This window comes from Arvicola amphibius, chromosome 4, assembly GCF_903992535.2.
Source record: "Arvicola amphibius chromosome 4, mArvAmp1.2, whole genome shotgun sequence".
Taxonomy (NCBI): domain Eukaryota; kingdom Metazoa; phylum Chordata; class Mammalia; order Rodentia; family Cricetidae; genus Arvicola; species Arvicola amphibius.
Window position 1 is genome coordinate 12,304,756 of NC_052050.1, and position 144,179 is coordinate 12,448,934.

General features: G+C 46.7%; 1 protein-coding gene across 3 annotated transcripts; it reads left to right on the top strand.

Annotated features, from left to right (window-relative positions):
- Positions 1-9,386: 9,386 nt before the first annotated feature.
- Positions 9,387-79,793, top strand: Rgs9 (regulator of G protein signaling 9). 3 transcript variants are annotated; one of them, XM_038328072.1, is made up of 20 exons: positions 9,387-9,451; positions 9,719-9,784; positions 24,122-24,218; positions 28,649-28,699; positions 29,822-29,928; positions 30,113-30,164; positions 30,412-30,470; positions 32,269-32,345; positions 35,811-35,892; positions 44,024-44,095; positions 52,124-52,153; positions 53,099-53,160; positions 53,910-54,023; positions 55,481-55,596; positions 61,387-61,474; positions 63,774-63,912; positions 66,386-66,471; positions 69,661-69,778; positions 77,593-78,077; positions 79,371-79,793. In XM_038328072.1, exons 2-20 carry the CDS (start codon positions 9,767-9,769, stop codon positions 79,519-79,521), a joined length of 2,004 nt encoding a protein of 667 aa, XP_038184000.1. In that variant the 5' UTR covers positions 9,387-9,451; positions 9,719-9,766; the 3' UTR covers positions 79,522-79,793. The 3 variants fall into 3 exon arrangements, with proteins under 3 accessions (XP_038184000.1, XP_038183999.1, XP_038184001.1); XM_038328071.1 differs by lacking the exon at positions 9,387-9,451 and having other exon boundaries at positions 9,617-9,784; XM_038328073.2 differs by lacking the exon at positions 9,387-9,451 and having other exon boundaries at positions 9,617-9,784; positions 44,024-44,086.
- The last annotated feature ends 64,386 nt before the right edge of the window (positions 79,794-144,179 follow it).

Genomic DNA, 144,179 nt, shown 5'->3' on the forward strand with positions numbered 1-144,179 from the left:
GTATATGTATCACATTTTCCTTATCCATTCTTGGTTGAAGGGCATTTAGGTTGTTTCCAGGTTCTGGCTATCACAAGCAATGTTGCTGTGAATATAGTTGAGCACATGTCCTTGTGGTACAATTGAGCATCCTTTGGGTATACACCCAAAAATGGTATTGCTGGGTCTTGAGGTAGGTTGTTTCCTAATTTTTTGAGAAATCGCCACACTGACATCCAAAGCAGCTATACCAGTTTGCACTCCCACCAGCAATGCAGGAGTGTTCCCTTTACCCCACATCTTCTCCAGCATAAGCTGTCATCAGTGTTTTTTGATCTTGGCCATTCTGACAGGTATAAGATGGAATCTCAGAGTTGTTTTGATTTGCATTTCTCTGATGGCTAAGGATGTTGAGCATTTCCTTAAGTGTCTTTCAGCCATTTTAGATTTCTTTGTTGAGAGTTCTCTGTTTATGTCTGCACCCCATTTTTTATTGGGTTATTTGTTCTTCTGATGACCAATTTCTTAAGTTCTTTGTATATTTTGATGATCAGTCCTCTTCTGATATGGAGTTTGTGAAGATCTTTTCCCATTGTGTAGGCTGCCTTTTTACCATGTTGACCATGTCCTTTGCTTTACAGAAGCTTCTCAGTTTTAGAAGGCTCCACTTATTAATTGTTTCTCTCAGTGTCTGTGTCAATGCGTTCAAGTGTACTTCCTACTTTCTCTTCTATGAGGTTCAGTGTGGCTAGTTTTATATTGAAGTCTTTGATCCATTTGGAATTGAGTTTTGTGCATGGCAATAGATATGGGTCTATTTTCATTCTACTACATGCTGATATCCAGTTATGCAAGCACCATTTGTTGAATATACTTTCCATTTTCCATTTTATATTTTTGGCTTCTTTGTCAAAAATCAGGTGTTCATAGGTGTGTGGATTGATATCTGGGTCTTTGATTCAGTTCCTGTCTGTTTTTATGTCAATACCAGGCTGTTTTCAGTACTTTAACTCTGTAGTAGAGTTTGAAGTCAGGGATTCTGATGCCTCCAGAAGTTACTTTATTGTATAGAATTGTTTTGACTATCCTGAGTTTTTTGCTTTTCAATATGAAGTTGAATATTATTCTTTCAAGGTCTGTGAAGAATTTTTCTGGAATTTTGATGGTCACTGCATTGAATCTGTACATTGTTTTTGGTAAGATTGCCATTTTTACTATGTTAATTCTACCTGCCCAAAGGCATGGGAGATCTTTCCATTTTCTGGTGTCTTCTTCAATTTCTTTCTTCAAAGATTTAAAATTCTTGTCATATAAGTCTTCCACTTGTTTAGTTAGAGTTACTATGAGATATTTTATGTTATTTGTGGCTATTGTGAAGGGTTATGTTTCTCTGATTTCTTTCTCGGCCCATTTATCATCTGTGTAAAGGAGGGCTACTGAATTTTTCGAGTTAATCTTGTATCCTGAAGTTGTTTATGAGTTGTAGAAATTCTTTGGTAGAATTTTTGGAATAGCTTATGTAAACTATCATATCATCAGCAAATAGTGAGATTTTTACTTCTTTTCTGATTTGTATCCCCTTGATCTCCTTTTGGTGTTTTATTGCTCTAGCTAGAACCTCAAGTACTATATTTTATATATCTATGGAGAGAGTGGACAACCTAGTATGTGGTCAGTTTTTGAGAAGGTTTCATGAGGTGCTGAGAAGAAGGTATATTCTTTTATGTTTGGATGGAATATTCTACAGATGTCTGTTAAGTCCAGTTGAGTCATAACATCTGTTAGTTCCCTAATTTCTCTGTTAAGTTTCTGTGTGACTGACCTGTCCAGTGGTGAGAGTGGGGTGTTGAAGTCTCCCACTATTAGTGTGTGAGGGGTTTAATGTATGATTTAAGCTTTAGAAGCGTTTCTTTTACATATGAGGGTGCCCTTGTATTTGGGGCATAGATGTTGAGTATTGAGATTTCCTCTTGATGGATTTTTCCTGTGTCTAATATGAAATGTCTTTCTTTTTCTCTTTTGATTGATTTTAGCTCAAAGTCTATTTTGTTAGATATCAGAACAGTTACAGCAGCTTGTTTCTTAGGTTCATTTGATTAGATTTTTTTTTTTTTTACTCTGAGGTGATGTCTGTCTTTGAGGTTGAGGTGTGTTTCTTGTATGCAGCAGAATGATGGGATTCTGTTTTTGTATCCAGTCTGTTAGCCTGTGTCTATTTATAGGTGAGTTGAATCTATGTATATTAAGGGATTGCTAGTTCCTTAGGCCGAGAAAGGGGTTTCAATATGATAAATGCAAGTGTGGAACATCACGGAGTAAATTTTTCCAGGGTCTCTTTTCCTGTCCCTGACCCTGTCTCCCTTGCCCACTCCCTCATGCCCGTCCCTCTGTGACTACTGTGGCGGGCACGATAGTGGCATGCCAGTGTTAGTTTCCCCCCTCGCTCTGACTTTTGAGACAGGGTATTGCTGTGTAGCTCTAGCTGTCCCGGAACTCACTGTGCAGACTAAGCTGGCCATGAATGCACAGAGATCCAACTGTCTCTGCTTCCAGAGCACTGATAATAAAAATGTGCTCCACCATCACCTGGCTTAGTGCTCAGCTCTTGCGGATCTGACTTGTAGCATCTTATGTGGTCTGAGTTCAGAGAGGCTCACTTTATGGGGGGACTAAATGCCACCCTCAATCCTTTGGGTCTGGCTTATTTCAGAAAGGAATTTGACTTGGAATATTGACATCGTAGGCTTTAAAACTGAAGGTTCTTTTTTTTAAATATTTATTTATTTTATTATGTAAACACTATTCTGTCTGTGTGTATGCCTGCAGGCCAGAAGAGGGCAGCAGACCCCTTTACAGATGGTTGTGAGCCACCATGTGGTTGCTGGGAATTGAACTCAGGACCTTTGGAAGAGCAGGCAATGCTCTTAACCTCTGAGCCATCTCTCTAGCCCCTGAAGATTCTTTTTAATTCAAGCCTGGATCCTCCTTGTTACTGGTGAGAGGAAGAGGTTAGGTAATTGGATCAAAGTCACCAGGAACTCATCCATGGCAACAGAAAGCCGATTCGGGTGTGTGGGAGAAGCCACAAGAAGACTTTTGGGAGTAAATCGATATATGTCCTACCTCGATTGTGTGTGTATTGTTTTGTGCATGTGTTAAAACTTGCCTGGTTATACTTTTCAAATGTGGGCAGTTTATTGTGTACCACTTATACCTTGATGAAGCCACTCAAAAATGCTATCCATTTAGTCAGAGGCAGAGTAGCGACTACAGCACACATGTTGTATCTTGAAGCCTTGCCACCCCATGGGCTTTCTTAAAACCAGTCTATTTTACATTGTAAAATAGATCTTTCCATAGTGCCAATAAAAATTCTATACAGGGGCTGGAGAATTGGCTCATCAGTTAAGAACACTGGCTGTTCTTTCAGAGGACCCGGGTTTGATCCCCAGCACCCACATGGCAGGTCCCAGCTGTCTGTATCTTCAGTCCCAGGAATACGTCGCCCTCTTTCGGTTGCCAATGACACTACATGCACATGATACCCAGGTGTGTGTGTACGTATGTATGTATGTATGTATGTATGTATGTATATATATATACACACATATAGGCAATATATACATACATACACATATATGTATATATATAAATATAACATCCAAACACAGAACATAATGAAATTCTATAATTCTAAATTTCCTAGAATGAAAATTAATAATTCACTTAAAAATATTAATAGATGTCACAAGTTCCAGGGGGACTTGTTTGCTAGGCAGCTAGAGGGGCACTCTGACTAGAGGAAGGAGGGAGGGACGTAAGGAGTAATTTTGTCCCCCTTTCCTTTGTCATTTCATTTCTTTTTTAAAGAAAGATTTATTTATTCATTACATATACAATGTCCTGCCTGCATGTCTGCCTGCAGGCCAGAAGTGGGCACCAGACTCCATTACAGATGGATGTGAGCCACCACGTGGTTGCTGGGAATTGAACTCAGGCCCCCTGGAAGAGCAGCCAGCGCTCTTAACCGCTGAGTCATCTCTCCAGTCCTCCTTTGTCATTTCTAATCATGCTTTATAGAACATGCTCCTAAATTCATTTACTTTAGGGCAATAAAGACAAGATAAATGGGGCTTGTAATTCAGGATTATATTTAGCCCAGAATTGAATTTACCACTGGGCTAGAACAGTTTCCAAATAAGCCCTGAATGAGGAAGATTTTTCCAGAAAGTTCTAAATTCTTGCCTTCCTTTGGGCTGTGGTAATGGGACTACCTTCTCACACATGTTTCTTTCTGGACTTTCCCACATTTTCTAGTGATTCATTTAATGCTGGGCCATTTCTAAGAAATTATTTCATGGAACTTCCTGCTTCAGAGCCGTCAGATATGGCCACCCCAAGGAAAGAAACCGCTGAAGGTCCCACCTTCTCTCCCAGACTGTAGAAGAAACACAAGGATGAGAGACATGTCTTTTTAAAGTTCCATATCCCTGGTCTTTGGTACAGTGCAATGAACTCTGCAGACATTCTATTGAGATGACCTTAGACCTAGGTGCTGAAGGACATGGCAGTTTGTGTGGATGACACACCATCATACTGATAGTTGCTTTTTTTTTTTTTTTTTTTTTTTGCTGGAGACAAGGTTTATGGCACTGAAGATTACATTGCATAGTATTTAGGATGGTGACCTAAGTTTAGGCTCTGAATCACACTCTTTTAATAATGAGGAGGACACAAGATAATAGAGATGAAGAAGACAATGACAGAATCATTATAACTGCACCACAGAAGGATTAGCTGTTAGCTCTGTGCCCCTCTGACTTGTTACAAGATAACTTTGGGTTTGAAAGTCGATCTCTTTTTTGAGGTATCGATTATATAGCACCATGTGTTCTAATTTGATCCACATAGTCATTCTATTGCTAATAGATGAATTTACTAGTGTAACCACCACTCCTATTAAGGTGGTCACCTTTCAAAAGATTTGTTGTGTTTAAATATGTGCATGGGCACATGTGTTTGTGTGGATGCACGTCTGTGTGTGGGAAGGATGTGTGTGGATGTGGACATTCATGTGTGTAGGTGTAGAGGCCTGAGAACAACCTTGGGTGTCCTTCCTCAGGAGCCTCCCATGATGTTTTTTAAGATTGGGTCTCTCCATTGAGACTATAGTTCATGATCCTAGAGAAGTTAACTAATAAGGTGATCCCAAAGAAAAACATATATAGATTCAATTGGAAATTGGAAGCAGACAAGACCGTCTGACACAATTTGGGAGTATAGGGTTGGGGGGTAGAAGGAACGGGAGAAGGGGAAGAGGAGGGGAGAAGGGGAGGGTTGGGGAGAGCTTGAGGGAATGGGATAGTTGAGATGGAGGAAGGACAGATATGAGAGCAAGGAAAGAGATATCTTGATTGAGGGAGCCTTTTTGGGGTTAGTGAGAATCTTGACTCTAGAAAAATTCCCAGGAATCCACAAGGATGACCCCAGCTACGACCCTGAGCAACAGAGGAAAGGGTGCCTGAACTGGCCTTGCCCTGTAGTCAGACTGATGATTATCTTAAATATCACCATAGGACCTTCATCCAACAACAGATGGAAACAGAGGCAGAGAACCACATCGGAGCGCTGGACTGAGCTCCCAAGGTTCAGTTGAAGAGTTGAAGGAGTGAGATTATGAGCAGGAGGTCAATATCACGAGGGGTTCACCCACTGGAACAATGTGCCTGAGCTAATGGGAGCTCACCAACTCTAACTGGAATGGGGAATAATGATCATGGGATCAAACTAGTCCTCTGAATATGGTTGACAGTTGGAGCAAACTGTATGGCCAATGACACGGCACTGGGATTGGTCTCTACTGCATGTACTCTGCTTTTTGTGATCCTGTTCTCTTGATTTATAGCTTGCTCAATCTAGATGTGGTGGGGGGAGGGCCTTGGACTTTCCACAGGGCAGTGGGCCTTGCTCTCTCTTAAGATTGGAGGGGGGGGGTGGGAGGGAGGGTGTGTGTGGAGGGCGTGGGAAGGGAGGGGAAGAGAGTTATAAGTGGGAATTTGGATTGGTATTTTAAAAAGTAATATAATAATAATAATAATATAATAATAATAATAATTAATAATAGATTGGTTCTCTCACGGCTTTGAGGCTCGGTGAATAGCCTAGGCTGGCTGATCAGGAATCCCCAGGGGTTCCTGTCTCCATCCGATGCTGGAGCTGCAGAATACTTTCATGTTCCTTTTTCTTGAAAAAAAAAATGTGGGTTTCTGGGGATTGAACTCAGGGGTCTCATTCCTGCACAGCAAATGCTTTACCCATGGGGCTGTTCCCAGTACAGAACACTTTATCATTTAGTGTCTCCCCTTTCTCCCCCTTCCCTTCCACCCCAGCCCCAGCCCCTCCAACCCGCATCACCACTGTGATCTGGGATTCAGCGAACTCCTTGTTGCCACCTTCCAATAATGCTGACTCTTGCTTCTGTATCCTTTCTTGTTTTCTTCTGGTGTCTTCATTTGCCTGTGTCATGGTTGACTCCCCCTTTTCCTTTAAAACCCCATTCTCTGGACTGCCTCCCCAATTACATTTGCCTTCCACTCAGCAAGGTCTTTCTAAAGCCCTGTATCGTGTCATCTGGCTTATGACATGTCTAATTGCATTTTAAACTGGTTTGATGCAATTCTTTTCCTTCATGAAACTGGAAGCTCCTTGCGATAGAGATGGGATCATGGTCTGCTTTGAATACCAGACTTTTCAGTGCAATGCCTGGCATATGATATAATTGCTGTTTAAATAGGTTAATGACGTCTATTTCTTTTCCAGGACATTACCTAAACCTTTACTATCAAATTACACATTGGATCATTTTGACAGCAAGGCACCGAGATGCAGCTATGTAGGAGATTCACAAAGACACCCTTGCCCTCGGGAAGGCTCCGTCCCAGCTGTGCCCCCGACAGACTTCTCACTTGCCCCACGGCCCCTCTGTTGCTCTCGTCTGTACTGTTCCTCTTCTTAGTTTTGTTGTTGTTGGCTTCCTCTGCTCATCTTTCCTTTCTACCTCCTTCTAAATTCAGCTCGCAGTTCACCTCAGATTCTTCTTGTCTTGATTTTAATCTGACCTTAGTTGACATTTGCAAAGGTAATAATCTAACAAGCTCAATTTAAACTTTGTGGAAGCACATCACAGGCTGGGGCGTGGCCTCTGGCAGAACTTCTGAGCATCTCTGGTCCAGGGAGCTAGGGAAGGGACTCTGAAATGTGATTGCTTGAGAGGGAACCCTGATAGTAGAAGAAATGACAGGGACAGACTAAGACCTCTTCTAGTCTAGAACTGAGCACAATTCCTTGTGTTTTTGCCCTTATTTATTCCTGGACAATTTAAGTTCCCAATCCTTCATTCCAGGAAGTCACTTCTATTTTCTCTACTCAGAAATTATAGAATTAAGGCATGCTGGTGCTGGGAGGAACCTCGGACTTGGTTTGCTTATGTGTGTTCTGTGTAACGTTAACCCCAGAAGACATTCCATGAAGAAAAGTCAAGATAGTCCAGCTCTTTCCTGGGATCCTGGCCCATAGAAGGAACACACTTCTTGGAGGTCTGCTTTGATTGGCAGGAGCTCTGGTCCTCTGCACCAACTGACCCCTGGAGAGCTTAAATCCTCTCCAGTGAAGGGGTTCCTGAAAGGGCTGCAAGGCAACCAGCCATGAGCCCTTTGACATTGTTTGCAAACCCGAGTCAGTGTTATGTGAATATGTATGTAAGCATGCTTTCCAAGAGTGTCCATAGCTTTCAACATATTCTTACAAGTTAATCTGGCCTGAAAGAAAAAAATGGATAAGGACTTATATGCTACAGGGAGTTGATTGAGCCCCACTAGGGCAAATCTCTTTGTTCTCTTCCAAGTTAAACATGTTACATGCTACACTGGATGTCCATCCTGCTTGTGTAGACAGGAGAAAGTACTCGACGACATGACCAAGCTGGAAAGGTCCTGATGACTAATCAGGGGCTTTGTCCTTTCGTTTTCTAGCTATGTGTTAGTATAGGCCCATCAATTGGCATAGGGGAGGCTATGGATGCATGTAGTGAATGGATACTCTGGAGGCCTCTATTCTGCTTCATCTGCTCAATTTTTAGCTTAATTTAAAAGTACTCTTAAAAGTCTATTAAGGACAAACCAATGCAATCAGCAGGAGTGAGAAATAAAATGTGATTTTCCTAAGGATACATACTAAAGAGTACATGCAGACTTCCTTTGCCTTCCTCACTTCCGGCCACACCCCACCCGACCTTTTTTCGAGGCAGGGTTTCTCCGTGTAGCTCTCTGGCTGTCCTGGAACTTGCTCTGTAGACCAGACTGGCCTCATACTCAGAGACTTGCTGGGATTAAAGACGTGTGCCACTACCACCCGGCTGCTTCTTCCCCCCTTGTCTACTTTTTGGGTCAATAAATAAAAGTCCACATCTAATTTTTTTTCTTAAATATTTATTTAAGAACAACCCCAGCGCTACTCATCTATCTATTAAAAGCTTGATGGACGCTTATACCAGATATCATGAACCTGTTTAAAATGTTACTTCTCGGAGGTTGGCCCTGGAGACGTTGCCGAAGGACCTGCGGCATCTGCGGGCTTGTTTGCTGTGCTCGTTAGTCAAGACCATAGACCAGTTTGAATATGACGGCTGTGACAATTGTGAAGCCTACCTGCAAATGAAGGGCAACAGAGAGATGGTGTATGACTGCACAAGCTCCTCATTCGATGGGATCATCGCGATGATGAGCCCAGAAGACAGCTGGGTCTCCAAGTGGCAACGAGTCAGTAACTTTAAGCCAGGTGTATATGCTGTGTCAGTCACTGGTCGCCTGCCCCAAGGAATTGTTCGGGAGCTGAAAAGTCGGGGAGAGGCCTACAAATCCAGAGACACAGCAATAAAGACTTAGTTACGTGCAGCCCACGGTGTCTTCTCTCTTCTTCTGGCCTGTGCTTGTTTTCGTGGAACTAAATAGGTGGAACTCCAGATGCTCCCTGCCCTCTGTCTCAGCATCAGCAGACTCCCGTGAAAGCAGCACATCCGGCCCTTGGCCCTTGAGTCATTTCACTTTCTCTGAGGCCTGGTGAAGTGGGAGTGTCTGCTGGGTGGAGTCTCAGAGACTGATGGAGGAGAGTAAGAGGCTGGTTCCTACCTCTGCCCAAGGCTCTGCCTTTGTCAGATATCAATAAAATGAACTTTTGGGATACACTTAAAAAAATGTTACTTCTCCCATGAAGAAACTGTTAACGTTAACTTATCCAAGGATGCCCAACTCTTCTGCAAGCCGTCACGGGAAAGTCCCGTTTCCGGTGTGCTTTGTTGGTGAGTGCTTCGTCTCACTTCTGTACAGACTCCTCTTAGGTTAGCAGGCTCACACACCTTGGGACAGATGCTCTAGTTTCAGCATCCCTAATTGGCCCTTCCTGATGCTTGGTCCAGGTGGAGCGGGACGCCGCCCCCTGGTGGCAAGTGGGAGCCCGCGCAGTGCATGCTAATGAGCGCGTGGCGCTGCTCGCTGATTGGTTGGCGCGAATTCCAGCTGCTTTGCATGTCGGCGGGTGCGAGGGCAGAGTCGAGGGGTGGCGAGCATCCTGGGCCCTGCGCGCTCAGCTCTCGGCGCCTCCCGGTCCACGCCCAGGCTGGCTTGTGAACTTGGGGGTTTTCCCTTTTCGCTCCCAGTCGTGTTGTGGTCGTGAATTCATCCAGGGTCCAGAATGACGATCCGACACCAAGGCCAGCAGTACATGGCCGAGGATGGCTTTTCTCCAAAAGGTAACCCCGGGTGTCCCCATCTGACCGGACCCTGGCAGGTGGCGGGGACCCAATATGTGGAGTGTCCAGAGAAAGTTGGCAGGGGCAGAAGACGTCCCTCTAGGTGGATTCACGCTGACTCAATTGTACTACATGACTTTTTTTTTTTTTTTTGCTATATGTGTTGCATTAAAAACTGTAATGATTTCGCGTAAACTGTTTATACTAAGAATTTGAATGCAGCCGTGATGGTCGGGCTGGAGGCCGAAAACAACCTGTTACTCACAGAGGGAGGGTGCTTGAGGCTGCGCGGGGATTTGAGAGAGCTGATATTGTTACAAGGTATCAGCTACTAAGAATATTTCGAGCATTTTCCCCAATACTGAACAGTAGGATCTCCCCCCCCCCCCCCGTGTGTGTGTGTGTGTGTGTGTGTGTGTGTGTGTGTGTAAAAGACCAGGGAAATGTTGTGATCTGAGGGTTTGAGAGCCCCCCCCCCCTTTGAGGATGACAATCTGTGTATTTTCTGTACAGTCTGAACCCTTTCCTGTGGATGGCAAATGGCCAGCACAGGGTGTCTGTTCACGATGGACATGGGGGAGGTGGAACGCACCTATGGGGTGATGTGTCTGGGGACAAAGTGGTTCATTTTGTTCTGGGCTTTTGAGTTAGAAAGCGTGGGAAGGGACATGCAGGGGCTTAGGTCCCAGGTCACTTGTCTATCCCACCTCTGGCTCACGCCACTCACGGTGCAGTGTGAAATAGGATTATCCTATTGAGCAGAATTAGCCCAATGCTTTGTGACAAGCTGGGTCCTGCCTTAAGCCCCTGGGGCTTAGCAACTGGGTGCAGTTGGTGACTAACTGCCTAATCTACAAGATGGTAAAAGCAGGACAGGTCCTGGGAACATGGGACATTCGTCATACCTAGTTGTCTTCAGGAAGGCCAGGTAGCAGAGGTAGGTAGGTGTGAGGGTCATGCCGAGAACAGAAAGCAATATTGTCTCAGTCCGACGCGTAAACAGTCAGCTCCCAGCTCCTAAAAGGACAAGAAGTCTGCCGTTCAAAAGTAAAGCATCAGATTGTGCCCCGGGACTGTCTTCTCCTCCCATGCAAGATGGGGCTGGCTTGGAGGCTCAGAGTACTCGTCTGGAGCACTCACTCTCATTGAATCCCAAAGCCTCCTTTCCCTCGGCTTTCTGAGTGGAGTCTTGCTCTCCACACCGCCATGCCCCCCATCTTAGCATACCTACCTCCACCCAGCCTTCCTCGCCCCCATCCCCAGTCCCCTCCCCTCTGTTTCATCTCCCATTTCCCTCTACCCTAATCCCTGCCCAAGCCTGATCTTCCACACAGGCTCTGCTCTCAGCCAGCTGTATGAACCTCATTGCCTCCCCACTCTTCTGTGGCGTCCTTCATACACATTGGTTTTTCTCTCCCAAACCGAGTGACCTCTTTCACGTGCCTCCCTGTTGGCTTCCCGGGCTCATGGGATATGGTACCCCCTTTTGCAGCCTGGTTTCTTAAGTCCCGAGTCCACTATCTCTCTGGCTCTACCTCTCACCCAATTTCCACTCCTGCCCTCCCAGAGTAGAGCACAGCAGCCAGGCACTCAGAGTGGCCACTCATGGATGTTCTCGTTTCTGTAGGAACCTCATACCCTTCCAGACATCCATGGGAACATCCCTTTCCCCCTCTGCCCGACTCCCACCCATCTGTGAAGCAGGCTCTTCTGATTCCAGCAAGAGTGATTTCCCTCTCTGGTTCTACGGACTCTGTCCTCCTCACCCACAACATTGCTTCCTGCATGCCTTGTGCTGGCAAGGATCCTGTCTGGTGTACACTTGGGTGCTGGGTTGGATCACAGAACCCCTTAGGTCATTAGACAGGGTAGAGCCCTACAGAACCTGTTGTAGGAGATCCTTAGCCATTTTCCCCTGAGCTAGACAATCAGACTTTTAGAGGAAGGCCTGGACCAGCAGAATGTGGACCCGGGTGCAGGTACCGTTCCCCACCCATTCACTGTATGTTATGATGTGTGCTGTGTCCAAGGTGGCTGAAGCTTCCCACACATTATCTCATTTATTTGTCAGACAGTGGCTACTCTCCCTTACAGAGAAGGATACTGAGGCTCAAAAAGGTTAGGCGACTTGTCAGTCATACAACCATTGTTTCCAATTGGAAACAATACAGGAGTGGGCCTGTCTGTGCAGGTGTGATACAGGGGGCAGAGTTTTCCTATGGTGTAGGGCAGGTGAGGAGCTTGTGAGAAGCCTGTGTGCTAGAGAGACACACAAAGATGAGAAGGGAAGGATAAATGGGAGAGTCTAGACAGAGAGACAGAGAGAGAGAGAGAGAGAGAGAGAGAGAGAGAGAGAGCAAGACAGAGAGACAGAGATGTAGAAAGAGAGAAAGACAGACAGAGGGAGTACGAGAGAGAGAGAGAGAGAGAGAGAGAGAGGGAGAGAGAGAGAGAGAGAGAGAGAGAGAGAGAGAGAGAGAGAGAGAGAGAGAGAGCAGAGAACAATATGTTCTCAAGGTGCGGAGGCACAAAGACACGGAATCTGGTGAGTTTGAGGGTATGTTCTTCTGTAGCAGACATATTTTAAAGCACAGGAGGGGACAGAAAGGTAGAAGGAGGCAGAGGGGACAATGATGAGCCCTTAGGATGCCTCGAAGGCAGTTTGATCCCCTTCCTACACCGAGGAGCCATTGCAACATTTGGACCAGACAAGTGGCATGGCTGCCTGGTGATCAAGATGACCACTGAGGGGAGCCAGATGAGCAACGAGCTATCTCCATTTCCCCTGAGTCGAGCAAGTCAATTTAAGGGTCTCTGTAACCCCTCATAACTCCAGACACCCTGGAAATGGCAGGGAAAATAATGCTTTTTCAGGGGGACCTTTTCGTCCTCCCGTGAGTCCAAGGGTTTCTGGTCGTCGCATCTTCACAATGCAGTGTCCTACATGAGAATGCCCTTTAGCCCAGTTGCTACTCAGTCCGGGATGGAATCAGGTCTTGTTCAAGGTGTGCTGAGGCCTGGGTATGTGGCTCAGTCCAGTAGCATGTTTGTTTCAGTGTCATGAAGCTCTGGATTTACTCCTCCGCATCATGCGCACTGGTTATAGGTGGTGCTTGCTTGGACTCCCAGCGCTTGGGAGGTGGAGGCAGGAGGATCAGAAGCTCAAAGCCAGCCTTGCCACTGTCTTAGTTAGGGTTCCTATGGTTGTGATAAACACCGTGACCAAAGAAACGTGAGGAGGTATGGGTTTGCTTTATCTTAACTCTTCCAGTAGCAGTTCATCATTGAGGGAAGTCAGGGCAAGAAACCTGGAGGCAAGAACTGAAGAAGAGGCCATAGAGAGCAATGCACGTGGGATTGCTTCCCAGGGCTTGCTCAGCCTGATGTCTTATCGCATTCAGGACCCGGCTCAGGGCTAGCACTGCCCTACAGTGAGCTGGACCTTCCTGGCATTAACCCTTAATAACAACAAAATACCCTATAGACAGGCCTATTTTCTTTATTAAGATTCCTTTCCAAATGACACTAACTTGTGTCTAGTTGACATAAAACCTAGCTATCACAAGCTACGTAGTGAGTGGCGAGACCTTGGTCAAAAAGATAAGCGTGACAGAAAGGTGGAGACCCATGTGCCAGGACCTTTACTGTGGGATTAGCTGACAGCACGTGGTGAAGCTGAAGAGCATCCATGAGTCGCTGTGGCCCCATAGACCCTTATTGTGGTTCTGGTCCATATACCATCGATGTTGCCATAGTCCACCGTCCTGGCCATCATCACTTGCCAGTGACCCGGGGATTCCTCGATGTCATGGCAAAGAGCCCTCTGTTAGTGTGACTTGGCTTTTCTCTGTGGCTTCTTGGCATCTCCCTTCTGCTTAGCAGGGACTGAGAAGCAGAGGCATCAAGAGACGGAGCCGTGAGGAAGGTATCACTCTCTCATGCCATCCTTTGTCTCTGATATACAAACGAAGCACTGAGTGACAGCGCCAGGGACACCAAGGAGCTTTGGGTCCAGTGAGATAGACATATTAATAAACAAGGAGACACATGTTGCGCATGGCTGTGGCAGAACGTTGCTGGAGGATGCACCCGTGTGGGGAGAAGAAGTAAGCTGTACCTGGGATGGGGAGAGTCAGGTTTCCAAGGAAGCTCGTGAGCAAGTTAGGAAAAATTATAATGCTGTTTTTTTTCCAGGAAGAGAGGAAGATGAGCAACATCTTAGGCTTGTAAAAAATACAGACATGTAGGATAGCCTGTCAGTGTGGAAGACCTCCTTGAGGCTGGATCACCAGGCCAGATAGGGCATGGGTGGGAGTTGCGGTGGGTGGGTGGATGGGAAGGCGGGAGGTAAGAAAGGCTCACAGCTGGGGAGCGTCATGTGACATGGTGAAGCTCTGATGCTTCCTGTGTTAATGAGATGCCGTTTGATGTCTTTAAAACCAGAGATGAATACGGCGGGTTAGTTTACATGCTACGGGGGGGTGATTCGATGAGAGAGCTCGAGTGTGTCTTGATACTTGGCTGCGTCTCAGGAAATGCTGACACCAAGCCAGGGGGCTGATGTATCCCAGACTAGCCTAGAATCCCTAAGTGGGGAATGACCTGCAGACTTCTGATCCTCCTACCTCCATCTCACCAAGTGCTGGTATTACAGAGGTGTATCACCATACCCAGCTCGTGTGCTGCTGAGAGTCAAACCAGGGTTTATCCAGGCACCCGACCAATTAGATCCATCCCCAACCCAAGCGTTAGTCTTTCTAGAAGAGCTGTTAGGTGGATGGAACATACATTTGAAATAGTGGCCCCTGGGGACACTGGGCAGCAATCGGGATATATTGTGGGTACCCCAAATTTGGGATTTTACTATCTGGAATACTAATTAGTACTCTACCATACGCTGGACACATCACCAACAAATAATGATCCCACCAAAATGCCCATGGGACACTCTTTCTTAATTTAAGGGGCAGTATGGACATGAGTGGACTACCTAAGCTCATCACTTAGGAGGATAATCTTGGAGAACACCCTGAAGACTGTGGAGCAGCTAAGGCAGAGACCATAGCCAGAGTGGGGTGGAGGACTTTCCAATGGGACAGGATTTAGTGTGCGGATGTGCAGACACAAAAGCAGAATCAAATAGAAGCTGGCCACTGCTGTCTTTAGCTTGGGTGTGCCTGCAGTGCCTTGATGATCTAAGAGGAAGGTGGAGAGTAAACCATATTTGGGGTCAAGACTACCATGTAGTGGCCAGGCACAGGGTGCTGGTATATTCTTTAATCTATTGAGTTGAGCTGTGCATGGCTTATTTTGGCACAGGTCACACGCTCCTCGGTTAGAAAACAACCCTGTGGTTTTGGGTCACTTTCCCCAACTCAATAAAGGAAAGAACTGATTATGACTGCCCCCTTGGGAGCATTCTCCAGTGCAAAGGAAAATTCCTGCCCCTGAGATCTTCCCCTGTGAGTGACAGCTCCTTAATTTGAGGAGCAGCGTGGGTGTGGTAGGTGGGATGTCAGAGCCATCAAAGCCATCGTTTCGGATCCCTTTATGATGCCATGGGTCCCTGGCTCACCCGCAGCCAAGTTTCAGCCTGAAACATGTGCATCTCGGAGGCCAACTCAGGGTCATTCAGGGGCCCAGTAGTGGCCTGGTTTTATGGTGTTTCTGTGTTGCCTGGGAACGAGACCAGACTGATGTTTCTTTATCTTGAGAGGCGCTGGGAAGCCAATCTTTCGGGCAGTGTGAAGTAGTACAGCGGAAGCCCCGTGCAGGCTGAGTGATTTAAATAACAGAAACACACTTTCTCATAGTCCTTGAGATTAGAAATCCGAGCTCAGCCACAGCAGGGGTGGGTTCCTCTGACGTCCCTCCTCTTGATTTGTAGATAGCTGTTCTCTGTCCTTATACCATCTTCTCAGCTAGGGCATAATCCTCTTCTCATAAGGACACCAGTTATCTGGGAGCAGCACCTGTGCATATGACCTCATTTGGTCTACCCCCCCCCTTGTGTGTGTGTGTGTGTGTGTGTGTGCTTGTGTGGTGGTCATTGGGGCTGAATCCAAGGTTTTATGAAAGCTAGGTCATGCTCTTCCACTAGTCCTTGGTTTGTTCTTTCCATTAAAAATATTCTTTTTATTACATTTGTTTTTAGTTTATTTGTGGAGGTGCACCTTCACTCCACGCACACGTAGAAGCAGAAGGACAACTTTTGGGAGAGAGTTCCCTCCTCACAGTGTATGGCTCTCAGGAACTGAACTTGGGCTGGAAGACTGGGTTGCAAGCACTTCTACCCACTGAGCCATTTTGCCAGACCCAGCCCTTGGTTTTTTAATACAGGGTCTTGCTGTGTTATGTAGGCCGGCTCCAGCTGCTTGATCCTCCTGCCTCTGCCTGTGGAGCACTGGGGTGGAACTGCGTGCATTTCCTCCCACACCCGGCCCTTACCATCTCTTTAAAAGATCCCAGTTCTCAAATCAACTATATTCAGGCATGGTGAGGCTGAAGACTTCAACATATGAATTTGAGGAATAGTCTTCAACCTCTAACAGTCTCTCAGAGCTGGCACCACCAGCTGAAAAACTCTGTCAGTTTTAAGTGTTGGGGGAGACCCCTCAGAGGGATTTCTGAGGGGGAAAGTGAGAAAAATTGATTGGAATCCCAGTGTGCTGAACTTCTCACAATGTTTCCCTGGGGCGAGTGTGATGAACCCCCTCCCACGGGCTTCTCCTTTTTGTGAAGACTGTCACACCTGCTAGAAAGAAATCTGACTCCCTCATTGTGACTTTTAAAATAGCTCTCATTATTCCTCCTCTGATGGTTATTTTCAATTTCTTAATAACTAGTTTTTTTTTTTTTTTTTAATGCAAAGACTGCTGGCGACATTCGGGTTCTAACTGTTAAGGTGGGATCTGGCCTCTTCTCCAGTTTGTGGGCCCACGTTTGCACGAAACAACTTTGTTTCATTTAACAAAATGATTTTAAGGGTGGGGAAGATAACTCAGTCAGTAAAATGCTTGGTTTGCAAGTGTGAGGACCTGAGTTTCATACCCAAAACCCACCTTAAAAAAAAGCCAGATGTGGAGACACACAGTTGTAATTTGTAAGGGGAGGCATAGACAGGTAGATTCCCCGGACTCTGTACTCAACATGCTTGGTGAGCGAGAGAACCTCAAAGACAAGGTGAGTGTGTCTGAGGGGCAAGAACCAAGGTTGTTCTTTAGCCTCACAATGTATACACCTACACACACAAACATACATGTGTGTATGCACGCATGCACACACACACACACACACACACACACACACACACACACACACACTTTAAGTGAATCTGGCCTTTCAGTTTTGCGGCTAACATGGGAGAAAGGGGTCTTGGGCTTTGACTTCAGAAAACTGAAGAGAACTCTTGAGTGTCTGAGACGCACAGTTCAGAACCCTGGGAAGTCACACTCATATAAGAATATTGCGTCACATGTTATGATCCCCTCCCACGTTTCTACACCTTTCTATTCATATGGTTTCCTTGGTCCCCTGACCAGCTCCGCTGGCTGCAGGTTTCTCCCAGCCCCGTCCACAACCTCTACTGGGGCCTCTCATTCTCTTCGTCTCTGCTACTTGACCCCTCTGGCCTGAGACATTGCCAAGGTCTTACCTCACTAAAGGCCAAAGGCTTGAAATCTGGGTGGATCTGAAATGTAGTGGTGTGTGTGTGTGTGTGTGTGTGTGTGTGTGTGTGCGCGCGCAGATGCGTTTGTGTGTGCGCGTGTACAGATAAATTTGTGTGTGTGTGTGTGTGTGTGTGTTTGTATATATGTGCATATGTATAGAGACTGGAAGTCAGCCTTGGGTATTGCTCCGCAGGACCCATTCACCTTGCTTTTGAGGTCTCTCACTAGGACTTGGGGTTCACACGTTAGGATAGGCTGGGGAATCTGGCTTCCCAGCTCTGGGATTACATGCCCAGAGTTTTACATGGATGGTGGTTCTGGGGATTGAACTTGGGTCCTCGTGGTTTTGTGGGTTAGCACTTTATAGGCTGAGTCATCTACCCAGTCCCTGGAATGCAATTTCTGTTCCTGATGGTACTGTGAGCTTGGCAGATGTCTTTGCAGGCAGAATGTATAGAGGCAATCCCTGATGCTGCTGGCCTCTCGCCTTCAGGTTTGGCCTTGGCTGCACCCCTGATTCCCAGGACTGTGTCTTGGATGGGTCGTTTAGCTGCAAATGCTAATTTTGCAACAAAGATGAAAGCACCTCGCTACCCCTCAGTGCTGAATGAGGTCATAGGCCCCACGCTCTTGAGAAGTGGGGGCCCTCCGGCTTCAGAGCAAGGTGGCTGAGGGGGTGGTAGCGGGGAGAACTTTGCAGTTCAGGGGCTTCCCTGGATGATCTCTAACCTCCGCGGTGGCTGGGTTAGTCTCGCTCTTTATTTTATTTTTAATTTTATTTATTGTGGTAAGACTTTACATGAGATCTGGCTTAAATTTTTATGTGCACAGTGCAGAGTTAACAAGAAGGATCCAATCTTTGTACAGCATATTTCTAGGACTTCCTCTCTTTAGCTGAAATTTTATATCCATCAATTAGCAAATCCCCATTTCTCCTCTTAGTGCCTGGCATCCAGCAGTCTATAGGCTGCCTTTGCCTTTAAACGGTTCTTCATATGTGTGCCTATCTACATTTATGTACGACCTCTTCCATTTACCAAGATGAATTATGTCCACACTGCTCAACCGAATCTTTAACTATTGCAGCCTTGTCTTCTGGCATGTGTACATGACATATTACTTATCTTTTAACTTATTGATAGCTACCTACATACTTTCCTCATCTTGGCCATTGTGAATAATGAAGGAGTAAACTTGGGGGTGGGGTGCAGATTTCCTCTCAAGATCCTGATTTCATTTCCTTTACATGATTATCTGGGGGTGGAATGGCTGGATCACAGAGATCCTTAAAGTCGATTTTAATTTTGTTGAGCAATGCCTATACCACTGCGAAGCAGCATTGTGATCACCAGAGTACAGGTGTCAGCCTCCCCATGTCGTTGTGTAGAGGCTCAGTGCTCTTCGTTGCCATGAGCCTGTTGGGGTGCAGCCTGGTCTTCACGACTAAGGGCAATTCTGCCCGTCCTCTTTGCAGACTCTTGGTAGTCACCTTCCTCTCCCAGCTCTTAAACCACCAGCATTGTCCTTATTTTTTTGGGTTGTAATTCAGTGTGTAATTTTGATCTTGTAAATACTACAGTGTATCCTAAGTCTTCCAATGCGTAACCACGTTGAATCTTTGCGGTATCCCCACGATGATATGGATGGTAGGCTTTAGTTTATGGAGAGTCAAATAAACCAAGAAAATGTTCGACTTCAGCTTTGCGTGTGTTTGTTTTGGATTCTGGGTGTCACACTTAGGGTGAGTGTGTGCTCTACCACTGACCCCGGATTTAGCAATTACTCAAGACTTCTCACTTCTGGACTGGAGCAGCGCTTTGAGCTGGGCCCTCACAGCACCCAGACGTTTTGCTTTGGTGCGCTAGTAAACTCCTTTTCGGGTAACTGTTTCTGTCCCTCTCTGAGGACTAGTGGTGTATCCCTGCTGTCTAAGGGTATAGCTTTCACTTTTTTGTACCCTCCCAGTGCTCAATAAATACCTGCATTTGTTTCAGAGGTGGAGCTGTGATGTGGGATTCCCCTCGTTTGCTGTGAATACCACTGGTTAAAAAAGAAGCTGCTTTGGGCCTATTGCAGCACAGAATAGGGCAAAGCAGGAGTTCCAAGCAGAAAGAGGAGAGAGTAGGCGGAGTCAGTGAGAGGCCAGGTAGCCGCTGCAGGAGACAGACACTGGACAAATGGAACCTTACAGGTAGGCGGTACGCAGATTAATAGAAATGGGTCAGCTTAAGATACAAGAGCTAGCTAGCAATATGCTTAAGTGATTGGCAAGCAGTGCTGTAATAATACAGTTTCTGTGTGGTTATTTCAGGTCTGGGCAGCCAGGAAACAAATGACTGGTCTCTGACTACAAAGTTGGATTTTTTATCCCTGGGTATCTAAGCCTAGACCTGTTGCTAAGTTCCAAAAATGTATTAATTACATGCATGCTACTAATATAAATGAATATAAGCATGGCAGCTATGCTTCGGCACCCCTAATTAAAACAATCTAGAAATATGAAACCAAACACTCCAGAATTAGGAGCTTTTTGAGGATCAGCGTGGTGCCACAATCAAAAAAGTTCACACACACACAAAAAACCCAACCAAACAAACCCCAAACCAAACCAAACAAACAGAACAAAACAAAACAAAAAGCAAATACCACCACCACCACTACCAACAACAAAACAAAATAACAACAACCAAAAAAAAATAACCACAAAAAGAGTTCATGTGAAAAAATAATATAAAAAATTCCTATGGTCACATGTCAGAAGCAGTACATGCAATAAAATGAATTTTATGTTTAGATATAACAGGTTTCCATCTCTGAGATGTGCTGTGTATATGGAAATATCCCAGATCTGAAATTCAAAGCGCTTCTGGTATCAAGCATTTTGGATAAGGGATATTCACCCTATATGTCTTTCTTTTTATAGACCATGTACATATGCACATACATGTTTCTATAGATCATTCTAACACAGTTGTTTCATTAGATGCCATACTGTTATCAAACCATATGTATCATGGAGGCACAAACTGCTGTGGTCCCATTTTAGAGAAGAGAAAGGAATTCCATGCTCTTAAATGGGCTGTAGTTCTTCAGTTAAGAGAGAAAGGATTCCCAGGGTGGGGGGAGTGAGAACTCGGGGTTCATTTTGCTTCCGACCACAAGCACCTTCAAGTTGCAAAAAGCCCTGTTTATCATAGCGGCTGCGCCGTGTTGGAGGAGAAGTCGTCAGGTTAAGACACAGGAAGGCAATGGTGATAGAATCAGGTTTGTTAAATTGAGAAGAAGCAAGTGAACTGGGGAGCAGCTTGCTTTGGGCGTTAGTGAGGATGTGTGCAGGCTGGTCCTAGGGTATGTATGTCCAGGTGTGAGCAGCTCCCAGGCCTCAGTACAGAGCTGTGGAGCAGGGAAAGACAGAGGGGTTTCCTTATTCTCACGAGTTGGTTCACTTCACGAGCTTGTGGCTCCAGCTGCTCTTTAGCCGGGAGACCTGTATCTACCATCTGATCTTCCTCCTGCTCACCTTCTTCCTGTCTTGTAAGATTCGCTCTGGGAGTGCGGCATATGATCTTTCGGACATGGTCTTCCTTATATCTCCTCATCTCCTATTGTTACCTTGGGATCAACCTCAGCCCAAATGAACTCAATGGGGAGGGAGACAGAAGAGATTGGGGAAGAGGGTCTAGATAAGATAGGATATAGCTTGCAAGGATATCTCTCCAAGGACCCTACCTTCCAACTCCTTCCTACCCCCTAAGTTCCCATCACCCCCAATAGTCTGTCAGATTATGAACTCATAGATGGATTGAGTAACCCATTGGTTAGAATCCCCATGATCCAATCACTTTCTCAAAGCCTCCCCTTCTATACAGCTTTGGCGACCAAGCCTTCAGCACACATGTCTTTGGAGGGACTTTTCAGATCCATACCATAATACTTTATGTACATTATATATAAATACAATATATAATATTATAATATTATATAATAATATTATAATATAATAATATTATATAATATATAAATATATAAAAATATATATGTACATTATATATAATTAAACTTTATTATTGCTGTGCATGTTTAGGACAAATTAATATATCCTGGGTTTAGTACTGTCTGTGGGTTTTTAAAATTTCATTTGTGTTTTGTCTGCATGTATGTCTGTATAAGGGCATCAGATCCCCTGGAACTGGAGTTACAGACAGTTAGTTGTAAGCTGTCATGTGGGTGCTGGAAATTGAACCCGGGTCCTTTGGCAGAGCAGTCAGTGCTCTTAGCCACTGAGCCATCTTTTCAGCCCTACTATCTGTGGTTTTAACATCCTCTGGAATCTTGGAATATCTTCACAGAGGGCCAGGGAGATGATTACACTAGAGGCTAAGTTTTTAGGCGTATGGCCCACTGTCGTTCTTTGGTTTCCCAACATTGCCCAGGGCTATACCTGCTGAAACACCGATTCTAGGGAGGGACTGAGTAGTCTCTCTACTATTGGGGACTTCTCAAGGGAAGAGAAATTTGGAACCTTTAGTCAGTATCAACCACAAATGCCAATAGAAACATCTAGGTCATTTCTTTTGAGTGTATAAAACATTTTTTTTTGTTTTATTTTCATTTAGTTTTTTTCAAGTGGAAATATTTGTTGTTGTTATTTTATTTATTTATTTTTTTGAGACAAAGTCTCCCTATGTAACCCTATGTAACCCTGATTGGTCAGGAACTCACTATGTAGACCAGGCTGGTTTCGAACTTGCAACACTCCTACCACCTTCACCTTCCAAGTGCTGGGGTTACTGTCATTTGCCACCATATTCTGCAGAAAATATTATTTATTGGCTTTGTAAAAACTAAGCTAATTATTTGTGCATGAGTGCTGTGTGATCTGCGTGCAAGTCAGAGGACAGCCCTGTGGGTTTGGTTCTCTCCTCCCACCTCGATGGGGGCTCTGAGGATCAAAGCTAGGGCTCCACCCTTGCGCAGCAAATGCCCTTGCTTGCTAAGCCATTTTCCTGGCCCTCATTTTGGTTTTATTGAGACAGGATCTCACAGTGTAGCCTTGGCAGGCCTGGAACTTGCTGTGACCCTCCTGCCTCTCTCCCCTGAATGCTGACATTACGGGCATGTGCTAACACGCCCGGCAGAAGATAAAACAGTCTTAACAATGAAAAGTCTTATGACGTCTTCCTATGCTTCAGGCTCCCTCGGACTGTTTGTTCACTTTCTTTGGCTTCAGCACGCTCTTGGATATTCATTGCTTTTTAATCTGTCTCCTGACTCTTGCTTTTTCTGTACTCAGGGCAGTCCTCTCCAGATAGTGTGACTCCCAGCAGCCCTTTCCAAGCGTGCCAGAGCAGGAATGATGCGCCTGCTTCTGTCTTTCCCTCTCCCCTTTCTCTCCTCTTAACCTCTCCTCTCCTCACCCTTCCTTCCTCTACTTCCCCTCAAGTCACTGGGGGTTGAACCCTGGACCTCCATAGCACTAGGCAGGGCTTTAACACAGAGCTACATTCCTAAACATTCTTTGGGATTTTTCTTTTCTGGTAACTGACCTACTCGGGTCAGATAGATCACAAACCTTGGCATCACATCTGCCTCTCTCACTCAGCTACCTGATCTCTTACTAGTACAGCCATTTCTCACTTTACCAGAGTGTTCAGAGCCCTGTCTCCTAACCACCATCCCCACACTGCTTTCCTTTGCTTATTAATTTATGTATCTGATGCGTTTAGCACGACCTCCATGTAAGACACTCCTCCCAGGATTCAGAATACAGCAGGAGACATCGGCAGAAAAGGACCAGCCTCCAAGAGCCGAATTTCCAGGTGCAAAGGGAGACACCATGTAAACACTATGCGGAAGCCAATTGCCTTGTGTGTTAGAAGTTGAATGCTATAGAAAAAGCAACTGGGGACTAGGAGATCTGAGGGTGTAAAGTTGTAACGTTGAGTAGGATGGCGAGAGTAGACCTCCCAAAATATTAAGAGGAAAAAGTGAGAAACGGATCCTAGAAAATGTTCTAGTGGAATCCGCGGTTCATCAGCTCTAATGCTGGGATGACTTGAGGGTGTGGTGACAAGGGAAGGAGCCTCTCGAAATCTTTCCTGGACGGTTGCAGTAACTCTGAATAGACCATGGACCACCTCATCTTTTTCTACTTTGGAAAAACCTCTTTCTGCCTCCATGTTCTTGTCTTTATTATGGGCACATTTTCTAAAACGTTCCCCAGAAACAGCTGCTGGACCAAAACCTAACTCAGGAATGGCGTGTAAAGCCAATTGTGACCCGACCTCCGCCTGCCATTCCCACTTCAAACAGCACCTCATCTCCCTCAGTTCTCTGTCTCCCAAAGTCACTGGGCACTGCCCCCCACCCATGCCTCCCTCACTGTCTGTCTACCGGAATCTTTCTTGTTGAGGGCAGTGTGACCTTGAGCCTTCACACTTTTCCTGTGCCAGAATCCATCCCTTTGAGGCCTTCCAGCGAGGGCGGTGTCTGTTTGCAGAACTCACTTGTGGTTCCGGTTGTCCCGTAGCTGCTCAGTGCCCGTTTGGCTCCTGGGCCAGGTTGGAAGTCCCTGGGTCCCCTTTGCATCTTCGGATCCTGTTTGCACTGTGGGAAGCTTCTGGAATGACTTTTCCATTCAACAGGCTCTTTCTGTTCTGTCTTGCAGATTGAAGCACTGGTGAAGGACATGCAGAACCCAGAGACGGGAGTCAGAATGCAGAACCAGAGGGTCTTGGTCACCAGCGTCCCTCACGCCATGACAGGTGATGTGGCTTTGTGGCTTAGGTCGTGATTCGAAACAAAACCCACAAGGGGATTGGCAACCTTGAGCCCACATGCTGTCCTGGTTGGTTTATTATGTTTTTGTTTGCTTGTTTGTTTGCTTGTTTTTGTCATTTTGGTGTAAGCTAGAGTTATCTAGAAAGAGGAGACTCAGGTAGATTGCCTGTAGGCAAGGCTATAGGGTGTTTTCTTGTTAAATGATTGATGTGGGCATGCCTGGCCCGTGGAGGGGGTATAGTGCCACCCCTGGGTCCTGAGCTGTATAAGAGAACAAACTGAGCAAGCAATGAGGAGCAAGCCAGTAAGCAGCACTTCTCCATGGCCTCTGCTTTAGTTCCTGCCTCCGGGTTCCTGTCTTGGCTTTGCTCAGTGGACTATGACCTGAGATATATAAACCAAATAAACCCTTTCCTTCCTAAGCTGCTTTTGGTTAAGGTGTTTTTTATCACCGCAATAGAAACCTAATTAAGACACTTGCCAAACTGTCCACAGCCCATGTTTATAAGTAAGGCTTCATTTCTGTTATGTGTGATTGACAGCTGCTTTGTTGTTCCAGCTGCAAAGGTGTGATATATGGCTGTGCTCAGACCGCATTAGGTTTACAAAACTAAAATATTTGCTACTCTTTGGCTGGGAAACCAAGGCTTTTATCTTCCTTCTAATTCACACCAGACCCTTCAGAGCTTTCCCATGGGGATGGAGCCCCTAGTTTCTCCTTGCAGGAGTTTTAAGGGTAGTCCAGAACATCGCTTGGGGAGAGTAGTGTGTTGAGGGTGCTGGGTTTGAGCATGAGAATGTATTTTGCTTGGTCTGTTACTTATGTTCTATGATCAGGTTTTGTATTAGAGAAGACGTGACGGCAGGGCCTGGTGCCTACATGAGTCAACTGTGTCTCTGAGCCAGGGATCTGTGAACCTGCACTCTTGACCCTACCCATGCGCTGAGCGTATTTCTCTCTCTCTTTCTTTCTCTCTCTCTCTCTCTCTCTCCTTCCCTCCCCTTCTCTCTCTGCACATGCATGAAAAGGATCAACCTTAGTTATTGTTCCTCAGGGGTCATCCACCTTGTTTTTTGAGACAGGGTCCCTAACTGGCCTTGAACTTGCCTGTCTATCACCCCAGCCTTCTTGTTATCACACTTGGCTTTAAAAACAAAACAAAACAAAACAAAACAACAAACAACCACCCCAAAATGGGTGTTGCAAATCAAACTCCGGGCCCCATGTTTGTGTGTGAAACACTTCAACAACTGAGCGGTCCCCAGCACCTAAACTGTATATTCTTCATATAAGATGCCCTCATGTTGTAGAGATTTGCTGTCTCCATCATCCTTCTGATGGCTTTGAATGTGTCCCTGATTAAAAGCAAAACAAACAAAGCAGAAAAACCCGCCAGGGTGATCATACCTGTCCTACCTTACGGGGAGGGACAGAGCACTGGCGGGCGATCTTACTACTCATCAGGCATCTGCTGCCTGCAGGACCCCAGGGCACCACAAGCTCATTCACATCTGAGCCATCTCTCAGGCAGAGGTCTCCATTCATGGGTTACAGTGAGAAAATCAGGATGGGGGCAATGTATTGTCAAGGGTTTCTCCCACACAAGTAACCAAAGACCCACTTATGGCTTGTTGGGGCAAAATAGGAATTGATTGGAGTGCTTTGGAGTAGTTCAGGGACACGTGGGAGAGTGGGAATAGAGTGGCCCTGGTCATCTAAAGAGTGGAGACCCCGGGTAGGATTTTGTTGGGTATCTCTGTTCTTCACATTGTTTTAAGAGGCAGCTGTCCTTGAAGGCATCCCGGCTACTGTTGGTCATTTCTGCCTTGAATTTGCTAATTCTGGACTAGAGGACCCTTCAGTGGGAAGTTCTTTGCTTGCTGGTTGGTAACCCCAGTACTTGGCATGGCTGTCTGTGTAAGGATGTCTAACAAAAGCTCACTGAGTATGTGGATTAATTCTGAGTTAGCTTTGCAGAGAGCCCTAGATGTGAGTGGGACGCCTGGGGCTTAATCCCTCAAATACTCCTTTCCTAGCCCTTCTCTGGCTTTCTCACTTTAGAGTGGCTACAGAAAGCCCTGTCTGAGACAAGGTGCAGGGATGAAGAGACCCTGGTGCTCAAGGGCCCAGCATGTGGCAGCTGATTCACAGCTTGAGAAAGTTGGCAGTTTCCTCCTCCGAGTCTGCCAACAACCAGGATAAAGTTAGGGGTGGGTATGACAGCCCCTGTTTTCTAGAAGGGGCTATAGATATATAAAGAAGTCCGAGAAGGCTGTAGCTGTGGCTCTTGCCTAAGGTGGATGAGATCATGGGTTCAATCCCCAGTATTGAAACAAGGACAAGGCTAAGGGTTGAGCCCCATAGCACTGAGCCCATTCATGAGGGACCTTGAATTTGAGTCTGGCTTTGAGACTCGCCTCCATCTTATCCTGTATCAGTGTGTGTGTGTGTGTGTGTGTGTGTGTGTGTGTGTGCTTTCTTTCTGTGGACACGGGTTATACGTGGTTTCTAGATTTGGGTGAGGCTACCCATCTGCCCTGTCTTCTCTTGAGTTCCACCTTCTGTAGAAACGGATCATGAGGGGGAGCCCCCACCCTGCCAAGACAGAGCCAGTGACGGCAGATGTGCATCCAGGTTCTTCCACGGCAGGAAGCAGGGCTTCTGGGAACGGTCGGCTGTGGAGCCTGCACAGCCAGCCTGCCGTGCCGCCAGCACAGTCCCCCGAGGTGCAGATGCTAGTGGCGCCGTAAATTCGTTTGGTCTATTTCAGGAAGCAGTTAAGTGGATGAGAAAGCCCTGGGCTCCTTAGTGGAGAGTGCTAACCAGCCTGATGGCTGCCTGAGGCAGACTTGCAAGCTGCATGCCTTTAAAGAGAGGAATGGAGCGGAATGTTGGTTGACACACAGAGGCCTAGGATTTTAGATGAGGCATCTTGCTTGGGCACTGCCAACTGGGGGTGAGTCAAAGCTGAGAGTCACAGGAGGTGAAGATGTTGGAAGTGGCAGTGGTGGCATGTGGGTACCAACAGAGAATGGTTGGTTATCCGTCGCAGTCTACAGAATATATAAGGAAGAGGTACAGGTCGTTCATACTTAACCATAACTGTGTCAGATAATTAAGTCCACACAGTAGGTCACAATGGACCTCTTTGGAAGGCTATAAAAGAAATGTCCTTTCCTTACCTCTGAAGAGGGAAGTATCGTTTGTGACGGCTAGCCGCAAAGATGCCAATGACAGGACCTTGAGCTCTGACCTTTGGCATGCCTTGTGGGCTAGTACCTATGCGGGTAGGGACCAGACTCTTAACTTTTGGGAATCAGGCTGAGGATGTGGAGAATGCGGCCATTGGCATTTACCAGATAGTGTCTGAGTTGGGGGGATTGGTTCTGGGCACCTTGTTTTTCTTTGGAGTTTTGTACAAGAGCATCTGGTAGTGAGGCTAGAGGCCTCGGGCTGAGAAATGAGCTCAGAACTCCCACAGGTCCTACAGTTGCTCCAGACTTCTCCAAACTTATTTTTGTCTCCATCCTTAGATAAACCTAAATGCTCAGGGATGTGTAAATGGGTCCATCGCCTCTCTTGACTCATCTCTGCCTGCCTCTTCTCTCCTGCCTTTTGTTTTACACAGTCTTAGCTCTGTGTGGTGCCCCTCCATAACCTGAGACGCGCAGGGCCTGAGGAAGGAGTACAAAGGGAGCCCACATTCTACTTTCCAAAGTTTCGTATCAACCTACAAAACGTTACTAAAATAGGTTCCCTCCTCCACTGGGATAAAAGTACCTTTGCACAAACTTTAAGGTTTGAATTTAGAATTCTCTGGCTCCTAAGTGTTATACCTAGAGACTTGGATGTAGGAGGACCATCGCTGCTCTCAGCCTTTCTTCAATTCCAACCCCAGGTTCTGGTTCACTCTTGTGTGTGCAAACTCCATTCAGAACCCTAGCTGACCTTAAACCTACCTTTTTTTTTTCCCAAGTAGGAAGACTCAGTCTGTTTGCTGTTTAATTGATGAGTGGTGGTCTTTAAATGATTTTGTGGTAAAAAGATAAAGATAGCGAATGAGGTGAAGACTGAGTGGGAGAGATAGAAACAAGAATTATGAGTTCAAGACGACATTGACTAAATCGAGCGATTTAACTCTCAGCCTGGGCAACGTAGTAAGACTGCCTCACAATAAAAAACAAGCAAACGAATGAATAAAAGACCATGTATAGTGGAGGTTAAGCTGCAGATCTGAATCAGGTCACGGGGGATCTGAATTGTTCTGAGTTATTTGAGTGAATGGGTGGGGTCTCTTCAGGGATAGGATCACCACCAAGCAGTGAGGAGGCACAGCGTGGAGGAGAGTTTGTGGTCCTGGGCTACATAAGTTGCAAGGTCTTGGCATAGATCAATTACGTCTCTGTTTTGCAGGAGGTGATGTTCTACAGTGGATCATCCAGCGCCTTTGGATCTCTAACCTGGGTGAGGCCTTGGCCGATGCAATTACTGATTGCTGTGCATGTGGTACTAGAGGGGAAACCAAAAAGGAGCGTACTCAGCTCCCAAATAAATACATGGAAATTTATTTTTACTTATGAATGCCTGGCCTTAGCTTGGCTTGTTTCTAGCCAGCTTTTCTAGCTTAAATTATCCTGTTTCTCTTTAACTACATTTGCCTCTGGGCTTTTTCCTTTTCTTTATTCTGTATATATTTCTTTCTTTCTTACTCATGACTGGCTGTGTGTCTGGGTGGCTTTCCCCTGGCATCCTCCTCTCCTCTTTTTCTCTCTCCTCCCTCTTCTCTCTTCCTTGAGTCTAGATTTCTCCTTCTATTTATTCTCTCTGCCTGGCAGCTCCACCTATCCCTTCTCCTGCCTAAGTATTGACTATTTGCTCTTCATCAAGCCAATCAGGTGTTTTAGACAAGCAAAGTAACACAGCTTTCCAGCGTTAAACAAATGCAACATAAAAGAAGGCAACACATCTTTGCATCATTAAGCAAATACTGCACAGCATAAACAAATGTAACACATCTTAAAATAATATTCCATAACAGAGGAGGCTTTGCAGGAGACATTAAGAAATTTGCATCTCAATTGGAGAGACAGGACCTTCAGAAATAAAAAAAAAAAAACAGAGTCAAAAGCAAAGGCAAGGGCTGAGCTGACTCAGTGGGTAAAATGCTTGCAGTACAAGCATGAGGACCTGAATTTAAGCTCCTAGCACTCACGCAAAAAGCAGCCCAAGTCTGTAAACCCCACCCTGCGAGCCGGAAGTGGGGCAGGAGAGGCCTTGTGGGTTCACTGGCCACTACTCTAGCTGAAATGATGAGCTCCGGGTTCTGTGAGAGGCCCAATAGGTGGAGAGCAATAGAAGAGACCTGATGTTATACATATGTACATGCTTATGCTCACACACATGTACTACATATACATATATGCACATAAAAATCAAATAATCCTTGAAAAAGAACCTCTTTCCCAGTCTTCAGGTCTTATGTTGTAAGGATAGAGTACTCTCTTGGAGTTTGGGGGGCAGGCTGACCCATGAGATTCGAGTTTTGGCCCCACTCCTAACTTTTATCTGGAAACTCCTTCTCCCCAGAGGCGCAGAACCTGGGCAACTTTATTGTCAAGTACGGCTACATCTATCCCTTGCAAGATCCCAAGAATCTTATCCTCAAGCCTGACAGCAGTCTCTACCGGTTTCAGGTGAGCTTTGACCTTGACCTTAGATGCTAATGTGGGGTAGACCAGTTGGCCTTATATTCTCACCGCTCAGGGATTTAGAAATGGTGCAGAGGGTTAAGGTAGTGCTATTTTTCTCATTCTAGGGCTGAGGGTCCATGAGGTCCCAGCCCTGTGGGTAACCATGGTTTTATGCTTTCTTTCGTAGACACCATATTTCTGGCCCACTCAGCAATGGCCAGCTGAAGACACAGACTACGGTAAATACTTCACTTCTTGTATGCCTCTGCCCTTGCCTAACACACTGCTTATTTGCACGCTACATTTGGGCGACATTTGTCTAGCTGTCATGGCGACCTTTATGTCCATTCACATCTGTATTGGAAGTATCCCTGCAGGCTGGGATGGGGAAAGGGGATGGAATCTAGTTGGCTGAACATCTTTTTTGACTACCTGGGGGTTTTGGAATATGACAACGATGGGAAATACCATTGCTTTCTTTTCCAGCCATCTATCTAGCTAAGCGGAATATCAAGAAGAAAGGGATTTTAGAAGAATATGAAAAGGTACAAAGGCATATTCAACTAGAGTTTTATAATGGAATGGAATGTGTGTAGTCATGAGCTATTTTTCTCTCTTCCCTACATTACTACATCTGTCTATCCATCACTCGTTTATCTACCCATCTATCCTCCGTCCTTCCACCATCCATCCATCTATATCCATCTCTCCATCATCCACCATTATCCATCCATCATCCACCTATCCATCCATTCATCCATCTTCCACCTATCGTCCATTTATCTGCCCATTCACTGATTTGATTACAGCTCACTGAAACATTCTTTTTCATGTGTCTCTTCTGTTTTCTCCTGCTGTGGTCTAAGCCCTTGCCTTGGTGATTACTGGGGACACTGAGGCTACTCTGTTCCTTTTTTGTACTCAAATGATATAACTTGATATACATGATAACACACAGCCCTGGATGAACAAATTTAAACTTAAATGCATTGGGGTAAAAAAAAACAATAGGACAGGAAAGACTTTTATTTTGGAGTGAGTGGGTCAGATTTCCCAAAGAACATGTCTGAAACGTCAGAAGGCATCTTACTTTCATTCTGTTGCTATGATACATGTCATGACCAAAAAAACAAAACAAAACAAAAACCAAAAAACAAACAAACAAATAAACAAAAAACCCTTGGAAGAAAGGGTTTATTTAAGTTTATATTTCCAGGTTACAGTCCATTACTGAGGGAAACTGAGGCAGAGACTGAAGTAGAAACCGTGGAGGAATACTGCTGTTTACTCCCTTTCTCACTGATTTATGCTCAGCTGGTGTTCTTACATAGTCCAGGACCGCCGGCCTAGGAATAGCACTGCCTGGAGTGGGCTGGGATCCATACATCAATTAACAGTCCCATAAGACAATGTCCCACAGATTCTGTGACACAGCCAGTCCGATCAAGGCAGTTCTTCAATTGAGAGTCCCTCTTCCCAGGTGACTCTAAGGGGTGTAAAGTTGACCCCAAAAGCTTACTCAGTACATAAGGCTGACATATCCAGCAGAGGGCAATGATCTTTATGGGTTTTAATTCTTTTAAAAACTTGTCCTTACCCATCTACATCCATCCATCACGGCAAGTCAGGGTTAATCTTTGTGAATTCTTTATTAGCATATATTAATAGCACAAAATATTGGATTTCATTGTGATAGTTTCAGACAGTTTGCAGGCCTTCCTTCCTTCTCTCTTTCTTTATAGTAAGCAAAGTTCTGAGCTATACTCTCAGCTCTTTTAGTTTTTTTTTTTGTTGTTGTTTTTTGAGAAAGGATCCCACTGTACTCCTCGGTTTCGACTTGAACTTAGGATCCTTCTGTCTCAGCCCCTTGAGAAGCTGGGATCACTGGCCTGTGCCACCGGGCCAATCTCACTTTCTAGATTCTGTTGTTCAATATAGTTTCTATTGCCACCGTCCACCTTTTTTTCCTCCATAATAAGATTTAGGATACATTTCTCTTATTTTAATTTATTTATTTTTGACACAGAGTTTCTCTCTGTAGCTCTGGCTGTCCTGGAACTCATTCTGTAGACCAGGCTAGCCTCAAACTCAGATATTTGCCTGCCTCTGCTTCTTAAGTGCTGAGATTAAAGGTGTGTGCCACTACTGCCTAGATTTGTTTCTTTTTTGGGGGGGGGATACATTTATTTTAAACAAAGCAAATGAAGCCAAGGACAATGAAGCTATGGGAGATACTGGGCTGTGGGGAGCCAGGGTATCCTTTGCTGACTTGAAGCATTGTGCCTTGTTATTTGTGGCCCGTTCTGGGAGACAGGCTGTCCTCATTTTGTTTTTCTCTTCTAGGAAAATTATGATTTCCTGAACAAAAAGATTAATTACAAGTGGGATTTTGTCATTATGCAGGCCAAAGAGCAGTACCGGTGAGTGAAATGTGGTCGCAGGTCTTGTCTATGGGCCGTCTCTCCTCTCTCCTTCTTTCCTTTTGTGTTATTTAACTTAAATTTCGGGGGGGGGGGGGTATGTGGGGTGTGTGTGTGTATGTGGTATGTGTGGTGTATGTGTGTGTGTGCATGTGGTGTGTGTGTGTGTGTGTGTGTGCGTGTGTGGTATGTGGTATGTGTGATGTGTGTGTCTGTGTGCTCCGGTTAGATGATAACCTTGGTGAAGCACGGATACCAGCCCTCTTATCCCTTGAAACTGAACATCTCACTGGCTTGGGACTATGCAGTTCTAAGTGATCCAGGCTGACTGGCCTGAGAATTCCAGGAATCTGCCCCCCCCTCTCTCCCTCTCTCTCTCTCCAGTGCTAGAATTACAAGGATATGAAACCATGTGTAGTTTTAAAAAATATTTATCTATCTATTTATGTGGGTTCTGGAGGGTCAGACTTGGGCCCCTGTGCTTGGGAGGCGAGCACCTTACCAATGAACGCATCCTCCCATCCCACCGTTTCCTTTGATTAAAACCAGTCCACGGTGAGCGTGTCTATGATAAAGTCCAGGCTAGGGCTAGGGAACAGAGGACACAGCCCAGCGTATCCGGCAGACTTGACACAGTAGGATGCAGTATGTGAGATGAGGGTCATGTGACAGGGTCTGTAGAGGGAGCTGCGGAAGTAGAATCCTTTAACTCTGAAGGATGTTGGTGGTGGGTGGAGGGGGAGAGAGGGGTGTTCTAAGCAGGTAGAAGACAGAGATTGCCCTGTGCAGGTATTTTCTGTGGCTGAAGCAGAGTGTGGAGTGTTGAATCGGCAGTGCCTGCTCCCCACGACAATTCACAGGCCCCACAGGGTTTGTTTCTGGCTCACATTTGTGCCAGCTGTAGGTCATCTGCTGCTTTGTTGTGCCTTCTCTGACTTCAGGACCCAGAATGACAAATCTAGGAGCTGAAGTGAGACCACAGTACATGAGAGTGAAGGATTTTGGCCCATAGTTTGGGGGTCTAGTCCATGGCAGCAGGGGCCCAAGGCATCTGGTCACATTGCACCCACATGCAGGAAGCATAGCAATGAATGCTGGTACTTGGCTTGCTTTTGCCTCTTTGTTCGGTCTAGCCCATGTGATGGTGCTGTCTACAGGATGGGTTTTCCCACCTTAGTTAAACTTTTCTAGAAACGCCCTCATGGTCATGCCCAGGTGCGTGCCTCCTAGGTAATTCTAATCCAGTGGTGTTGGCAATTAAAGATTCACTGCCGTGCCCCCATGGGGCACTGATGAGAGATCTCACTACTCCTTCAGACACCAAAGTGTTCCTGCCTGACATGTTTGAGACAAAGCAACACAGAGGGAACTTGCTAACACGCCATTGATATTTGCTTGCCAGACTTCATTTGGGGTTCACAGGTGCCCTCTTATTTTATAGAAGATGTGCGTGGCATGAATGTGTCAGCCATGGTTATCCTCTCTCTTTAAGTTGGGAAACTGAGGCATGAAGAGATTAAATTTATTTAATCAAGCTTGCTTGTTTGGGCTAGAATGATCAAATTCTATTCCGTGTACAGTTTTGCATTCCTAGTGGGTTCCGAGCTGGTTCCTAAGCTGGCCCCAGGAATACAGAGATGGAATTGTGTTTATCCCCCCATGCCCTCCCCTCTACTTCTGTGTTCCAACTGGGATAATCCCAGCCACCCACACACCCTGACATAACCCTTGCAGGCACTGCGGCTCAGAGCCTTTCTCAGTGGCTCCCACTTCCTCCTCCAGCAGCTCTAGATAAATCTCCGAGTACCCAGACTCCTGGGAAATTCTCTCCTCTCTTCACTTCCAGGTGCAGTGGGATGGGGAATTCCTGAAAGGCTTATTTCTTCTGAGACTCCACAACTTAACTCAAAGACTACCTCTGATTTCAGACTTAGGACCCTGCCACAAAACTAGATGGGCCGTGTGGGTTGACCCATGGGGTAGTTTTTGTTATGCTGAGCCCCTCCTTCTGCCCTCCTCCTTCTCTTCTCTTCCTCTTGTGGCAGTGTGACTGCTCTTCCTTTTGTGGCCCAGCCATTGCTCATGCTGCGCCTGACCTTCTATTGGTGAAGAACAGCACAAAATCCCACCTGGTTCCCAGGGGAGGGGAAATAGACCCTTCCACCAATGGAAATGGCATGGAGACATAGTTCAGAACCACTACAGAGACCATCCTTGTTTTTGCTTTATAGTTTCTCATAGTAAAAATGTGGTAGGCAAGTCTATATTTACTTCTTGAATGTTCATGTAATGCTTAGACTGAAAGAAACTTGAAGGCTGGGGCTGTTTTGACTCCTAGTAATTGGAACGTAGTGGGAGATCAATAAATCGATGAATGAATGAAAGTGAACAAATGCTGTTGTGGAGAGAAGTCACATGATCACCTAAATGAATTCCTCATTTACTGGCTATTTTGAATTGTGTCTGTCACAGCTCTCCTGCCATCGTATGTATCACATAGATGCTGTTGAGCAAAGCCAGAAAGGCCTGCTGGGAGCATTAGAGACTGGCTCTATTTACAAGACTGACTAGCATTGTAGAAACTGTGCAAGCCTCAGGCTTCTCTGGGTCCATCCTCCTGAGGAGTCAGCCTGGTTAACCTGGAGGAAAACCCATTAGGTTGTTATGGGAGAATGGGCATAACAGTGTTTCTATTTAATTTCCAGAGGAGGTTGGTAAAACCCCCTGCCGAAATGGCAGTGCTCACCCATCTGGCTCTCTGGATGCTATTATGTTATTCACAGAACATTAATGGGGAAATAAATCCACCGGCTCTGTCGTGAGGAGGGTGCGTGCGTCATCTCACGTTGCCTGGTAAAGCAGACGTTAATAAATGTGAGCAAGGCTAGTCCTGGAAGTGGGACTGGGTGTGGTAATGAGTGCTTCTTCCCTTCGAGAGGAGGAGGCCCACATTATTTCCTCCTGCAGCGGCCACGAGGAGATGGTTAGACAAAACAGGATAACCTTTAAGTCCTCAGCAGGACTGAAAATAAGCTGAGTTGTCTCTAACTCACTGGAGGGACAGAGAAGGACAAACAGGTAGGGAGAAAATAGAACACTCTGAAGCCACCATTGCTGTGCCACATCTCTGCTGTGGACTGGCATCTGCCTGTCCCCATGTTGATCATGTTGTTGGTCAAAGCAAGTAACCCAGTCTGAAGCCGGGGAGATCAAATTTTGGCCCACGTGGTCATCATCTCTGCTTCCCGCAGTAAGGAAGATGGTGATGGTGGTACCCAGAGCAGAAGTGTGATGTTGGCAGTGCTTGATGTCTGTTGTCATTATGGCTCTTGGGAGTTGTCTGAGCAGATGGGGAAGGTGGTTTAAGGCATCAGGAATGGATGCTGTCTTAGACCAAGAGATATGAAGTACTCCTGGCCTGAAAATAGCTTTTTTGTTTGTTTGTTTGGTTTTTTGTTTTTTTAGGACTGGCAAGGAAAGGAACAAAGCTGACAGGTACGCGCTGGATTGCCAGGAGAAGGCGTACTGGCTGGTGCACCGTAGCCCTGTGAGTATGGGCTCCCTATCCCCTCTGAGCTTTCCCACTCTCCTGTCTCCCCACTTTGCCCCAGCTACCTCTGGCTGCCCTGCTCACTAGGGTTAGAACTGGACTAGCCGCAGGATCTGTTCAGTGTGGGCGACCTGGATGAAGAGGCCTTGTGCTTGCGGCTTGTCCGTCAGGGTTAAGTGTTGCCCTGGTCTGAGTCACGGGAATCAACTCATTCACGAGGACTTAGACATCTTCATTGTTGTCGTTTCTTCCTTGGGAAAAGAATGTAAGAAGAAAATCTGTGATAACAGACAGTCTGCAGAGCCAAAACTGCAGCTCTATCTTTTCCTCCCCTGGTTCAGGTCAGCAGCTGGAATGGGAGGAAGGTGGACGGACTGAGCAGGCTTTCAAGCATCCCATTGCTTGGAGCACCTTGCTTCTTTGGCATTGGGACTTCTTTTTATTTTAGGTGTGTGAATGTTTTGCCTCCATGTATGTATGTGTACCAGGTGCATGCCTGGTGCCCTCACAGGTCAAAAGAGGGTGTCGTATCCTGTGGTACTGGAGTTACAGATGTTTCTGAGCAGCCTGTGGTGTTGGAAGTAGAAGCTGGGTCCTCTGCAAGAGCAGCCAGTGTTCTGGACCACTGAGCCATCTCTCTAACCCTACTTTGGGACTTCTAATAAGAGATAGGCTATGTGTAATGGATGTAGCCTGTCCCAGCTCAGTATTAGGAAATGGCAGTCTCATTCCCCAGCTTCCTGCTAGAGTTATCTCTGCTGCCTCAGTTTCCTCCTGTGTCAAGGTCATATGCTCTTCCCTTGGGGTTACAGAAAGTGGGTGAGGAGACAGAGATTCAAGAAAGTGGAGCATTCAGAACAAACGTCCTTTCTCCTCCTCCTTTACTGACCTTGCCTCCTGAAATGGCCAGAGATGCTCAGAACAGGAAGTGAATGGAGCCAGGGGTGGTGCTAAAACCCACCATCAACCCACCAGAGTCTGGTTATTTACTTACCTTTGTATGTTGCCCACAGATTTTTCTTAAGGTGTTGCCACTGGGGTGCGGGTTTGGAAGTTGTGTTGCTGAAGTGAACGTTCCGGGCTTAATTCCCAAGTAGCTTATTTGGATTATCTTTGCTTCAGGGCAAAAACAAATCTTAGGTGCCTGTCGCAGGTGCCTGGGGATTGGGTGTGGATGACAGAGCACAGAGTCCCAGAGCCCCATCGGAGGCTTTGGAGTGGGGATGTTTTGTGAACTTCACATTGCTCGTGTGTTCCAAAGCAGCTTGCTGAGGATGAAGGGGAACGGTGGGTTCACACTTACTGAGCTGGCCCTGTGCCCTGTGGCACCAAACCTGAGGGAACCCTCTCCCTTTCAATGTGGAGAATGACTTCCTGTGTGCTTCCTGTGTGCTCCTCCGTGGGTAGGAGGAGGCCACTGTGGCTGAAGCCCTTACAAAGGACTGCTCAGTGAGCTGCACAGGACCCCTCCCCCTGCCTTGGTTTCCTTACCCAGAAGGCCAGAGGAAAGAAATGCATAATAGATCACCTAGGTCCTCCTTAATTTTCCTGGTGTAAGCTCTCAGCCTCCACTGGGGAAGTGTCTGAGGGGCTCTTCACAGCCAGATACACGAGTCCATGTGATGTGCTCTCTGCATAAGCACCTTTCCCTGCCTCCTCCCAGCCCTACTAACATGATATATCTTGTCTCCATGACTTCCTTCACTTCACATTTTCACTGCTAATACCATGACCACCGTCACCACTACCACCAGCGTCGCCACCACCCTCACAGTGACCACTGTCATCACCGTCATCACCACCGCCATCACCAACACTGCCGCCAGCATCGCCACCACGGTATCATCATCACCATCAGCACCACCAGCACCACCTTTACCGTCATCTGTCATCCCTGTTGCCACCAACATAGCAGATCTGAGCTGAAAACTCACATCTCACCAAGCATTCCGCTCTCATTCCTTTATCTGCTCTTCGCAATCCTCTGTGGAAAGGCGTGTTATTCCCCTTTTACTGATAAGCAAACTGAGGCTCAGGGTGCTGTGCTCTGTCCACCTATGCCTCTCACATGTGCTAGAGGATCTGAATGCACACACTTAGTTCACTACGAGTGCTGTCTCTTAGTCCCTATGCTCCCTTTGCCTCCTGTGACGATGTCACCTGATGTCCTTGTGTGTTTTAGTTTGCGTGTAACTTTCTGAGTCACCGATGCTCCATAAACGTAAACATTCGTGCTCAAACAAGACCGGGCCGCTTTGTTAGTGTGGGGGAATTCTAGTTAAGTTTGATATGCTTGGGGCAGTCTTAAAATACAAAGGACAGGGCCGGAGAGTTGGCTTGAAGGTTAAGAGCACTGACTGCTCTTCCAGAGGTTCTGAGTTCAATTCCCAGCACCCACATGGTGGCTCACAGCCATCTATAGTGGGATCTGATGCCCTCTTCTGGCATAAAGTTGTACTTGCAGACAGAGCACTCATGCATAAAATAAATAAATAAATAAATCTTTTTTTAAAATTAAATGTGGAGGACACAAACCACTCCTCCTGTCTGTTCTCCCTCACTGCTGGCTTCTTCAGTTGAAACCCAACTAGTTCAGGAATGAGGCAGGACTGTATGTGGGGCCTGCTGTCCCTGACTCCCCTAGAACACTCTTCCCCTTTTGCTGGACAGCCCAGGGAAGATGGTGTTCTATTCAAGGAACATCTCTGCCTGGAATAGAGCAATCTGTCTGACAAGCTTCGGGAGCCCTGGAGCCCACAGACTGCCAGACTGTCTCCAGGAGACCTAAACAAACCCTCAGCGCTATGGGAAAAGAGCCAGCCGTAGCAAGCCGAGCATTTGGCTCCGTAGCTGCTGAGCAGGAGTTCTGGGGACCTACTGTGGCCACCTGGTAGATTAGAGTGTGACGTGGCCACAGTTAGCACATGAGCTGTTTACTTGTGCATTAGCCTGTAACCTTTTTTTCAGTTCTTTCCAATTTCTTGTATGCTTACATTGTTCGTGTGTGTGTGTGCATGTGCATGTGTGTATGTGCGCACATGTGTGTATATTGTATATATGCTTGTTGTTTGCAGGTGTGGGGCACATGGGTGTATGTGTACATGTAGTGGCCCGAGGCTGGCATCAGAATCATCCTCTGCTTTCCTACCTCATTCATTGAGGCATGGGTCAAATCCAGGGCTCACTCATGTGGCTAGTCTCACTACCCAGCCTGCTCTAGGGATCCCCTCTCTGTCTTCTAAAGCTGGAATTATAGTCTGACTGCTGCACCCATCCATCATTTATGTGGTTCTAGAGATCTGAGCCCTCATGTGTGTGCAGCCAGAGCTTTAACTACCGAGGCATCTCCCAGCCCCTCATTTGTCTCTTTCTTCAGCCTTAAATTCCTTATTGGGCTTCGACCACCAGGAAAGGAGTGTTGGGCATATAATACCAGCTAGCCATCACTGAGTCCGTACTGTGCACTTGTGAATAAAGAGCTTCCCTTCGATGCTGTCCCCAGAAAAGCCATCCCTAGCAGAGGGTGAGATCGGACATGAATTCAAACTGAGCATGATACAAACAGTATAAACGAGCACAGGGAGAAATGGTTTCCCGACGTAGTTAAGGACAACCTTGGACTGCTCTGCCTGCCTTTCTTACCCAGTTTATGCATTGCTAGGGATGGAACCCAGCGCTTCATGTATGTTAGGCGAGCACTCTACCAACTGAACTACAGCCCTAGCCTGAGACGTGATTTCTTGCACAAACTGTTTTGAGGTTTCCCCGTGTCTTCACTAAGCCACCTGGGCCCCACTCAGTGTCTTCTCAGGGTACAGTCCATTACTCGGGTCTGGTTTTCTGCAGAGAGGCCTTTTTGTGGCCTTGTGTTCTAAGGCAAGTTGTCACGTGAATAAACATTCAATAAAGACGTCTTCATTACGGCCACATACATAGCTACCAACTAAGAAGGTGTCTGCTCTCCGCTTTCTGCTGAGGTTGAGCTAAATGCCCCGCAGTGGAGTGTGACAAAATAAGGTATATCCGATGTGATGGGCCATTGGGAAGCTATTTAAATGATAGGGTCGAAGGTCATTCATTAACCTAGGAAGTAGTCTGAAATATAGTGCTGCATCATAAAACTGTATAGAACACTTGATAGATGCTGATGGTGATTTAAAAAAAGCAACACAACTTTTGGATGTTTGTTTTATGTTAGGTGTTCTTGAGCCGGTGGGGATACCTGGCTTATGAGCTGGATAGCCATGGACATGGACAGGGTTCACGCTCTCAAGGACCGTGAAGGAAAACGCGACTACATCTGTTATGCAGATGAATGAATAACCTACAGGGTGCTGTGTAAGCTTGTAGAGGAAAGGAATCTCCCATCAGCCCAGGCACCAGGAGACGCCTCCGTGTGGAAGTGACGTCCGAGCTGTGCTGGGAGCAGAATTTTCTAGCTCTCCAGCCTAAAGCCATTCAGCCTCATTTCTCTTCCCCTCATTCCTTGCTTCACTCTGTTTATAAAACAAGTAGTGTTTTGTTGATCCTCTCTGACCCAGGGGCCAAAAGGGCCTGCAGCTTTAGGGAGGCGAGGGTTGGCCTGTGAGAGGGAACTAGAGGGTGCTCATGGGTGACTAGGTAGAAGGCCCTTGTCCCGGTGCCACCCTGGCAAGCTGATTTCTGCTGATGTCATTGTCAGATTACCAGGCATTTAGCAAATGGCCCCTTTTGTTTATGCCTAAGGGATCTAATTGAGATGTCACATCTGGTGCTCACAGCTTCTCCCGTTGAAGGAGGGAAGCTCACAGCTCAAGCATCCCTGAAGGACTTTCTGTGAGGAGACACCAGGGCAGAAGGCATCTGCGGGAAGCACCTCAACCGGTTGCCTTTAGTTCTTGCACATGGACAATGAGCTCTGGATAACCTTAAATTAAATATCCACCCATGGACCAGAATGTGTATCTGCAGAAGCTCTGGTAGTCATTACAGTAGGAGAAAGGCTATACTAAGTGCCTGATAGAGGAATGAATGAATGAATGAGCCTCGGAGGCTTTCTGGGGGAGCTTGGACAGACAGTGGTTGGGATTACAGCTTCTTCAGCTGGGACTTAAGGCGTTGCTGCCCATTAGAGAGGCCAAGGGAAGAGTACAGCCAGAGGAAGGTGTCTGGCTGTTTGGTAGAGCTGGTGAAGAAATCTGCAGGGGTGGGGGATGGTGGTGAGCAGGAACTGGAGAGGATGGCAGAGCAATAAAGGCCAGATGTGGCCTTGAGCCTGGGTGGCAGAGGTGGCCTTGGAACTGGTTTCAGCTATGCACTTAATAAAACTGAGGCCCCTACTGCCTATTTGCTGTCGTCTGCGGGGCCAGTTCAAAGGAACAGTTAAACAGCCACCTCAAGCCTGGAGCAGATGACCCCATGGGGCTACTGAGGCAGCTGGTGCCGGTGAAAGGGGCTGGACTGTGGCTGTAGGTCACTGTGGGGTGAGCTCTGAGTGTGCACTGAGCATGTATGAATATGGGTACATGTGTGAGAACATATGTGTAGATGAGTGTCATTGTGTAAGTTGAGGGGGTGTGTTGGTGTGTTAGACCAAACACTGTGAAAGTGTGTATGTGTGTGACATCCATCTTCAGTGACACTGGTGGGGGTGTCTCTGTAGCAGACGTAGGGGAAATCCCTGGAGGCCATTTTAGGTGAAAGCATTCGTGGGATGGCCACATCCTTCCCTTCTTCAGATGAGGTTAGATCTTCTTGGGACCTGATTGGGACTTCTGTGGTGTCTCTTTGTGACATTTATCATTATTGTCCTTTATCCTCGTATGACAACTAAGGGATTTCCCCATCCCCAAGACTGGAAATGTCCCTGTATATTATCAGGGATGTACCCTCAAAGCAGGAGTCTCGGGTCATACTCACTATCCTCTCAAGGTTTAGCCCAGTGTCTAGAACATAGGTAGTATTCATCAGAGCCCACAGGTAACAGGGTGAGGGTGGGGACTCCATTTTCTCACACTCTTCTCACACATCTTCTGTTTTGCTTCTCACCTCTTCCTTGTATAGTCTGTAGACCCCATATTTGCCTCTTTGGTAGCCTGCTGAGCTAGGATGTGGTATTTAGCAAGTCAAATACAGGGTATCCATTTTTTAATGATTCGCATTGTGTGTGTGAGCACAGACACACACACACACACACACACACACACACACACACACACACACACACACTTATCCCAGAAGGGGCATGGAGGTCAGAGGACAGCATTTGGAGCTGGGTTTCTCCTTCTATCTTGTGTTGAGGCAGGGTCTCTCTTCCTGTAGCTGTGTTGCGCACCTTAGGTTTCCTGGTGTGAGCTTTGGGCTGATTCTTCCGTACTTGCCACCCATCATGCTGGAGGAGGGCTGTGATTACAGATGTGCACCACACCATCGGACTTTCCACATGTGTCCTAGGGCATGAGCTTGGGTTTTCAGACTTGTGCGGCAAGCACTTTTACCCTCTTCCCTGGCCTCAGCGACAACTGTTTTGTATAAAATAGTTGATATCAGAATTTATTTTCTATCAAGATCTATTTTATGTTCTTAATAGAGATATACAATAAGTGTAAAATTATTGGAGCTAGGCGTGGTGATATGAGCCTGTAAGGTCAGGCTGAGGCAGGAGGATTGTGAGTTCTAGACTGATTTGTGCTGCATTGTGAGTTCAAGTACATAAAGACTGTTTCTCATGCTCCAAAAACCAAAACCAAAACCAAAAAATAACAACCAAGCAAGCAATTTATGTCTCGACTCCTCCAAAATGTCTGGGATCTAAATTATTTGTGTTTATCTGAAGTTAACCAGATGTCCTAGATTGCAATCTAGCAGCCTGACCTCTGACTGAAAAATGTTCTCGATTCTGCTGATGGGCTAAGACCTGATGACGACAGGGCCGTCTCTCTGCCGCATGAAGTCAGCCTCATTAATAATACGTGCCGACACTTGCTTGTACAGAAGGAAGTGAAAAACCTCAATTGCTGGCCTCAAGTACATGAGAGAGGCCAAGTAAGACTGGGTGCCGGGCGGGGGGGTTAACCAGAGGAAGTGGGCACTGACAGATTGCTGACGCAGGTTTGGTTCCACCTTCACATGCGTGACCTTAAGCGACAGTCCAGGCCCTTATTCAGTGACAACTGCTCTCTGTTGATGGTGTCATGTTCTATGTCATATTCTATCTTGATAAATCCTAGAAGTACCTTTCAGGCAGGAGGCATGATCATCTCTGCTTCTCAGATGGCTGGGCCAGTGAATACCGGATGAAGTATCTTCTAGGATAGTGGTTCTCAACCGTCCTAATGCTGCACCCCTTAATACAGTTCCTCATGTTGTGCCCATCCCCAACCATAACATTATTTTCGTTGCTACCTCGTAGCTGTAATCTTACTATTGTTAAGAATCATAATGTAAACATCTGTGTTTTCCGTTGATCTTTAGCAACCCCTGTGAAAGGGTCGCTTGACCCTCCAATGGATTGAGAACCACAGCTCTAGAGGTTTGGCACATCTGGGAAACAGCAAACTAGGAGCTGGAATGGGGGTAGCGCACGACTCATGCACTTCTTGCTTCCTTCTAACCCAGCCCAGGTGGCAGCTGCAGAGTGTGATGAAGGAGATCCATAGGAGGAACCGGGAGTCTCATGTACCAATTTCAGTGGTCTTACTGTTTCAGGGCTCTCCATCCATCCATAATCTATGCCATCTGTCATGTATCCATCGTCTGTCTGTCCACGACGTATCCCATCTGTCGTCCATCCATCCATCTATCCATCTGTCTGACCATGATACATATCCCATCCGTCGTCCATCCATCTATCCGTTCTCCTACGGTGATGCACAAACAGCTATCTGTCCTTCCCCTCCCTTTCTCCCTCTCCCCTCCCTCTCTCCTTCCCGCTGTGTTGAGTGCTGGGTGTCTGTACTAACAGACAAATAGCCCTGGGAAAGCTCTCTATCTCATTTGGGGGTTTATACACCCTCACATTTCCTTCTGGGCTAGACCACTAGCTCTTCTCAGCCTCGTCTCTCAGTTGGCAGGTTGGCAAAGAGCCAAAGTTGATCAGAAACTAGAGACTCTTCCTGCGGTGACCCTTTATTGTTTTCCTTCCATTCAGCCTGGGATGAACAATGTTCTGGACTACGGCCTGGACCGCGTGACCAATCCAAACGAAGTTAAGGTAAACCAGGTATGTTTGATGCGTTCCGGACAGGGTCTGGGGAGGTTCTGAGGTTGGGAGGGTATCCACACGTCCATCTGTGTCTGTGAGGCAATGTTACCTCTCCTTGGAGACTGATGATGGTATCAGGGTCTGATTTATGGCTCTGTGGCCTAGGGGTCAAGGGAAGAGGAGGCCATTGCCAGGGTCCTGGGTAGAGAGTGGTCACAGTGAATGAATGAAGGCTGTAGAGCAGGCCATGTGATGCCCGAGTCGTTCACACTTTGGAAATCCGAATGAGATTTTTCAACCCGGTGTGTCCTTGCTAAGGCTTGGCCTCTGGGCATGAGAAGGGACCTGGAAGGGTGTGTCTGGGTGGCGGGGGAGAGGTGCAAGTGCACAGTGGGGAGAGAAAAGAGCAGGATGCAGCTGAAGTAGCTGAAGTAGCACTGAGGTGTGTGGAGAGGGACTTAAGAGTCCCCAGAGAGCATCACCTGGGGACATCATTAGGACTCGTGTCCAAAATGACTCTTCCTTTGATACATTTGGGGCGCATCAGCCAGCTTTCAGGCTACCATTCTCCTAGCAGCCTCTTCCATGTTTTTCTTGTCAGATAGCGGATCACTGCCAAGGTCTTGTAGGCTCAGTTGCTATGGAGACAGAACCATCTAGTAAAATACAGAACCCGGGTGGGAGAGTTTTTTTTTTCTTTTTAATGGATAATGTACTGCTCTGGAAACCTCTCTCCTGTGGAGGAGGGGGGTGGAAGCAGCATGCCCTTCACTGGCTCTGACATGGGTGGGGTGTGGGGACTGGCTGGGGCTCAGCTGTGTGGATGTGGGGTGTGGGGAGGTGAGAACAGGACCTTCACACTGTCTGTTTTGGGGGGTGGCCTTGGAGCTGTGCTAGCCCATTGTAGATACCATAGCTGGAGGACTTCTGGGGAGTGTGGCCAATGGGCCTTCTCCCTGAGGAAGCATCTTCATGCCCCCAGGCCACTGTACCTTCCAGTTTTTATAAACCTGGGTGTGCCAGCCGTTGGCAATGCTCTGAGCAGGGAAGTAGAGGCCAGACTGGGTGCATGGTGTAGCACAGGCTCATGGTGGTGGGTTCTGCATGGGCTGTGTCTTCTTTGCTGTACTCACCTCTCTCTCTCTCTCTTTCTCTCTCTCTCTCTCTCTCTCTCTCTCTCCAGCTCTCTTTCTCCTGTGTGTGTGCACTCTGGCTCTTGTGGAGCAGTAAGAAGAAACATCACACGGCTGCCCTTCCCTCTCCAGCAGCGCAGGGCCCATCGAATCCCTTGTGGAGGGAGGGGCTGGGACCAGGGATGAGTGTTGTGGCTTTCTCATGAGCAGGTGACCCTATTTCCTCCTCTTCTTTTACCTGCACTGAGAGGAGAGGGTCACACAGAGAGCTTGGAGCATCTTCCACGAGGCCTGAGAAAGGCAAAGGTTTGCTTTTCGTCACAGTGAAGAACGGGGTCGTTTCTGAGAACAAGGAGATTCTTGACATCTGTTTCCCCTCAACGGAGGCAAAAGCCTGTTGAGCATGAGAATGGAGGCTCTTAGGCTGGCAGGTGTCCAGGGCCTTGGGTTGTCAGCTTCATCAGATGATGAACACTGGGTGGTAAGGGCTTCCCAGCCCTGGGAGGATCTGGTCTGTCTGTCTCTCTCCTTTCAGTTCCTATACCTTAAGGGTATACAAAAGGTCAAGTGTGTGACTCCCCCCTCCCTCTTTCATTCCCCAAAACATTTGACCCTACAGGGAGAACCCTGGGTAGAGACTGAGTCTGCCTCTGGGCCCTGTTATTTTCTCTGGACTAACCCTTCTGTCCCTGGTCCTCCTCCACCCCAGGAGGGGTCACACTGCCATCTAGTGCTGCTCATGACAGGGTCACACTGTTACCCAGCGATGAGCGGCCACAGTGCTGAAGAGAGCCAGGCCCTAGGAAGGAACCCAGTTCTTCTAGTTTTGGTCAAACTCCTGGGCCATTCAGAACTTGAGTTTCCTAATCTATAAACTACGCCTAAGGTTAGTTCTTTAGGAGATTAAGCAGGATCATTTGTAGAAGTGTCTAGAGCAATATACAACATGTGAGGTATCTAAGAATAGGTGTTATTCTTACCATCATAACGTTATTATATTGTGAGGGAGGTGGGTTATGGGGAATCATCTTTACTTATGTCTTTGCTATTATTCTGTTTCGTTTCGGTTAAGTTTTAAAGTTAGCTTACAAAGCGATGGGTTTTAGGAAGCCATTTTCACACACACACGCACGCACACACACACACACACACACACGTTCTTGATTCTCTTTCTCTGGAGCAGGGGCATTTTCATTTTGTGATGAGGCTGTGCAGGCTGTGAGTGGGTGATGCTGCCTCTCCTTGCTCAGGAAGTATTAGACAGACAAGTATCTGCTCAGATATCCCAGCCTCAAATCCCGGCTCCCCCGACAGCTGTCCTTGCTCTCTTTTGTGTGTACTTTGTACTAACAATTTCAGTTTCTGGATTTCCCAGTTTGCAGCCTCTGCTCCACTCCCACCCCCTGCTCTTAGGCCTGACTCGCAACCTCACTGTCTTCCCAGCTAGTGTTCCCTCACTTCTCCTTATAGACTCCTACCAGGCTACCTCATCCCCAGCTCTCTGCTTGACTGTCTTCTGGCTCCCTTTCTGCTGTCTGGCAGAGATCCCAAGGCTTCTCAGGCATACTCTGACCCCCTAACCTTCCCTGACAAATTGTCCCTAGCCTCTGAGGGCCACAAGATGTATAAACAAGTCTGTCGCTATTTGGGAAATCCCACAAGAAGATAACAAGTTGTTAGAATGTCAGGAATGGAGATCAGTCAGATTCCCCAGGCAGCATAGTTTCAGTGTGGAGAAGGGGAGTCCTTTAAGCGGGAGTATAGACTTGGCTTCGCTCCAGAAGAGACCACATCCAAGAGGAGGGTACATGCGTGAGAATCCCAGGGTTAAAAAAAAGAGCTTGCATCGTCCTGCTCTGTCACCAGGTGGTTGTCTCTGAACTGCACAGTGTGTGTGGGTGTGTGTATTTTTAATAACTTTAGCATGATGTTTTTATAACCTTTTGGCTAAATAATAATAATAATAATAATATTGATAGTTACGTTTGCAAGATTTAGCAAACAACCCCTCCCACATGATTCCTAGTTAAATTTGGATTTCAGATAAACAGTGATAATGTCTTTCAGTATAACTATGTCCTGACTATTGCCTGGGACAATATTCTATCTTGTAACAAGAGAAGATGCCACATCCTGCGTGTGCCATATTTTAGCAATAGTAATGTTGCTAATTAATTAACCCTAATTAATGGCCATTATATATTGAATCTCTGTAATGTGCCAACTGCCTATATTATTTTATTTAGCCCCCCACCCATATTTTCCTTTTATAAATGAGAAACCAAAGGCTTGGATATGCCAAAGAACTGTCCAAGATCAGATAGCCAATAACATGCAAAACCAAGATTGTAACTTTTGTCTAGACCCAGAGCTCATATGCTTCTCTGAGTCACCCCCTCTCACAGGTCAGATGTCAGTCCACCCTTTAGAAAAGTCCTGAACCTTTCCCTGCACTGCCTTGTTCTGCACACAGAGGTAACTGATCCCGTGGACAGGTGTAGGTAGGAGCTAGAACTAAAAGCTGAGATTCACATGGACACGCCAAGTGAGGATGCCTGGGATTCAGCTGGATCCCATCATCGGCTGAGCATCCCCAACTCAACATTCTGCCAAGTCTGAAACTTAGCGCACTAAGATGATGTCACAGGTGGGAAAGCTTACATTGTGAAACGTTGTTTGAGCTGGACATCCTTTAATTCTAGCACCCCACGAGTTCGAGGCCAGTCTGGTCTCCATAGCAAGTTCCAGGCCAACCAGAGAGCTATCACGAGACCCTGTCTCAAAACACAAAGTTTATTTCATGTACAAAATTGTTGGGAATATCTTATAAAATTATACTTAGGTTATGTGTAGAGGGTATAGACAAAGTACAAATTGATTTTCTGGTTAGACTTGAGTCTCATCCCAAAGATTTCTCATCAGGTATGGGTAAATTTCCAAAAATCTGAAATCAGAATTGCTTACAGCTTGCGTTATTTGGAGCATGCAGTCCCTCCCCCATGCTGGAGTGCGCAACGAAGGCCGGACCCCAGAAAATTACTCGTAATTCTAGGAACCAAAAGAAAGACTAGAAACTGCACCAGGGGAAGCGTTCTGAAAAGATGGTAAAAACAAAGAAAGTAAATGACGTGTAAAAATCATTACAATTCCGAATATGGAGACAGTGGCTCCACGGGCAAACGTGTGAAGCCACAGAGAGATCAGCAGAGGTAGAAACGGAGCATGTGCATGTGGCTGTCACTTCCAACGATGCTCCCTGTGGGGCCTAGAGAATGACAGGACAGCCAGAGTCCTACTCCTTTCTTCTGGGTGTGTGCACTGAGGATCCCTGAGCCACAGGACTGGCCGTGGGGTAGTGGATGATGGGAAGTTTGATGGGGGTCCTAGGGTCTCTAAAGGAGGGCATCTAAGATACTGGCTGCTGGGCATCGAACAAGCTGTGGATTGGTCTTTATGCCATTAGTGGGATGAATCGTGTTTCCTGTCCTTACATCTCATCTCATGGTTGGGGATTTTGCTCTCTTTGTTTTAATCGTAAATGGAAAGGCTGGACAGTATTCTGTTCTGCAGCAGCGCTCCTAGTGCAAGGCAGAGGGAGGCTGCGGTGGAGAGAGAGGCCACAGGCCCATGTTTCCCGTGGCTCACTCCTCAGCCTTGCATATGGCGGAGGTGGCTTTGAACTTTGGTCAACGATTGCCCAGACGTGACTGCGACAGGTATTAATGCCGACGACCATCCAGAGCCTTTATCTTCTCAGCACAAAGTCAGTCGTAACCTCTTTCTCCTTTGAGCTTTTTAATAGTTCAGAGAAGTGTAGGTTGCTTTGTATTTGCAGAGGGATAACCACGTGCAAGAGCCTAGCTCCTACTTTAGCGGAGGCCCTATGTTGTTAGATACTATTCCGAGGAACCACTTCAAGAAAGCTCTAACAGACACATTTGATTATAGTCATTTGAATGCAAGTCTATCCCGGTCCCCTGGTCCCTTTCTGCCTAGATTACTTGTCTTCTAAAACAAAGCCCCATGTGGAGAAAGAATGGGAGCAAGGATAGATGTGCTTATCCTGATTGCCAAGACTCTGGATCAGCAGTTCTCAACCTATGGGTCGAATGACCTCTTCCCAGGGGTCACTTATCAGATATCCTGCATATCAGATATTTACATTGCAATTCATAACATAGCAAAATTGCAGTTTCTGGTGGGGGGGGGGTCACCATGACATGAGAAACTATATTAAAAGGTTGCAGCGTTAGGAAGGTTGAGAACCACTGTTCTAGAGTTTCTAGAGTTGCTGAGTGTTTTCAGATTTTTTTTTAATAAGAGGACATTTACAAAAGGTCTTTATCTTTATAAGCCCCTAAGCACACCAAAGCCAGCCTCAGTTTGGTGTTTGTCAAGGATCTACCCTGTATGAGGCAGGATTCTAAAGGAAGCAGCTGTGCTCTGACGGTGGTGTGTACATTATAAAATAGTTACATAAATAAAACTTGTAGCCGGGCGGTGGTGGCGCACGCCTTTAATCCCAGCACTCGGGAGGCAGAGGCAGGCGGATCTCTGAGTTCGAGGCCAGCCTGGTCTACAAGAGCTAGATCCAGGACAGGCTCTAGAAACTACAGGGAAACCCTGTCTCGAAAAACCAAAAAAAAAAAAAAACTTGTAATGACCTATGAGAGAGGAGGTCAAATGTGGGAAGTAAAACTGAGACCTCTCTAACCTGTACTTGAGATACCTGCCCCCACCCACCTTGCACTGCCCCAGGAACAATCCATAGATTTCCTGTGAAAAGCAGTTATTGAAAGCAATCCAATGAGGGAAAATGATACCCTGCATGAAGGAGAGAGAACTGTGTTCTTGACACTCCATATTGGGCCCTGGGACCTCCTGTACCTCTGAGTCAATGGACCAGTGCCTCTTTTTGCGATGGCTAAGGAGAAGTGGGGTCCTTCTCATCCTATTTCTTTTTTTTTCTTTTTTCTTTTTTGGGTTTTTCGAGACAGGGTTTCTCTGCAGCTTTTTTAGAGCCTGTCCTGGAACTAGCTCTTGTAGACCAGGCTGGCCTCGAACTAAGAGATCCACCTGCCTCTGCCTCCCGAGTGCTGGGATTAAAGGCGTGCGCCACCACCGCCCGGCCTCATCCTATTTCTTTTTGTTGTTGTTGTTTTTATTTTTCAAGACAGGGTTTCTCTATAGTTTTAGAGCCTGTCCTAGAACTAGCTCTTGTAGACCAGGGCTGGCCTCGAACTCACAGAGATCCACCTGCCTCTGCCTCCTGAGTGCTGGGATTAAAGGCGTGCGCCACCACCACCCACTCTATTTCTAATGAAGATTTGATTTAATTTAATTTAGCAGCATCAACATTAGGCAGCCAGGAATTACAAGGCTCATCTTTCAGGATTAAAGTCAGCACCAAACAGCCCTGGACATAACCATATATAAGAAAACCAAGACTGGCATTCCCACAGTGCCCAACTTCAAGGATTGCATGGGGTAGAAAGGTAGCCTGTTCCTGAGGGATTTCAGCTGGAGATTGATCTGAATGTCTCAGGGGCTCCCAAGAGCCTAATGAGAAGCCTACTGTGGACCCATCCTTCTCTGTATTTATTCAGAAGGTCCAGGGAATGCCTTGTGGCTGATCCCCAGCGTGAATGTGAACTTGCTTTCCACAAGGGCACAGGGCCCACATTACAGCCCAGCTCTGAGACTTGGCTGTGTGTTTTATTGTTATTTTTTTAATTGAGTGCTTTGATTTTTTTTTTTTTAGAAACATGGCTATGTTATTTTTTTTCAGTTTTGGTGTTAGTCAGATTGTTATGAACGCCCGAGACTGAATCTCGCAATCCATTCAAAAACTCCTTCTAATGAGAAGAACAAATGTCCAAGGTCCATGTTAGTCTCTCCATCTTCCATCTTCAGCCCTCCTCCTATGTCTCAGTGAGAGGCGGCTTCTCTTTATTAACAATATCTATCTATCCATCCATCCATCCATCCATCCATCCATCCATCCATCTATCCATCCATTTATTGGTTTTTATCGTGCGTGTGCAGATACTTTCCATGGTGTCTTAGGGTTTCTATGGCTGTGATGAAACACTGTGACCAAAAGCAATGTGGGGAGAAGAGAGTTTATTTTAGCTTAAGTCTCTCAGGTCGCAGTCCGTCACTGAGGGGAGTCAAGGCAGCAACTCAAGGCAGGAGTGCTGGAGTGAAGCCGTGGAGGTGTGCTTGCTTCTATACCTTGTTCAACCTGCTTTCTTTTACACCCCAAGACCACCACCCCAGGGGTGGCACTGCCCACAACGGACTGGGCCCTCCCACATCAATCATTAATCAAGAAAATAGCCCACAGCCTTGTCTACAAGGCTTGCCAATAGGATAAACACCTTTTCTCAATTGTGGCTCCCTCCGTTCAGATAACCCTAGCTTGTGTCAAGGTGACAAACCAACCAACCAGGACACATGGCCTCTCTGTGGAGGTCAGAGGATAACTTCGTGTGGAGTCAGTTCTGCCCTTCCATCTTTACGTAGGTTCTAGGAATCAAACACAGGTTGTCAGTCTTGGGATGGTAAATACTGTTATCTACTGAGCCATCTTCGCATGGAGTTTCCCTTGTTATCCCCCACTTTTCAGATGTTTCTGTAGATACAATGGGAGAGCCGGGCCAGCCCCAAACGTGGTCCTTAATTCACATTGGTTCTCAGGAAGGAAGATACAGTGGCAAATTCCTTCCCTTGGCCCACACATCTCTAGTGGCTTTATGGAGGGGGTGGAGGTGGCTGATGAGGAGATGCTACTTTCTGAGTTTGAGAAGATGAGTGGTTTTCTCATGAAGAGTGTTTTTATTTTTCAAATGGACATTTGAACTGTGTAGATTTAATGGCGCCGATTTAATGGGTTTTCTTCTTTGTTTTCCAGAAACAAACGATCACTGCTGTCAGAAAAGAGGTAATTAGTCTCCCACTGCCAGTGGTGCTTGACTTTAAAATCTTCTAACAAATTATGGGCACTTTGGCTTTATGCTCCACACTCAGTAATGAAATGGAATCCATGTGTAATGTTCAGACAACTGCTTCCAAATTAACGGACAGCAAAGGATCCTTGGTAAGGTGGGAATGGGGCAAATGCCAACTCTCAGGATATGAAATGTCCCTTGAAGCCACACATCAAGGGATGGTCAGGGAGGAGTGTCCACATTCCTGAGCTGGACCCTCTCACAAATCCATCTGGAATCTGTCCTGGGCTCCCCATTGTGGCTGGTCTCTGCAGGACTTGAGCATATACCTCCACAACTCACTTCAATGTTCCTTGGGGCATTTTTTCCACTATCAGCTTTTTTCAGCTGATACATGGTAGGTTAAGGAAGATGCTAAGTAGGAGTCTGAGGTGTGGGCCTGAACCCTGTTGTCGCTGAGGTGGCTGGCTTGAAGGGGTAGAGCACACTACCGATAGAGACAAATGACCTGTGTTCTTGGATCTGTGTGTAATGCCATGGTTAATGGCCTTCAAGGGTGGGGAGTTAGAGATCATATTACTCATGTTTTTTATTGCTATGATAAAAGTCACTAAGGGAAGGAAGGGTTTACTGGGGTTCACAGTTTTAGGGGATACAGCCCACCATGGGTCGGGGAGGCACAGCAGCAAGAGCATGAGGTGATGGTCACATGTCAAGAAACAGAGAGATGCATGTGACTGCCCAGACAACTTTTCCCCTTTTCCTCAGTCCTGGCCCGACAGGTGCTGTTCACCTGTAGGGATCCTCCCTTCTCAATCCAATTTACAACCCCCCCTCATAGACTCGCCCAGTGTGTCTCCCCCAGGGGATTGCAGGTCCTGTCAAGTTGACAGTCATGACCAAGAGCCGCAGACGTCTAACAACCGTCTCTCTTCCAGATCATGTATTACCAACAGGCTCTAATGAGGTCCACAGTGAAGTCTTCAGTGTCCCTTGGAGGGTATGTCCCCGATTTGTTGGCCTTGCTAAAGCATGAGTAACAGGTGTGAGAGAGAATGTCTGCTTAAGTCGAATGTGACAAGCCATGGTCGAAGGACTTTAGGGTCCAGTGAACCGTGTTTTGTCCGCGCTTACTTCCAGTTCTAGGCCAGGGGTCAGGTTCTTGAAAGAATCTCCAAACAGGTTTCACACCTCCCCACTTGACAGTTTTAAAAATAATGCGACATCCTCCCTGAAAACGTGTCTGCGGCTGTGGGCGGAGTCTGTGGCAGGAACCCATGGTCCTTCCTCACACACAGACATCAGGAAACGCATCAACTCAGAAGGTCCCAAAAGGGTTTGGGTAGTGACTTGAAGTTCCCAAGCACAGGCGTTATCCTGCCAGAGGCGGAACCCAAAGGGTCGGTGGCCTTGGCTTATCTGTGGCAATCACAGCTTCCAAGATGGTCATCAAGACACGGACAAACTGACTCAACTTTGGAATGTAAAATCTTCTGATGACATGTGAAAAGGCCATGCTTGAACTGGGGACAGAAAATTGAGTAAGGGACAGGATTGGGAGACAACAGCATCATTTCCCAACTATAACAGAGCAGGTCTTTCCAAACAGCTGCCTGTCCCAGGAGCTGCTGGACCTTTCTCAGAGACTAAATCAATGCTGCAAGAGAGGCCATGCTGGACAACTAGCCCAGGGGTTATCTGGTCTCTCTGGGTTGCGTTGCTAGGAGCCCTCTTCTGTCTGCTTTTCAGAATCGTCAAGTACAGTGAGCAGTTCTCCTCCAATGACGCCATCATGTCAGGCTGCCTCCCAAGCAATCCTTGGATAACAGACGATACCCAGTTCTGGGATTTAAATGCCAAACTGTACGTATTTCAAATGTTGGGGGTTTTAATGGATCTGTTTCCTTTGTGTGTGTGGTGTGTGCTTGCGTGTGTGGAGGAGTGTTTCTATGTGTGTGGGTACATATGTTCATGTGTATGGAGGCCTTAAGTTGAGTCAGGTGTTTCCCTTGATCCATCGACACTAGTCATTGAGGAACCGTCTCCAATTTTGGCTAGTCTAGCTCGCTTGCCTTCCCTGGGGATCCCATCTCTGCCTTCAAAGAGAGGCCATTACAGGTGGCTACCATAACCGCTTCATTTTTACATGGGTTCTAGAGATCCAAACTCTGGTCTTCACACTTCCATGGTGAGCAATCACCCCGGCCCAAAATGTGCTTCCTTTTTAGGGTGGATTGCAGTTTTGGTTGTAAGTGCCTAGAATTCACAAAGCCCTGGGTTCAACCCGCACACAGTATAAACCACGCATGATGGTACATGCCTGTAATCCCAGCCCTTGGAAGGCTGGAGGATCTGACATTCAAGGTTCCTAAACTATACGGCAAACTCGAAGCCAACTTGGTATGTGTGAAGCCCTGTCTCAAAATTTTTTTTTCAGTTTTAAGTTGTAACTCATGTCATACAATTTATCCATTTAGAGCATACAACTAAATTTTTGTTATATCGGCAGTAGTGCAATTGCTACTACAATTATTTTTAAAAGAAATCTGTGCCCTTTAGGTGTCACCCCCTCCCCCTCCCTCAAGCACCTCCTTGGATGATCCTTAGTCAATCTATATCCTGGTTATCTGTGTTCTCCTGCTTTTCCTGCAGATGAACTCCTAGGTTATGGGGTCTGTCGTTAAGCACTTTTCCCTCCACGCTAGACTTTCAAAGTTTGTCCATGTCGTAACATGCATCAGCGTTTTGTTTCAATTACAGATAAAGGATGTTCCCTGTGTGGATATGCTGCTTGTGCGTCCATTTGTCCGCTGAAGGACATTCGGGCTTTCCTAGCTTTGCAGCGATCATGAATAGCACTGCCACAAACATTCATGTACTTTCAGGGTGAAGGGGAAATCCTGGTGAGTGACAGGTGCCTGGCTGCTGGCTGTGACCACAGCCTCTCTCACCAGTATGCCACTGGAGTTCTATCCTGGCTTGAAGGTGGCAGCTGTCTCCAGTCTGAGTTCTTTGCCCCTGAAGGTTTCTGGCACAGGGCTCCCCAGGGTGGCCCTCCCTCACTTCTGGGAGGCCACATCTCGGATGTGACCTCCAGGAGACTTGTTAGAGGCTGCATCTCCCTGGCAAGTGGCTACTTGGGTTGTGTCTGTGCAGAGGTTGAAGGGTAAAGCAAAATTGAGAGCAGGTGGCGATGTTGGCTAAGGACCTCATGCCGGTGGGTGGAGGCTGATGCCCATCGCTCCCACCCAGACCAGCCCCGAGCACAGCTCCTGTCTCCCAAGGAGAGTGGTTGCATTTACCTCTCACCGTCCTTGCAGGGTGGAAGTCCCAACTAAGATGCGGGTCGAGCGTTGGGCCTTCAACTTCAGCGAGCTGATTCGAGATCCCAAGGGTCGACAGAGCTTCCAGTACTTTCTCAAGAAGGAATTCAGTGGTGAGCTCTCTTTTCTTTCCTTTCCCACACCCCCACGGGATTCCATATAGCCCAGCTAGCTTGAGTTCTCTATGTAGCTGAAGATGACTTTTAATTCTTGAGTCTCCCGACTTCCTCCCAGGTGCTGGTGTTATAGGCATGAGACGCTCTGCTTGGTTTAATAGGGTCCTGAGACGTGAAGGTCCTGAGGGCTTCGTGCACGCTGGGTCAACACTCTTAACTGAGCTGCCTCTACAACCTGAGGGTTTTTTTTTTTTAAATTTTTTAAAGCAACTGTCCCTTTAATGTCCAGTCTAGGGTTTCCCAGTGGGCGCTCCCATGCCTCGTTAAGGCTGTTAGCTAGGGTTTCTTGCTTTTCCAGATGTAGAAGTCCTACCTGGGTCCAACACCCTTCCTTCTCCATAGGCTCAGCAGGACACTGCAGTCCGGAGGGGACAGGAGTCACATTTCTAAAATCTGCATCAATCTCATTCACAGTTCCCAGGGCTCCATCCTGTAGTGTGAAGCGGCGGGGCTGCGTCCCGCCACCCGGCCGCTGGCTAGCTTTACACCCGAAATAATTACACGGAAACTGTATTTTTTTAAAACACTGTCTGGCCCATAGTTTCAGCCTCTTATTGGTTAATTTTCACATCTTCCTTTAACCCATATTTAGTAATCTGGGTAGCACCACGAGGTGTGGCTTACCAGGAGAGATCTTAACCTGCATCCATCTCGGAGAGGAGAAGCATGGAGACGCACTATGGCGACTGCCTCAAGCGTCTCCCCAACTCTACTTCCTTGTTCCCACAATTCTGTTCTGTCTACTCCACCTACCTAATTTTCTGTCTCTTAAAGGGCCAAGGCAGTTTTCTTTATTAATTAACCAATGAAAGAAACATAGACAGATAACTCTCCTCCATCACCATCCCTTTTTGGCTTCCCTCATTTCTTTGTTCAGAGTCCCTCTAACCCAGTTCCTGACCTCTGACCCTCTACCCTCTTGTCAATACAGCTCAGAGGTCAGGAAGGCGGATGAGCTAGCTTCCCCAACTTCTCTCCCAGCCCTACTGCCTTCATCTTAGAGGTTCTGCAGATTCAACCCAACATTTTTTGAAAGATTTATTTTATTTTTACTTTACATGTATGAGTGTTTTGCCAACATGTATATCTGTATACCATGTGCATGCCGTTCCCAAAGAGGCAGGAGGGATTGTCATATTTCCCTGGAACTGGCATTACAGAGGGTTGTGAGCGGTCATATGGGTGCTGGAAATTGAACCCGGGTTCTCTGGAGGAGCTATAAACGCTCTTCACCGCTGAGCCATCTCTCACCCAGCAGGGATGTCTTTAAACTCGTGTTTACCTGGACCCAGCCCAGGGACGCCTTTTTAAATTGGATTGAGTTGCAATCCCTGTGGTCTAGAAAGTTCTGCAGGTGACTCACAGTGGCTGAGACACACAGTGTACCCTGCCGTGGTTTCTTCCAGGCCTTCAGAGGGTGTAGACTTGAGCGGAGGTCTGTCTCTGAATGTCTCATTTACTGAGAAACATCTGGAAACATGATGGGGCTAGATTAGAAACAATTACACATTCAATTCCTTCACCACCTTTGCCAAAATACTGGCTTTTATGAGATTCATTTGTCTGTTTATGGGGTCCCGCCCCTGGGAGCGCCTTGATTGGGTTTGTACTCCAGGACTGTGAACCTGCTCCTGAAGGAAATCTTACTAGACATGCCTTTAGTCTGGCTCCACACAGGACATTGCATTAGAACTTGGATCGCTGTAGATCATTCTCTGTAATCAATCCTAATTGCTTAATCTAATAACCCTCAGAAAAGTGTGGAAAGGAGTGTGTGCGGCTAGCGCCCGGTGACTAAGGGAAATAGTGCCATCTAGTGGCCAATATATAAACTGCATGCTGAGCCTCACCAGTCTCTCATAATAAGAAAACATTCAGAAAAATTTCCTTGCATCTTTGAAACCATATTATCGACAGTCTCCGCAGGAGATTCATAAGAATTCATGTGTGACTGGGCAGAAGAAATCAGTAATTTTCTTTTTAAATTAAAAACTGAAAATTTTAGGTATCCCTTTCCATTTTAAAATATTGTTTCATGTGACCCAAGCTGGCCTCAAATTCACTGAGTAGCTGAGGATGATCCTGATGTCCAAATCCTCCTGCCTCTGTCTTCCAAGTGTTCCTAATTTTTATTTGTTTTGTTTTGAGGCAGCGGGTCTCTGTGTAGTCCAGGCTGGCCCTGAATTCATGATTCTCCTGCCTCAGCCTTTGAAGTGTTAGAGTTACGTTCTCCACCACCCTGAACTCAATTCAGTGGCTTTGTTGCTGTTTGGTTTTGTTTTATACAACCACGGAGCTGTACAACTGCCAACTCTAGCTGATCTAGAACAGTTCTGGGAGAAACACCTCATCCCCCTGTACGTAATTTCCTGTTCTCCCTCTGGCCAGCTTGTTACCCTTTACTTTCCTTCAGTCCATATCAATCTGAGTGTTCTGTATGATTTTTACGTTGGGGATCTTACAATATGTGCCCCTTTCCTGTTTAGAATGATACACCCTTCTGTATGGCTGCAACAGATTCCACTGTATGAACATGCATACCACCTTTGCTCATCCCCCATCGGTTTTGGGGGATTTGAAGTTTTGCATTTTAAAGATTTATTCATTTTTAAAAATTCTGTGAATATGAGTGTTTTGCCTGCAAGTATGTATGTACTCCATGTCCATGCCTGGGGCTCACAGAGGCCAGAAGAGGGCATCAGATCCCCTGAAACTGGCGTTAGAGATGATTGTGAGCTGCCATGTGGGTGTTGGGAATCGAACTTGGGACCTCTGAAAGAGCAAATATGCTCTTAACCACAGAATCATCTCTTCAACTTCTGAATTTTAATCATTTTGACCTTTGGGTTCGTGAATACCGCAGTGAACATTCTTGTATTGTTTTAATGTGTTTGTTTAATGTTTTTAAATGAGTGTGTACTTGTGTTCCTGTGTGCATGTATGTGTGGGGTGACTATACACATGCCTGCCCTTGGGTGTTGAGGCCTGAGAGGGTGGCCTCAGGATTCTTCCTTGATCCTCTCCATCTTATTTATCAAGGCAGGGGCTCTCAGTTGAACCCAGGTCTCACGGATATGGCTAACCTGGCTATCCAGCTCTCTCTATGTCCCAAACAGTGGGATTGCTGCCATGTCCACTCAGTGTTAGGTGGGTTCTAGAGATTCAAATCCCATTTCTCACCTTTCTAAGACAGCTGCTTTACAGACTGAGCTATTTCCCCAACTCCTTGCTTAATTTTTTTCTTAGGAAAAATATATAACATAAAATTACCCATATTAACAATGTAAGCACACAGTTTGGTGACTAGGAAGTGTATCCACATTTTCTGAACCTTTCCATCATGCCAAGTTGAATATGAAATCCAACGAAATGTGAGCTTCCCATCTTCCCACCCCACAGTTTCCTCCATTTCTCTGCATGTCTCTGAGACTGGTTGCTCTAGGCACCTCGCGCAAGTGTAAACACAGAATTAGTCCCGTTGTAGCCGACCTGTTTCACACAACTTCTGTCCCAGTCAGTGTTCTGTTGCTTTAAAGAGACACCATGACCGCAGCAACTCTTTTGAAGGAAACATTTAATTGAGGACGGCTTACAGTTTCAGAAGTTTAGTCCATTGTCATCATGGTGGGACACCCGGTGGCCCACAGGCAGACATGGTGCTGGAGAGGTAGCTGAGTGTTTGATGTCTGGATCCACAGGCAGCAGGAGGAGAGAAAGACTCTGGGCTTGCAATGGGCCTTTTGAAACCTCAAAGCCCACCCCCAGTGACACTTACTCTAACAAGGCGAGGCCTCCTAAGCCTTTCAAATAGTGCCTCTCCCTGGGGGCCATTTTCATAAGGATGTCTTCAAGGTTCATTCCTGCCACACTGTATTCTAGTCTTTCTGTTGCTGTGGTAAAAACTACCTCCAAAAGCAACTTGGGGAAGAGAGGGTTTATTGAGTTCAAATGTCCAGGTTACAGCTCAGCACTGAGGAAAGTTGGGGCACGGACTCAAGGTTGAACTGAAACAGAAACCATGGAGGAACGCCGCGTAACTGACTGGCTTCTAGGTCATTGTCCCGTTACATTTCATAGTCAGGGCCTATCTGGCCGTGGATGGCACCAGCCACGTGGACTGAACCATCCTCTATCAGTAATCAGTCAAGAAAATATTCCACAGACCCGCTGCAGGCCAGTCTGATCAGGGCAATCCCCCAGTTGAGACTCCCTCAGATAAGCAGTTGGTAGCTGAAACTAAGGAAGAGATTCTCTGTCCCTTTTTGCGGCTGAAGGTTCCCATGGCAAACGCATACCACATTTGTTTACTACCCATTTCTCCTCCATGGGCAATTTTGAGCCATTTGCAATTTTTGTCTTTTGTGAACAATCGCTCATATAATTTTAGTCCTAAGTAATGACTGTTCTTTTTTTCTTCTCATAATCAAGAGGTCTTGATGTCAGACCAATTGGCTATTGAAGAAAATCATTGGCCTGTGACTTCTGTCTGAAGACTGATCCGCCTCCAGAGTTACGGGGCAAATTCTAGCTAGTGTAGAATTGTGCAGCCTCTGCCAGTCTGACCTAACTGGGTGCTCTCAGGAAATACTGTGGATGCAGAGGAAGGGTTCTCTTGTTCATTAAATAGCGCCACAGCACTTTAGAGTGTGTATGCGCGTGTGTTCACACACATTCTCCCCTCCTCCCCATCTCTCTCTCTCTCTCTCTCTCTCTCTCTCTCTCTCTCTCTCTCTCTCTCTCACACACACACACACACACACACACTCGCTCATTGATGACACTATCGTTACTTTCTCAGGTAAAATTTCTCAGGTACTTGGAACCACTGTACCAATGTATTTGGATTACTGGGGAATGATTGTAAAACTGGGAAAAGATGAAGGATTTCGAGGGTCTGTTTTTTTCTTCGCTTTCTCAGTCTAGAGGAACAAGATCCCTCTGGTTCTTGTGACACTGGGTGCCCTTTGTACCCATGTATCCCGTAAGCGTCCCATGCCATCAGCTGTCAAAGACTCCAAGGACTTTTTGACTGGAAGACGCGTGGGAATGAATACAGAAAGTGGGGGGGTCTCTGTGCACAGTCAAATAAAGCAGGCAGAAGTCACACGGCAGAGAGCAGGAAGCTCAAGAGTGGAGTCATAGATAATTACGAGCCCGTGTGAACTGTTCAGGAAGGGTTTGCTAAAGATAAACTCTCAGCCAGGAAGACTATGGGAGCTGCTGGTGAGATGGCTTTTGGGGCTAAGCCTGATGACGTCAGTCCCTGGAACCCCACATGATGACAATAACCTACTGCACAATTTTGTTCTTTAACCTCCACACCCGTGCCCTCCCCAATAAACAAACAAATGTCCATTTAGAAGAAGAGCATGACAGCCCATGGGAGTGGGTTATTAGAAGCTCTGCCCTGTGTATTGTTGAAGGGCAGGATAGCATCCACTCTGTGAATGGATAATCGCTTCAAGCGTGGTTGGAGGCCAGTCCGGTTTTTGACAGAGGATACTCATAAGACAAACCATTGCTGGGTCCCAACTCCTCCCACACCCCAGAAGTGGCTCCCTCTCTCGAGTGACACTGGTGTTTGTTGGGCCGGTGCTCAGTGTCTCGTCTTGTGGGAAGATGTTCAACAAGTGAATTGAGCCCACCTGACCTTTATCTTTATCTCCTCTTCCCTCCACTCACTTCCTGCCTGGCTTTCATCTGCGTGGACCTGTCTTCCCTGTGCAGGGGAGAACCTGGGATTCTGGGAAGCCTGTGAGGACCTGAAGTACGGAGATCAGTCCAAGGTCAAGGAGAAAGCCGAGGAGATTTACAAGTGAGCATTAGCTGTGTTTGGTGTGGGTGAGGGTGGAATGGGGCTGAGGGTTGGCTCCTACATCCTGTGGCTGCCTGGGCTCTGGCTAGCACCAACCGCTGGCCCTGCCATTCCATAAACTCCTCTCTGAGGTTTGGAACATTTGAGGGTTCCTCTGAAGGAACCCAAGTGAGACGGAGAGTGACATTCTCCTGTTCCTATGGGATTGTGTCCATGGATGAAAGCAAGCTACCCAGAACCACAGTGCAATGTTTTTGGTATTCTGAGATAGGGTTTCTCTGTGTAGCTTTGGAGCCTATCCTGGAACTTGCTCTGTAGGCCAGGCTGACCTCCAACTTGCAGAGATCCACCTGCCTCTGCCTCACAAGTGCTGGGATTAAAGCATGTGCCACCACAGACCACCACAGTGCAAATTTTTGTGTTTTGTATTTGACTTTCCCTGGTTTTTTTTTTTTTGTGTGTGTGCAGGGGAGTGGAGAGAGAGAGAGAGAGAGAGAGAGAGAGAGAGAGAGAGAGACAGAGAGAGAGAGAGAGAGACAGAGAGAGAGAGAGAGAGACAGAGAGAGAGAGAGAGAGAGAGAGAGAGAGAGAGAGAGAGAGAGAGAGAGAGGAGGGGAGGTATGGAGAATCTATTCCACAGTAAGGGAAAGGGACATCTCCCGTGTGTGAGACTGTGAGGCCAGTCTGGGCTGTGAGTGTACACAGATCTTATTCCCCACTCATGGCTCTAGGAACAGTATGACCCTGTCTAGCATTGCCCTTCTTCTAAGTCACCCCAGAGCTGAGGGTGGTTCATTGTGGTAGATCTGCTTCCAAGGGCCAGGTGGAGAGGATGGGGAGGTTGTGGAACGCGACAGTCCTACCCTTGTTGGCCTTCATCCTAGAAGCTTGTGTGTACCCTTGTCCTGCTGTGGTCCTTTCTTTAACAGTCCCACCAGTCTAGGGCTCTGAGGGCACAGTGTTTTTCGTTCCCACTCACATGCACCGCTGGTCCCCCAGGTTTCTCCCCACAGGATGGGAAGCAGCCCTTGGCAGCTCTGGCTTCTGTTACTGATCCTTGGGCAACAGCTCAGCCAGCCCTTTCCACCCAAGGACCCAATATTCTCCTCTGCATCCTCTCTTCTCATGACTCAGATGGACTAGCCCACATTTCAGAAAGGAATGAGATTTCCAGAGAAGAGCAGATATTTTGTTTCTCCTTAGAGGCGCGTGAGTTCTCCTAACTGGCTAGCTCCCCACAGGGAGGTGCCCCATGAGATGCAAGGGTGGGGACCTATGGCCACTTTCTGTAGAGAAGCAGGCACGTGCCTGGTTCACGACATTCCACAGCTCCTAAGGTTAAAACTCTGCTAGGACGTGGCATGCTAGCCACACAGCATGTCAGCTTCCCACCACCCGGGCCTCCGCTTACATAAATATTAGTTTGCTTGACAAAATTTGGATGCATAGCTTAGGAGTGTGGGCAAATGCCACATGAGTCTTTCTAATCTGTAGCCTGGGGGATGCCCATGTGCCAAATCCTAGACCGAGCTATTAGGACTTGAAACACTTGGTCAATCTTAGGGCCGCTGGCCTGGGTGCTGAGACAGTCACACCCTGGGAACTGGGGTTATGGCTCTCCTCCCTTGCTACTCAGCGTTTGAGATTCATCATCAAACTTGTCTAGTCCGGGCCATGGGAGAGCAGAGGTTTCAGAACGCCATTTTGGAGGTCTCAGGTTGGCCCTTGGATGTCAGTGAGTAAGGAGAAAGGTTAAGCTGGAGGTGGATTTTTAAAAAAGATTTTATTTTTAAATGTGTGTGTGTGTGTGTGTGTGTGTGTGTGTGTGTGCACGCGCGCATGCATGTGTGTGCGTGTATGTGTGTTTAAATGTCTGCAGGATCCAGAATTGGGTTCTGGACTTCCTTGGAGTTAGAGTTACAGGTAATTTTGAGCCACCTGATACGGGTTCTGGGAATTGAACGCTTGGTCCTCTGCAAGAGTAGCAGGTGCTCTTACCTGTTGAGCTATTTCTCTAGCCCCTTTAGAAGTTGACTTTCCCCGCAAAGTGCAAAGGCCTCACCCACCTAGGTCTACCCCACCAGCTTCTGACTTGCTCTCCTAGAACGTCAAGGTTAAACATTCCATTCCCAAGGCTGCCATGATCTTATTCTGGCTTCTGGGAAAAACTGATGGGCAAATTTCAGACTCTTCAGCGTTTCCTAGTTTCCGTAGCCTGGGCCTGTTGTGTGGGCCCTTTACCCTTTGTGTGTGTGCACCCGAGTTAGCTTCTTTGATGGACATTTCCCTCTCTTCCCAGGCTGTTCCTGGCGCCAGGTGCAAGACGTTGGATCAACATAGACGGCAAAACCATGGACATCACCGTGAAGGGGCTGAGGCATCCCCACCGCTACGTGCTGGATGCAGCGCAGACGCACATCTACATGCTCATGAAGAAGGTAGGCAGGCCTGTGCCGAGGATGCTCAGAGACGGGAAAGATCCTCCGAGGTGGGAAGGGTGGGAGAGTGGGCGTGGAGCGGGGGAGTGGGCGTGGATACTGCCCTGCCCATCCAGTGAGGTAGAGACCCGGAAAGATCCTCTGAGGTGGGAAGGGCGGGGGAGTGGGCGTGGATACTGCTTTGCCTATCCTGTGAGGTAGAACAGCCTGCTGGTTCTTTCTCTTATCCACGGGCTAGACCTTGCTTGAACCCCTAGCCTTTGGCTTTGGACATCACCATAGAAGCTGTGTGTGTCTACGGGCTTCTTGTGCTGCGGTTAGGTTGCAGGCAGTATCAGCGACAGTAAGACAGATGAAAATAATTGCTGTGAGCTCTTGAAAACTTATAAGGCACAGTCTCTGTGCAAAGCAAGACAGCTTGTCTCCAAAAAGATCCCCAGGGAGGTTCCTCCAGAGTCTGGCTGGCCTAAGCTCTCAGTGGGGATGGAGATAGAACACCAGCTTCTGCTCTGACAGAGCCAGAGGCCTGGCAGGTAAACCTTGTGTGAATTCAGGTAGCTTCTGGATCATTAGCGAGATGGTGGCAGGGTGGAAACTTCCAAGGAATTGTCATGAATCTGAGAGAAAATAACTTTCTGAAAAAAATTCCGAGAAATTAAAATTTTCCCATTCCTTTGAGTGTGTGAGTGTGTGTGTGTGTGTGTGTGTGTGCCCATGCGTGCACGCGTACATGCACATATGTGTGTGTGGAGGTCAGAAGACAACTTTGTGTTCTCTCTTTCCACCATATGAGTTTCCAGGTCACCGGGCTTGTTGGCAAGTACCCTTATCCACTGAGCCATCATCCTGGCCCAGACATACCTAATTATTTTAAAAAATTTTTAAATTAATTGACTGTGTGTGTATGTGTCCATTTGTTCTCTCCTTCCACCATGTGAATCCCAAGTCAAGGCTTTCTCCCACTCTGTTGTCTTCTCATTATGACAAGTCTTGTGGCATGGTGCCTCCAGTGGTTTTTTTTTTTTGGTCTGGTGTTCATTGGTAGGAATTAGTAAATATTTATCACCATCCTTTCTTGTATTTATTCTCTTACTGTGACAAAGCAGCACATTCCCCCTGAAGCCACCACCGCTTATAGCCTTCGTCAGAGTCTGTTATCCATTCCTCCCCGGCGGGGTCTCCCTTCGTTTTTCATACTAGAAGATCCACAACAAGGTTTCTTTAAAATAGTCCTCCTTAATGCATTTTAAAACTGTGTTTTTGACTCTTAAAAATGTAGCTTGCAGGGCCTGGGAGGTGGCTCCCTATGTGAATCTTAGGATCAGACTCAGGTCACCAAGCTTGGTGGCAATCACCATTACTCAATGTGCCATCCTGCTGGCTGCATAAAAACTCCCACTTGAGTTCCGGTGGCCAGCACCCATGTCAAAAGCTGGGAGACAGAGACAGGAGAATCCCAGGGGCTTGCTCTTCCCCTAGCCAAGGCAGATGAGCTCCAGGCTCAGCAAGAGACCTGTTGCCAAAGTAAAACGGAGAATGTCAAGAAAGACATGCCGTGTCGACTGCTGCATGTGTGTGCACAGATTCACACACCTTCTCACCACACATGCACACTGGTCAGGATGAAGCGGAGGCTTCTCGTGATGGGTGTATGTCTGCATGGGTTCTTTACAAAAGAATGCTGTGTATCTGGAGTTGACGCTAGGTCTCTTAGAGGCCATATCTTGTCGTGACAAGTTCCACATGACCCGATGGCTTCATTATCCCTATTCCCAGATTCCACCCTGTTTTTTCATAACTGCTACTACTACCAACTAGTCTCTAGGATTTAACAAACCTTTGAGACTGTTCTCCATTGCTGGTTTGCCGTGGTGAGCATTGCCTGTATTAGCTGAGAGTGGAGTTTTCAGGTAGCAACTTCCCTACCCTGCTCAGCTCCTAGGAAGCATCCCCACAAGAGAGGCCTAAGTCCCGGTCCTTTCAGTACCTTGCATTGTCCTCTCTCGCCTTTCTACCCTGAACTCCAGGAGAAGTGGGTGGCGATGGGGTTAGAAGTGGGCTCTATCTCCACAACCACTAAGGGTGAGAGTTTAATGTCTTCTTATCTCTTGTTGGCTTTACAGGCTCACAGCTCTGAGGATTTTAGTGTTGGGGCCTATGCATTGTGGTCCTATAGACTCTGGTGGTTGTCCCACCCTAGGAAGTCATGATTAGGTAGGACTGGGGTGACCCCAAGGATGTACATTTCTGAGCTCTCCAGGACAACTTGGCCCTGCCTGGTTTTGAGCTCCACACCTGAGACCCACGGCTGGCGGCAGCACCTCCCGAGCATGCCTCATACAGGGAAACAGATTTCTCTTATCTTGCTGTCCCGCCAGGGGACAGTGCTTGGAAGTGACGGCCATATTCCACTCTATTGGATGCATCCCCTCTTCCTGGCTCATCGCCACTGTTTTCTTTCCGTTCCCCCCAGGATTCTTATGCCCGCTATTTAAAATCTCCGATCTATAAAGAAATGCTGGCCAAAGCTATCGAGCCGCAGGAAACCACCAAGAGAAGGCAAGTGGAGTCTCTTTAATCGCTGGCCGCCCGCTGTTTACTTTCAAGGCATGAGGGCCCCCGTGTAGCCAAATGGCTGGAGTAGAGATTTGCTTGATGGCATTGTTGGGGGCTGGAAAGTGGTGTGCAGTGAATGTGGGCCTCATTTGCTTAGAAATGCCCTCCAGCAAGATTCCCTTAGTAATTGCCTCCGGTAAGTTTTGTTTCCTTCATTCCGGCTCTAAAGGGCCCTGATTATCAGACCGGTAATTATGAGTATCACAAATGGAAACATCTCATTTTTTTAAAAAAATATCACCCTCCCCCTCTACCTCCAAACTGATGAATAAGAGTTAATTAAGGCATACCCTTCATATCTCTTTTGTTCCAAGACCCGAGGGGGGGATTGCACACCAAGAGAAAAGGCTAGACGGTTGAAAGAGGCAAACAGTAACACCCCAACTGTTCTTGGTGCCTCTGGAGACGACTTTCTAGAAGTCCATTAACTAGTTGGTAATCTCTATCGTCCAGTGTCTTACAGAGACACTGGGATAATGGATGATGTCATACTCCAAGGAACAAACTAAACTTTTTTTTTTTTTGGTGGAAATGGGGAAGAGTACTCTAGCCATAAAGATTATTTAAAGATTTAAGAGTACAACTGGGCGGTGGTGGTGCACACCTTTATTCCCAGCACTCGGGGTGGGGGGGGGGCAGGGGCAGGCGGATCTCTGTGAGTTTGAGGCAAGCCTGGTCTACAAGAGCTAGTTCCAGGACAGGCACCAACGCTACAGAGAAACCTTGTGTGTGGGGGGGGGGAGATTTAAAAGAAATAACAGCTCAAACAAAACTGGGAATTCTGGCAGAGGTTTTATTTTAAAACTGCCTCTGTGGTCAGTAAATGCTCCTATTCGTTCAGCCAGTACTGGGCCCATATTCAGTTCAGTCAATTCAAAGTGTGTGTGTGGGGCGGGGGGGAGGTGGGTATCCTTTATCAAAGGAGCTACTGAGAGAATATGCCACCTTGTCCTCGAGTGCAGCAGTCTGTAACAAGAGGGGGCCAGGCCTGCTTGTTTGGGTTTCTGTCCTGCCCAGCACCCCGCAGCCGGCAAGCCCCAAAGAAATAACACAGAGATCTCTATACGTTATAAAGCTGATTGGCTCATTAGCTCTAGCCTCTCATTGGCTAACTCTCACATCTTCATTAACCCATTTTTCTGATCTATGTTAGCCATGTGGCTCAGTACTTTTTTTCAGTGGGGCAGATCACATCCTGCTGCTTTGGTGGTCTGGGCAGGAGTGGGAGGAATCAACTTCCTCCTTTCCAGAGTTCTCCTGTTCTCATTGTATCATTTCTATTTCCTGTCTGGTTTTCCCACCTTTACCTCCTGCCTGGCCAATCAGCATTTATTTAAAACATGATTGACAGAATACAGACAATTCTCCCACACCAGCAGTCCTGTGAGAGGAAGCGGGCTTGTGGCACTGTTCACAGGTTACTGAGTAAAGAACGGAGTCCAGCAGCCCTGGGAACTCCAATAAAGACTACGATGAGCCCAGAGATTCAGAAAGGGTGGGGATGGGGTTGGGCTAGGAGGTAGATTGTCTCACACTTCCGTCCTAACGTTTTATGAGTTAGGGCAGGCATGGGAGTTCAGAGAGGCTCCTTCCTGAGTACAGCTGGGGCATGGAGGGCCTTGCGGATGGCAGAGACCTCTGCTGGTTGCACTTGACTTTGGCAAGGGACATCACAGTCTGGGAGTGCTGTCACCCTGTTGTGGGTGAGAACAGGTGTGAATGCTTGCATGCATGGTGTGTGCCACTGAACTTGTACCCAGGAGGGGACACAGTGGGAGGAGCCCATTCCATGGCTCACAGGTAGAAGCGAATCTTTTAAAAGTTAAGGTGCAAGCCTTCCAAACTTTGGCAGAGTTGGTGGCATTAGTTAGTACCCAAGTTTTTTGTTTGTTTGTTTTGTTTTTGTTTTTGTTTTGTTTTGTTAAGAGAGAATCCTACCTTTCTGTGTAGAGACAAGGGCTGGGGGGAGGTCACACAGTCCAGAAATTCGGGGTTGGTCCTCTGTCTTTAGTCTGTTGCTGCTTCAGAAATGCTAGCTCCTCTCTCTCTGTGTACATATCTGTGAAGGCCAGAGGACAAACTCAGGTATTATTCCACCCCCTTCAGCTCTTCTCTCCCCCCCCCTCTCTTGAGACAGGGCCTCTCTTTGGCCCGGAGCTAATTAAGTAGGTCAGGCTGAATGGCCAGCAAGCACCCACTTTCCACATTATCTCTTTTCCCAGCGCTGGCATTACAATTGTGTGCCACCATATTAGTTTTTTTTACATGCTCTTGGGGATCAAGTTCTGGTCCGTATGCTGTTAAGGGAGCTCTCTCCATACCCTTATACCTTGTCTTTTTAAACACATACTCTGAGGCATGACTCTTCCTCAAGACTCAAGCTCTCAGGGGCCCACGATCCAACCCCACCATGCCCACCATCCAGTCCCACTGTGCCCACCATTCAACCCCACTGTGCCCACTGTGCCCACCATCCAACCCTGCTGCACCCACCATCCAACCCTGCTGCACCCACCATCCAACCCACTGTGCCCATTGTGCCCACCATCCAACCCTGCTGTGCCCATCACCCATCCCACTGTGCCCACCATCCAACCCACTGTGCCCACCACCCCATCCCTGCTGTGCCCACCATCCAACCCCACTATGCCCACCATCCAACCCCCACCATGCCCTCTTCTTTGAAGATCTTGCAGAGAGAGCATTGAGATCTTGACGACCTTGCATTGACACAACATATTGAATTCTAAGCACTGTAGAAGGCGTGTCTGCCACCACCACCATCATCCAAAGAGTCTTCCTAGGGCCTCACCCAAACTCTGGTGGCAGCTGAACTCACTCAGTGTGGCCCCATCCTCCATGAGGGGAAAGAACGAAGGCTGGGCGTGGTTCTGAAGGTCCTCTTGAAGTTCACTGGCAAAATGAGGGGTCATGTCCCAATTCTGATCTTCCTGCCCCAAACTCGACCAGGTATGTCACCTGGCATGTCGGTGTCCCCAGGCATGTCAGTATTACCAGATGTGTCCCCAGGCACGTCAATGTTATCTAGCATGTCAGTGTCCCTAGGCGTGTCAGCGTCCCCAGGCAAGCTGTCTATTTTTCTATCAAGCACTCATCTCTCTTTCCTTGTAGCGCCACCCTCCCGTTTATGAGGCGTCACCTGCGCTCCAGCCCCAGCCCTGTCATCCTGAGGCAGTTGGAAGAGGAAGAGAAAGCTCGCGAAGCGGCCAACACAGTAGACATCACCCAGGTCATGAGCAAGCTGGACCGCAGGAGCCTACTCAAAAAGGAGCTGCCTCCTAAATGAGTTTCTGATTCCTGGGGTGGGGCACGTGTGCTTGGGAGAGGCAACAACGAAAAGGATTAGTCTTTAGAAAGTTCATTCTCCATCAGCAAAATGTAGGGTCGAGTGGACTTCTAGACCAAGAGTTACATGGCTTTGTTTTCCTGTTCCAAGTCACTAAGGAGCAGGGCTGGTGATGGTAGAAGGTTGTCACATGAGTGAGTAGCCATGCCCACCCACATTGCTCTTGGGAGCTCATATGGTTGGAAGCATAGGAAAAAGGGGCTATATCATGTACTTCTTTATCAAGAAACTGACCATCCATCTTCCAAGGCTACTTCTCTGAGAACTATTTGTTTAGAATAGCTTTGCGAGACTTCTCAAACCTATCTCTCCAATTCAGATGCTACTTCCAAAGCAACTTGAGATCCCTCCACAGGGCTCTTTTATACAAGGCCCATCCCTGGTCTCCTCTGTTACACCTCCCTAAGAAGGCATTGCCGGGACACAGTTCTTAGTGAGCTTGTTCTTAGCCACAGTTACTTCTCTATTTTCCCATCTCGTTGTGTATAATGTGTGGATAAATCGCTTATGGGAATGACAGACTCAGTCCAGAGGAGGCAAGGAGAAATGTCCAGTTGATTATTTCTTTGGTTAAAGAACAAAGGCACTGGTGCTTGTACGCAGGAGGAAGGATTGTAGACATCAGATATCCGTTGGCAATAGACTTTGATGCTACCTTTCTCTATCACTATAGACTAGGCTCTCTCAGTGTTCAAGGGGGAAGACAGCTTGAGGTTATTCTTGAGGATAAATAACCCCACATACCTGTATGTAAAAGAGAAAGAGACCAGAGTAGGAGAGCAGTCTTCTAAAGCAGGAACTGGCTCACATTCCACAAACTTACTGAGTTCCTTCTATGTGCAGGGCATGGATGAACAAAAATGACATCATTCTTCTCTAATAGAGCTTGTGGTCCAGGACTGACCAAGGCAATTAAGCAGTCAGGTAGCCTTGATGGTGTAGCACTGGGCCACAAACCAGAGTGATATGCAATAGTAAGCATTTATTGTTCATACGCAGGGGATCATCTCGGTGGCTCTGTTGTTCTTCGCTTGATTGTCTCCTGTGTCTGGAGTTTGGCTTACCGAAGCTTGGGTTGGGATAAGTGGGACATGTCTGCTCTGCTTCATGTGTCTCCTCTCTTCCAGCAGCCCTGCCCAGGCATGGCCTTAGGGTGGTGGCAGAATTGCGAGGGAGAAGGTAGACGTGCATATGGCTTTCCATGGCCTCTTTCATCTCTTCTTGGCCACAGAAAGTCACAGATTCCTCCTAGATTAGGGAGCGAAGAAACGGGGCTGGGGATGCAGATCAGTGTATAGGGCGCTTGCTTGTAGGCATGGAGTCATGGATTCAATCCCCACCGCCACATAGAACCAAGCGGGGTGGTGCACACCTGCAGTCCCAGATCTTGGGAGGCGAAAGCAGGATCATTATGAATTAAGGTCATGCTTACATACATAATGAATTTGAGGCCAGCCTGGACTATGTAAGACTCCGTGTCCATGCCGGGGAAAGAAATAGAGAAATAGACTCTATTTGTTTTAGTAAAAATATGTCAGAGTCTGTTTAAAAATATGTGGATACAGGGAAGGGTATAGAACTAAGTTAATTGCAGTAATTGCTACAATTACTAAAAATAGGATTAAAAACCTGTTAAATAAGTTATAAGGGGAAGTGAATCTGATACCATGATAAGGAAGGTGTGTTCTGTGTAGACTTAGCACCTCTTTGAAGCAGTGATAGAGGAATAGAGGATGAGAAATACTCATCATGGGATGTGGACCAAGCAAGGAGAGAGGAACTCTAAGGACAAAGCCCCAGATGTGGGAAATGGTTTGGAGTGAGCTGAAAAGCCAGGTAGATGGAGCCTGGTGGGTGAGGAGGACATGGTACAAGGCACAAGGCAGGGTGAGAGAGGTGGGCAGGGCCATGTCACTGAAGACTGTCTAAGCCAATATAAGTAGCTCGTGGCCATTGGTTTCCTGCTAGCAAGATAAACCCAACTTCAGAGGGGAACAAACACTTCCCAGTTTCACGCGTTCCTCTGAGATGGCACCACAGATACGGTTTTTAAATTTTCTTTTGAGGAATTTTGGAGTCCCCAGGCAGAAGCTTCAGGTTATGAGCCACTATAAACTGTGTGGAAGGTGGAGAAGGGCAAAATCTAGCTTCCTGCTTGAAATCTAATTCCCAAGACTTAGTAAATTCTGTACATGTGTGTTACGTGACTGAATGAATGAGCAAATGAGCTAATGAGTGAATGAATGAATGAATGAATGAATGGAAAGAGCTCTGGATTCGGAGGACGCCTTTTAGACCTTGATCCAGTTCTAACAGAAGCCATGTCGTCTTGAGCAACTCACAGGACCTCTCTGCTTAGTTATTTGTGAGAAGAGGGGCTGTCAGAAGATCAGTTCTGGAACTAGGATGCCAATTTTACTTGAATATTTAGAATAGGAGGAGATTTAGGTAATTTTTAAAAAATTTACATTAAAACAACCATAAATATATTATGAAATGGAATGCAAAATGCGCATGAATTTTTAAGGCTGACATTGGAGATATCAAAGTCATTTCATGCTCTGCTATGCAGGTCCAGGCATTGCCCTCCTAAGACTCCGGGGAGATGTGTGTTTACCCAGCTCTCTTGCTGTCTGGCCTACTTTAGGGGGAAAGTTTGAGAAGCTTGAAACTGGAGAATGTTTGCTGCCCCTTCTGATCACCTCACGTGAGCTGCGACCACGCCAGCAGCGTGGTGGCTAGAATGTAGAACCACAGGGTTCTTCAGGCACTCTTCAGCGCATCCATGCCTAGATCCAGTTCATTTTTGGTCTGTCCATCTGCCACCCCACTCCCCAGGCTTGTGCTTGAGTCCTTCATTCTCTGGAAGACCACAGTGTGCTGTTTCAGGTTCTTCCACACATACATGGGGATCTACTCAGTGTCTGAGACACTAGATCCTGCCCTCAGTGAGAGTCACAGGCAATAAACAGTAGGTGAGCATTTGCTTCTGTGAATGAAGAAATAAAGATCTGAACATTTTTCACACAAAGGAAGGTACAAGAGAAATGGCTTCACTCTGGATTGCTATAACAATCCATGATGTGTGTGTGTGTGTGTGTGTGTGTGTGTGTGTGTGTATCTGTGTGTGTGCAAGTAGAGGCCAGAAAAGTATGTATATATTTGCAAGGTCTTAATATGTAGTCCTGGCTGGATTAGAACTTACTATATATACTAGTGTGACCTTGAACTCACAGAGATCTGCCTGCTTTTGCCTCCCAAGTGCTGGGGCTAAAGGCATATACTACCACATATGTTCCCAACATGCTTATTTTTATAAGAATCAGTAGAAGAACCGTGGGAGATAAAGATATGCAAAGTGGTCTTTTCCCTCATGGGGTTGATGAAGGTGTGGGTGCAAATGGCTGTACCATGAGGCAGAGTGTGGTTAGGGAACTACCATTTAACCATGTGAGAGCTGCCAAGATTGGGAGAGAATAGTTTGGCTTGAGAGAAGCTTTTGGAAGATGTGTGGTTAGAAGCCTAAGGCTTAGGCCAAGCATGGTTTGCACACCTTCAAACCCAGCACTTGAGAGGCAGAGGCAGGCAGATTTCTATGAGCTTGAGGCCAGCCTGGTCTACATATGAGCTCCCGGACAGCCAGAGCTACATAGTGAGACCCTTTCTCAACAGACAGCAAACAAGTCAAAAGAAGGGCCAGGCGCCAGTACAAGTCTTCTGTGTGTCATGACCACTCAACATTCTGCAGTGATAGTCAGCCGCATCGTCCAGGTGTTGCAGTCCGGGCCTGGGGTGGAGGGGGCAGGGGAGAAGAGAGGAGAAAGATATCCCCCATTACAGTTAACATGAAAGACAAGAATGTGGCCAATTAAATTATAGGGAAGTCCCATGATGCTTTGGAAGGTGATAGTAAGAAACACTTGCTTATGGAAGGGTGGAGACTCTAAGGAGACTAGAGGGGTCCTGGGTTCGGTAGTTGGTATACCTGATTAAGACCAGCTGGCAGCCTGGAGCACCCAACCTGGAAGGTTCTATTCATCATCCATCTTGTAGGACTTCATGTGTCTGTGTGGCATCACTGCACCTCAACACCAGACGTCAGCTCTTTTCCTCTCTCACTCCTGCCTTGTCCCTAGTGTCAGAGTCTGACAGTGCCGGCTCAAGTCCTGAGATCTACAGGGAGATTCACAGGTTTGGTAACAAAGGGGCCAGAGGGCTCTTTCCAATTCTGAGGTGTTGAAAGAGCATCTGTGGCTGCTGTCACAGCTCTAATGGGGGCAGAAGCTCCCGTCAACTTGTTACCTGGAGCAAACATAACAGTAGCCCCTCAGGGCCCATTTGTATCTCAAATGGCATCAAAACAGTGCATATTTAGATAATATTATTGCTATATTTAAATCGTTCTTAGACACCATCTTTATTTCTTAATACTAGGATTTAACCACATAACAAGCTTCTCTGCCCATGGAGTTTAACTATGCTAGATTATATTATTCTATAAGGCTCTAGGATTTCCTTTGTAGAATTCTATTTTCCTGTTAGATTTTTGTAGAAATCATTACTTTCGTGATGGGTATTAAGTGAAAGATACAAGAGCCAGGGGCAGGGAAATAAGAGTAAAGCACTTAGAACCATGCCCAGCGCATCATCAATGCTCAACAAATGCTGGCCACTGCCACCTTCTCATTATCACAGTTCCCACCTTTACCGTCCCTGCTCTCATCATCATCATTGCTGTCACCACCATCATCGCCAGTCCCCATCATCATCACATCCCAATCACCATCATCTCACCATCTTTACCATTATTATCAGTACCGTTACCACCACCACCACCACCACCACCACCACCACCACAGATCACCATCATCTTTTTACCATCGGCATCACCATAAGCATCATCTCCATCCCCATCCTTACCATCACCACCATTATGTTATCGTTATCATTATCGTCATCAGCACCACCACCTCCATTATAGCCATCCTTATCACCATCACCCTTCTCCGCCATCCCCGGCATTCTCACCATCAGTATCAACACCACCACCACCATCACCATGGTCATCACCACCACCACCATCACCATGGGCATCACCACCACCACCATCACCATGGTCATCACCACCACCACCACCATCACCACCACCATAATCGTTGAACTCCCTAGACCCTTTGTCATCTTGAAGTAAGCGCCTGCTTTCTTCGTCAGTGTTGTTCAACACAATCACCCATTATTCTTTCTCGTCTAGGTGTTACCTTAGCAATATTTAAATCATGATTGCCCCAAACCAGCTCGCTTCTCTACTCTCTCAGCATCCTCTGCGCTCTCTAGACAGCTTTAGGTTATATTCGAGGTATACAATATATTTCTATGTTTTCCAGCTTCTAAGAGAAGGCTTATTAGTAACAGGGGAGTGACCAGCAGAACCCATGGCCCCAAGTTTTATGACCGGAGCGAGGGTCGTTTCCAGCTAGGAAGGTCTTGTGCCTAACTGTGTTCAGTGGGGTGACCAACCAGAGAAATGATGTCCTCACCTATGCTGACTTTTCCTTATGAGACCAACTTTACTTGCTTTTGGGGAAGAGGGGAAGGGCACAACAGGAAGGGACACTAGGGGGCCTGGGTCCTTGCATGCTGAATGTGGCCACAGGTCTTTGATTTCTCAGCCGGTTTCTGATGGAACAAAATGAGTAGAGATGTTGCACCATCTGCTTTGCCTTCCATTAAAGATCCTGTGACTGTGTCTGCCTGTTAATGTATCATCTCATTTCATGCTCCCGCCCTCCCTCTTTTGGCTTCCCTCGCACAATAAAACAAGCTGCTCACAACAAATCTGAATCTGGTTCTACTCGTCTGTTTCCTGTCGCATTTCTTCACCACGTGTCTTGCATGCCACTTGCTTTGCTGCTCATGTCATTGGTCGAGGGCTGGATTACAGAGCACAAGCCCAGGCCTCTGTGGCAGGAACAGAGTGTGTGTGTGGGGGGGGGGGGGCGGCTCACAGCTTTTTTGTGAGAAAGAACTAAAAAAACAGAAAAAAAAGCAAAACATCAAACGAAACCAAACCAACTGGGAGAGTGGCTGTTTGCCCAGAAGGGACCATCTCTGCCTAAGTAAGTGAGAAGGGAAGGCAATGGCATTGTCATTCATCCTGAAAAGGAGAAGCATCTGGGGAAGGAGTGGGATGGGTAAGTAGGGAGGAGGGAACGAGGAGGAGAAAGGGATGGTCAAGCCATATGGTCTTGGTTAAGTCCCTCGATCTCCCAGAGCCTCAAACTTCTTATCTTAAAGGTGAGGAGTTTGTGACACTTTCCAAGGCAGTGAGGTTGATGTGAACTTAATAGGTACCTCACTGGTCCCCCCCCCCCCCAGCTTATTTCCTTATTTAGATAATTTTATTCCACTTTCCAGAACATAGGACCCACACAGGCAATAGGATAGTAGCACATGTTAGTGGAACCCCAGGGGCTCTGGGGGTCAGACACCTAGGCTCAGAAGCACATTTAGTCATTGTCTTAACTTGCTATTGCTGTGTAACAAATGAGCTCATTCCTCTCAGTGGTCCCTGAGTGTACCTCACTTTATACTGGACCTGGATCCTTTGAGTGACCTTGAGACCAGGCCTCACTCTGAAGTCAGTAGCCTCCTGCCGAAGGCTTCAGTCTAAGGGTCTGAGGGCTGAGCTATGTGGTTATTGCAGAGAAGGTTTGTTTCTCATTGTGGTCCGTTCTAGGCCTCTCTTGGAAGCAGTAGTGGTTCAGCAGTCCCTAAGACACCATGTGTTTATATAACCATAGCAGGCTCTCAGGAGGAACCCAGCCGCTCCTATCCATTGACTCTTGTGGCTTGCAAAGGAAGAGGTGACAGTGGAGAGCCTGAGAGGAAATCTCAGCTTTAATTTTGTTGCTCAACTTGGACAAAGCTCCTTTGGGTTTCTTGAGCTGAGTAAATACCAGACCCTCCTCTTCTGCCCCAACACGCTGGACCTGGGGCTGTGGTGGCCAAGGCAATGAGATACTTCCTCTTTCTCTGAGAATCACAGAACCACCTCCTCTAGAATTGCCTGTCTCTCTACTGCTAACTTCTCAGGTTCTACGCTCAGCCCCTGCCCCAGCTTGTCTTGCCCAGTCTGAGGAGAGGTCTGGGCAGGTCCTAGGATTGCAGCCCCTAAAGCATTGTCAGGGTGGACACAGGAGGTGGATGGTTGTGGTGTCAAGCATGGAAGCTCAGCAGGGCACCATTGCAGGTCTCTCTCTGTGCAGTGCTGTGTTAAACCGTTAAATGCCTTCCAGGTGGATATATGGCTCAAAGACAAAGCACTTGCCCAAAAATAGTGTCAAATGTCTCCAGGTCTAAAGCTGTGGTCCACGATAAAGAGGCGACATAGGGTAGAACGGACACAGGCATTTGGAGACTTGAGTTGAGGGGTAACCAAGTTTAGCATGGTCACACTCCAGCATCCCAGGACTGGAAGAAGGTTGGTTTGTGACAAATGAGTCCTGGCAAGAGGCCATTGTATGACTATACTATTATCACAGGTACCTCGGGTAACCTTTTAAATCAGTCCCTCCAGGAGGCAGTCAGAATAGGTCGGCACTGTTGCCGTTGGAAGAAGGTTAAACAAGCTGAGGATGGACCCTCAGCCCTGGTGGCTGGAGACTCCTCTTTGAACTTTTTTTTTCCCTTCTCCACAGCCAGGTCAGCACTTGGCTCCCAGCCCTCACCTGGCCGTGTATACAGGGACCTGCGTGCCTCCCTCTCCTTCTGGTCCCTTCTCCCCGGTCTGTCGCTCCCCCAGGAAGCCCTTTCCTTCACCAAGCCGCTTCATCCGACGGCCCAGCATTGCCATCTGCCCCTCGCCCATCCGAGTGGCCTTGGAGAGTTCTTCAGGCCTGGAGCCCAAGGGGGAAACCAGCTGGTCTGGTGCCAGCTGTGGGCCCTCAGTCACTGAGAGCAGCGAGACCTCTGTTGACCACTCAAGACCACATGGCCAGCCCAGGGCCCCTCCCAAGACCCGTGCGGCTCTGTCCCTTGGAAGGTTCCTGAGACGGGGCTGTTTGGCATCCCCGGTTTTTGCCAGGCTCTCCCCCAAGTGCCCTGCTGTTTCACATGGGAAGGTGCAGCCTCTGGGGGACGTGGGCCAACAGCTGCCCAGGCTGAAAGCCAAGAAAGTAGCCAAGTAAGAAGCCGCAGGGGCTGGTGTTGTGTGCACGTGGACAGTGGGTGCGTGGGTGTGGGCGTGGACAATGGTGTGGGTGTGCAGTGTGTCTTTGTGATGTTGATGGAGCCTTGAAATTGTGGAGACCAGACACATCTCTAAGTCACCAAATGCCCCAGAAACTCAGTTCCATCATCTCTCCCCTTCCAGAGATGGTAAAAGGACCGTTTCTTTCTTTCTCTGCCCACTCTCCTCCACACGCTTGCCCGGCTCCAAGACTAGATGTCACTGCATTTGTGAAGGGCCTCAGCATTAACCACGGGCTATGATGTCCCTAAGACATGATCCCCAGGAGCTCCCGCCCTTCTCCATCCCATACCCTAAGTGCCATGGTCTCCTTGGTCCTCACAGATACCTGTCTGCTATCCTAAAGGGCCCCCAAAAGATACTTGTTCCTAAGGTGATCCAAGATAATGAGTATCAACTGCCACCTGAGCTACAGTGGCTCCTCTAAACTCCATTTTTGGTAGCTCTAAGAGTCTGAAATCTGAGAACCCCAAGTGCCCTGAGGCACCGCTATGTGCAAAGCAGAGTCTGGAGTGCTCGAGAGTACTTAGGCCCACAGCAGAGAGCCCACCGCAGCTTCATCTTTCCTGGGATTTGGAGGGGACAATCAGAGTCACCTCCACACAATTGACATAGTCCTCCATTTGGCCCTGCCTGAGCTTGGAGAAAGTTGCACCAGGCGGAAGTCTTAGACTGCCATGGAGGCCCAGAGAGTACGGTCTCTTCAGCCCAGTGAGTGGGGGGACAGCAAGGAGCAGTGGCTACTATCCCCTTCTTGCCTGTGTGGCTTGGAGGAGGAGATTGGCTCTGTTGCTTTAAGGAAATGATGAGGATTTGGTGTGAGTCTCTTGATTCTCCTTAGCTGGTTCTGCTGAGAGAATGTTCTAGCTCTTCAGCTACGGTCCCACTTCATGTGTGGGAATGAGACTTCTAAAAGGCTGCCTTTCCAGTGTCCTCAATGGACGGTTTAAAGGGGCTGAGGATTAAATACTGGTGTGCCAACACACTACAGGGACAGGCTGAGTTCATCCAAACCATAAAGACTTAAAACCAAAAATAAAGCATATTTGGGATTGTCTTTCATTCAACCAGAAAAAGCTAGGTCCCAGTCAAAGGAGTCTCCAGGGCCTGTGGCTGTGCCTGTCACAGTGGGCCAGTGTCCCAGGCATGCCAGTCTTTGAGACTGTTGGGATCATGTGGGGATGGCCTGCCCTTCCTCTCTCTCTTCACTTGCTTTTGTGTCCACAGCTTCTTCCAGATCAAAATGGAAATGCCTACTGACAGTGGGCCCTGCCTGATAGACTCCGATGACACCGGGGCAGGAGAGTCTGGTGACCAGACCACGGAAAAGGAAGTCATCTGCCCTTGGGAGAGCCTGGCCGAGGGGAAGGCAGGCTGAGCAGATCCTGGGGCTGGGAAGACAGTCCTGGCATAGACCATCAGACCTGGGGCACACTTGCTCCGACCCAAGTGCATTAGAGTGGTATTGGAGGACTGGAAGGAGCAGACGGGGCGGAGTGCAGGGACATGTGCTCTGACCGACTTCCAGTGGCCACCTTTCCCCCTTTCCTGACTTTCCCTTGCTTGGCCAGAAAGGCATGTGGGCCAGAAGATATCCCTTGCTGCCTTAAAACCAATAAAAGGGTCATTTGAAAGATTCTCTTGAGTTGAGATACTGGCATGTGCCTGGGCTTATTACTATTCTTAACTATTACTTGTGAGTTAAACTCATGCCTTCAGTTTTGGGGGCAAGGGGACACTGAGCCCCTTCAAAGGGTTTCCCTCTGTCTAAACTGGCTAGAACACGACGATTTCATTCATCAAGGCATCTTGGCATCATGGCAGTCTCCCAGAGGGGCACTGCATAGAAAGGACAACAGCTAAGAACAAGGGTCACACGGAATACTGAATTCTGTTCACAAGATAGGGTTTGTTTAGGGAGGGTGAAGCAGGTGTAATAAACCCATTCTCCCTCCCTCCATCCCTCCCTCCATCCCCCTACCTCCTTCTCTCCCTTTCTTCCTTCCTTTCTTAAAATTATATGTATATATGTGTGTGGGACTCTGTGTGTGTATGTGCTAACATGAGTGCACGTGCCCGAGGAGCCCAGAAGAGGGCGCTGGATCCACTGTCCGGAGTTATGGGTGTTGGTGAGCGGTCTGACATGAGTGCTGGGAACCAGATTTGGGTCCTCTGAGAGAGCAGCCAGGCCTCTTACCATTGAGCCATCTCCCTAGCCCATAATTGCTACTCTTGTTATCGACTAAACACCTGATCAAAGCAACTTAAGGAAGGAAGGAAAGGTTTATTTTGCCTCATAGTTTGTGGATGCAGCTGTTCGTGGTGGCAGGAGTTTAAGGCAGCTGGTTGTGTAGTGTCTGTAGTCGGGAACCAGAAGGCAGAGAGATCTGGATGGCAGAACTCAGCTCACATTCTTTATTTAGTCCGGGATCCCAGACTGTGGGGCAACATTGCCCTTGCTCTTCCTCATTCAGTTAAACTTTCTTTAACTATTTATTTATTTAACATGAGCTCCTCTCATGGATACTCTCATCTTTTCCATCAAGTTGATATTGCAGGTTAACCATCACAGAATGGATCTGGGGGAGAAGGGAAGGTTTACTGGTCTTGATGCAAGGGACAAGGTCAATTTCAAGAATGTTTTGGGGGCTGGAAGGTGGTGGTGCACACCTTTAATCCCATCACTCAGGAGGCAGAGACAGTTGGATCTCTGTGAGTTTGAGGCCAGCCTGGTCTATAAGAGTTAGTTCCAGGACAGCCAGGGATGTTACACAGAGAAACTCTCTCTTGAAAAACAAAAGGGAAAAAAAGTGGTTTGGATAGGCCATCTATAGGGCATCCTCGAGTCAAAATCTTTGTTAGAGAAGTCATATAGGGCTTAAGAATGGTCCTGTATCAGTCCTCACCTGTGCATGGTCCTTGACTGGAAGCTGCAGGGTTGCTGGAGGGTTCTGTGCTGCAGCAACAGGTCTACAACCATCCATTCCTTGCAGTAGGGGTGTGGAACACTCAAGTTTTTCTCATCGACTGCACCAGACCACAGGTGTGGCTCTTAGTATGCTCCGCCCACCTCTCCCTCCATGTACTCGCCCAGCAGGTACTTGTTAACCGAGTCCCTACTAGGTGCCTGGCACCGTACCAGCTCTGTGGATTCATCTATTGGTGCCCAACCAGCTCAGTTTTGCTCCCCGCTTCATTGGATGTTGGACAGTGCCTAGAAACAATTCCAAAGGTCAAGATCGGAGTGGGGAGTGGGCGTTGCTACTGACAGCTAATAGGCGAAGAAAAGGCAGGGATGCTGCTTAATATCCCATAATGCTCGGTACTCATAACAAAAGACTATCTGTCCAAATTATCAGGGGCACCACTACTGACACATCTTGGTTCTTATTGGGAGGCGAGGAGGGGACACCACAGCACAATCTCTTTGTCGCTCTTCCCAGTATGACCATATTGAATACATCTCCTTTTTTCTGATTTTCACCAAGAAAAAGAAAAAAAAATGAAAAGAAAGAAACTTGGGGGTGGGCAGAGACTGAGAACTAAATGCTGAATAGAACAGCTCTTGACCTCACATAGAAAGTCCTTGAAGGAGAAGAAACTTTTAGTGGTTTATCAAATCACTTCTTATGTTCTTCCCTTTTAACCTTCAAGTGCATTGGAATTCAGTCAGCAGAAACGCACCTCTGACTTGCTTTTAGCCTCTGACAGTTTACTATACGTAGAGCATAAGTACTGGGAATGCTCAGTAATCTCTCCATGCATACACTTTTAAAAATGAATATTGGACCGGCGTGTGAGCAAAACTTGGGCTTGCCAGTCCTTGTAGGGCAACCATTAATGCTTCATCTCTTCAGGAGTGTTTCTCATTTTAGATTCTGCTAAATCTACACCACCGGGACCACGAGGCAGTTACTTATCATCTATTATCTCTGAAATAATCTGGGCGTCCCTTTGAAGGTAAAGGGGACAAGGACTGGTTTATTTGATGCCTTTATTTGCAGGACTACCTTAAAATGAGATTACAGGTGAGGCCAATCCAGACCCGCAGTCTACCACCAACCAGTGTGTCCAGAAACAAGGGAAATCTCGAGTCTGGGTTTGGGTATCTGTGCAGATAGGGAAACACTTTTAAGACCTCATGATTCTGAAAAGAACTAAACTCATCCAGATTCCCAGAACTAATGACAGAAGGCTCCAGAATCTACTGATTGTGCTGGTATAGACTGGTCTAGAGTTCAGTCATAAACAGACCTTAGGAAGTAGGAGGTGGTTCAAGTATAACGAGTTTCCATCTCACACATGTAGCTACCCAAAGACAGGAGTTTGAGGGCAAGAAGAGTCGAAGGAAGGGAAGAAACTCAGGGACTACTAGTTTGTGTCAAGTTCACAAAATTCTGACCAGCATAGCTGGTTTTTCACTGACTTGGGTTGCATAAAAACTTGTCAGATGCCAAACCCTGAGTGAGGGTCTCCCCTGTTCCCTCTTGGAACTGTTGTCCTTGCTTTGGAGCCAGCTGGGGCACTGGGACCCGTGAGTCCCTGATGGAGCACGAGGTCTGACTTCTTTCCAGCTTGGGACATTGCTTCACCTTGCTCATCCGTGAGCTGTGGTATGTCACTGGGATTTCTTGGAGGTGTAGAAGATTGCTGGGAGGTATATAAATGGTCTCCTCAGCAGACGTAAGGGAGGGTGAAGCACCTCTTTCACAATGAATGAGTTTGTGAGTAACTCTAGACTTCCGTCTTGGCTAGGCCTGCTCATTAGGGGACAGGTGGCTACTTCCATTAGGGGACAGGTGGCTGCTGGCACCTCCTGTGTGTTCTTAGTAATCCCATGTGCCAGAGCCCTAGAGAGATGCTTGTTGTCCCTCTCTTAACAACTTACAAACACAGCGAGTTTCTCAAGGGGGCCCCAAAGCAATCGTCCCTTTGCCTTCTGGGAATGGGACCTTTGGATGGTCCATATAAAACCATGAATTCCTTGAGCTGAGTAGATGGTGTGCTTGTTTGCTAGAAATAAGCTGAATGCAGGGAGCCTGTGGTGGCTATATTTCGGGCTCTCTGGGTTGTCTGAGGGAGGGTGAGGGGATTGGGGACACTTGAATACTTCTGACTTAGGCCCAGCCTGCCATAGTGGTGTTTGTCTTCACAGCTCACCAGAAGAGGGAGTCTCGGGCTCACAGATTCCCAAAGAGAGGTAGCTGGAATTTTCCCTCTCCTGTTCAGAGTGCTGTGCTGGAAATGGAGGACTAGGGATGAAGAGTTGTCTGTCCTCTTCAGCGGAGGGACAATGAGAGGACTGGCCTCTGCAGTGTACTCTGCCACCTTTGTCCTCTCTCACTAGAGCCCTTGCCATCAGCTGCAGAGGGAAATCCATGAGAGGAAGCTGCTGGTTGGGCTTTGGTCCAGCCCCGGCAGGGCTTCCTTACCACTGGGACATAGAGTATCAGGGGAAGAAACTCCATCCCTGGTGGCATTGGATGAGAGTTGAGGATTGGAAAATCTCCAGCAGAAAGAAAACTCCCTCCATCTTTCCCCAGTAGCAGCCCAGCCTTGGAGAGATGGGTAACATTTCTTTGTGTCCAGCCTGAATGCCTTGGACTGAAGACCAACAGAGTCTCCTTCATGGTTGACTTCCCAGCCTGAGGGCTTTGCGAGCTCTTCTATTGAGAAGGGAAGCTGGGGGACTGGGATAACCAGGCAGCCAGGCCGACATAGCGCAATAAGAGTGGAAAAACATGCTTTTCAGCTGATGGGAGGAACTCCCTGTATAAGAGAGGGTTGGGGAGTGCCAGTTTATTCTGTTCTTTAGGAGGAGATTTCAGAGTCCCTGCCAGGCCCCTACACAGGGGAGGCTTGTGTACATAGGCTTCCTTGTCTGTGCTCACATGGAGTGCCGATGTGTCACATGTGTGGGAGGCTGTGGCTGTGAACCTAGCTGGTATTGGCTTCAGCAGTGACGCTGTGCAGAGCCCTAGGCGGCAGTAAAAGGAGAAAGATTCATATGCTCTCTAGAGAAAAGAGTACCCTGAAAGACAGAAGTAACTCTCGGTGATGAAGCTGGGCACCTACATGCACTTGGTGAGCCTGAGTCAGGAGTCTAGAAACTCACTGATGACATGGGAGATGCTGAGGTGACCTGGGATTCAGCTGATGTGGCCGTGGTGTTATATGGTCCAGTCCTGGGCAGATGACAGCATCTGTCTGCACAGAATTTGTAGGAAAGAACAGCTGTCAGTAGTCCACCTTCTGGCTTCTAGTCCCTCATCTCTGCCTGTGGGGAATTACCAAGCAGTCTTGTCCTGCGGGACTTAATCTTGGGGAGTTAGGGAGCTGACCAAACAGCTTGTAGGCTCATTGCAAGAGCCCCTCATGAGTACCTGTGCAGATGCATTTATTTCTCATTACAGTGTGGGACAGCAGCGTCATCACCCTTGTGGCCTATGCTGCAGCTGTGACCTTTCTACTCACCAATAGTAGAAATTCTCCAGTGGAAGTTTATAACTACCTGTAACCCCAGCTCTGGGGGATCCAACACCCTCTGCTGGCTTCTCAGGCTGCATGCACACATAGAGTACACACACACACATACACACACACACAAACACACACACACACAATCTCTCTCACACACAAAATATATCTCTCTCCTCTCTCTCTCTCTCACACACAAAATATCTCTCTCTTCTCTCTCTCTCACACACACACAAAATCTCTCTCTCTCTCTCTCTCTCTCTCTCACACACACACACACACACACACACACACACACAACACACACATAGAGAGAGAGGGAGGGGCAGGGAGAGAGAAATAAAATAAAAACAAATCTTTAAAAAAAAGATTCCCTAAGCTGATCATGGTGGTATGAAAGAAAAACAGGCTGTCAAGTGAGGGTAAAACTCCCATATAAAAGAAATAAAACTGGAAACCCCTCCTCACCCAAACTGGCATGTAACAGAGCAGGTGCATAAAGGGCACAGTCTGAGAGGCAAGGGTGCTTTCTCTCAGCTTTAAGGCATTTCCTTCATTGGACACGCTCTTCCCTTCCTAAATCGCCTCTGGTTCTACTGCTTTCTGTGCCCCTCACCATCCCCGTCTAATCCCTGAAACATTTCAGTGGGCTCCACTGAAATCTTACCTCTAACTGTGATTCATGCCTGTGTTTCCAGCACTTAGGAAACTGAGGCAGAAGGGTTGCTGTGAATTTGAGGCCAGTCTGGGCTACATAACAAGTACTAAGCCAGCCGGAGCTACATGGGCAAGACACTATCTCAAAAAAATAAAATTTCTACAAGTAATTGTAGTGAGCCAGGAGCCATATTAGACTAGGTTGAGTCATCAGACCAAGATCTGTTGTGAGCCCTGAGCCATTCTGGTTTATGATGGATCATCAGACTAAGGCCAGCAGCCTTGTTAGGAGAGCGGAAGACAGAGACACACACTGGCCAGGAGGCTGTGCACAATGGTCACTTTCTCTCATCTTCCAGAATAACTTCCTGTTGTTTATGCCACCTCCTATGTGGCACCTTCTTAGGGCGCTTCTGGGAGATGAATGCAATATTCACCAATTCATCATCCTCTCAAAGACGAATGCTGACTTGTACCCAAGTTTTCATGGAAGCTAATAATGCAGCAGTGACCATCTCTGTGCACGCTTCTGTGTCTTCCCAGGATAGAAACTAAGAAAAAGGATCAGGAGCTATCAAAAGTCCTGCCTGTTTTAATCAAGCCACCATGGCAAATTGCCTCTTTGGAAATCTATACTAACATTCTCCCAATGACAGATGCGAGGGTAACTGGTATCTTACGTCTTGGTCAGAACTGTCACTACTACATTGATAATGTACCAGCATCTACTGGAGCATGCAAAAACCCTGGCTTGGGCATGTCCCTGTAGAAGCCAACAACACTAGGGTCCTGGTTCCCCTGTCAATTCTTAGCCTTAGGAGGACACAGAGAGTGCAGACAACCGGAGAGACTTTTGGCCATGACTCTTTGTGTATCCTCTGGGCCCCTGCGTTAGTTTCTTCTTTGTTACAGTGGCAAAATATAAGAAGCGACTTAGCAGGGGTTGGGGATGGAGTGGGGATGAGGTGGGTGGGGGTGGGGAGTGGGGCGTTTCATTGGTTTACAGAGAGTTCCATCATAGATGGAAGACGTGGTAACAGGCAGGCCGGGTATGGCAGCTGCAGCAGGAAGCAGGCTGACTGTATTTTATTCCCCCAGGGAAATGGTGTGAACAAGAACTGGGGCCAGGCTACAAAATCTCCCAGCCTACCTACCCCTAGTGACGTACTTCCTCCAGCAAGGTTCCGCCTCCTTGAGTTTACATCAGCTTCTTTTTTTTTTTTTTGGTTTTTCGAGACAGGGTTTCTCTGCAGCTTTTAGAGCCTGTCCTGGAGCTAGCTCTTGTAGACCAGGCTGGTCTCGAACTCACAGAGATCTGCCTGCCTCTGCCTCCCGAGTGCTGGGATTAAAGGCGTGCACCACCACCGCCCGGCTTTACATCAGCTTCTTATGTGGTGCTGCCATCAGCCAAGTGTTCAAACACATGAGCCTGTGGGGGAACATTTTACACTCCGATCACAAGGGCATCTGAGCCCACAGAGGTGACACATCCTTGGTGGGGTTCTGGGTGAGTGTTAGGTGTCACTGTGATCACTGATTCCAGTATCCAACTCCACAGCCAGGCAGAGAATCTTTGTTATGCCAGTTACATTGTTCGTTTCCTCGAGAGAGCATGGACTCATTGAGGTGAGAGACTCTGAAGACCCCATGGACACAGAAGCGCCTGTTTCTGAGGGGAGAGAGGTGGGACCTCTATCATCAGTCTCCTTATTGGGGTCCTGCCTCTGAGACTGTTGGTGCCCTTGTATTGTCCCTAGTAATGGTGCGTCTCTGGAGACCTAAAGGAGAGACCTTTCCCCTATCCAGTCAGGCTTCAGATGTCAGCCGCGAGGTGAGCTTGGCTTGCCCTCAGAAAATGCTTCAGATGCCTGGGGCCCACCCTGTCCCTTCTTGTGGGGAGTCCCTCCTGGAGAGGCTGGCTCTGAGGGCTGCTGAGATAGAAGGGACCTGTTCCTTTGGTTACTGCTTAAAATTCATGTTGCCATGGCAGCATGGCATTCGGCCATGGTGATCCTGCCATAGGAAGCTTTGATCTCAGGAAAGGAGGGGTTTCTTTTGCTCTCTGGCTGCTTCTGAGGGGACACTGCCTTGGGACCAAGCTTTTTGCCTTTGCTCCAGGGCCTGAGGATCAGTCCCAAAAGCAGAAAGCTGAGGACGGGCAGTCGGAGGAGACCCTCAGAAGTGTCTCAGCCCTGAGATTCTAGTCTGAAGGAGTTAGCTCAAAACCCTTGAGGGCAAGCAAATCAGGGTTGAAGGAAGGGAGGTCAGATGGCTCTGTAATGAGGAGATGTGCACACACAGACGAGAGACAAGCTCAGATGAGATGTCTGCGTGGGTGTGAGGAGCAGGGTGAAGGAAGGGAGGGGTTTATAAATTCGTGTGGGTTGGCTCAGCACGTCTCAGAATCACTGATTGTTGAGCCGCTGTGGAGAGACGGCTCAGTCATCGAGTTCAGAGTCACAGCACCAAGGTAAAAAGCTGGGTGAGGTGGCATCCTTAATACAGACACGGGGGAGGCAGAGGCAGGTATGACCTGGTGCTTCCTGGCCTGCCAGTCTGGAAGAATCAGTGAATTACATAAAAGAGGCAAAGGAGAACCAGATAGACTGAGGAAGCTAACCAATGTCAGCCTCTGGTTTCTACATAATGAACATGCGCATACACAAGTACACCTCTCTCTCTCTCTCTCTCTCTCTCTCACACACACACACACACACACACACACACACACACACCACACTGATTCATCCATCCATTCAACACCCATTAGTTAAGGACACACTGTGTGATTGTGATGGGAGATGCAAATGGCTCTCATGACCCCAACCCCAACTCTCAAGGACTTTCCCAGTCGCCAAGGGAACTAAAGTGTGTTTTGGAATGATACAGTGCAGACTGTGATCATTTGCTGGAAAATGTAGCAACTCAGAGTAGGAAACCAATGCTTTGGTGTGGCTGAGTCTTCACAGGCACATTTAGGTCGAAACATAAATGGCATCAAGAAGAGAGGGAGGCATTCCAGTGACCCAGAACAAGTTGGTGTGGTGTGTCTGTGGTCAGCTACAGAGGGGAGTGTGTTCGAGACCACGAGGAAGCCAGTGCATTACCAGGATGGTAGGAGAGAATGCAGTCATTGAGGTGATCTCAGAACTGAAGAGGCTGGGCTGAGTTCGACAGATGACAAGAAGCCACAAGGGGGCTTTTGAGCCAGACAGCGGCTGGTTGGAGCCAGACTTGAGGAGAACGATGCAGCAGCAGAACGAGGGCTGGACTGAGATGTGAGGAGGCAGTAAACTCAAAGCTCCCCATAGAACCAAAGACAGAAGGGACTAGGAAGACGTGACAGCTCTGGAACTGGAAAGGAAAGAGGCCAGCAGTCAGGGACCACAGTGTGGGCTCTGCCAACAGGGCTCACAGGAAAGAGAGCAATGTCAGTGGGAGGGAAGACTGAGGTCTGGTCCATTAGGGAGTGTGGTGATGCCGTTCTAAGGGATGAAGAAAATAAAGGGGAGCATAGCATGATTAATAAGAACCCAGAGACAGATATTGGGATTCAACCTGAAGGTCAGGAAAGCAGAACAGCCAGCCACTCACTCTGACCTCTACCTCAGTCCGAAAGGCCATCCTGCCTCCAGGAATCCCCAGAATAAGACTGTGTGAGAGCTGTCTTCTCTCATTTTAAAATCCTCTCTAGGGCTGGGATTAGAGGTGTGCATCACTACGGCCAGGTTTCTATGGCAAACTAGTATGGCTACTGGGATTAAAGGTGTGTGTCACCACTCCTGGTCTGAAAGGCTCACCAGGGTGGCTGTTTTACTATCTGATTCTTCAGGAAAACTTTATGTATTAAATACAAATAAATATCACTATAGAGAAGAAAAAAGTTAGGGAGACACATTCATGGCCTTGTGCTAGGGAACGCTGAGTTGGTTCCCAGGAAGAAACACTGGGCTGGAGATAGGAGGGCCTTGAGGGACACTGAAGGATGTAAGGAATAGCGGAGTCATTGGAAGGTTATGGGGGAGCTGAGTAATAGGAAAGGGGAGACTACGCATAGAAATCAGACCTAGAAGAAGCCTATGGGGAAGGCCATGGTGAAGAACACAAGAGATGAACTCTAGAAACTCGTAAAGATTCCTCCAAGAACTGCCCACTCCTCGCATGGACACTCATCTCCAGTGGGGAAGGAAGTCAAGGGGAGAGAAGATGGGAAAGGCGGCTGGTTGTGCACACTCAATCTTCCTGTCACTTAACTTGCTGTCTCCTCCCACGGCCTTTGTACAAATGAAAAATGGTACCCCTTCCTGGGATGTGTTTGCTCTATCAGATGTGGACATGGCAAGAAAAAAGACCCCTCTGCAAGTTCCAGAACACCAAGTACTGACTTAAAGTAAATATCAGAAGGGATCTGGGAGGTAGAGATAGGGGCATGCTTGATGAGTCCGGTTGACGGACCTGGGAAGACATCTCCTAGACGACCCGTTTGAGGAAAGATGTTCTGGATCTGAGGAGAGGAAAGCCATGGAGAAAGTCACGCAGCTCTCCAGCTGCCGTGCTGTAGCGGGCGTGGTCGGTTGGCAATTGGAAATAACCAAACTAGCCTTATATAAAATACTCAGCTTTAATAAAAGGAGAAAATGGGAGAAACTTACAGAGCCAGAGTTCCAGCGAAGAACAGGGAACCAAGAGAGCAAAACAAACAAACACGGATCTTTTAAAGGTATTTTGTGCCCCGGAGGGGTCATGCCCCTCAGACAAGGTCAGCTTCCCCATCACCATGCAGAGACTGGACTGTGAAGACAGAGTGGAAACAGGGATCAAACCAAATGCCAGAGTGAGAAACGATGGTGTGTTAGAACTGAGAGGTGGCAGCCAGGTAAGTGAAGGGGCAGGGTGTGTGTGGGAGGGAGACACGCGTGTGTACATGTGTACACATGGGTTTGGAGAACAGAAGACAATCTCAAGCTCAATTCCTCAGTTGTCCCTCATCTTGTTCTTTAAGAGAGGGTCTCTCATCAGCCTGAAGTTTGCCAAGTAAGCTAGGTTGCCTGTGTAGGGTCCCTGGTGTGGGAGGTCCTTCTGTCTATGTGTTGCTTTTATTGGTTAATGAATAAAGAACTGCTTTGAGCCTATGGCAGGGAAGAACAGAACTAGGCAAGGAAAGCTAGGCTGTATGCTGGGAGAAAGAAGGGCAGAGTCAGAGAGACACCATGGATCTGCCACCAGAGTCAGACATGCTGAAACTTTGCCGGTAAGCCATCCACAGATTAATAGAGATAGGTTAAATTAAAATGTAAGAGTTGGCAGATAAGAAGTTAGAGCTAATAGGCCAAGCAGTGTTTTAAGTAATATAGTTTCTGTGTGATTATTTCAGGTATAGGCTAGTTGGGCAGCTGGGAACCAAACAAACGGCCTCCTTATTACAGGTCCCTAAGGATCTGCTTGTCTCCTCCACTCAAGCACTGGGATTACAAGCATGCATCACCACGTTGGGCTTTTTACACGGGTTATAGGGTATTGAACTCTTCATGCATGTGCTGGGGCAGTTTACCAACCGAGTTGACGCCCCAGATCTTCATTTTGTTGTTAAATCCAAAGCTATCCCTCGGTGAGTTGTCTATGGGATATGAGCACAAGGAAGGTTGAAGAGTAGCTTCATCGTTTGGGGAGGATCGGAGAAGCAAACTCATCATGACTCGACCTTTTGTGACACGTGGGGATGCGTCAGAAAAAGCACTTATTAAGAAGACAAGATCAGGAGTTTTGTGTTACATGTAGGTCTGCAGCAGACACTCAGGAGGGGAGTTAGTGTCAGGCCAGGGCTCAGAGGAGTGCTTTGCACTTGAATTAAAAGTCTGGGAATTTCCCATACATAGACAGGATCACCAAGTGAGTGTTGATTGGACAAAGGGTCTCCAAGGATGCCCTGAGACACTCTGTAGAGGTCAGGGATCACTAGCAAAGAATACTGGCAAGGGACAATGGTGGATGAAGAGGAGAGCCACAAGAACAGTGTGCTGGAAGTTCCTGAAGGTAGCGTTTCATAGAGGAGGTAGTGATGGCTGTGTTCGATGTTTTTCTTTTCTTTTCTTTTCTTTTCTTTCTTTTCTTTTAAAATTATTTTCAGTTTTTTAAAGGCAGGGTATCATGTATCCCAGGTTGGCCTCCAACTCACTCTGTAACCACTGACTTTGAACTTCTGATCCTCTGGCCTCCTGTGTGTTGGGGTTATGAGTGTGCGACCACCACAGTTAGGGATTGGCCCCAGGGGCTCTCTTCATTCTGGATAGGTATTCTACCAACTGAGCTATGCCATCAGGCCTGTCTAGTTCTTTTGATGATCAGGTAAGGTACGGACCCATTCACCATGGGCTGGCGATGAAGAGGGCATTGGTGGCCTTGATAATGGCAGTTTCAGTGGTGGTGTCAGAGACATGAAGTAGCCCAGAGGACTCTGGTTCTTAAGAGAGCGGGGGAGAAACAGAAGATGGTGCATCAAGAGAACTTTCAAGAAGCTTCTAATTTGGTGGGAAAGATCCAATAATCAGTCGTAAAAAGAAGATACAGGAGGGGAATGAGGCCTGCTGCAGAAGGGGAAGTGGGCCTTGCTGGAGCCCAGAGAGACTGTTCTCAGTGAGAATGGAGGAGGCAGAACTCACAGGCAGACTCTGCAGAAAGCAACATGATGCTATAGCAGTATCCCAGGAGAACTCTTTTCTGGTGTTCTATTTCCTCAGAGAGGAGGTGTACAGGAAGAATGGTTGATGGCGTGGGGAGAGAGGAGATGTAGCAGAGTCTTGGAGTTGAGCATGAGCCAGAGTGAACAAGGTGAGTGTGGGGCTCACTTGGGGGCATCTGGGATTCACCTGGGGTTCGAAAATGTTTGTGACAAACTTCCATAGGTGAACGAACGCCTTGGCAACTGCAGCAAACCTCACTTACCAGCAGAGAATAGGCTCCAAGATCATCAGTAGATACGGGCAATCAGGGACAGGATTCCCCCACCCCCAATACGCTGTTCATGTACATGCTACATACACCTAACATGAACTCTCAATGAATGGCTCTTCATGTGGATGAGCATAGAACTGTATTTTAATTACATGTACTGGGAAAAACCAAGACGTCACATGTGATTACTGGGATGGCCTCTAAGTGACTGACAGGTAGCGTCCCAGCTGTTTAATCAACCACTGTTGATAAAATGCTCCCCAACGAAAGTGAGCAAGGGGGAGAAAGGGCTTATTTTAGTTCCAAGTTCAAGGTTACAGTCCATCATGCATGGCAGGGCAGTCACTGTGGAAGGAACTTGAAGCAGCTAGTCACATCCACAGTTCAGAGGAGAGAGAGAATTTGTTGTCTTCCGCCTTTGGTAAGAAATCACGTGACAGCAACAGTGCTGTGGGTGTCCCATCTGTGTCCCCTCGGTAGACACTCCCCTGCACTGTGGCAGGGATGCTTTGGGCCCTGTCTTCCTGCCTGAGGGCAGTGTCTGGCCATGTGTGCACATTTGGTCCTTGCGATGTCAAGCGTTGGAACCTAGACTAGGTAGACTCGACAGAGGATGGAGTTTGAGGAGCAATATTTCAACCTCGCCTCCAAAGAGACAGTCCTGACACGCATCCCACAGTCTCAGAAAGGGTCCCTGGTGAGCCTCATCTCTAACAGTACCCCTCTGCTGCCTTTCCTCCCTTCTTGCCTCATCTCCTCCAGTCCCGTGCCACGCTTTAGTATCTTCTGGGGCCGCTACCCACACCTGAAAGGGCCGGGGACAGGATAAGATTCGTGATCCAGAGTGAAAATGTCAGTGACCCGTACTTAGCCCAGCTCAGGCAACTCTCTCTGCCGATGCTGCGTCTGTAGATTCAACTACTCTCAAACTGGAGAGCACTCAGAAGACAGCTGTGCCTGTATTGAACATGTATGGAATTCTCCTCCTGGTCATTACTCCCTAAACAATATGGAAGACAAGCAGGCATGCTGTATTTATACTGTATTGGGTATTAGAAGTAACCAAGATGTAAGAGCCAGAAGGGTGGGTGAAAACATCGTTTTCCAGATATAACAGGGCAGATGAACTCACAGAGACCATGACGGCATGCACAAGACCTGAACAAGCTGAAGACAGATGAAATCCCTGCATGGGGAAAGGAGGAGAGTTATGAAATCCCACCCCTAGTCATGAAGCTGTTCACAACCGACACCTACTAGGAGAGGGGAAAAAAGAGACCGTGAGTACAGTGACCAGGGCAGGCCTCATGCTCTCTGGAGGAGTCACGCGACACACACTGGATCCCATGGATTTTTTTTTTTTTTTTTTTTTTTTTTTGCGAAACGGGGACCGCAAATAAACTTAGGCTGATAGAGGAAATCTGAGATTTGGGGAGGAGAATAAATATGATCAAAGTACATTGTCTGAAATTTACAAAGAATAAATAAAGTCATTATTTTACCAAGTTACCTAGAGATGGGTGAGGCTTGCTTGAGGTTTTGGAAGGATGTGTGCAGGCTCTGACAATACACTACTTAATTTAGGGGACGCGGCTCAGAATGAGTCCTTACAAATCTAAAACAAAATCAGAATCATATCAAGTGTATATGGGACTCGAACATTCGTAGATTTGGATATCCCGGGGCTCCTAGGAGCAGGTCCCTGTAGCTACTGAGGAATGGCTAAGCATCAAATGCACTCAGGCCTCTCTTTCCGTTCCCCTTTCTCCCCTCCCCTCCTCTCCTTCCCCTTGCCTCTCCTTCCCCTTTCCTTTCCTCCCCTTCTTCCTTTCCCTAATATAACCTTCTAGTTTTTTTTTTTTTTTTTAAAGATTCACTCTGGGGTGTTTGTCTGTAGTTTCATAATGACAACCCAGAAGGTAGCACACTCAGGACCACACCGGCAATCTGAGAGAGGAGCCGTTGACGGAGATCCACAGCGAACTGCTGAGGGTAGCCGGAAAGGCTTCCAGCGGCATGGCGTGTGGGCGCCGCTGCTTCATTGAGTTTCAAACTGACACTTCTTGTCAAGGGGCTGCTTCATTGGTCTCCCCTGACCATTTTGGCACGAAGCCCAGCGGAAACAATGGTGCTCTTTTCTCTGAACAGTCCTTTGGGTCACCTCGGAGAAGATCAGGGCCGGGATTGAGGGCGGAGAGAGCAATTAGGGAGGAGGAGGAGGAGATGTGGGCTTTCAAAGGTCAGCCGGAGTATGATTAGCGATTGCCCGGAGATTTATTCCAAGTGCCTTTCCCAACTGGAAAAACAACAATAAAAAGGAAAAAAAAAAAAACCATCCAAGCCCACAAGTGGGGTAGAAGTTGAAGAACACTTTAATTCATAAGGAAAAGGGCTTGAATAATTGATGTTGCCGCCCTGCCAAAGATAATTTCAGCCTGCTCCCTCTATCTCACAAAGACATTTAGCATTGATTGAGATCAAAGTATCAGGAACCCCTGCTGCTAGGCTGAAAGGCAAAACTCGCAGCGGCCTTCCTCTGCTCTGATAATGTCGTCTTTATGTAGTTAATAAACTGTACACTTCAGTCAAACTATATCATTACAGAAGACTTAGGGAGCTAATAATTTAAAAGCAAAGAATTGCCTCTGTTCCTCACTTTGAACTAAACAACATTCTGTTGAATGAGGGGGACATCAAAGTCTTGTCACTATTACCAGTGTGGCTCTAGCAGAAGGCCCCACAGAGTGGGTACTTCAGTCATCAAGGGGAAAAGCAAAAGAAAGAAAGGGGGGGAGATTAAAGACATTGGCTTCTCCACCCAAAGGCGGTACCAGGTGTTTTGATTATTATGATTTGTACCGGGCAAGCATCAGGTGGCTCTCGTATCAATGAGTGTCCTTGTCCAGCTGATGCCCGTGAACCAGGTCAGACAGTTTGCTTTTCACCTTGGCCCTGCTCTGAACTTTGTCCTGATGATATCTGTTTGCTTCTAACCTGCCAGCCCTGCAAGTCACCCTGGCTTCCCTGGGGCCTCTTTAGGTGGCTTGGTTTCTCCCTGTGCTGGGTCATGGAGCGGCACACTCCCCTTTCAGCGTTGGATTACTATCGGTCATTTCGTGGCTCCCGCCCAAGCTCCGATTTTGCCGGATGAAGGTATCTGAAGCATGTACGTCTGAGGGTGTTTTAAGCAGGGTGTGGTGGGACCGATAACTCTATGTTATAGCCATCTCACCCTCAAGCTACTGGGCTGTATTGCTTGACACGAGGGACAAGGGACATCGTTTGTAGCCTCATACACTTCATATTCTGAGGGTGGAGTCACTCACTCAAAACAGGGATTTTTGTGCAAATGGTTTGAGAGCAGCTCTGGGCAAGAAACCTCTATAGACACGAAGGAAGTAGGATAAACAAAGGACCCGACTAAGAGAGGCCTCCAGTGATGTCAGATCTTTTTCCGGCTGCATGGGAGCTTTGCAATGAATGGTGATCCCCTTGGAAGGGGGCTGTCTTATGTACTCTATACCAATCATCTGATACCTGTGGCTACTGGGGCCGGGGGGGGGGGGTGTATATGTGTGTGTATGTATATGCACACGCCTGTGTGACATTTCAGATATGTTCTACCTAAGTGGTTCTTTAGGCCAATGACAGTTTTTAAGACAACAGTGGGGGCAGCTCTGAGCCTTTTGCAGACAGCACACACAGCAGCTGGGAGATGGTGTGTCAGCCTGCAGAAGGGATCTGGGCTGGGTGGTGCTAAGGGCAAAGTGAGTTATTTACCAGATGACTAGAAATTTGCAAAGTGTAAACATGAAGTTTTATCTCGAGGAAAGCATATATTTATAAGATGTTCTGCTGTCTCCTGGGAACGGTGGTATGCTCCTGTTGTCCCAGAATTCAGGAGGTAGAGGCAGTAGAATAAAGAAATCAATCAAAACTAGTCTCAGTGATGTGGTGAATGGAGGGCTATAACCCGGCCCAATTCTGTCTCAAGAATAAAACAAAACAGGTTTTTTTGTTTTTATTCTCCGCCTTAGCCGTCTCCATCATCCTGGGCCCATCATGTTCTTTCTGGACACTTTTCATATACAATCTTGCTGAGTTCTTTCAAAGCGAAGCCCAGTGACATTCTGAATGGCTGGAGCAGGGATGTTTATTGCTGTGTTGTTTACAGCCATAGAGCTTTGGGAACAAGTATTTCTCCAACACCGTGCACAGCAAAGTAAACGCTCTCTCTGCAGAAAGGCATGGATATGCAGTTAATGAAGATTCTGGGATGACACAGGGATGGATCCATAATGCATTGCTGGATGGAAAAAATAGGCCCTGGAGCTTTGTGATAACAGTGTGGCTGAGTGGGTAGGGTGCTTCCTGAGCAAGCATGGGGACCTGAGTTTGGCTCCCAGGCCCCCACATAAATGCCAGATGGGTGTGCAGCAGTCTATAATTCTGCTTCTTGAAGTGCAGAGGAAGAGAAACCTCAGGGCAAGGGGTCTAGCTACATAAGTCAATGTGAGTGAGCTCTGGTTCAACTGAGAGACCCTGCCTCAAAGAGTAAGGTGTAGAACCATGAAGGAAAACTCCCCATGTTAGCCTGGGGCCTCGAGAAACACCTGTATGTATGTATTGATGTGCCCCCACATACGTGCAAGTGCACCCGTTCATATATGCATACCACACACATACGTACTTGTTAGAAGTGTGGATGTGAGTTTCGGGACACCTGCTGAAATATCCAGGTTTTTGTGTCCCACAACCATGAATTGCCCCAGGGACCCATGGTTAGGAGTAGGAAGAGAGACAGTTTATTAAGAAAGGGGAAATGTTCTGAGAATGGGAGTGGACTAGTAGGTAGGTAAGCAGGAAAGCCCCAAAGGCATTGGGCCATGAACCACATGATCAGTTATAGGACATTTGCATAGGTATCCGCCCTTCCCTCATTTGCATAGCATCTGCTTGTCTAGGCATGCTTTGTATGTTGTATGAAGACCTGGTGGGGAAGGGTATCCAGCCTTTCTCTACCAACTGGTTTCTTTCATATGTAAATGCCATGCAACTTTTCGCCAAGATTTACTTTCCTGCCACATACATATGTGAGAGAAAAAAAAGTGAAAAAGTAACCAATGTTGTGTGTGTGCAAATGTGTACACATGCAGGCGCATGTGTGTGAAGTGTGAATGCACGTATGTGTGAAGGCCTGAGGACAACTTGGATGCTATACTAGGAACATTGCTCACTCTTTTTTTTTTTAATATTTTATGTGCCTGGGGCTTGCAGGTCAGAAAAGGGTATCATTTACCTGGAATTATAGATACAGATGGTTGAGAGCCACCTTTTGGGAGCATGAAACCAAACCACAGTTCTTTGGAAGAGCAGCAAGTGTTTTTAGTGGCTGAACCATCTCTCCAGCCCCCGTTCAGCATTTTTTGAGACAAGGTCCCTCTCATGACCTTGAAGCTCATCAGTTTGGCTGGTGTGGCTGCTCAGTGTACTCCGTGGATCTTCCTGTCTCTACTTCCCGAGCACTGGGGCTAGGAGTGTGGACCACCTTCCTCAAGATGTCCATGGATCCTAGGGATTGGGCTCAAACCTCTGTTTGTGAGGCAAGCACTTTATTAACTGAGCAGTCTCCTTGGCTCTGGTTTCTTTTATGTGTATTTCACGTTTGTTTGCTTGTTTTATTATCAATAAAACACTAATTTTGAAGTTGGGGAAAACAGCTAACTTGAGATCTTTCTCCTCTTCCAACTCTATTAACAATGACAGTAGCAACGCTAACTCATGTTTATTAAGGACTCTTCAGATGGGATAGGCAAGGTCGTTACTGTATTCTTTAGAGAAAAAGTTGGAGACTCAAAAAAGTCAAACAACCGATTCAGGGTGGAGAGTCAGGAGGTGTGAGATTTGGAGTCCTGTGATCTTTCTGTTTCATCCACCGTCTATCAGCCAAACTTTATCTGCTAAGCACAAACTAGCCAAAGCAACTGGGGAAGAGGTTAGCGCCTGGAAACGAGCAGAGCCGGCCCTGCCGATAAACAACAGAATGCACACAAAAGGCCGGTCAGTGTGGGGCTGGAGGACACAGCTGTTTGTAGGGCGGGAAAGACAGCCGTGCCTGACGGATGACATTGATGTCACAATGAAAAGACCGTTTTCTGAAAGAACAGAAGTGTCGTTAAAAGGCAAAGGCACACGAATCACAGCAACATTGATGTGCCCAGTGTACTTTCTGAAGAGGCAGTATTTTTTAAAGGGGCATTTGAATTGAAGTCTGACATAGATTGAAAAAAAAGAGAGAGAGAGAACACAGAGCAACCAGGGTACAGCTTGGTGGGTTCTCCACAAAGAGAACTCTCTCTTGTAAGGGGCTCCTAGCTCTTTTGGGTCCTCAGCCAATAATGTTTCCCTTTAAAAAGTAGCCATGACCCTGACATCTAATACTTTAGATTTGTGGTGCAGGAGAATTGTCTGTATTCTGTCAATCATGTTTTAAATAAATGCTGACAGGCCAGGCAGGAAGTATAGGTGGGTCAACCAGACAGGAAGTAGAGGTAGGGCAATGAGAACAGAAGAATTCTGGGAAGAAGGAAGCCCATTCCTCCCAGTCCTGCCCAGATCACCGAAGAAGCAGGATGTGACCTGCCCTGTTGAAAAAGGTACTGAGCCATGTGGCTAACATAGATAAGAACAATGGGTTAATATAAGTTATAAGAGTTAATAAGAAGCCTGAGCTAATGTGCTAGTTTATCATTAATATAGACTCTCTGTGTGATTTTCTTTGGAGGCTTATCGGCTGTGGGAACTGAGTAGGACATAAACCCCAAAAAGCATGACCCTCATGTTACAGAATTTCGCCAAGGTGTGGACAACTGCATCCACATAAAGCCTGAGACAGCTTGGGAAGTAATTCTAGAACAAAATAACAACATTATACATGGTTTCTTGGTAGCAGCAATTTCTTGGATCTGCTCTGCTTGCAAGAGGCAAGTGCTCTCATTGTGTGTCTTCCATGGCAGCCTCCATCCCATCGGTCACATCTTTCTATTTCTCTCTTAAGCCTCGATTTCAGCAAGCATATAAAACCATAAGTGAGTATGTGCATATCCAATCAACCAGCACATTGTCCTTTATCACTGTATGTACTGGGCATACTTGTCAAAAATCAATTGGGAGGCTGAGGCAAGCATATCATCATGAGTTCAAGGTCAGCCTAGACTACATAGTGAGTTTCAGATCAGCCTGAGCTGTGGTGTGAGACCCTGGTTCAGAAAGAAAACAACAAAATGCTCTCCAGAACCTATGAAGAAAAGAATCAGTTAACCATATATGCGTGAACTGGTTCCTGTGTCCCCGTTCTGTTCCATTAGCTCATATATCTTTTTCTATGCCCATACCATGCTGCTTTGTTTAAAATTTCCTTTTTTATCTATTTTTGACAATTCCTTCATGTGTGTCATGTATCTTTATCGTACCCACTCCTAAACCCCCTCCCTCTAGATGCCCCTGACAAGCCAACCACCTTCATGTGCTCATTTGCAGTTAGTGCTGCCTGCCTGCACGTAGGTCTGGAACTCTCTACTAAGGCATGGATAACCTACCAGGGGCATTCCCCTAGGAAAACCTAACTGAGGGGTTATTCTCCCTTCCTCGGTCGCCACCAGCTGCCAATATCTCCTCATGTAGAGGGGCAGCCTCAAGAGCCCCTCTTCCATCCATGCTAGGATGTTGATGGCTTAACCTTTTTAAATATATTTTAATTGATTTTTATTGAGCTCTACATTTTTCTCTTCTCCCCTCCCTGCCTCTCTCCTCCCCTTCAGCCCTCTTCCAAGGTCCCCATGCTCCCAATCTACTCAGGAGATCTTGTCTTTTTCTACTTCCCATGTAGATTAGATCCATGTCTGTCTCTCTTAGAGTCATCATTGTTGTCTAGGTTCTCTGGGATTGTGAATTGTAGGCTGTTTTTTTCTTTATGTTTAAAAAACACTTGTGAGTGAGTACATATGATAATTGTCTTTCTGGGTCTGGGTTACCTCACTCAATATGATGTTTTCTAGCTCCATCCATTTGCCTGCAAAATTCAAGATGTCATTATTTTTTATGCTGTGTAGTACTCCATTGTGTAAATGTAACACAGTTTCCTTATCCGTTCTTTGGTCAAGGGGCATTTAGGTTGTTTCCAGGTTCTGGCTATGACAAACAATGTTTCTATGAACATAGTTGAGCACATGTCCTGTGGTACGATTGAGCATCCTTTCGATATATACCCAAAAGTGGAATTACTGGGTCTTGAGGAAGGTTGTTTCCTAATTTTCTGAGAAATTGCCACACTGATGTCCAAAGGGGTTGTACCAGCTTGCACTCCCACCAGCAAATGCAGGAGTGTTCCCGTTACCCCACAACCTCCCCAGCATAAGTGGTCATCAGTGTTTTTGATCTTGGCCATTCTTACAAGTGTAAGATGGAATCTCAGAGTTGTTTTGATTTACATTTCTCTGATGGCTAAAGGAAATGATGAGCCAATTTCTTGAGTTTTTTTGTATATTTTGGAGATTAGACCTCTGTCTGATGTGGGGTTAGTGAAGCTCATTTCCCATTCTGTAGGCTGTCGTTTTGTCTTGTTGACCATGTCCTTTGTTTTACAGAAGCTTTTCAGTTTCAGGAGGTCCCATTTATTAATTGTTTCTCTCAGTGTCTGTGCTGCTGGGGTTATATTTAGGAAGTGGTCTCCTGTGGATGACTTAATCTTATGTAGGTGTTATGCAGGTATCCACAGCTGCTGTGAGTTCATGAAGTGCACCAGCCTTGCCCTGTTTAAAAGAGTGTACTCCCCAGCACTCCTCCCCATCCTCTGGCTCTTACATTCTTTCTGTCCCCTCTTCTAAGATGTTCCCTGAGTATTGGGGGTGCAGTGGGGGTATTGTTGTGTTTCATTTAGGACTGAGTACTCGACGGTCACTTATTCTCAGAACTTTGCCCCCATTTATGAGTCTGTTTTAGCTGTTATCTGCAGCAAAAAGAAATTCCCCTCTCCAAGATTGAGGGCAGCACTAATATATTGGTATGACCATACATGTCTACTTACTTAGCTTTTTTATTCACATGTTTGTCTCTATGGGTGTATGCCGCATGTGTGTACATTCCTGTGCAGGCCAGAGGAGGGAGCTGGAGTTACAGGTGTTTGTGACCCAATCAATATGGTTACTGGAAAGAAAACTTGGGTCCTTTGGAAGAAAAAGGAAGTTCTCTTAACGACTGAGCCATTTCTCTAGCTTGTAAGCATACATATTTAAAAGGCAGTTTGACAAGTTTGTTTATAAGAACAACAGTAATATGTGTTCCCCTTGGGACTATAACCTCCCTAGTCATGGTTTGTTGGCCAGGTTTATAGTACTAGGCTACATCTATCTTCAGAATCTAATAGGCTTCAGAATCAATCAGAAGCCATTTGATTATCCCCATAACAACCATACCATTATTGCATCAATTGGCCACACATTGCTTGGAAGGTTGGTATTGTTGCATGCAAGGTCCATGCACTTGTTTTTATTGTCATCTTGATACAACCTAGCACCATTTAGGAAGAGGAAATCTCAATTACAGAATTGCTGTGGCCATGTCTATGGAGAAATGTCTTAGATAATTAATGTGGGAGGGCCCAGCACACTATAGGTAGAACTATTCCTCAGGCAAGTAGTTCTGATATATATATATACATATACATATATATGTGTGTGTATGTATATATATATATATATATATATATATATATATATATATATATGATTGAGCTAGAGCTAGCAAGCCAGTAAGCAGTGTTCCTCCACAGTCTCTTGTAGTGGTTTGGGTAAGGAATGTGACCCATAGGCTCAGGTTTTGAGCAACAGGTTGGTGATGCTCTTGTTATGGAACCTTTAGGAGTCCAGCCTTGCTAGAGGAAGCACATCACCACAGGAGAGTTTGGAAAGTTTATATCATTGCTCTACTTCTAGGTCCCCTCTCTGTTTCTCGTATACAGGTGAAGATGGTATCTCTCAGCTTCCTGTTCCAGCTGCCTGCTGCCATGCCCTCCCTGCCTTTATTCTCTCCCTCTCCCTCTCCCTGACCCTGCCTGTCCTTCTCCCTGTCCCCTGTCCCTCTCTCCCCAGTCTCTCTTCCTCTCTCCTTTTCTCTCTCTGGGAAATGTAAACTGGAATAAACTTTTCCTTCTATGAAACCATAGAATTTTATCATAGCAATGAAAACGTAACTAAGATATCTCTACTTCAGTTCCTGGCTCTGCCTGGGTTCCTGCCATGACTTCCCTCAGTGATAGACTGTAATTTGTCAATTCCTGTCCAGGTTGCTTTTGCTCACAGTGTTTATTGCAGCAACATATAGAAAACTAGAATGGTCCACCCCTGGATGTGACCATTGATAACTTAGCTTTCCTACCAGGATTTATAACACCTCTGGCACTGTGGAAGCTAAGAAGTCTCCAGGTCAGTTCCAGCTTGATTCCTCTCTATCCTGCAACCCAAAATGTGTATTATCTTCAGCAACAGGGCCTAGTGATGGTGGGCCACTAAGCATGATCTTTGCTTACTGTAGTTTTTTTTAGTAGATTCTGAGATCAACTAGTAGGGAATTAACAGCTTTGCTCTTTTTAATCCAGATTGCTCTGACTAGTCAGGATTTTTCTGATTACGATCAAATTCTACAGCTACTTTCCCCCTACTTCTATGGAAATTGTCATTGGAATTTTGACAGGGAGTGCCTTGGATCTAGAGACATCTTTAGGTGACAATATGGACGTGGCAACAATATTAAGTGTTCCAGGCTGTCAACATGGATGATTTTTGTATTTGTCTGTGTCATCTTTAACTTCCTCTATCATTTTTCAGTACATAGAACTTTTTACTTTCCTGGTAGACTGTGTGTGTGTGTGCATTTGAAGCCAAAGCCACATGTGTGCTAAGGAAATCATTTTACCACTGAGTTAGAGCCCCAGCTCTCTTCGCTCACAGTGCTCCTAAGTCCTGATGGCTTTTGCGAAGCGAACACACACAGGGAGAATTGGAAAGAAACAGGTAGAACATGTAGGTGGCTGCAGCAGCCAGAAAGTGTTTCCTTCTGGATGGTGCATCATTTTCCCTTTTCATCCTTATAATTACTCCCTGTTCATTCTTGATCAACTATCACCACTGATCTGACCTAACCAATCAGAATACTCCTTCCTGTTTTCCCCTTGTAGTTATTGGTTCAGGAATAGGCACCTGACACAAGTCAGGCCTATAGAGTCAGTGGTGAGACTTCAGCTGAGAGCCACTGGGAAAGACTCCTATACTTTTCACCACTGTCATTGGCTGAGAGGACCAAATGCTCAGTGCTATTTGCTATGCAGCATCTTTTCAGGGCTGTGTGCTTAACACCCTACCTGAGAAGACCAAGCTGAGAGGAGCAAACTTGGGGGACTTTTTAAGAGACTGTATTTTATTTTGTGTATGTGCGTGTTTTGCCTGCATGTAAATCTATGTAGCCCGTGGAGGTCTGGAGCCGAAGGAGGTCAGAATACTGAAGGTATTGGATTCCCTAGAACTGGAATTACAGACAACTGTGGTCACTATGTGGGTGCTGAGAATCAGACCCAGTTCCCCTGGCTGAGCAGTCAGTGCCTTTAACCAATGGGCTGCTTCTCCAGCCCTCAGAGTTTTCTCTTTAATTGTTTATTAGCATGAGTTTGTTGTACACACCAATCGACTTCAGTGGGATAGTTCCACCCTTGCAAATACCATGTGCTGGTCAAACTCGCTCTCATTTTCTACCCATCCCTGACCACTATGTGGTCACCCACATAGTTACCACAACTGTCTGTAATTCCAGTTCAGTATTCTGACCTCCTTGGGCTCCAGACCTCCAAGGGCTACACAGATTTAAATGCAGGCAAAACACGCACATACACAAAATAAAATACAGTTTTTTTTTTTTTAAAAAAGTTAAGCTTCTGTGCTGTTCATAGATTTTATTTAAGCTATACACAGACCTAAATTTATCCCTGGGCTTTTGGTTTATGTATAGTGACAAATTCTTACGGGGCTTCAGGTAAGCTGTTAATCTATGATAAGCAAAAGTATTCTGATTAATATGCCTTGTTGCACACATAAACATGAACGAGAAGACATCTAATCAGAATTTGCAAAGTTCTCCTTGAAATTCTTTCAAGGTTCTGAGTGCATGAAATCCTTGCAAAAAGTGTATATTCCTCCTCTGAGTGCACAAAGTGAATCAAGACTGGGCCCTAAAGAAAGAGTGTTATGGATTAGTGAGATTTTAGATGGGGCATCCTGGGTTGATTCTGCTTTGTTTCTGACAGTTACTTCTGGCCAATTTTATCATTCCATTGTCTTAGAGCATTTCAGGCTGCTACAAGAAAATACTGCACACTGTGGCTTGTAAATATCACTATGCCCCACAGTTCCGGATGCTATGCAAATGATAGCACCAGCAGATTAGGTGTCAACTCTACTGTCTGCTTCCTGGATGGTGCTCTCAACTCTGTCCTCCGATGGTGGAAGTGGAAGGGGTTGGGTTGTTGTTTGAGGATTCATCAGGGCTCCACACTCATGATCTAATCTGATGTAGGATGCCCCTCTTTATGCTGTGACTACCATTAATGAATAAAGAAACTGCTTTGGGCCTATAGCAGGGCAGAACTTAGGTAGGCAGGGGAAACTAAATTGAATGCTGGGAGAAAGGAGGCAGAGACGAGAGAGAAGCCATGTAGCCTCACCAGAGACAGACATCAGAACTTTAGCCAGTAAGCCACAGCCACATGGAGATACACAGATTAATAGAAATGGGTTAAATTAATATATTAGTTAGCCAGTAAGAAGCTAGATCTAATGGGCCAAGCAGTGGTTTAATTAATACAGTTTCTGTGGTATTATTTTTGGGCTGAGCAGACAGGAACCAAGAAGCAGCCTCCATCCAACAAATTGGCACCCATGTGACAAAATAAAATCCACTTAAAAACATGAAAGAGCTTGAAAAGGAATTCTAGACACAAAAATACAGAGTTTAACACCGCTTTTTGCTGTTTGCTGGTGGAGTGCCACAGCTCCTTTAAGAGAGGTTTTCTTGACTAAGTAGTAAGAAAACAAAAACAAAAACATGCCATTTTGAAATGCAGGCTTTCTGGGCTGGGCTGCCAGCGTGACCTTTGGCTCTTTTGGGAGACAGAGTATTTGGATGGGGTTTGTGAGTAGCGTGCTGTGGCTTGCTTGATGGTAATATGAACTGGCTGTGTGCCTGGAAGTGGGGTGGTGTGCATGGCTCTCAGAGGTGCAAGCAGCTCTGCCATGCTGGACTGAGCAGGGCAAGCAGAAAGTATCATATATAGCCTAGTAATGTGGCAGTTAAGTTTTTAAAGAAGTGCTCCTGGACAGTAAAGAATTACAGACACACAGTAGGACAGATTCAGAAATAAAAGACCTATAAATGGGTCACAGTGCTGGATAAATGTATGTAGGCTTGGGAGAGAGAAGAAAAAGAATATAGACAGTTTAAAAAAAGGAAATGGTATTTTTTTAAGAAAAGGTAAAGTCTTTAAAGAGACAGAATACAGACAGTCATAGATTAAAAGAAGTAAAAAAGAATAAGTCATGTAGAGATTGAATATACCCAGAGAGTCTGGATTATATATATTATTGTGTTTTCTTTGAATTTTTTGACTGTGAAGGAGCTAAGTACAGAGAGACATTTCATTGTATGGGCTGCTAAGCTAAACCAACATATATGTTTTAAAGGTTTCTTGACTTCTGAGTCTATGGATATGTTGCTTTGGAAAAGAGGTTCTTCTTTTGTTTTCACAGAGGATGAGAACCTGTGGATTCATTCCAGGCTTACGTGGTTTGATAGATCATGATCCCCTGAAAGGTCACTGTGAACACCCCTCCAAAAATTACTTCACCCAACTGCTGACTGAGATGAACCTAGCACACAGGATACACCTTGAAAGACCTGAGTAGCAGTGCCCCAATCAGTAGTAAGTAGTCTAGAGAACTATGCCCACGTTCCCAAATATGGTTTATAAATGTTTCTTTACATTTAAAGGGGGGATATGCTATATAGATTTGCATTTGTATGGATATTGCTCTAATGATACAATTTTTAGGTAAATTTTGCTATATGTTTATTTCTACTCTTGATTAAGGTATTGTGTTTGTACAGCTCATTTAAAAATTTAATGTATGGTTAAGACATATCAATTAGATAGGTATTTTTCAAATATTTCAGAGACCTTCAGAATATGACATTTAAAATGTTTAAATTATTCACTTAGGACTTTTATTGACAATGAGACACATCTGCTCCTGGCAGCACCAATTATTTCAAGAAGATGATGGGCATTGAAGAGGCTCCCCATGGAGTTTGTTAGCCATTTGGGCAAGAAACGGATCTTGCCTGGACTACTTGGACAAACTGCCAATAAATTTCCTGCTTCATGGAAAAGTCTGCTGAATACTATGGGCCAATAGGCTGGGGATGGATGCCCCAAAGAAGAACTTGGGGTGGCTATCCAGGCATCATGATGTCTCTGTCAATTCTAGAGTTTTGGAAGTTGCTTACAATGCACTTCCTGTTTACTTAGGTAATATTATATCCTTCTGGAGTCTTTGATGGAGTTGAAGAATTTATAGTTATAGTTTTCCTTAGATATGATAAAAGATAAAGTAGATATAAATATTATAACTATAATTCTTACTTGATACCTGTTTTGTTATATGTAATTTTACTATGTTAAAGTTAAAACCTTCCTTTTTTATTTAAACAGAAAAGGGGAAGTGATGTAGGATGCCCCTTTTATGCTGTGATTACCATTAATAAATAAAGAAACTGCTTTGGACCTATAGCAGGGCAGAACTTAGGTAGGCAGGGGAAACTAAACTGAATGCTGGGAGAAAGGAGGTGGAGACGAGAAAGAAGCCATGTAGCCCCGCCAGAGACAGATGCTGGAACTTTAGCCAGTAAGCCACAGCCACGTGATGATACACAGATTAATAGAAATGGGTTAAATTAATATGTAAGAGTTAGCCAATAAGAAGCTAGATCTAATGGGCCAAGCCGTGATTTAATTAATACAGTTTCTGTGTGATTATTTTGGGGCTAGGTGGCCAGGAACTAACTAGCAGCCTCGTTCAACACTAATCATTTCGCAAAGGCCCTGCCTATTAAGGCACACTGGTAGGTAGGTTCACCATAGGAATGGGAAGGTAGGGCTAGCAGATTTGGAGCCTGGGAAGGACAGAAAATAGTTGTCTAGTTAAATGGTGTTTTCTTTCACCCATCCATGCATGCATGCATCAATGCATCCATCTATCCATGCATCATCCATGCATCATCCATCCATCCATCATCCATCCATCCATCCATCATCCATCCATCCATCATCCATCCATCCATCCATCCATCATCCATCCATCCATCCATCCATCCATCCATCCATCCATTTAAGGACTAAATATAAGGTTTCCTAAGAAACAGGGTTGGGATACAAGGTCAAACTAAAAGGGCACTTTTCTGTGTAGAAGATCAGGTCCATCTAGGTGCCCCCTTTATCGTTTGCAAAGTGATGGGATCCAGCTGAGTTATTGAAGCACATTCCTTTGAACACCATTACTTGATGATTCAAATCAGTTTCAGAATGGAGAAAACCGCAGAGGGTGGCCTGGTTCAATTTTCCCCTAAAAACCCAAACTTCTGGGGTTTTCTTAAAGACCTGCCATTCTCTTCACTCCTGAGGTGGTACCTGAATCACTAGCGCTGGGGTGGCTGATGGTCCTGGACCAAGAGGATCATGGGCAGAGCCTCCAGGTATAGGCAGCTGATGCAACTGAGACCAGAAGGAGCTGGCATGGTAATGAGCACTCTGGGCGCCCACTGGGGTGCGGGAAGTGGGGAGAAAAGTGAAAGGGCACAGGACAGCTGCCTGGGATTTCCATCCCCAACAGCTAATCTTCAACAATTTGCATGGATTTAGAGTTACCTAGGAGACACACCTGGGGGTGTACCCAGGAGAATATTTCCAGAGAGGCTTAACTGAAGAGGGAAGAGGGAGCCTGATTGTGTGCTGCACTACCTCATAGGCTGGGGTCCTGGTGCTGACTGAATAAAGGAGGGGAGAGGGAAGGAGAAAGCAAACAGAGCACCAGCATTCCTCTCTTGCTGTTTCCTGACTACAGAGGCAATACTACCAGCTGCCAACTGCCCCTGCAATCCATGCCTTCCCACCAGAATGCCAGGATAGACAGAATCCCCTCAAACTATGAGCCCAAACCTACACTTCCTTCAAGCTGATTTTTGTCAGGAATGTGACATAATAATGAGAAAGTATCCAGTCTCTGCTGCTCTGCCTCACTCTGGCTTTCTCCCCTGCTTACATTGTTCCTCTTCCTTTTTCTCCCTCCTTCCTTCTTTCCATTTCTTTCTTCCCTCTCTCTCCCTAGCTTCTCCTGCTTCCTCCCTCTTTCCTCTCTCCCATTTCCCAGCAGTTGGAAGACAACATAGCTCTGTGTGGACTTCCAAAGGAACAGGGTCCAGCTGCCTTGCAGAATGTGGTTTCGTAGAGATGCCCCCACCCCCAGCTTGTGAAATACAGTTTCCCTGAGGGCTCTAGGCTGCTCTACCCAGGAGCTGTTTCCCTGGCTTCTCCCTTCCAGAGAGGAAATGGCAGGCATGTTTCTGCTCTGCTCAGGACTAGGGATTATGGATCTTAAACTCTCTCCTCCAAGCCATGTTCAAGTTTGTGACTTAAAAGGGAAATGTTTCATTTTCGGCCAAATGTATCCCCCTCTTTCCCCCTTGCTGGAAGGAGAACAAAGCAATTCAAATCAGAAAACACAGGGAACTCCCTGCACACTGTCCACAGGGACCGGGCTCCCAACTGGATCCCACGGCATTTGATTGAAGTAGAGCTGAACCCCTCCGCGTTTGTTCAAATGTCATTTAAATAGAAATGTTTCAAATCTCTGCCAAGGGACTGCCCAGGGGGTGACATGGGATGGAGTCGGCCCTCTCTGCTCTGCAGGCAGCTGTAGGCCCAGACTGCAGGGACAGGACCCAGGCCAGGTGGACTCAAGGGGTGCATGGGGAAAACAGAGTGGTGGGAAACGAGGGGAGAGGGAAGAAAGGGAGTGAAGGAAAGGAGGCAGAGGGGAAGATCCCGGGGCGATTTTTACCCTGAGGATGGCAGCTACAGATGAGGTAATGAGATGTTTGTATTCTGACCCCCGCCCCTGTGTGTGTGTTTCCACACCACCCCTAACCCTTTTCTTTCTTAAAAACATACAATATACAGACATTCAAAACCAGGTTTGGTGACCAAACCCCATTGAGGCTCACTCAAATCAGAGCAGACTAATGTAACTGCTCAGCTAATTTTTATTGTTGTTACCAGCTGCTTGCCAGGGCTTTGCCAGGGCAGATGTGTAGGATTTGCTTTGCAGTTGGGGCTGGGGAGTACAAGTATTGGTTTTCTGATCCCATATGACCAAGGTGGCTATGGGTGCTGGGATCTGAGACACAGCCGGAACTTGTCTTTGGGAATCACCATCCAGACTTGGCAGCGAATATCCTTCAGGTGTCCAACAGGAAGGTGTCAGGTCATTCACCCTTTGTTCCCCTAGTTGCAACCATTGATTATTTTCTTGTTTTGTCGTTCACATAATGCCAAGTGGGTGTGGTGGCCTATCTATAATCCCAACACTCAGGAACTGGAGACGGGGTGTCCCAGAGAAGATGGGCTAGCCATATTAGCTGTATTAGTGAGCTCCAGCCTCAACTGAAGACTTTGTCTCAATGAATAAAATGGGAACAGTCTAGAAAGAAACCTGATATCAACCTCTGGCCTCCATACACATGTTCACATGTACACACACACACACACACCTCCACATATGCAAACACACATACATACATACCACTTATACATAATACATAAAATAATTGCTATCAACACAATCACTAAAGTAGATATTTTGAAGGGGTTAATAGTTTTGGCTCTCTACATGATCAGAAGAGGAAGCAGCTGTGATGGTTAGTTTTGACTGTCAGCTTAACAGTCTAGAATCACCTGCAAAGAAATTCTCCATGAGGGACTGAATAGATCAGGTTGGCCTGTAGACGTGTCTTTAGGGGATTAACTTGATTGTGTTTATTGGGACGGGAAAACCCACCCACTGTGGGTGACACATTCCCTAGGCAGGGCATCCTGAACTGTATGGAAAGGAAGAAAGTGAGCTGAGCACAAGCAAGCATGGATGACTGCCATTGCTCTCTGTTGTTGACTGTGGATATAATGAAGTTCCCGCCTTCCTGTAACCTGGAGCTGTTGGCCAAATAAACCCTTTCTCCTTTAAGTTGCTCTCGTTTGGGTCTTTTATCACCACACTGGAAAGGAAATTAAGGTAAGAGTGGAGGCTGCCCCTTCATTTCTGGGGGTCCATGAGCATGGGATCAGGTTAAACTGCTGCACTAGGAATATCCCAAGACAGCTGTAGTAGGTCTACCTGGTTGCAGAAGAACACTGTAAATGGAGACTGCTCTCTTGTGCCCAGCCGCTCAGACCCGAATAAAGACACGGAAACTGTATCAATTACAACACTGCTTGGCCGATGACTCAGGCGTATTTCTAGCTAGCTCTTACATCTTAAATTAGCCCATTTCTATTAATCTGTGTATCACCACAAGCTTGTGGGCTACTGGTAAGGGTTCAGTGTCTTTCTCCTTTGGCAGCTACATGGAGTCTCCCTTACTCTTCTCTCTTTCCTCTTCTGTCTCTGCTTGGATTTCCCATTTTGCTATATTCTGTCCTGCATAGGTCAAAGCAGCTTCTTTATTAGCCAATAATAATAAAACATATTCATAGTATACAGAGGGGAATCCCACCTCAGAATGCCAACCAGTATGCAGCATAGAGAACCTCTGTCCGCAGGCTTGATTTATATCAAACCACTATCCGGTGACCACATTTAATACCTTTCTCTCCCATTCTTTTCCCATGGGAAGCCTCTAAAGCAGTGGTCTTCTGAATTTCTCCGGATAAGAACAGGTTTTGAACTACCAGAAGGTTTCTGCGGCATCTTACAGATTGGTAAGTGGACTTACTTATCACTATATCTACTTGTACTTGAAAACCATCGTGTGCTTATGTAATAAAGTCAGACCAGCACAAAATGCTCACCTATTGTGTTGACTCATATAAGGGCACTTATGCCATTCATTAGTCTCTATGAGTCAGGGCCCCGTTGGCGTTCATTAGCCTCTGTGGGACCATTGCCTTGCAGGACAATTGAATTTCAAATATCCATCAACTGAGAAATTAAAAAGATGTAGTAATGTCTATAATGAAATATATTTAAGTCATAAAAAGAAAAAGAAATGAGGGCTGAGGAGATGGCTCAGCGGGTAAAATGCATGCCATTCGAATGTGAGGTCCTGGGTTTAGAGCCCCAGAACTTACATAAAACTTGCATGTGCCTCTATGGGGAGTGGGGGAGGAGCCGAGAGAACCCCTCCAAGCTCATGAGCCTGTAAGCTAGCCTGTTGTAAACAGTGGTAAACAAAAGACCCTGTGTCAAAAAGGCAAGGACTGACACTATCCTGGAGGTTGTCCTCTGCTCCATGGAAGGTGTATGCCAGCACTCAAACACAAACATGCACACACACACACACATACACACACACACACACAGAGAGAGAGAGAGAGAGAGACAGAGACAGAGACAGAGACAGAGACAGACAGACAGAGACGGAGGGAAAGAGTACTTTTGTACTACTTGGGTGAACCTTGAAAACATTATGAAAAGTTAAAAAAAAAAACCAGATACAACCAACTGCATTTATAGGGAAGGTCAAGAGTAGGCAAATCCCTAGGAACTTAAAGGGGATTGGTAGTCTCCAAGGACTATGGGGTTGTGGATGAGGTAGGATGACATCTAATAGATATGGAATGTCTTTTGGGAGCAATAGAAGGGTTCTGTCATTCTCAGAAATCTCACAACCTCTTGAATGCCCTCCACAGGGAACTGTATTCTTTCAACAACTGAATGAGATGGAATGTGAATTATGGATTGGTTTTAAGAAGTCATGGAGAAGGATTTGGGCTGTGGCTTTAGATCATCAGCAGGGCCTAAGAAGAGCCTAAGAAGCATCAAGACTTGGTCTTGGTCTAGCATCTTCCTTAATCATCCCATTTAGACAGAACCTTCCCAGATTTGTCAATAGTGTTCTTGGCCCAGACTCACTCTTTGTCATCTCTTTCCTGGCGGGGTGGCTTTCATGTTTCTAGACATATTATAGAGAAATCCTCACCCCCCTCTCTGTGTGTGTGTGTGCACGTGCATGTGTGCATGCGTGTGCATGTGCATGCGTGCACTCACACACACACACGCACATATCAGTACATATGTTTGTGTTAGAATGCAGGTGCACACATGCCATGACACAGAGGACAACCTCCTTTGTCAGTCCTTGTCTTCTACCTTGCCTGACACAGACAGGGTCTCCTGTTCACTACCGTGTATGCCAGGCTAGCTCCCAGGCTCACAAACTGCCTCCTGTTTCTTCCCCCCATTTTGCCAGAACACATTCTGCTTTTTCTGTGTGAAGAGAAAGAATGTGAGTCCCAGAGGCTCTGGCTGGATTTAGGTCCTCTCTGCTCGCCAGAGGACTTTGCTCTCCTGAACTCCCCTATCCACACCTGTGGCAACGGTCGGGGGAGAACTCAGTGCCAAGTTTCAGGCAGGTGGCACCTGTGCCCTGTTAGCACCTTGCTTTTCTCTCCTCCTTTTCTTCTGGGTGGTGAGAGTCTGGAGTCCATGAGAGAACCTGGGTATCAGGGAAAGCTGGTTGAAGGCATAACATTCATCTTTTCCACTCTCTCACTCAGAGTGTGGTTACAGCCAGATCCCTTGGGTCTAGACTCTGCCTGATGACAGTCCCCTGTGGGTTTGCCAAGCCAGCTTTTCTAGTTTCAGTCCTGTTGCTGTGGTAAAAACCCTCAGAGCAAAGGCAACCTAGGAGAGAAAAGGGCTTATCTGGTGTATTAGTGAGGGTTTCTATTGCTATGGAGAGACACCATGACCATGGTGACTCTTATAAAGGAAAACATTTAATTGGGATGGCTTGCTTAGAGTTTGGAGGTTTGGTCCAACGTCATCGTGTTGGGACATGGCCGAGTGCAAGCAGACTTGGTGCTGGAGCTGGAGCTGGGAGTCCTACATCTTGCAGGCAACAGGAAATGGTCTGGAAGTCACAGTGAGGGAAGCTTGAGCAAGAGGCCTCAAAGACTATGTGTCCCCACAGTGACACACTTTCTCCAGCAAGGCTACACCTACTTCAACAAGGCCACAGCTCCTAACAGTGCCATTCCCTGTGAGATTATGGAGATCAGTTACATTCAAACTACCACATTTTCATCTATCACAGCAGATAAGTCAATGGCAGGAGCTGCAAGTAGCCAGTTGCCTCACATAAACCGTCAAAAGCAAAGATAAATGTGTGAGGGCCCTGTGCTTGCTTGCTCTCTCCCCGCTCACACAGTTCAGGACCCCTGCCTAGGGAATGGTGTGCCCACAGTGGGCTGGGTCTTCCCACACCAGTTAAAAATCAAGACGATCCCTTACTGATAGCTTGATCTAGAAAGCTCCTCAGTCATGCCTTTCTTTTCAATTGCTTCTAGGTTGAGTCAAGTTGACGCTGAAGAGCCAACCCTCATGCCAGGTAACGGCAGGTGTTCAGGTATCCCCACCCTGTTACCTTTCCTTCTCCTTGAAATGAGAATTGATTGCAAGACTCCTGGGTACCTTCATCAACATGTGGGTATCTCTTGAATTATCTAGGGACTTCCCTGACACTCCTTCCTTGTTCAGAGAGAGAGAGAGGGAGAAACACACACACACACACACACACACACACACAGAGAGAGAGAGAGAGAGAGAGAGAGAGAGAGAGAGAGAGAGCTCAGCAGAGGCAGAAATCAAGTGAGACACTTTCTTCCACAATCCAGTCTTGTCTCTTTGTCCTCTCTCCCTGCTCTGACCTACAAGCTGACTTTTATTCTTTTGGTCTCTCGAATGCAGAGTAACCCTTCCTAACACTTGTCAAAAGTTAAAGTGAGACCTCCCTTCAAACACTCTGTCTGCCTTTGCCAAGAAGGCAAGTCTGTCACCAAATAATTCACGTTAATATTCCAAATATGCACTGCTCGGAGACAAAGTAATGTCTTCTGCTTTCAAGCTGGGTTCGGGTGACCTCTGGGTTTTAAGATTTTCAATGAAGTGTCACATGACAATAACTGTTTTTGAGAGAGAGGAAAGGGAACGTCCCTCCATAGATGCCTGGGCTCTATTGCAAATGGGATGGGAAGATGTAGCTCAGGGCCTAGTACTTTATCCATTGCATCTGTGATTTCTGCTTCGCCTAAGCAGATCAAAATGAAGTGTGTGTGTGTGTGTGTCTGTGTGTGTGTGTGAGAATGTAGGCATGTACATACCACCATACAACTGTGGAGGTCAGAGGATAATTTTGGGAGTCAGTCCACTTTGAGACAGTTTGTCATGACAGGCTGGGGGATTCCATGCTTCTGAGGAGTCCCCTAAACTTGCCCCCATCTTACCATAGAAGTATTGGAATTCTAGTTCAGGGTATCACACCCAGCTTTGTGGGTTCTGGGGAGCCACACCAACTTTAAGTGGGCTCTTGGGGCTTGAACTCTGATCCTCACTGTTGCACAGAAAGCATTTTACCCAAAATCATTTCTCTAGCGCCAACAGGAAGGACCCTCATATACCCTGAACAAAGACTAAGGGTTCTTCATTTCCTAACACAGAAGCATGCCCAAGGAGAGGCTTTTCTTGTCTCTCTCCATCTCTCCCATGCAACTTAGTAGCCCAACGTTATCTCACTCCAGCTCCCACCGGAAGGGAACCTCATTACAGCCAGGTCTCGTAAATCTTGCAAGAATGAGGAATCTCCGCTCTTAGCTACAAAGGAGTGGTGAACAGACCCCTTCACAGGCAAAGCAGAAATCGCAAACGCAGTGGATAATGGTTAAAGTACTTGGCCCCGAGCTCTATCTTTTCATTCCATTTGCAATAGAGTCAGGACGTCTATGAAGGGACATTCGCCAGGGACCCCTTCAGGCCGGGGAGCTCTGAGGCTGCTGCGAAGGGCGCAGTCCCTCCAGACGCCAGGAGGGGGGTGTCTTGTGCTGCAGAAGTCCGTGCACTTGGGTAGCTTTTCTTAGCGGCTCTCCTGTCTTCTCTTGGCTGGACCGACTCCATCCTGACAAATGTGTGGCATTTGATCCCGCAGATCAGCTTGCCACAATAATCAACTCTGCCCTAGGCTGCGCCACCCAGGTCTTTTTGACTTAGAAGTCAGCCGAACTGTGAGATGTCTTGTAATGGCTTCTCTCATCACCCCGCCAGGCCATGGACGTAGGATGGGGGCTCGTTTACACAGATGCCTGCATCCTGGCATTCTGAGCAGGTGTCCGCTAACCCCTCTCAGACCACCCTCCCAGTAGAGAGCCCCCTCACTGGTTTTGAGGGATGATAGGTCAGTCTTTGGAGTGGTCTGTAGGAAAGTATGCTACCTGCCTGTCATCCACCAGCTAGAGGGCCTGGAGGTCCTGAGCGGATGCTGGGGACAGAACACCGGCTTTGGTTGACACGGGGAACTTTATACGACACTGCGCTGATTTGTCGTGACGACCCTGAGGTACTCCAGGGCTTCTCAGTTACACATAGGAAACAGGCTCAGATGGATGGCAGGCTTTGCCAAAGGTCACCAAAGCAGCAGGTGGCAGAGCGGTGGCCTGCTCGGAGGCTCACTGAGCCCTGGCCCATGCTGGAGAATCTGCCCCACCTGCACAAACAGATGGACCCTTGGAGGCTGGAGAAATACCAAGCTCCCATAAATGCTTTTTTTTTCCTATGTACTTCTACTACTGCTGTCTTTTAAGTTCCTTCCAACAGATCCCTACTGGCATGAACAGGAAAGACACTGGACCTGAATAACAACCATTTTAGGCAGCTCCCTTCAGGGAGTCCCTCCTTCAGCAAGCCCTGTTCCTCACCCTCACCCCACCCCCACACCAGGTTTCATGACTTTTATTTAAACCCTGAAAGGAGGGAACTCGCCTTTAGCAGACAGAAATGTGATCAAATGATTACCCTTTAGAATACACAGGAAGGTTGCCACTTGCCACTTGGTTCTAAGTCTTGGTGCTTCTAGAAGCTTCCATCTGAGGGGAGGAGTGGTGTCTGAAGATTCCTCGATATGTGATATTTTACAGCTAAATGCTTGTGGAGGATCAACAAGGCAATTGTCACCAAGCCTGATGACTTGAATCCAGTCCCCAGGTCCTACGTGGTCAAAGGAGAGAAAAAACTCCCCAAAGATATCCTCTGACGGCAACAAATGTGCCAGGGTTCATGTGGACACAGCACACCATAAATAACTAAATAAAATGTAATTTTTAAAAAGTGTGGAAAATTATATTCAGTCTAAGGTATCTTCACTTTCTTTTAATTGTAGTAAAATACATATTGTGTAACCCTCACCATTGTAACCATTCATGACCGTGCAATTCCACAGTGGTAAGCACATACATGTCATTATACACATATCTCCCTCACCTACCCACAGAAGTCTCCTCATCCCACATAACGGACGCTCTGTGCCCAGTAAACACTGGCACCTGCTTTCCCACCTCCCCATACTAAACCCTCCAATAGCCACCACTCTCCTCTCTGTCTATGAGAATCAGACTGCATGGGTCTCATGTGCATAGAGTCAGACTCGTCTTTTTTTTGTGACTGGTTTATTTCATTCAGTAGAATGTCTTCAATATTTATCCATGTTATAGCCTGTGTCTGGATTTCCTTTCTGTTCAAGGCTGAGTAGTATCCCACTGTGTGTCTGTATCTTATTTTGGTAGCCTCTCAACTCTTTCTTTCTTTTATAGTTTTGAGACAGAGTCCTACTCTGTAACTAGCTCAGGGTGGCCTCAAACTCACTAAATAGCCCAAGCTGATTTCAAAGTCACAGCAATCCTTCTGCCTAAAGTTCCAAATGAGCTTGGACTATAGGAATAACCTGCCATGCCTTGCTTATCTTTTAAAATAAAATATATTGTTGTTTACTTAATTAAATGCTTTATTAATGCTGTAATATTGGGCTGGAATCCATGATCTTATCTTTAAGGACCAGGTAGTAAATGCTTTAGGTTTCACACACTGTTTGGCCTCTGTGGTAGTCAAACAATGGAGCAACTGTAATGTGGCACCATAGTTACCCTGGAGTATATGCAAATGAATGGGTAGGGCTTCAGAACAATAAAAATTTATTTACAAAAGATGGCAGTGGGCTTGAGTCAGCCCAAGATCAGTGATCTTCAGAGCCTGTGTAGGAGATAAAAAGCAGTGAACGGTGTATAACACAAGCTTTAGTGTCAGGGGGTGAGGTTTTCTTCAGCTCACTAAAAATATGCCTCGCTGGGTTGTGATAGATACATGTAATCACAGTACTCAGAATGCTGAGGCAAGAATAGTGTAGGTTTGAGGCTAGCCTAGGCTACATGGTAAGACACCCTCCAACGCCTTAAAACACTAAGCAAGCAAGCGTTCTGCTTCTCAGTGGCGATGTATTAACTGGGGCTCTTGAGTGGCGTACTCTACCCAGAACCACTCACCTGGTCCTCAGGACCCAGAACGGAGTCTGACTCCTCTGGCTGAATTTCTCCAACAAGACTGACTGCATCTTCAGGGGCCCAGCCCCTCCATTTCAAGTTGGCCCTTAGTTGAGGGCCTTAGTTCTTATATCATCCCAGGTGGGGCCACGTGGTGAGGGAGGTCATTGAATGCCCAGACGATGTGAGCATCTGAAGCCCGCTGTCACTCTGCCCCAATACGATCTTTGCACTTGCTTGCAAACTCTCCATTTCCTTTTTGAAAGGTAGTTTAACTCAAGACCCTTGACATTTACCTGCCCCAGAGAAACTGACTCTGAGCCAAGATTTTAGACCTTTGCATTTGACGCCAGATATCTCAGAGTAGGAAGTAAGAATTTAGGTGCCAGATAAATTGTACGACCTCCAAGACAAGGTTATGAGGGGTTATTTTTCTCTTATCATTCTATCTAGAGTCTAAAGACATTTTTAAAAATGACTTTATTGAGGAATAATTTATATACAATAAACTACACAAAGTCTACAGTTAGACAAATTTTGACTATGTATACCTTATATGAGTGCACTCATGCAAGCATATGTGCCATAAAACTCAACGTATTAACTCTGTCTGTCTGTCTGTCTATCTATCTATCTGTCTGTCTGTCTGTCTGTCTAGTCCATCCATCCATCTTTTGCCTAACATCATTGATTAATATCTATCTATCCATCTATCATCCATCACTGGTCAACATCTATCATCTAGTTCTAATTTATCTCTCATTTCTCATCTATCTATCTGTCTATCTATCTATCTATCTATCTATCTATCTATCTATCTATCTATCATCTATCTATCCATCCATCCACCCATACTTGAGAACTCAGCACACTAGTCAGAATAATCAAGTATTTACCTTCTAAAGTTTTCAAGCTGCACAACCCACAGAATCCCAGTTTTTCTGTGTGTCTCTGTCATTTCTTCATTCCCTTTTCATCTGAGTCAGGTTTCCTGAACGCAGTGCCTCTGTTCTGGAGACTCTGTTGAAAGCCAGGTTTCACCTTTACAGTTTTACACACCGTTCATCCAGGGGCTCCATGTAGAGAAATGGACTCTGACACATTGGCTTTCTGAAGCCATGACACAAGTCTCCTTGCTCTTGCATCTTGCATGCTTCCAGAGCTAGTACCTTGTGAATGCCATCAAGATCTGCTGCCAGCTTGAGATGCAGCTTGACTGGTCCCTTGGAAGACAGTTGTAGCAGCCCTTGGGAGTCTTCCTGGGAGAATCTGAGAAAACATTTCCTGCTTGAACAAAACAAACTGAAGATGTTGTCTGTCTAGGTATTCTCTTTGCAAATGAAGTTTTTTTTTCAAGTGATTTTTTTTACCTGGAACTTTCTGTGGATGAGGTCTTTTTTTCTCCTATTATCCCAGAGCAGAGTGTGAAATGAAAAATCAATTGCACTAATTTCTAACAATTATGCTGCTTCGCTTGAACCAGCATTGTGCCTGCAACTTTAACCTTGTTCACACATTTTTCCTCACCAAACTGCCCAATTTTCACATCTCTCTGGTCTACTTTCTCATTTGAGTTCTCGCTATACATAAAATTAATTAAATTCGGTAAGCAGTAACCATGCCACTGCCTGGATGTTACGCTATGTTGAAATTTCTTCTGCCCAATGACTTTTCCTATTGCATTTTGTTTCGGCTTTACCCAGACTTTAAGGACATGCGCAGAACATAGCCAGATTCTTTTCCCAGAATGCGGCACTAATGGCCAGTAGTCCAAATCCCTGACAGAGTCCTGGTTTCCCTTTGAAACCTCATGAGCTTGGCCTTTGCTTCCTGCATTTCTCTTGACGTTCTAGTCCTCCACACTCCCACCAGAGTAACTCACCGAGCTCTGCTTCTAGCTTATTAGGACTTCACTAGCTTTCCTCTCCAAACTCTTCCGCATTCTTGTCCCAAACCAGTTCCAAACGCCCAGGAACCACATGGCAAGGTGTATCCTAGCAACTACCTCCGTTCTCAGTATCATTTGGGGGCTACTAGTTTTCTTGTTATGGAGGTCAAACATATAACAAAACAATACATGGGAGGAAAGATGTATGGAGTATATTCCATCATGGAGGGAGGGGTGGTGGGTAGTTTCATGGTGTTAGGAACATGTTACATGAAGCTAGTAGCCAGAACAGCAGGGAGTCTAGGTTGGAACCAGGGCTGGATCATAATTCACAAGGCTTACTTTATATCAACTGCTTCCCCCAGCTCGACCCCACCACCTAAAAGGTTCACAATCTCCCCAATAGCTCAACCAACTGGTTGCTCAAACACATAAGGCTGTGGGAGACATTTTGCGTTTAAACCATAACTACAATTGATCAATATTTGCAAAAGAGGTATTGAATTTCTTATTACAATGATGATTGTATTGATTCTCTGATTACAATGATGATTTGTGCATTTCTTCTTATACTTCTGTTAGATTTTGCTTCATGAATTTTAGATCTCTGTTATTAGGAGAATAAACGTTCTAAACTGTTATATCTTCTTGGGATAGTAGTTGATCCTTTTATCATTAAAAAAGATGGTCATGTTTGTCCCTGGTTTATGGCTTCTAAGACATCATTCTGGTTGCCCAAGTCTGCTTTGGCCATTGAGATGACAGGTGACTCGGATGAGTCTGAGTCATTGTGGGAGGCTGAGTGACAGTGGTACCCAGTCTACTCTGATGGACTCTGCAACCTACCATCTCCCTTCTGCACCCTGTGCTTTCCCCAAGGACGGAGTTAGTAGAGGCCACAGGCTTAGTGGGCTAGAGTGAGAGTTAGGGATCCAGGACCTGAGATACCATGGTTTATCACCAGACATGTGCCCTAACGTGGTGAAGACCCAGGGTGGCAAAGAAATCATGGTGACCTTGTCTAGACTCTAAATATAGATTTTAAGAGACAAATTTGGAAGCATGGCCCAGACGGTTCAGTATGTTCTAAGATGGTGTTGAAAAGAATCTACTGTACAGGGGCGATGTCCTGGGTTTACAGTTTCCTGACTAATTCCATCATAAAGTTAATTGCCTTTGCTTTGGCTTTGAAGCCCAAAGACTCCCTTGGCACAAGACTCCCTCCTACACACACACCCAGACTCCTGGCAGGAAGTAATGACTCAATATCCAAGTACCAGGACTCCTTGATTCATTCTCCAAACGGTTACTTCTGCCTGGCCAGGAGCTGGACTCTCCCTCTGCAGGGGGTGATGTCAGGAGGAGCCGTTCTGCCAACTCCACACTGGTGCCTTTGGAAGCCAGTGCTTGGGCGTTGTTACTTCCGACCTCTCTTCTGAGAGCACCAGGGTTTCCAGCTTGTTGCCTCAAATCCCTCAAATCCACCCTCTGTGTAGTCGGAGTTCCGCCAACTCTTCCATATGGCTTAACCTGCGTTATTGCTACCTTCGGACTCCATCTCCTTCTCTCTACAACACAGAGAGCTGGGCAACAGTTCACCCTATGGAGGAAGACACCAAGGATTGTTGAGGATAAGGGAGCTGGGTAAAGACTCACAGCAAGGAAGTCTACGGCCAGGCTACAAATCTGAGTCATCTGATTCTAGGTACAGGGCTGGTTCCATTACTCTATACTCTATTCATTTCCTAGGCCCGCCATAACAAACCACCACAAGGCTTAAACCCACAAGGATTTATTCTTTCAGCACTCTGGAGGCCAGACGCCCAAAAATCAAAGCACTGGCAAATTAAAGCAAGGAGACTCTGTTCCACACATCTCTCCAAGCTTCTGGTGACCACTGGCCCTTGTGCATTGGCTCACAGAGGCATTTTGGTAATCCCTGTCTCTGTCTAAACACGAACCTTTTCATGGTCTTTGACGATAATGAAGGAAGTTGGACAACTGGGGGCTCGATGGAAAGGTGATCTAAAGTGGAAGGAAGACTTTGAGTCTAGAGCTTCTGGGTGGCGGTCCTGGCCGGTTAATCCTGCTTGTTATACTTCAGCTTTCCCATGTATAAATGGAAGACAGCAATGATCTTCCTACAAGGCTCTGTAAGAGTTAAGTCTATGTGAACTGCTTCATCCAATACCCCGCAAGAGCCCAATTAACATTATTTATCAACAGCTATAATTGGTCCTAGGCCACACATCGCATTTTCTATGGTAACAACACCTCTGTCTATGGGCCCACAGCCTTCTAAGCTCAGATTTTACTCCTGGCCCATTTGCTCTTCAAAGTTCTGCCACTCTGGTTTCTTGGTGGTGTCTGCTTGTGCCCAAGGACTTTCAATTATGGTTTTTCTTACTTGACCAGCTCCCGTGGGCATCTCTGCCTGTCCTGCTACTCATTTTATTCTCTTCTCTTAAAGATTGCTTCATTTGAGACTTCTCATGCTATCCCTACTTAAAAGGCTACCTTTGTCCTTTTTTTGTTTCTTTCAGCTCCATGAATCATCTTTATCTTAAGACTCATCATTGATACATATGTTTATCTATGTCTCCTTCCTTTAGGACACAAGCTCCCTGGGACTGTGGCTCATCACCCAGTCTTTCAAGCCTGAAATACTGACTAGCAGATAAAGGTTATTTTGATAACTTTTTGTTGGTTGAATGAATGAATGAATGAAGGAAGGAAGGAAGGAAGGAAGGAAAGAAGGAAAGAAGGAAGGAAGGAATCTTATTGATCTAGTCCAGTTGGTAGTGAGGTCTATATCTACAATGATGTCTTATCAGCCCTCCCCCTCTCCCTCTGTGTGTGTGTGTGTGCATAGTCATGTATGTGCAGGTGCACAAATGTGTCAATTTAGATGTAGGTGAGAGGTCAACCTTGAGTACTATCCTCAGGTGCCATCTATCTTTGCTGTTTTGGGTTTTTTTTTTTTTTAAGACAGATTTCTCATTTACATGGAGCTGACCCACTAGACTAATCTGGCTGTGTAGTGGGCCTCAGGATCCACCTGCCTCCACTTGCCCAATGCTTGGATTCAACGCATGCCACCACGCCAATGTGGGTTCCAGGTATTGAACTCAGGTCCTGGTCCAAAGACTAGTACTTTGCACCTCCCTGGTCCCTTTTTTGAGGAAGTGGCTCAACAGGTGTTCAGAAAAGCACAGCCATGCGGAGGCTTGCTGGATGCCCTGCCAGCAGAGACTAAGGGGGAGGTGACCATGGGCATCTACAGCATGTGCATTGTATGCAGTGCCTGCTTCCCTCTCCCCATCCGCCTTTACAGCTGGAGACGTGGGCTCAGAGATGGTTGCCCATGATCACATGGTTTATAATGGGGAGCTAGAGCCCCGTCTTCACCACCTGAAGTTAGGGTGTCCTTGAACTTTGATTTCCAATAGAGGAAAATATGGGTAAAGATGGAATTTGCCCCCATCAAGGGTCTCCATGACAATTCCTCCCACCTTGGCTGCCAGAAGGGGGTCTTGTCCTCTGGAATGCTTGGCAAGCGTCATGAGGTATACCCAGACCCTCCTGACAATGACCTTGAGGAAGTGTCCTCAGAAACCCTTTTCATCTAAAATTCCCCATGGCTAGCGGTCACCCACATCTTAAATCCTGTCGGCAGAGCCCGCTCATATTAGACATTCTTTCTCCAAGTTCCCGACCCCAGCATTCTGCAGCAAAGCTGTCTTCTGTGCTCCCACCTCTGTGTTTAGGGAGCATGGGGGGTGGGGGAAGGGAAGGGGCATCACAGATAGGGAGACCAGCCACTCAACTGGAGATAGGAGCAGAGATTCTTCTGCAGCTTGTTGAAGAAAGTCCATCTCCAGGAACATTCCTGAAGTTTCCATGAGGTGTTCGGGGGGAGGGAGGGTTCCTTCTAGAGATATCTTCAGTAAGAAGCCACAGGATTGTGGCTCAGTATATTCTAGTCCAACCTCAGAGGCAATTGGTTCATCTCTTAGGCCTGCAGTCATTTTCTCGTTATGGGTGTGTCTGCTCTCAGACCTCAGGACCCCCATTGTGGGTTTCTGAGTCCATCCAGTGTAGCTTGGCATTCCACCAGAGAAAGGAAGAACTCGGGACCAGCGGACTACTTGCCCCTTCATGCCCAGCTGGAATGCCTGTCTCATTTTCTCTGTACATTTGTGCCCAGACCCTAGTTCAGATCATACCTCTACTCCAAAGTCTTCTCAGGTTGGAGCCATTCTGGAGAGATCCTGTATTGTCAGTGGGCACACTGCTGGGCAACCTTACTGAAAAGGCATAGCACCCATTTCTGGGTTCCCTTCTCTTCCCTGCACTGCCCTGAGCCTGCATCTCACTAACAAAGTATCAGCATTTTCTTAATTGCTGCAGACTTTGCTTTCTAGGAGGCCTCGTCTAAAACAGCAGTCAAGTGAGATTAGGAACCAACGAGCATTTTCCCCTACTCCCTGCTTGGAAGGAGGGGTCACAGTGAACTTAGCCTTGTTAAAGGCTCTGAGGAATTCTGCACTGGGAAACAAAACTCAAACCTATCTTTAAACACAGCACAGACAAACATTCATTGAATGCTCACTCTTACAGAAAGCATGATTCCGGGCTCCTCACACATACTAGTTTTGTGAAGGAAAGAAAGAAAGAAAGAAAGAAAGAAAGGAAGGAAGGAAGGAAGGAAGGAAGGAAGGAAGGAAGAAAAACAAAAACCTCCTCCTATAATCATCTGGGGGTAAGAATGGCTATTTTTCCACTTTGCAAACAAGGAAACTGAGTCACAGGGTTCCTCAGTAACTTGTGACACAGAGAGCAAGGGTTGGGGTCTTCTTTGTTTTTATGGAGAGAAGATCTCACAATGAGAGCCCAGCCCGGGGTCTTTCTGCTTGAGCCTCTCTCCTGAGGGCTGGGATGACAGGTGTGTGCTACTGTGTAAGGGAAGAGAGCATCTAATCTGCCAGTCTGCCTTCAGACTCAGCTAGTGAGCACTTCACTTGACCTCGGAAATGCCCTTTTTTTTTATGATGGTGGCTTTAAATCGGGTCACCTGTTACTATCGACTGAGCTGGCTCTACTGGAAATGGTTTGTTCTGAGTTTATCTCCGTTTCCTGCAGAGCTGGCCGTACAACAGGCATCGATCTTTCTGCCTTTGTTTACCTGATTGCTTTATGAGCTAACAATTTTACACTACAATCAATATTTGCAGGAATGAGAGGAGGGAACAGTGAGAGAGAGAGAGAGAGAGAGAGAGAGAGAGAGAGAGAGAGAGAGAGAGAGAGAGAGAGAGAGAGAGAGAGTGTGTGGTGTGTGTGTATTCCAGCACTCTAGTATCATACCCTCCTGCCGAGGTCAGAGGACAACTTTACAGAGTGTTAGCCAGTTAGGAGTCTCCTGCCACCATTTAGGATTCAAGGACTCAATTCAGGACGCGAGGCTGTCATGACAAGTGCTCTTACCTGCTGAGCCACCTGGCCACCCATCTTAACAAAATAACCCTGGATAGACATTCAATTCCAATTTCTTGGTTGTGCTCCCTAGTTGAAAGTGAGAGACTCTTTTCTGGTACATGTCTGGTCATCAGCTGCTTGACTTCCGAGTGCAGCCACAGCCAAGAAAGACGATGTGATGAGAAAACATGGCACCTTAACTCCGGGAGTGTAGCTGCTGTGCACAGTTATATAGGCTGCAGGCTTTCCAACCACAGGCTGTTCTGTTCCCATCGCTCTCCATCAAACGGCTGCCCTGCACAGGAGCCACAGTATATGGCAATTGCCAAGTTGAAGTTGGGTGGGGTGGGGTGAGGGTAATTGCAGGACTGTAATCATTACGGACACAATCTGGCTTATCTGAGTGGCTCTGGGTGTAGCCCTGTGCCATATCACGAAGCACCAGGAAGTTCTGACAGTGGCGCCTGGAAGCCTGCCCTGTCTGAGGCGGGTTCTTGAGGGAGTGTCTGCAGAGGCATCGCCCTGGCTACATAGCCCTGATCATCCTCTAGCGTGGTGGGGAGCATTGACTTCCCTGGTGACATGGATAACTCTTATCACCCCTTGTGGAGTGTCTGTCCTGTGCACACCTCATCTCTACCCACAAGAGGCCAATAGCACCATTCACTCTGCAGAATGAGCACCCGAACTGTCCCCATGGCTCTTAGGGACTGAAGCTGTTCAGGCATAAAAGGCAATGTTATAGAGGCTAGCTCCCTCTGCTCCGTGGCCAGTAGTCACACGTGGGTCAGATCTGGTCCAGTCTGAGATGGGTGTTCTAAGAACAAAACACACACAGACTTTGGTCAGTCAGTCTGAAGATATATGTAATACACCTCAGAGACAATGTTAAAGCATTGATTCCATAATGAGACACTATTTTGCATCTACTGGACTTATTCAAGTATTCTACAACACTCATTTCATTTATTTCTTTCAATTGCTTTGTGTGTTGAGGTGTGTGTAGACATGGATGTGGTGGGATGTGGGCATGCATGTTCCTGTGTGTGTGTGTGTGCGCGTGTGTGCACACACACGCATGTGTGTGTGCACGTACACGCATTTGTGTGTGTGTGCATGCATGCACGTGTGCATGCATGCACACGTGCATGCCTGAGGAGGCCAGAGTTGGATTCCTTGGAGTTGGAGTCAGCGGCATTTATGAGCTACAACTGTTCAGCATGGTTGGTGGGAACCAAACTTATGCGGGTGTGAGGAACTGAGCTCAGGTCCTCTGCAAGAGCAGGACATGAACGTTACCATTGTGTAATCTCTTCAATCCCACCTTGTCTTTTTACCCTTTTAAGTCAGGGTCTCTCTTTGGCTCAAAACATATGGAAGAGAAAGAGCAGAAGGTTATCCTTATGAAAGTGTGTGTGTGTGTGTGTGTGTGTGTGTGTGAGTGTGTGCATGTGTGTGCATATGTGCATATGTGTGTGTGTGTGTGCGTGTGACTCATCACACTGGAAATCGGCCTGCCTCTGTCTCAGCAGGACTGGATTGTAAGCCCATACCATTATGCCCAGACTTTTGTTTCTATGTGGGTCTGGGGCATGGAACCCGTGTCCTCATTCTTTCAAGGTGACACTTCATTGAGGCATCCTTCCAATTCTTTTTTACTCTGTTTTAATGTGGCACCGGAAGGTTCAGATGACACCTACATGCTCCTACATGCTGAACAGTATCCTTGCTGGGCAGATTGTGGGTCTCCACTTCCACTCAGCCTCTGAGCTCTCTCTGTCTTTCCTGCAGCACTCCACCGACCAACCTTAGTCCCCGCCTTGTGTCCCTTCCAGAAGTACTCCACGTCTGAAATTTCATCCTATTTAAAACACCAGGGAGGAGCAGTCAAACAGGCCGTTCCCTCCAAACTGATTGGACATCATGTAGGTCCACCCCATGGGCACCCAAATTTCTGTGACAGCTGGTTACACAGTCCTAGTCTCAGCTGGTACACATTCCTACTGTGTGACTTCCCTAGAGCTGCCCCATGAGGTGTTCAGTCCTGCTCTTTCTTGGCTTCTGTCTCTTCCTCTGGAAAACTCCAGGTTCGGTGCTCAGATTCCATTAAACCTCCATTGAAAAGAAGCATCCATTGCGCTCTCCTGATGCACCAAGGAAGCCCAGTTGCGTCCTCACCACTTAGTACCAGCAGCTACAGCCAGGGCTGTGGCCTTTGGAGACCTACCTTCACCCCTCTTCCAATCAGGGGCCCTATTCACTCACTGCCCCACCCATTCTCTCATTTCTACCTGTCAAACCCATGAAGGCCTTTTAAAGTCCCTCCTCAGAGGCAGGAAGATTGTAAGAGCCAGAGACAATGGATGAACAGTGTCTTCCAAACATAAGACTGATGTCCATATGAACTCATGGAGACTGTGGCAGTGTGTATAAGACCTGCATAGTCGAGATCCCAGCACTGAGTGAGAAATGCGAACGTGGATTCCCAGCTCTACCCGAGAAGCTAAATGTAACTGATACCTCTGGATTATGGGAAAACCAGTTTTCTCAAATGGAGTCTCAGTGGACAATATTAACCATAGCCCAAGACAGGCCCCATGGCAGGGAGTACTTGGCCAATACAAAATGATATTTTTGTAGTCCTGGAGGGATGGCTCAGCTGTTAAAGGCTAGGCTCACAACCAAAAATATAAGAGTTTGGTTCCCAGCACCCACGGCTGTCCCTCCAGGTACCAAAAAAATTATATTTTTGTAGACTTTTTGTCTCATTTTGCTTTGTTTGGGAATTTTTTTGTCTTTGGTCTTTCACTTGTTTATTTTGATTTCTGTTTTTTGTTGTGTGTGTTTGTTTCTTGTTTTGTTTATTTGTTGGTTGGCTTTAAATATAAACAGAGAGAAAAAGAGTATAAGGTTTGGTGGGTAGGGAGAAGGGGAGGATCTTGGAGAAGCTGAGAGAGCTAAAACACATGATCAAAATATATTGCATAAAAATATTTTTTTCAATAAAAACCCAAAATCTCTCCTCCTCCTAGAAGCCTTTCCAGTTGCCATGGTTACTTAGACAACTGTAATTGAGAATGTCTTGAGGAAAATCATGAGTGCCGGCTTTCCTTTGCTCCCCATGTCTTTGTGAAGGGTCTTTCTGTGTTCTAGATCTATGAAGAGCTGTACAAAGTCTCAGTAATGGGACTGATTTATTTTTTATTGATTTTATTGAGCTCTACATTTTTCTCTGCTCGTCTCCCTGCCTCTCCCGTCCCCTTCAGCTCTCTCCCATGGTCCCCATGCTCCCAGGAGCATCTTGTCCTTTTCTACTTCCCATGTAAATTAGATCCATGTATGTCTCTCTTAGGATACTCTTTGTTGTCTAGGTTCTCTGGGATTGTGATTTGTAGGCTGGTTTTCTTTATGTTTAAAAACCACTTATGAGTGAGTTCATGTGATAATTGTCTTTCTGGGTCTGGGTTACCTCACTCAATATAATGTTTTCTAGCTCCATCCATTTGCCTGCAAATTTCAAAACGTCATTCTTTTTTCTGCTGTGTAGTACTCCATTGTGTAAATGTACCACTTTTTCTTATCCATTCTCCAGTTGAGGAGCATTTAGGATTTCAAGGTTCTGGCTATGACAAACAATGCTTCTATGAACATAGTTGAGCACATGTCCTTGTGGGACGATTGAGCATCCTTTCAATATATACCCAAAAGTAGTATTGCTGGGTCTTGAAGAAGGTTGTTTCCTAATTTTCTGAGAAATCACCATACTGATATCCAAAGGGGCTGTACCAGCTTGCATTCCCTCCAGCAATGCAGAAATGTTCCCTTTACCCCACAACCTCCCCAGCATAAGTGGTCATCAGTGTTTTTGATCTTGGCCATTCTTACAGGTGTAAGATGGAATCTCAGAGTTGTTTTGATTTACATTTCTCTGATGACTAAGGATGTTGAGTCTTTCCTTAAGTGTCTTTCAGTCATTTTAGATTCCTCTGTTGAAAGTTCTCTGTTTAGATCTGTACCCCATTTATCATTGGATTATTTGTTCTTTTGATGACCAATTTCTTGAGTTCCTTGTATATTTTGGAGATCAGACCTCTGTCTGATGTGGGGTTGTGAAGATCTTTTCAATGGGACTGATGTCTATGGCTACATTAGACAGGCTGCTCAGACAGTGGTGGCCATCTTGATTTTTAGCTCACCATTACTTCTCAGCACTGCCCATGATACTGCTGGAAGCCATGATCGTTACCAGTTGGATGAATGAATAATGGAGCCCCAGGTAGACGAATAAATCATATTATGGGTGGTTCAAGATGGCTAGGCAAAGGGTGGATTCTCTTTAGAAATAGTTGTCTATCACCCCTGAGTATAACCTGCCTTGGCTCTGATGTCTTCCTCTGAGGATAGAGAGGAATAATGGGGCTATGGGGTGGGCTGTTTGTTCTTTGTCAAAGCATCTGGGAGACTATCTTCTTGTCTATTTTGTTTAAAGTGAGTTTGGTGAGTTCCTAGGATGTGGTTGTTTCCCTCTTCCTGATTAGTTCAATATTCAAACTGCCAAATCTTATCAGTTAACCGGAATGATGGGACATCAGTTAACCGGAATGAGGGGGGACATCAGTTAACCAGAATGAGGGGACATCAGTTAACTGGAATGGTGAGGCTCACTTCTCTGCATCAGAGGCACAGGATGAAAAAGCTATAAACTGTCATCAAGAGGAAGGAGAGAGACAACAGGCCCTGGAGGATTGGTCTTCTCATTCAGAGCACAGCCCACATCAGGTCGACCTGCCCTGAACCATCTTGTTCCTCCATCTGCATTCCAGAAAAGTCATTCTTTGTTCATCTGGCTGTAAATGGTTCTTCTGCCCAGGGCCTTCTGGACATTTTGGGCCAAGCTATGATCAACTTCATACAGTGGTTGGTGTTTTGCCATCAAAGCTATCCCATTCCTTTGACTTTTGTCTTTAGGGCAGGATGGGAGGAAAGACAAAGGTCTTCTTAGCTTGGGTGGAGAACAGGGAAGAACAAAGAGGAAGGTTTATAAAATCGCTCTCTGTACCAGGGTTAAAGGACCTCCTTAGGTTTCACGAGCTCCGCTTAGGACAGCCAGTAGGTGGCTCTGTTACACAGTTAGGTGACATGAACCAGGCAGGAGGCAGGCTTCGAAACCTGTCACAGGCTGCCTGAGAACTGTTTGGGGGGCTCCTTCTGCCTTCTTGGGAGAAGACAGGAGGGACATTTTAGAGATCAGAGGAGGAGTGAAGACTGGCGAAGTCTGGAAGGACAGAGGGATGAACAAGAGTGCACAGTGGAGAAGAGCCAGCAAGTTAGAGAGGTCCCAAGAGAGGGCCATTTCTGTACGGAACTGGGGAAGGTCAAAGGTACAGAAGAAAGCACAGGTCTCAGGATGGCAGCGTCTGAGTCTCCTTCCCCATCCTAACTGCATTATCCGTGGGACTCCGGGGAAGGCAGCAGTCTCTCCGCTTCCTTCATAGTCTGTGAACTGACTGTCTAATGCCATCACAGGGTTGTTGGGCCACTTAAATGCTGGTCCAGGAGACCGGTACCTCCCACCATACAGACGGTAGAAACGTCACTTACTATGGAACCTTGTTGAACATTAATCCACATGGACTAAGCAGTGTGCACTGTGCTATAATGTGTATCCTGTGACCACAGGAGCTTGGTTACTTCATACGCAGGGGACCAGGTCATCAGGAGACAAAGGCTACAAACCTGTGTGGCCTCCACCACTCACTAAAGAAGACGCTGGGGAACTCGGATGGCAGGTTCTCTTCCTGGCAAGATGTGTGGGTGGGAGCATCCTTCAGGGGAGCACAGGGGCCTTAGCATCTGAACCCTAACCATGCCACTGGCCACGTGACTGTAGGGCAAGTGACATTAACCCCTTTAATGCTTATTGTTTGACATGGAAAAGTTATAAGCCATGGATGAGTCAGCTTGGGTAGTGCCAAGTAGAGCATGACATCACCATGAGACAGGAGGAAGGAAGTGAACAGCCTTGTTAAGATCTCATTATCACAGCCAAGTTAATTTTAATTTACCTTCATTTTCAGGGAGGACACAGCAGCTCAAAACTAGGAAAGGAGTTTAATTCACACACACACCAGCATCACCACCACCACCATCACTACCACCCATCCCCCCACCACTACTCCCCCCCACCCCACCACTACTACCACCACCACTATCTACCACCACCCACCAACTACCACGACCCCCACTACCACCCTCTACCACCCCCCCACTACCCCCACTACCACCACCAACCAACCACCACCGCCTTCCTCAGAGTTATTACTCATGGGGAGTAGGCGAAGGTGGAGACTCATCTCTTGACTTTAAGTCAAATATTTCTAAAAATTATCATAACTCAAGACACTGGGTAAAGGTTGGTTGCCTGAGTCAGCTCCCCAGCCTCCACATAAAGATGGAGAGACAACCTCATCCAGTTGTCCTCTATACACCATGACACAACACTCTGCCCATCATGAACACACACACACACACACACACACACACAACAACAACAACAATAATGCTAAATGAGATAAAAATTTAAAAATCATTGTTACTCTATTCTGATATAATCCCCTACAGAATTTCTCCAAGCAGTTGTCAAAGGAATGGACACGGATTCTAGAAACAGAATTTTATAGATAACTAAATTTGGGAAGTGGTGAATCAGAAACTGACCAGAGGTTTTTTTTTAATTTATTAATTATTATTATTTTACTGTGGAAATGATGAGAGCTCTGACTAGTTTATAGGTTTGGTGGTGCTCATGAAGGCCAGTGTAGTAAAAACTCAAAAACTTTTAAGTTACATTGAGTGTGTGTGTGTGTGTATGTGTGTGTGTGTACAGGTGGGAATTGCTATGACACACCTTGAATGGAGGCTAGAGGAAAACCTATAGGAGTTGCTCCTCTCCTTACACCATATGGATCCTGGGGACCACACTCCTGTTGTCAGGCTTGGTGGCAATTGACTTTACTTCCTGAGCTGTCTCTTCATTCTGAAAAGTCTTTCTATTTTGTTGTTTTGGAGATGGGGTTTCACTGTGAGGCCCTCAATGGCCTGGAGTTCTTTGTGTAGAGCAGGCTGACTTTGAACTCACAGAGATCTGTCTGTCGCTGCCCCCCCCCCCCCAAGGGCTGGAACTAAAGGTGCGCACCACCACATTCCACCTGAACTGCTATTCTTGTAGAAACTAACTGTGCCCTCCTTGTTTTCTTAGATGCTTCCCAGAGCTAGCAGGTGGGGAATATGGTTTGGGTTGCCAATACAATCATTATAGGAGAGAAAGTTTTCATTCGGGATATCTGCATGGTAGTCAAGTGTGAGTAACTAGCTATCTGGACATGCTATGTTATCAAGTTCATAAATAACCCTGTCAGTACAATACATGCCCTTTAAGCCATGCTGATTAATCTATACATATTTAACATAGATCCACACCAAATGACAGTTCTTACATCTGCCTGGTGGGAACACAAATGATTTTTACTTCCTTCTTGGGCTTATCTGCACTCCAAGACTGTTTCCAAATGAACACACATGTCTACACTCCCGAGGAGATCACTCTTATTGCGTAATCGGTGATGAAACATCTACTTGAAAGAGTGCTTCTTCTCTGGGGATTAGCTGCTGGGCCCGTCTACTGCCTTAAAACAAAAGGATGGGGGGATGTGCTCATCACATCTTCACACGATACTAAATTTGGTGGGGTGGCTCACACTCAGCCAGCCAAGAATAAAATTCAAAACAACCGTGACAAATTGAAAACATGGCCCTACAGAAACCGGATGAAATTCAATAGGACAATTATAAGGTGACATACAGCTAAAAGCAGCCACCATATGTCAGGGATGAAAACAGGTCCAGCTTCCAATAATCGGCCAGCAACCAGCAGGTGAGTCCCTCCCAGATTCTGTGCCAAAATTTGGCAGAGGCACCCTAAAGAGACTGGTGAAGATCGCGTCCACATGCTGAGGACAGATGAGCAAGATTATGCCAGAGAGCCTCATTTCTGAGTTTGAAAACCGACTAGAATATTCTGGAGCCTACTAGAACAGTCTTGCATAAGGTATGACTTTCAGTTTGTTTAGGGAAAAGAGCCCTGAAACAGAGCAGCCTTCCTGTTCCAGGACTGCCATTGTGTGACCTTACCATGTTAGGATGTCATCTGCTCCTTGTCAGGCTAGGAGAACATGTAGTGTTTCATCCATGTGTCGGTGGCACTTTGGGACCTCCAGCGTGGGACAGAAAAGTTAGAACTTCTGGGACGCTTGACTGGTTTATGGCGTCAGTCAAGTAGATATTTGAAATCTGAACCAGCCCCGAGAAGCCTGTCCTAGACAATCCAGGGCATCTGGTGGTAGTCAACCAAGAGCCTTGCCTGCTTCAAAGCTAGCTGGATTCCGCACACATGAAAGGGCCACGATGTGCCACGAGACCCAAGTCATCCCCTTTGCTGGTCCCATGTCAGTTAGCTCCTCGTTACAATGCTGAGTGGAGTCTATGTCACCCCCTCCTGAAAAGGCTTGAAGAAGCTGGAGTGGATCCAGGCAAGAGCCACAGACACGCTCAAAGAGATGGAAACTGGGCCCCGTCCATGGAGAGAGGCTGAAGGAATGAGAATTATTCTGCCTTGGGAAGAAAAACATAGGGAAAGTCTGAATAAGGCATACCCAAGTTGAAGAACATATCTACTTAACACAGGCCTGCAGTCCATCTGTGACCTGGCCAGGAGTCACCCAGAAGTAATAAACAACAGATTGCACGGATTGTATACTTCATATGCCCCCCCCTCCAGCTTTCTGTAGAAGACTTAGTGGGCCTGTGACTTTCCTGCCTTTCGTATGAAGGAGATGCAGGCTAACAGGAGTTAGGCCATTGCTGGAGTTCATCACTTGCCGGTGGTAGACAGGGCTTCTAGCTTGGGTAGTCTTGAGGTATTTCAGCCATAGCTCCAATAGTAAATGTCCTTCATGGGACCAAGTCCGTGAAAAAGCCTTTCTCATCTCCTGGTGCACTGAATGGCCCCTGAGGATGTCATTAATAATGAGAACTTTTTTTTGTTTTGTTTTGTTTTCAATTTTTGGAGACAGGTAGCCCTGGCTTACCTTGTATTTGCCATATAGTCAAGGATGGTCTTGAACTCCTGATCCTCCTGCCTCTACCTCTCAAATGCTGGGATTACAGATGTGTGCCACCATGTCTGGCTTGAGAACTTGCTACATGACAAAGGCCCTGAACCACACCAGACTTAATTTCAACCCTACCCCGTACCTTATCAGGGTTTTGAGCTGGGTTCCATCACCTGTCCCCATTTATATACTGAAGTCTTAACCTCTGAGTCCCCAAGTTATAACTGTATTTGAAGAGGAAGTCTTTGAAGAGGCATTTAGTGGTGGTCCCTGGGTTGGGTTCTCACTGGGTGTGACAGGTATCTTTGTAAGAAAAGAAAAGTACATTAGGGCATGGGGACCCTGGCAAAGACTGCCTGAAGCCAGAAAGGGAAGATGGACAGCTAAACCCAGGAGTGATGCCTCAGAAGAAATGAGCTTTGCCCAGGCTTGACCTTGAACTTCTAGCCCTAGAGCAATAAGACAGTCTGTTTCTGTAGTTGCCAGGGAAGCCTCCAGCAATCTACAAGCTTCTTAATTACCTAGGGGTGTAAGGAGAAGATCCAAACCTGGGACCCTTGAGCACCTTTCCCCGAACCAACAACAGAGAACCTGGCAAGGCACTCTTGAAGAGCCTGTCTGGAAAAGCTCAACCAGCCCCATCAGGGACTAAAAGGGCAGACCAGAGAGTGGAAACAAGTATCTACCCCATCTTGATCATTCTTATAGATCAGAGAACACGATGGCTATTGTCAGAGGAGGAGACATGTGGAATCAGGCTTTTGTAATCAGATTTCTGTTTTAGTATGTAATATTTAGCAATACAATGACAGAAACTGGGGATTAAGTTCTAGGGACTCAGCCCTGGATCCCCATGTGGAGGAAGAAGAAAGTACCCCTAGATGTGAGGGGCTCTGAAGGGCTTTCAGATATGACCCTTTGTAGAATGCTGGTTTCTAGCAGGGAAGCAGCATTGGGAGAGCACTATAGGTCTGTCTTAGCTTATGAGTCTTGGCTTAGAGCAGTTGCAATGTCTCTGATTTTTGCCCATCATGGGCATAGTCTGAGTACACTTTAACAATGGCTCTCATCTTTGGCAGGTGCTATGGGGACCAAGTACTTTACTGGTTGGCAGCTTCCAAAGTATCCTGTTTTACCTGGGAATAAATGGAAGCCCACAGAAGCGGAGCAAGAGGTAGCGGCCAACACATCTTCAGTCCAGGTTAGTCCTTATTCTAAAGCTCCTACCTTTCCCAGATACTTGACTGTTTTCTCCCAATCCTCTTGCCTTCCTTTTGCTTTTGAACATTTCTAGTGTTCAGTCTAGCACTCCGTACCTTGTCTGAACAGCCAATTCTGTTGGACCAGATGATAGGCATAGCATCTAAAGGACCTACCACTCCATTGGACAAAGGCATCATTGAGTACTATTCTAAGCATGTGTGTGTGTGTGTGTGTGTGTGTGTGTGTGTGTGTGTGTGTGTGTGAAGGCCCTATGGGTGTGGGGAATGAATCTAACACAGACCATCTGAGGACCATAGTGCACATCACCAGACAAGCAAGGGCAGAGAATACCTGAGACACCACTAAATCCCCAACGGCCAGGCCAGCATTTGATTCAGAAGGTGCCAAGAAAGTATTTATGAATCAAACAAGTCAAGAAATGGTTGAAGTTGTAAAAACATGTTTGGTTTAATAAAGTATACTCATTTCTTGTAGCTTTGACGACAAAATAATGGTGCCAGGGTAGCTCAGACAACTGAAATTTAGCTTCTTAGGGTTTTGGAAGCTGGGAGTCACAGTCAAGCAGGATGGGTGACCTCCTGTAGAACAGCAGATGCTGCCTTCTCAATGCAGCCATAGGACTTCTCCCTGTGTGCAGAGGGCAAAGGGGGCGGAGCAGGAAGGGAAGAAGGAGGAGCAAAGACAGAGAGAGGAGAAAGTGAGAACTCTAGAAAACATTGATTTTTTTAATAAACATATTAATCTTACAGGGTCAGAGTCCATCTCATTTAATCTTAATTACCATCTTAATTACTTAGGTTCCAAACACAGTCACTTTGTGGGTTAGTACTTCAACAAAATTGTCTGTCTAAACGGATTTCTTTAATAAAAATAAGGGTTCATCCAAACTCCTTGCTATTTATATATCTATTCAGATTTCTTTAAACTACAATTTTAGAATTTTATTTATGTGTATTCATGTGTAGCATGAGTATGCAGTGCCCAGGGAGGCCAGAAGAGGGCACCGAGTCACCAGCAGTTGTGAGACATCAGAGGGTGCTGGGAATCTAATTCGGGTCCTCTGCAAGAGTAGCCAATGCTTTTAACCTCTGTGCAGTCTCTCCAGTTCCTACACAGGATCCTTTCTGGTGTGGAACACCACACTACTGGGCTCTGGGAGATGGGTTCCAGAAAGGCTAGTGTATTAACACTGCCTGACTTTCCAAACCCTCAGGGCTGGAGTTTGGAAAGACTCACTGTGGAGAAACTAGATGTAGAACGGCAGATGAGGTTAGGACTTGGAGAGGAATATCCAGAGGCTGTTTAGGCTCTGGGAGATGCAATGACCGGGAGACCAGGCTTTGGGAAGGTACAGGCAGGGTTTGGAGCTGTTCTCAGGACAAGCTTTAGGAAACACAGCCAAGGCATGTTCTCCCTGAGCTGAGAGGCATCTTTGTAAGGCTGTAGCAAACCCACAAGTGACTGGGTGGTTTAAATACTGGCATGCATTTCTCAGTTTTGAAGGTTGTGAAGTTCTCCAAAGTCCTTAATCCCTGGCCTGGGGAGATGATGCTGTTGGTAAAGCGCTTGCTTGACAAACACAAGGATCTGAGGTTGATCCTCAGCTTACACTCAAAAACAAGCAGTTAGACAACAAATGAAAACCTCACAAAACTAGACACACCTGTAATCCCAGCACAGGGAAGGCAGAGGCAGGCAGGTGGATTGTAGGGCTTGTAGCCCCAGCAGAATTCCAGGCCAGTGAAGGACCCTGTCAAAAACAAAAGAAAACAAAACAACAGCAACAACAACAACAACAAAAACCAATCAAACAAAAAGATGGCCGACCTTTGGAGATGTAGATTGGTTGAGAGCACTTACATTGCATGCATGAAGCCTTAGGTTCAATACCCAGCATGGAGGAACAAAAGGTGAACAGAACCTAAGGGATAACAATGGGGCTTGTCCTCTGGCCTCCATACACACATGCACATGTGTGCTTGCACACTTACACACACATGTAATCAAATTATTGTGTATAAATACACAGGATGAGGGCTCTTTCCTTGTATTTTCTCATCACAAAGCACTACTCTGCCCTCTCCCCAAATACCATCACATCGCAGATTAGCCTCTAGTGTGGGATTCTGAGGGGAGGACAGACACAAGCCTGCAGTCTACGCCGAGGGTGAAGAGATCCTACTTTCATTTTTCTCAAGGAGTGGGGAGAAAGGCAGAACTTGAGGGGCAAGCTTAGACATCCACAAGGACCCATTGATGTGTGGCTCTCTAGTTGAGGGTAGGAGACAGAGAATTCTGCGGGAAGGGGCCCCATTCCTGAGAAAATGTCAAGCCTATAGAAGTTAAGTTTCACCTGTGGCTGTGTGGAGCCTGTGCAGCAGAGGTGAACTGCTCCACTCTGAGCTCTGCCTCCTCCTACCTGCTGCAGAGATCCTGGGAAGGCTTAGCAGGATGAAGATTCAGCGTCATGGTCTCCAATCATGTATCAGAGCCCCAGTTTCTTGGATGCTCCAGTGTTAAGGCCATTGCTGGCTGCTGCTTTTTGCACGATCAAGCACTTGGGTCCAGCTTGGTTCAACCTAGATCACTGATGCTGGCCCAGTCTGGTTGACCTATCCTTGCCCACTCTGACCTCAGCTCTCTCTTTCCCAGAATAGACGTGTATGTCTGTGTGTTGTACACACATGTTCATGTGGCTGTGTACACATATGGACTTGGGTGTGTGTGCTTGTCTCTCTGTGTGTGGTTGTGTGGAGGTCAAAGGTGGACTTTGAGTGTCTTCATCAAACACCCTCATCGTTTTTGTTTATTTGTTGCTTTTTTTTTTTTTGAGACCTTGTCATTCATTGGACCTGGAGCTTATCATGTCTTCCAGGTAGCGCACCTGTCTTCACTCCCAATCCCTCAGCACCGGGGTTACAGATATGCCTCATGCCCATTTTCACATGCATGCCAGGGATCTAGATTCGGTGCTCACACTTGCTTGGCAGGCACTTTGCACACTGAGCCATCTCCCCAGCCCCTGGTCTAAGCTTTAGGTCATTTATCTGCTTCTTTGTAAGGTCCCTCCCAACTGTTGACATACATTTCTGTGCTTCTAAAGCAACGGTTCTCAGCCTGTGAGTTGCAATCCCTTGAGGGAGAGGTCACATATCAGGTATCCTGCGTATCAGATATTCACATTACGATTTATAACAATAGAGAAACTACAGTTATGAAGTAGCACTGAAAATAATGTTTTGGTTGGGGGAAGGCAGTCACAAAAACATGAGGAACTGTATTGAAAGGTAACAGCGTTAGGAAGGTTTAAGACTGTTCTAAAGGGATCTGGGAACCTGAAAGGCCTAAGTACCTGACAGAGAGCAAATGACATAGTCTCCCTTTGCTTTCTCCAAAGCCCAATCCTGTCAGGCCCCTAGCCTTGTGGCAGAGTCAGTTTGGAATATTTTTGTTCCATTCATGGGCCTCTAATGGAATCAAGACTTAGCTATTTATACTTACAGATGGCCCACACGTTAGTGGAACATCAAATGGGCCACATGTTGCTAGGACAGAGGAAAATTAGCAAACACGCCTAATAGGAAATCAAAGAGCCCCTTGCACCCCAATGTTTTCTGGACGGGGATGGGCTGGAGTCTGAACATTGCAGCTGATAAGGGACTCCAGTCTGTGTGACGCAGGGCGCTTTCGGCGGCAGCAACACATCTAGGCGAGCTTATTGCCGCTTGTTTTGCTTGGGGAAAAAAATGCAGTCATTGTCTGTGTCTATTGTTCCTTCGGAGACGATGCGGGGGATGAACAGCGGGCGTTTCATCTCCAATTATTTTCAGCCAAGGGGGGAAAACAGATGGTAAATAGCACTGAAAAAAATTTTTTTAGAATTAATATTAATAAAAGATGTTCTGGAGGTTGACTGAATCCCTAGGAAACAGAGCCAAACTGGTGTTGGGACTGGGGAAGGGGAAGGGCTGGGGCACCGAGAGGTAGCTGCTGAGGTATGTGTGGCCAGGCCAGATGCTCCCCTGAGGGACCCCCAGGTGTTGAGGATAGTGTGGGCGGTGATGGCCCTTTTGGAAGCCCAGCATCTGGTACAGAGCCGAAGACCTAATACCACGCGGCGCCTGTGGAGGCTCTGAGCACCGGGGGGGGGGGGGGGGGGGGGGGAGGGGGTAGTGTTAGGGGGGGAGGAAGGCAATGGGGCCAGGCCAAGGGCTGCCCGCTCTCACTTACGAGGCATGCTGGCGCCGCTGGTCCCCTCACAGCCGGGTGTGGCCCAGATGGCTCTTTGGTGCAGCTACAGTTCAGAGAGGAGGCAGGCGGGTGTTCTCACCTCCCGGGCCACGCTAGCCGCTGTCCCTGACCAGCTCGGCTAGTCCCAGGGTCCATCTGTCAGCAAAGGCTATAGAATGTCCAGCAGATGCCCAGCTGTCCTGGGAAGTCTTGGATTCCGCATTCAAGAAGAGAAAGAGTTCCGGCTCTTTCCAAACGTGAGGGATCCACAGGGGAAGAAGAAAGGCTGACGCCATGAGTTCTGTAGAGATAGGAGGCTTGCTCTCCGGGATGTTCACAGATGAATACAAGCTCTTGGGCACTCACTCTGTACTTGGGGTTATTCTGAGCCCTAGAGGGACACTGGGAGGAGGGAAGGGCAGAAAGATGAGGCTGGCTCGCGGAGAACTGATTCTGAAACACAGAGGAGAAGTGTCAAAGGCACATGCAAGTGTCTGAAGCCACCATTTACCAGGGCCTCTGCAGAGTCTTCTAGCATCTGTTTCCCTTCAGCCCCGAGCTCAAGGAGGCATAAGCTTGGAGGAGACGCTGGGAAGAGAGTATGTGTTATAATCAAGAACGCCAGGCACCAGTATTGCCCAGCGAAAGCTCCTGTAGCACAGAGATTCTCACCGGGGACCATTCCGTGGTCTTGACCATTCATTCTTGTTTTCTTCTTCGCTTCGGGGGGTTAGGAGGCTTAAGGGCAAAGCATGATTTGCTTACAGCAACCAATACCAGAACACTTTGTGAAATACCAAGCATATCCTTGGGCAATAGCCTTATTTCCCAGTTATAGTATTTCTTCTCATATAATATTTCATCTTTCGCATGGCGGTGGTGGCACACTTCTTTAATCCCAGCACTCGGGTGGCAGAGGCAGGCGGATGTCTGTGAGTTCAAGGCCAGCCTGGTCTACAAGAGCTAGTTCCAGGACAGGCACTAAAGCTACAGAGAAGCCTTGTCTTGAAAAAAAAAAAAAAAAAAAAACAGTAAAAAATATTTTACCTTTCTCGGGTAATACATTTTATTAGCATCTTATCCTATAACTGCAATCTTTTGGGGAGTCCTTTTTTGGTCAATATGTATATGATGTGTGTGTATATACATTCAAGTGTGTGAGTGTGGCATGGTGCCAGCCCAGTCAGCAGATAACCTTGGGTGTGAAGTCCTCAACTTCCACCTTGTTTAAGACAGGGTTACTTGCTGTTTGCCATTGGGTATACCAGACTAATTGGCCCTCTGGGAACTCTCCTGTCTCTGTCTTCCTTCCATCTTGCCCACAGAAACATTGGGTAGGATTACAGATGTGCACTGTTGTGTCTGACTTTATGTGGGTTCTGGGAATCTGAACTCAGATCTTCATGCTGGGATCATAGGCACATGCAACCATGCTTGCTTCTGTTGTTGATTGTCTTTGTTTGTTTTTTTAAAATGTGATTGTGGAAGGGGGGATTCAAACTCAGGTCCTCATGATTGCACATCAAGAGCTCTTACCCACTGAGCCACCTCCCCAGCCAAAATCCCTTCTGAAAACCATGGCAGGGGACAATACACAGAGCAGCGTGGACATTGGCAGGATTCAGTCAAGGCCTAAACATCATCTTTGCTTTATCTGACTGAGGACAGATCACGAACATGTATGCCACTGAAGGACACTGCTTGGGGACAACCCGGGTACTAATAGGGTAGACTGTATACTAAAGAAAGCACTGGCATAATGGGAATTTCCTAAACTTGCTAATTTATTGTGCTATGTATGAGAATGGGGCCTTGAGAGGCGTCTCAGTGGGTAAGACCTCCTCCTGTTCAAGCATGAGGACCTGGGTTTAAAGCTTGGCATCCTCATTCAAAAAAAAAAGTGTGTCTGGGGAGTAGAGACAGGTGGATAGTGAGGGTTTGCCAAGCAATCAGCCTGACGGAACAGTGAGTTTCCGGTCTAGGGAGAGATCCTATGTCAAGGTAATATAGTTGACAGAGGGAGGCTCTCACACCCTGCGTCTGTCCTGACCCCCACCAGCAAGCGAGAGTACAGGTGCACACTCCACACATTCACACGCACACACGCATCATTCATATCGTGTGTGCGTGTGCACACATACCCCACACATGCATCATTCATATCGTGTGCACATGCGCACCTCCCCCCCCCACACAGATGTCTTTGCTCTTTGCAAATGCGTCTCAAAATATGAAATGGTAGCAAAGAGACATGATGCATGTAACCTACTTTCCAATGTTCCAAGAGTGTATGGGTATCTATCTTTTCTTGCATGTGCATATGTGTATGTGTAGAGATGTGTGCAGGGTGACATGTGTGTGCATGATCATGGCTGCATGTGAGGATCTGGGGACAATCTTGTTGTTTATTATTTCTCAGGTATATTCCAGCTCTTATTGGTTTGTTTGTTTGTTTGACAGGGTCTTTCACTGGCCTGGAACTTGCCAATTAGGCTAAGCTAGCTGGCCAGGGACCCCCAAGGATCCTCCTGTCTGTCTCCCCAGCCCCGGGGTTATAAGTATGTACCACCATGCCCAGCATTTTTGTGGGAGTTCTGGGGATCAAACTCAGGTCCCTGTGCTTGTAAAGCAGGCACTTAACCCACTGAACTGTCACCTCAGCCTGGTCACTCACTTGCAACCCTCTGCCTATGTATCCTCTATGGAACAATGAACAGGAATAAAAGGAAAGATGATAATCCATACTTTAAAAAGTAGAAATATTTATGTGTCTGTCTTAGTTTGGGGTTTCTATTGCTATGAAGAGACACCATGACCATGGTAACTTTTATAAAAAAAAAAAAAGTTTTTTTAATTGGGACTGACTTATGGTTTCAGAAGTTCAGTCCATTATCATCATGGTGAGAAGCATGGCAGCATGCAGGCAGACATGGTGCTGGAGAAAGAGCTGAGAGTTCTACATGTTGACCCGCAGGCAACAGGAAGTAAATTGTGACACTGGGCATGGTTTGAGACTTCAAAGCCCACCTCCATGGTGACATACTTCCTCCAACAAGGCCACACCAACTTTTTCCTCAGCTTCCACTTCTGGTCGTGTGCCATTCCCCCAACCTTTGACTTCAGAAAAGGAGAAGGAGAGGTTCCCAGCAAGCAGAATCACCTGCCAGAATCAGGGGTCAATGTTTCCCATTGGCTTCTGCTGGGCTGTGAGTCCCTCCAGCCCAGCACCCCTTCTGTCTCACACTTTGCCATGCCTCACCCTTCCATTCCAGTTAAGGGGTGCTCTGGGGTCCTCACCACCAACTGCTGCTCTAGACAACTCCAGTAGGGGCTCTAGACTCCTACTGTCCTATTGTTTATTTCTCACCATGACCAGAGGACAACCCAGAGCCGCCCTTCCTGGAAAGCACAGACATGCCCACCCAGCTACCCAGAGGAACACTCAGCTCTGGCCAATGATCTTTTTCTCCGGAGGAACCACTGTTTCAGACCCCAGGACACCTCGTCCCCCCACACCCAGGCCTTCTGAGCTGCTTGAAGGAAAAAGTAGCCTTGGGGGCCTCTTTCCTCCACAAACATTGGATGGAGGTCTCTTGCCTACACTGGCTACATGAATGGAGGCTGTGCTTTGAGTCTCCTGATGGGTGTTTTCTCTCAGTCAGGAAAAGATCATCAGCACTGCCTTGTTTAGTCCCAGAAATCCTATGTGCATAAGGTAGAAGGGGAATTTGCCCCCTAGTTTATATGTCTGTTGGGGGGGGGGGTGGGCAGGCAGAGGGAGGGAGGGAAGAAAATGGCGGCTAGCAGCAGACACTGTGAATTAAAGGGCAGGAGTTCCGAGAAGTCAGGGACTTTCCCGGCACCGCCTCTCGGAGAGTGGTCCTTTATCCCTCGGCTCATTATTTTGCTTTTTCCCAGCATTCTTCTTCGAGCCCTTTCATCCGTGCAGTTCAAAGTGTTTTCCCAACTTGAGCTCTTTAATCCGGGCAGTCGCTGTGTGACGCAGGTGATGGTGGAGATAAGGCCAGGAGCAGGGGCCCCTGAGCCCCAGCACAAGGGAAGTTAGCCAGGAACATGGTCAAGGTGACCTCGGCCATCACACAGGCTACTCTTGGAGGCCAGGCTGCGGTGGGGCTTCTGGGACAAGCAGAGGCCCTTGAGGCAAGGGAGGGAGGGAGGGAGGGAGGGAGGGAGGGAGGGAGGGAAGGAGGGAGGGAGGAAGAGAGAAAGAG

Coding starts and splice junctions, on each gene's coding strand:
- Rgs9 (XM_038328072.1), top strand. Junction 24,219..28,648: donor CGTCCCTCACGCCATGACAG/GTGATGTGGCTT, acceptor TCTGTTTTGCAG/GAGGTGATGTTCTACAGTGG. Junction 55,597..61,386: donor TCTCAAGAAGGAATTCAGTG/GTGAGCTCTCTT, acceptor TTCCCTGTGCAG/GGGAGAACCTGGGATTCTGG.